Source organism: Rhipicephalus sanguineus, chromosome 8, assembly GCF_013339695.2.
Source record: "Rhipicephalus sanguineus isolate Rsan-2018 chromosome 8, BIME_Rsan_1.4, whole genome shotgun sequence".
NCBI classification, from domain to species: domain Eukaryota; kingdom Metazoa; phylum Arthropoda; class Arachnida; order Ixodida; family Ixodidae; genus Rhipicephalus; species Rhipicephalus sanguineus.
Window position 1 is genome coordinate 8,053,535 of NC_051183.1, and position 119,999 is coordinate 8,173,533.

General features: G+C 46.0%; 1 protein-coding gene across 1 annotated transcript; it reads left to right on the forward strand.

Annotated features, from left to right (window-relative positions):
* The first annotated feature begins 19,421 nt into the window (after positions 1-19,421).
* LOC119402526 (visual system homeobox 1-like) lies at positions 19,422-115,687 on the forward strand. The gene is made up of 6 exons (XM_049418689.1): positions 19,422-19,827; positions 92,175-92,256; positions 93,214-93,337; positions 103,049-103,235; positions 110,269-110,514; positions 115,560-115,687. Exons 1-6 carry the CDS (start codon positions 19,479-19,481, stop codon positions 115,685-115,687), a joined length of 1,116 nt encoding a protein of 371 aa, XP_049274646.1. The 5' UTR covers positions 19,422-19,478.
* Positions 115,688-119,999: the final 4,312 nt, after the last annotated feature.

Sequence of the window (119,999 nt, forward strand, 5' to 3'; positions counted from 1 at the left end):
ATTCTTCACGAGGCGGGATTCGAACCCGCGAACCCTCTATCCGAAGACGAACGTCTTAACCACTCGGCTATCCAGGCACACCAGTAGAGCATGCGAGCAGACTTGAAGAGTCATGGGGCGTCCTAAGAAAGTGCCTACTCCCGAGGAGGAAGCCGCGCATCACGAAGCTAGAGGTGTCGGTCGACAAAGAGTACGAGCGGCGACTGGCCCGTGCTTCGCTGTGCCACGCTTTGCGCGACTTAGTGCAAACATTCAAATTTATTTACAGTATTGAGACGATGCATAGGAGAGGTTGGTTCCTTATAGCAGCCCCGGCTACGTCTCGCTTAGTGAACGAAACTGCTGACATCGCATTATGTATACAACCCACACTTCTTGGTTACTAATGTACACATTCCTAGTCCTTCCTGAGGGTAGCGAACCAGACGCTAATCTGGTTGACCTCCCTGCATTTCCCCTCCTCTCTTCTTTACGGCAGTGGGCAAGACATCGCGGATTGGCATCCTCCGCTTAACGTCGCATTCGTTTCACGGCGTGCCATTCTGCGCGTCAGTCAGCGCGCGAGGGACGCTAAACGCGCCGTCGGTGGGCGAGGAGGAGAACGCGGTGCACGTGGCCCGCATTAGCGTCAGGGCCAATGAGGAGCTCATCGGTCAGCTAGGCCGGCGGTTGCTGGGGCGACGGGAAGGAAGGCCCCTTCTGCTCCGACCACCGCGCAGTCTGGCGCATTCTCACGAGGAGAACGAACTGCAGCCGGTGCTCGGGATCTGGACGACGTCCCCTCGTGGCCGATGCGCTTTTATATTTCCCCAGAAAAAAAGGAGAAAAACTCGCAGGGTCCCTTATGCGTTCGTCTAAGACGACTCGAAGGCGAAAGGCATCTTCGTCTTTGTCTCCTCAGTCGATCTATTGATCCTCCCCCGCCCCCCGCACGAGACTAAAAAGCCACCAAAACATAGCCCAATGTTAGCGGTGTAAGCACATTTCATGGTGGCTACCCTGTGCCACCGAGCAAAACTAGCGTCTTCGTGTACCCAGAATTTCCCTAGGGAAGTCACCAAGTGAGGTGAAACTTGAGGCACTCGAGAGCGTGCGCTGCGTTAAAATTTCTGTGTATGTCCTGCTTTATGTTACCTCGCGAGTGTTCGCTTGAATTGATAGAGATTGTTAAGACTATCAGGAGCGCTAAGAAATCCATCACCTGCGCATTTATTATTTCACCTGAAATGTAGCAGCCGGCGTTTGAAGTAGACGTCCGTAGTAGCTCGTCGCAATTATGCAGCAAGTTCACTATGCGAACTGCCAGTTCAGGCCACCTGAGTCAGTGGTATCTTGTAATAATCTCTGTTAGCATAATTAAGTTTCTCCATGACACTATTCCAAGAAGTGGCTTGGTGTGTTCTCTAATGAAGAGGGTTGCTGCTAATTCGTTTGCGTGGCAGGTAGAAGAATTGAAGAAACCTCTGCTATGCACTTGCGCATTTATTAGACGTTTGGGGGCTCGTACGGTGAGTGGAGACTGCGTGGGCGCCTATTTTGTAATTAAAGAAGACAAAGCATCAGGTAACGTATGTGGCAGTTAAGATTTCCCCTGCTTGTGGGCTTCGCTGCACAACGAATCGTCGATACCGTAATGCACAGTACATGCGTTGTGGCATAACACAGCTGCAATGCCATAAAGCTGACTATAGCGAATCTGTCATCTTGTAGCACGTATATATAATGTAAATATATAGTGCATTGAATCTAAGGGGCAGCTGTACAAGCAAGGCGTAAACAAGCAGGGTACGAGTCAAAATATGGGCGGCGTGCGCAGCACAGATTTCTTTGCGCTCCACAATGAATGAATTGCTTTGTAAGTTTTACCGTTACACAGGGGTGTAATGCGACGAAAACTAAATGCCACGCTGTCAAGCTTGCTACCTGTGGCTGTAATTAGTTGCCGGAAAGGGTATCGTCAGGTTGCTTCAGTGGCGCAAAGTGTTCTCTGGTCCGATACGTACACGTTTCACACGAGCAGGTTGGTGAAAAATAAGTAATAGGGAAACATTAACGGCTTCACAGCAGCTTTAGAACAAACAATTGTCTCGATCGAGGGACAGTCCGAGACGCATGAATATTTATTGATATATACTGAGTATGTGCAGCACAATGAAACGAAGACACGATAATACATAAACCACATAGACTGGCTATGTCGTTTATGTGTCTTCTCTTGTCTTCGTTTCATTGCGCTGCACGTAGTCAGTATCATGACAGTATATATAAAGACATATACCAACTAGCCCGTCAACGGATGAATGAATATTAAAGCTTCAGACAGGCATTTTATGGATTTTTAATTACGGGTATATCGAACTATTTAGCGATGCCCTTTGATTCCGATGTATGCGAGTTTTACTGTATATACACTTAGCCGACAGTGTGCATTCGTAACATAGTGGTCGGTTCAGCGAAGCATTACGTGGTGAGGAGCATTGATTTTCCTGGAGTAAACAAGTACTTTTTTTTATATGATACTTTGGAGATGTTGGTGCTTCTGTATAGCACCGGGTACTCCTTTTCACTGATGATAGGATATGTGAAAAGCACAGCAATGAAAAAAAAATATTTCATAAAGAACAGCTAGGCAGAGTTCATATAAGTCCGTATATATACAACAGAAAAATATTAATGAGCACTAACAGACAATAATGCCAAGGAATGTTAAGGTCTTTAATGCTAAGGTCTGTTAATGCTAAGGCACTAACAGACCTTGGCAATAATGCCAAGGTCTGTTAGTGCTCATTAATATTGTGTATAACAAAGAAAAACGAGCCCTTAAAATTAACACTTCTTTCCTTCATACAACAGAAAAAGTTATTCACAATGGTGTTTCACATATCTGTTTGATACAGCACGCATGCGATGGGAGCGATGTATGCATATGCGACATATATCGGTTGAGGATGGCCTAGATCCATCACCACGATGTATTCGGTATCCGGGAACTCCACTGATCTGCATCGCCGCGCCTCCTAGTACACACATGCTGTGCTCCAAGTAGGGAGGCCGGCTTCGGTGTGACGCTCGTTCGCGTGGTGGCTCGATCGCCAGAAGCATTTGTTTAAAACAAGCAACAGTATTGATTATTCGGTGACTATCACGGAATATTGGAGCTAAACGTTTTTCCAAGGTACCTTTTGGAAAAAGCTGGCTTTTCTGGAACTACAAAACAAGGCCGAAACAGCAGCTCATATGAATATATAGCATGCTAGCTGTTCCGATCATGTCTCAAAACTTCGTCGTCCAAAAAGAATCGGCTTCGTAAACGAATGCACTTCATACGCCAGCAACGTTAACACAAAAATAAAACCTAATGCACAGCGCGGCTATGCCTGCACTCGAAGAGTGCATAATTGATCTCATTGAGCTGAAACAAAACTGATTCCCCCTCCTAGCGAACTGCTTGCCCCTTAGTCAAAAAGTGGCCCAAAGAAAACAGCAAGTATGCACCTTTATTCGTGCGTCCATTAAATCAAGCCACCTGCACTTCCATGGTTAAATCGCATGATCAACGTCTCGCACGCACGTAGAACCACGGGACTATGCTTGGTACATCTCGCTTGGAATTTCAGGGACAGCACCAAAAAGTAGTCTGGCAACGCGGGCATGTTTTGGTGGCTTTTTAGTCGCTCCCCCCTGCAACTAACGTGGTTTTGCTTTGCCTTCAAAATCGGAGGCGTTGCAGGCTTTCTGCGCCTCACCTGGTTTCGCACTGCCTCCGTGATCGGCCCACCTTTGACCAAGCGACGATGTCATGTCATAACATCACACGATGTGACGTCATGCTGGCGTCACACGTTTGGGCGATCTGTGACGTCATCACTCGTGTTGACGATGCCTACGGTCAATTTTCGCGTTTTATGAGGCATCTAAAGCTTTCGCTTTTAAAAAAAAAACGAGTGGCGAATTTCTCGTAGTGGTACTGTGGTATATATAGTGTGCGAATCATTTATGACAATGAACCAGAGGTTTTGTAGTGCAGATGTATTAACTTATAAGAGCGAATAGCAAATGTTATAAGAATGAACAGCAGCCAGTATTCGCCAGTTCTGATATTATACGAGTAAATACGGTAGTATTCCCACGAGCCGTACACTTTTCTCATTATTAATTAATACTGTAGCGTATATTCAGTGCTCATTATCGTTTTGTAGTGTAGCAAGTAAAGCTGCTATGGGGACCAGTTGGTGAAGTGACTTCGTGGCTGTTCGCGGTGCCAAAAAAGCTGACGAAAGGACAAGTGGCAAAGAGTCGTACGTGATTCACGGAAATAAGTCAGTTGCTGCACAGTACCCTGTGCGTCCTTTTTCCGTATGTTCTTTCGTCAGTTATCGGCAGCGCGAGCAGTCGTGGTGTATGAGAGTTTCTATGTCACACGTTCCGCCACTACAGGCTGTTGTTGCTGCTTTCGCTATATCAACTCGCACCCACAAACTCTCCTTGAAAGCCCACTTTACATATTCGTATTAAACGTGGGGTGACCAATATGCGAGGTTATAACAGGTCGTGTGTGGTGAGTAAAAGTTGACATGAATTGCTACCACGCTATTATCACACAAAAATAAAGCAGATCAATGCATGGCGCTGTGAAACACGGGGTTTCAATCGCTGGTAATAATGGCCGCTGCATTTGTACCACCACAGACCGACAAAAACCATACCATGTTCCGACCAGGCCTCAAGAGCTGTGACCGTTGTAATAGGTGATAAAGATGATCAGTAAGTCGATTAACGATTGAATTAAATGTTAAACTATTTTCTTATTCGATTAGTCAATAAATTTTTCTACTATCAACATGTTCTTTTTAAACAAAAAGGTGGCTTCCTCGCAGTGCTGCAGTTCGTGCGGTGAATCTACTTTTGCAGGAGCAAGGAAGGGAGTTCGTGGATGCGACGAGGAGCAGGAATAAACGTTTGCTTTAAGAAACAGCGTTCTTTCTTCGGCCGAGATGGGCCGCTTTCTCAGTCCCGAAAGCTGGAAATGCGAACAAGAAACTACAATGTGAAACAGCTTTGGCGAGTGATAACTCCCAAACACTATCTCGAACCTCTAATTATGGGGTTGTCGAAATTAATATACCTCAGGCCTCAAGTTAAGCATGAGAACTCTCATGCTGATATTACGTAGACTTAATCAAGGTAACAAGAACGAAATAATGTGTTTTTGTTAACCCTAACTTGTTCGTGTATTTCAATTGCCGATCACTGCCCGTGCACCACATCTTTTCTTTTCTGCAGGCGCAGTGTTTATGGCAAGCTCACGAGCTCGAAAGCCTTTGTCGAAACTTTCCAAGCCCCTCTATAAAGGTGGACTGCTATTTCTGTTGGCTTTATTTACAAAGCAGCATGCCTGCTTTTGTGCAATCGAAAACGGTGGATGATTGCAGTGATCTTTCTTGCGTCCTTTGCTTGCCACCACTTTAAGCAACGCTCCAAATCGCCACGTGAATTAATGCTGACTGCGTAATAATTTTTTTTAAATGCAAGGACACGTGCAGGGTGACAGTGACAAGGACCTTTATTGAAAAGTCCCGAGGAAAATGATTAAGGTGAGCCGGAGGCTCCCCAATCAAGTTGGCGGCTCCGCCCATGACGGAGCAGGGTGTTCTAGCAGCTTTCATGGGTTAACTAAGAAAAGATGAGGTCTTCACGCAGCAGTCACAGCTGGAGCATCTGTCTGTGCTTCTCGTAAACTATTTGAGGATGCTAACTGCGAGCACTTGGCATGAAGAGTGGTCATTTAATGCACATACAGAAATACAGTCAACCAGGTTAATTTTTGTATAGGAGACTGTGTTGAATGAAAGGCCTCCAACTTATGAGCGCGTAGTTCAATCTAAGTTTTGTACTATAACGTGTTCCAGTGGCGTAGCTAGAAGGGTTGGGGGTTCATACCCCCCCCCCCCCCCTGGAACTTTTCAATTTCGCATGTAGGTATGTATACATATACGCACGCATACGAACGCACGCACGAGCGTACATAAAGTACTCAACCCCCGACACCGAAAAAAAAATTCTGGCCACGCTATACTGGCGTGTTCCTTACACGAGTGCATGTTCTATCCCTCTATTTACTATGGCATGATAGAGATACAGTGGCTGCATTAAGAAATAGTTCGATAAGCTATAGAACGGTTCATGAGAACGGCAAATGGCCACATGATTGCGGAACTACGGAAAAGGTTGTCGGCGAATTAGTGAAAAATTCTCATAAGCGAAAGACGCCGCTCATTTAATAACACGCATTCCGTTTCTCTAAATCTTATGAAAAGTAGTTTCACGTGTGGTTGGGAAGGCTTGAGCCTTTTCTTCGAAGAACTAGACGAAGCATCCTATGAACAGTGATAACAATATTTACGTTACAGGCTTGCAAAGTCAGTTATGATTTGCAAAGTCTCATAAGTGGAAGAACGCTGTGCACTATATATGTATTCAAACATTTAAAAAAAAATCTTCTCGATTCCGCGCACCTCAGGATTTCTCAATCAAGTTTTGCATCCATCCATCTATCCTCGATTCCACGAGTATATCAAAGAGAGAAAGAGAATCTATGGGTGCGTCAGAAGTTCGCACGCTTGAGCTTTGCTCTCAAAAATAGAACGCAGTATCGTGATCCGTTCGCGTCATTGTTTCATCGCCCAGGCTTCACCTCTCAGTGGACACCTCAACCGTGCCGCGAGGGGAGGAACATAGGCCCTTAGGTCAAACTATCCTATAGAATGCATGCCTACTGCAAGTGCAGTGACGGAGTGCCCACTACGCCATATTAACACGAAAGTCTTTTATGCCGGGGCCCACCAAGTACTTGCATTACCGGATATGACGTTAATAAAATGGACGCCAACGGGTGAGAAAGAAAAAAACCAAGAAAAAGATCCGCCGCTGGGAATCGAACACAAGACGCTGCGGCCGCGACGGTATGCGTCCGATGCTAAACCAACTGAGCTAGCTTGGCAGTTGCTGGACTCTTTACGAACGCGCCTTATATCTTTCATACATTCTCTCTCTCACGGTGCTCTCTGTTGGCGGTGTAGATAGGCGGGGCGGAGCGGGGGTGGTGTCGCCGTCTGTGAGAGGTGAAAAGAAGTAGTGCGTCACGATCGACACTTACTAGCGCTTACTCCGAGATTGCGTGCAATATCGGAGCACTGATCTCCACTAGGAGGAGCTGGATGGCGCATCGAGCACGCGGGCGTGAAGCCACCGGAAGCCGCCGTTTTTGTCCCGGAAGAGAGCTTTTCTGTTCTTTTTTAAAGAAATACCTGCCTGTAGCGCAGTAAAATGTACGAATCGACCGAAAAAGTCGTCAGGGAAGACATTTTACGCGTAAGTACCTCAAAGTTGCATTACTTTTTACGCATTTTGTACGTTGCAGCACTCCGCCGTATTCGGACGGTGTCGGCACGTCTATCATCTTTCGTGTAGCGTTCGTCGGCGTCTAAAGTGAGGCGTAATCGCAGAGTCTGAAAAAATAAAAAGGAAAAACGATCATAACAACAGCTGCCAACCAAGAATATTTGAATTGCGCGACTGAGACGGACAGAAGACGCCAGCTTCCGGGACAAACAGGGGACCTTCCGGTGGCTTCACAAGCGCCCTCCTCGCACAGCGGGGATGCGCCGTCCAGCCTTTTTAATGGAGGTCAGTGTATCGGAGGTCATGGTTAAAGCGTCTCGATACCAGCGAGGGACACTGGCCGCGCTGGCGTCGCCGAGGCACCTTAGACGCAGTTACGTTCTCTGCGTTTCGTTTCGTGTTAGCGTGCGCCGGCTCATCGGAGTAGTGCATCTTCCACGTGCACCAACGGGATTTCTCCGCCGCCGACTCCTTCGATTGCGAGACCACCAACTAACAAAACTGCTGCAATACGTGTTGCAGAAAGGACACGATTTCGACGGGCGAATGTCGTGCCTTGGTGAAGCGAGACGGGCCAGCGGGACGCACGCGTTTGCGGCTCAAGCGAAGAACCTCTACGAACTAGGCGTCAACATGGGTGCATCCACGCCAATCGTTGCTATAGCTGCCAAACACGAATAGACACCCTCATATATCATTACAGAATAAGCACTACTTCTGTGTAGATACGTTTCACTTTCGTGTTATACCGATTCCTATGACGGGGGCATCAGCCATGTTTTTTCATTATATTGCGAATCAACGAAGCACCCGCGTCCGCAAGGCGATACGCGCAGCTGCACACTTTGTTGACGCTGTCGCGGATGATTATGATTAATTATGTCCAAGCTTTTTGTAATGAGTGGACCTTTAAACCACGCACTCGTTGCCCGATTCACATGGTGTGACGCCTGGTGGAATTTTATAAGCTTCGGCCGGCAATATTACAGGTGTTAACGAGACTCGCACTAGATTACGCCTGTATTGGTTGTTTTTTCTGAGGCAGCTTCAAGCTATGGCGTGGCTTTGTGGTAAAACACTTCCACGCAGAATGCCTGGGTGCAATGCCCAACCGATCCAAGGTTTTTTTATCATTTAATTGTTGACATATATCTCGATTTTTAGCTCACGGACAACGCAGATTTTTTGCTCAATACCAACGACATCCAACGACACCGGAATTTCTGAGACACGAGCCCTTCAAGGGCACAGGGTAGGCCCTATACGCCCCATGTATTTTTGGCCATTTTGAGGCACCATTTTGTTAGTGACTACAAGGGATATCCACATAACGCATACATCATTTCTTTCCTAATTTCTCGCTCTTAACTGAAGCAGACTTATTTAAATTTGACTAATATTAGAATTTTGGTGAATTTTTACCACTAGAACCTCAATTTTGAGCTAATTCGCATCTTTGAAAATTTGTAACACAAAAACTGTAAAGTGCATAATTTCAATTATGCTTCAGTAGTTGTAGGCCACGCATTTATGCAGAGTACAAGAAAAAATAATCAACTGGTTATCTTGGAATATATAGGAAATAATGGAAAAAACATGGTTTTGCGATAATCGAGTTTTAACTTAGAAAACAGCTGAAAAGCGAACATACTTTACCACAATTACCGTTCAACTATTTCATTTAGTAGCTGCGAGCTTAGTAATCATTGACAAAGTCAATGTTTCACTTTGGAGCCTCTCGTCTTGCTTGCCTTGCTTCTTTTGTGAGCTGTCGTGCAGCTCTAACCCATGTATCGTCGATTGCGGTCAACTTTTTTCAGCAAATTGACTGTGGCCAAGCTTCAATCCTAATTATTTCAGAATTTTGGCTCGTGCGATACTGCCATCATTAAACGAAAGAACAACATCCAATGTCGCAATCCTTAAGACTCTGAAGCCTAAACAAAAACAGCAAACACTCTGCGACGCAATTGTCATTAGCTTAACACTCGCAACGCACAGTTTGCACACGCAGTACGGCCTAATTGCATCAAAGATAATACTCATGTCCATTACAGCATACCCGTTGCCACCCTGCACGCAATTCGCCTCGAAGGACGCGTAACAGGCTGAGAAGTTCAACGATGAAGAGGTTGCAGGTTCAGCATTCAGCACCTAAGTGCGTCACCGGCATTTATTCGCATTTACAAGAACTGTATTGGTTGCCACGAAATTTACACTTGCTGAAAACCTTATTTACCCTCAGCATCTCAACTTATCCACGGGCACGACAGACACATGGTGTAATGAAGCTATAGGAGCTGAAAGTGTTCGAACAGACGCGCTCCGAAGAGCAAGTGCGCATAAAAAGGCGTCTTCGGACTGCCTTAGAATTTATACCTGACAATTTCCTATACACAGCTTACTCCAGACACGCATTCTGGCTTTCGCACACGAAGTTGTTTTTTTTTTTTTTAGGAAGATGGACCAGCATGGAGCGCACTCGAGGGGCTTGTCCTAGTGTGCGTATTCATTCACCACTTGCTTTCAGCCACAAAAAATAACGAAAGCGCGAATGTGGCAAATATGCACAAAGGGACACCCTTCCCAAATTGCAAAGAAAAAAAAAGTGATCTTTTTTTCCTCAAATTCTGCCCTGCCCTGCGCCCTTAACGATATACCGCGTTAAAAATCGCGGACGCTTCCTCCCGATCTTTCCCCCAGTGCAGGGTGGCCAGCCAGATATGTTTGTAGTTAACTTCCCTGCATTCTGTTTCCTTCCTTCCTTCTCCCGATTGCTGCAAAACCGCCAAGGACAAATACATCGAATTAAGGATATTGTTAACGAAAGAACCCGCCACAGTCCAACATTTCGTTGCGACGAGGTTTTTCTACTCGAGACAACGTACACATGCGCATCATCCAAGAAGGGTTCCGCGCAGCGTGCAAATGACCGTCAGCGAGCGAAGGGGAGGGAATTGTGGGGCCAGCCTCTCTCGGCTTGTGAAGCGCCGTGCCTCAACCTAATACTACACCCTCTCCAGAAAAAAAAAGAAAGAAAGCGGCGCAGCATTGCGTGCCACAGCTCGACGTGCGCGAGCCGACAAGTTCGGTGCAGTACAGGATGTGTATATTCCGCGTCGTGCTCTGTTTCGACAACGCTTCTTTCGCGAGTTCGTCGCTGTCAGTCATCATAGCGCCCCGGAGTGCAGCGTCGCCTCAAAACTTGACATGCGGGGGCATCGTCTTTTCGCTCACGTCACACGCTGAGACGCATGCGATGCACACACAAGCGGCGGAGCAACACCGACGTTTTCTCGTTTTCTGCATTGGCACGTGCGAAATGTACGGCTTCCAGAACATGGTGCACCGTTTTCACAAGAGCGAATCCGCGGCGGGGCTATCCGAAAAAAAAAATGAAGAAAGAAAAGAGAAAAGTGAGGCGTCGGCGTGGAAAGCGGAGAGCGGCACGTCGTGCCCTAATTGAGCGGCGGCGGCGGGGCAGCTCTAACGAGAGAGCGTCCGAGTGGCTTCGTTAGGCGGCGCTCGCGCGAACGGGGCTTCTAGCTGTCGTCGTCGTCGTTCGTCGCGGGGCGCTAATGGCGGCTCACCGGCGCAGCGCCCGACAAAGCCACTCGCGGGGGCGCCAATTAGCAGCTGGAACAGGACGCCGCTCTCCCCCTCTCGGCCAACGGCGACGCGGTCGCAGCGCCGCGAGCGCCTCGCCGCTGCCGACGAAGCACGCGCGCAGCGAGTCGCAGCCAAGGCATGCAGTTGGCGCAGCGCGCAGCCGCACGCTCGGTCGCGCAAAATCCGCGCAGTACTGCACGAACGACCTCGTCGGGTCGAGAGAAAAATCGGAGAAAAAGGGTCCCTTATGCATTCCTCTAAGACGACTGGAAGCCATCTTCTTCTTCTTCTCAGTCGATATTACTGATCCTCCACACCCCCTTCCGAAAACTTCCTGCACCTATAGCCTGGTTTTGCGCTGCCTCCGTGATCGGCCCACCTTTGGCCAAGCCGGACGATGTCATGTGATGACGTCATCATGTGGTGTCACAAATATTTGTGACGTCATGGGTGACGTCATCACGTGCTTTGTCTTCCACCACTCGAGTTGACGCCGCCTACGGTCACTTCTCGAGTTTGATGAGGCATCTAAGGCCTCAATAACTTTGAACCGCATGCTTGCCCCCACGATATATGCATCCGCGATGATTTCGTCTGCTGTGGACACACGGCGCAGGACAATTCGAAATTCATTGCCGCATGCTGGGAGTGCAACCACGTATCGGCCACGCTCGAGACCGTCTATTAAGACAATAAAGCTTAGCAAGCGCTTCTTCAGTAAAGGAGTCTATGCAGCGTTGTCGCAACGACTTGACACCGTTTCATGGCGCGCAGGAAACGACAAAACATTGTGTAGAGAATCGAAGCTTGCGCGTGTACTGCACGCTATTAATGAGAGGCTCGCACCGTTTCCCCCTGTCCTCTCACCTCCGGTCGGGCACGTTCTCGGATCTGCAGGCGCGTCATTACGAGCGAGGCGCGTGTCCGCGCATTTGACGCGCCATGTTTGCGGAGCCCTCGGCGGTGAGTGGAACACGGAGACGCGAATTGTTAATAAAGAGCCGGCCGTGATATTGGAAAGAGACACGCGGTTCTTTTTTTTTTATTCTTTCATTCAATATATGACAGCGAAGTGGACACACAGGTGAACATATCACTGTAATATGCAGAAGGTCTGACGGAATCCCGCCTGGTCGGCGATAAACACTGCGAGCACTCCCGTGCAGGAGCCGAAACGTCTTCAACATTGTGTTTTTTTACCTTGGTCGGCGTTTTTATTTTATTTAGCTGCGATATGCTGTTAGACGTGCCTATGGCATGCAAGTAATCTTTTCGCAATATCTGACGGGTCGTCAGAAAGTGAGAAAAAAAAATCATAGCACACACCATCTGCTTGTCACATTCAATGCGCGTATAGCACTGCTGTTGATGAAGCACGAAAGAAGAAAGCGTAATCATCAGACGCCTGCAAAGCAACGCACATATACATGGAACATTGATGCACCGCTTCTACCCAACGATACATAGCTACATGTGCCCACTTTGTAACGCATCGGAGACCCCGGCACACCTGATCCTTGAATGCCAGTGTCATGCAAGCCGCATTATGCAACCGGAGACGACTGGGATTGAAGCAAGACAAACGAGCGACGACCGCCTAACCGAAACGTGGGAGGCCAAGCTCGCCCTCGAGGACCTGGAAGCAGTGGCATAGCCTGGGGGTGGCACACCGGGCCGGTGCGCCCCCCCCCCCCCCGCAATTTTTTTCCGCCATGACATACAGAGCAACAAATGACACACGACCACATCTGCCTGCCCGGCCCCCACTTCAGATCAAGGGGGTGCCCCCCCCCCCCCCCGAAAAAAATTTCTGCCTAGGCCCCTGCCTGGAAGACCAGCGACAACTCTTCGCCAGGGCCAAGAAGGCAGTCGAAACCAGAGGGTTCCTGTACGAGGGAGTCCTCCCACCTCAGGATGATACCGGGCATCGCTCGGAACACTGTTGAGAAGAAACGTCTCTCTTTCCTCTGTGGATGCGCGCGATACCGACGTCTGTGTTAGCTAGCTTGCTATTTCGTGTCACCATCCTGTCCTCATCCGTCGCCCACTCACCACATACACGACACCACTGATGAATCACCGCGCATTACACGCCATGATACGTACAATTACTCGTGCAGTCTGAAGTACTTTACGGAAAGGTGTCTCTCTTGCAAAGCGATAGCTTGTGCGGCAAAGCCTTCTTTGCCGGAGCTGAAAAGTAATTGTTGGGCCCAAACCTGAAAACCTTCCTTTCCTTCGACTGCTTCCTCACCTTACCCGAAACCCTCCGCCGTGGTCGCTGTGGTGCTCGACTGGTGACGCGAAGGTCGCGTGATGGAATCCCGGCCGCGGCGTCCGCATTTAGACGGAGGTGAAATGCCAGAGGCACGTGTACTTGGATTCAGGTGCACGCTAAAGGACCCCAGGTGGTAGATTCCCGGAGCCCTCCACTACGGCGTCTCTCATAATCATATCATATTTTTGGGACGTAACACCCCAACAATTATTATTATTATCTTGCCTGAGGCCTCTTTATTGCGAATTTCCGATGGAGGGAGCAATCATTCGTCCGTCCTCGCGGAACGGCTGCCGCACGTCCGGGTTCGAGAGCATGCCTCATAAGATTTACGTGAACACCTTGATTCAATAAAAAAAAAGTTATATCATCACACCATTTCGATGTAGTGTGGTGATGCGTGGACGATTTCTTTCAATTTTCTTTACCCAACGCGGAAAACCACTACAGTCGATCGCGAAACACGATGTGTTCCAGCAACACTGGCACACCGGCGTCGTGGAAACATCACTCATACCGAACGCGCGACTTGAAACGACCATTGCTGGCAAGACGTGTTTCACGGAAGACGAGACGAATCTGCTGCACGAGCTTGTTACAAAATACAAGCCCGTGATCGAGAACGAGCGCACGGGCGCCGATAAACGGGAAGGCCCCGCTTCGGTCTGTGCCGTTGTTTTGCGTTTGCAAATTCGGCATGACGGCCAACACGGACCCATTCGTGAAGCTGCGCGCGAAATCTTCTTCACTGTAAAATGTGGCTGTGCTGTTTACCGGGGTCTCAAAGTGGCTTCACTGCCGGCGAATACTGTTCCGAACGCAATCTGGCAGGCATAAGGGGGTAAGGCAGGGAGGTTAACCAAGCTTTGGCTCGGTTGGCTACCATACGAGTGGCGTGGGTAAATGATAGGAAGGATTGAGAAGACAGAACAAGAGTAAGAAAAAGAAGAGATGAACAGTTATAGTGCGAACACACACAACCCGAACTCGCGCTGGTATATAGTTCACAGGCGCTCACGAAGTCCGATCGTCTTCAAGATAGCACAATACGGCTTTCGTGGCCTTTTGCATGCATGAAAGCGTGAGCTATAAGGTCCCACAATTTGTGCATCTTAGCAAGCGCAAAAGAAAGAGGCAGGACGGGTGGTGTAGCACCCGTCCTGTTTACGTGTCTCGTTCTTCTGTGTTTGTTCTGTTGCGCTTGCTAAGATTTTTCTTACTCTACACCCACCACCAACTAGGCCAAATTTCTGCGTTGAATAAGGTCGCAGGATCTTCTTTTCCGATAGTGGTTTTACATCAAGACGATCAAGTTTGGTTTCTATATAGAAGACGTCGTTGAGTCTGGTAGGATGGACGAGAATGTGCTCAATCGTCTCCTCACAGCCGCGTAAGCTGCATACCGCACTGCTGAGTGGCAGTGCGGCCACTCATTTAACCTTTTCACCATTTCAACAAGTGAAAAAGTTCGTGGCGCGGTGCTATCCACTCACGAGACCATTAAAGAGTATAGGGCGTCCGCAGCATGCAGGTGTGTGGACGCAGGCGTCTGCTTATACGCCGGCACCTCCTAAGGCAGCACCAAGGCCAGCGTTCCCTCCCCGTGTTCGTGGTCGTGGCTTGCCTCGTCGTTCCAGGGCGCTCTTATAGAAGCCAAGAGTTGGCTCTGTGTCGGTGCGCGCAGCTTACCGTCTAGGAGGTGTAGACAGTCCGTTGTGCGCATCTTGTGGCTCGTGTGAAACACTTGAGCACCTTCTATCCCCCCTTGCCCATCAGTGCAGGGTAGTAAACCAGAAAGTTTTTTTCTGGTCAACCTCCCTGCCTTTCATTTAACCCCTCTATTTGTATCACACTGTGCCGCATTCGTTACGCGGCGGGCTTTGCTCATTAAGGAATATAAATCCCTTGGATTTGAAGTGCGCGGCCGATTACCTCATTCTGAGAGGGTGAGCTTCTCTATACGCGGCCATGCCCATCGAGCTCTGCTCACTGTTACGGACCAAACGGACCTTGTCACCCGTTTACAGACGTTTGTTTGTTTGTTTTTCGTGTTTTTACTCATTTTTGTCCAAGTCTTGGTCATTTTGTTCCTTACGTTCCTGTCCTCTATATCTGTCCTCTCCTCCCGAAAGAGTATAGGCAGGCGTTGTGCCTCTCCAGGTGGCACTTGTCAGCCTGCGCTCTCCCTCTTTCCTCTATGTCCTTGCGTATTTATGCATGCAAATCAAAGAATAATAATAATTTGCAATGGGTGTCCGCAGAAACGACGCCCAACTAAAGCTGTCCATTGTCTCGTTTCGCTGCGATCCGCTGACGCCGTTGTCGCGTTGCTCTGCATGCAGGCGACAACGAGCGCGCGCTCCGGCAACTGCCACGTGGGCCAGCACCGAGGCGAAGCGCTCGTTCAGGCCTATAGGAGCGGCACGAGGACGCTTCACGAGCCTTCAACGAAGGCCCCCTCAGCAAGGAAGCTTTCCGGTGACATAAGGCGGCCGCACCACAATGGAGGCTATGCCTTATACCTATATATAGGTAAGGAATACTTCGTCGTTCGCTCCTTAGCAGTACACGTATACGTAAGGCTTGAAATTCAATAACGAGGAGTTGCACGGATTCCGTGGGAAAACAGGATGTGCACCTCATGCGGCGCCGCGGCAGACGAGCTTCGGTCACTGTCAAACGATTTGTGTGCTAACATTGTCGTACAGAAAAAATTCTACACATATCGCGATAATACATATACCAAAATATAGGCAAATACATTGGCGCAGCGCTTATACCACAAAGGACGCGCTGTAATGTATGCACATGCGCGTCTAAATATCTGTAAAGATCAACTGAAAATAAATACATATGCATGCATTCGTCCCTAAACTCACTCCGCTATGGATGCAAAAATGAAAATTAAGCGATGACGTGCTTCTCACAAAGGCCTGCCATTGGTCCCCGGCTTTCCGTGGAAAAGGCGGGAGTGGAACAGTTCTTTGAACGCAACATCCTCGGTCGCCATCATCGTCAAAAAACATGCGTAGCCATAACCCTGCGCCTAAAAAAAAAAAAAAATGGCGTGAAAGGTTTGACTGACATATATAGGTATGGGTCTTCAGAATTGGCGCCCCCCCTTTAGATGATTAGGGGCACGCCTATGCTTGCTGCTATTTTCTCATTCGATACATGTGCTATCTTCGCAAGGAGCCAGCGGGGTGGTCGGTTCCAAGGTCGCATAAACATGCATACACGTAGGCCACTATAACTCGTAGTCGTGGAACGCCGTCGGATAAATTAGTCAAAGCCAGAGAGCGCGCTTTGTACAACAGTCCAGGTTCTGCACCCTAATTTAGGCGTAAAATCGCTTTACTGCCGAGTTTGCTGGTTTCGGTTTGTAATGCACACGATAAAAAATGAAAGAATGTGCGCGTGCTATTTGATCTCGAGGTGTTTCTCGAACTTCCGTCAACACGCTGCGTGACGTATACAGTCGGTTCGGCAAGAAAACGGAGATACGCCGAGGCTTTTCTCATTTTTCCGTAATTGTATACGTGGTCTGTATCTCCCCCTTCCTGACGCATGAGTCGCACGGAAGTCAGGTGAGGTTAGGTTGCTGCAGTTTTGCTCGGTAACAAGAATAAGCAACGGAGAAGCGATTGAAGCTGCGCAAATCTCTTCCCGCGACGCCCGACGTCGTCTTGCCGCAACGCGAGAGGAAGGGAGAAGGCGGCGCGACACATCACCCGTAAATAAGGAGCCCATCTCCGAGAGTATCGAAGCTCACCGTAGTTGCGTGCAGCAGCCAAACGTGCCCAAAGGAGGAGCGGTGCGACAGGCGAGGCTGCTCTAATGAGCAGTAAATTAACATAATTTATTTAACAGTAAATTAGGAAGCAAATTAACAGCAAACTTGACTGTCGACGTCCCGCGGCGTCGGCATCAACACGAGTTATGCAAAAAATCGTCATCACGTGATGTCCTCATGGCGTCACAGATCGCCAAAATTTGTGACGTTATCATGACAAAACGCTATCATTTTGTCATGACGCTATCATGACAAAATGACGTCATCGCATGACACCGTCTCTTGGTCAAAGGTGGGCAGATCACGAAGGCAGTGCAAAACCAGGTGAGGTGGAGGAGGCGAAAATGTTTGAGGCCCGTGTACTTAGATTTAGGTGCACGTTAAATTTCGGGAGCCCTCCATACGGCGTCCCTCATAATCATATCGTGGTTTTTGGGACGTTAAACCCCAGATATTACTATCCGATCCTGGAGGCAGTGCAAAACCACGTTAAGTGTGCAGAAGGCTATCGGAGGGGGGCGGGGGAAGGATCAGTACTTCAACTGATAACAAAAAGAACACGGCTTTCGCCTTCGAGTCGTCTTAGGCGAATGCATTAAGAACCCTGTGAGTTTTTTTTTTTTTTTAAGCAATTATAGTATGCATTTTTAACCTTAATAATTTTAAGTTGTCTGGGGTTCAAACGGGGAGGAAAGAATGTGTTTTTTTTTCCACTAGTTATTTAAGCTTGATAAAAACACACATTCATGCGCCACTGTTTACAAAGAGCAGTGGAAGGTGGTCAATGCGTATGCAAATTATTCTATTTAAAAAAATATCAACGCTTTTAGACTTACTCCATAAGTTATATAATGAGTTAGGAAACCGATCTGTACGAGCACTATACGCGAACATTTCGCCAATGTTTGCACCCATGATAAGTAAGAGTTTTATCACCCCCCCCCCCCCCCCAATCTCTTACTTCTTAACTGCATGTTTCATGGGGAATGCATGGATTATTTCTATAATCATTTGTACTCTGAATATCGCTGCCTGCATTGTAGATGCGGCTGCGGGATTCTGTCAAGTTGCTTGTCTCTCAAGCGACTTTTACCTGCAGTCTCCGCCATCGTCGATGGAAATTCCATTTCATTTTTTTTTTTTCCATTTAAAGACGTTGTTATTATTATAAAGGCTCGGTGCATCGTCATGTCATTTATCCTGCGTAATTAAACTGTTCGCTTGGTGAATGTAGCCACTATACTGCGATATCTTCACACTTATCCAAACACATGCATCTGTGATACAGCACAAGTTCCACACATATATATGAACACACGAGGACATTCACTCGCCACATTTGTAAGCCATGACTCGTTCATGACATAGAATTGCGCGATTCGGATGCTACTGTGTAAGGTGTACTATTACGTGCTTGTTTGCGAGCTTTTCATTTGTTTTTGAGAAACTTTTGTTGACGTGTAGTGAGCTTTATTTCATGTTTCATACTTCTGTACAATTAGTTGTACCCACTCCCATTGGTAATGTGCATTGACCTTGAGGGTACTCTAAATGAATTAATAATGGTGATACTTCCATGCAGCATTGCTGAGCACTGCGTGCCTTCCGGAGTGCTGCACTGTTTTAGGGAGGCGTGTTATAGTACGCAGCAGGCGTCGTTTATAGTGTATACGCGCGCTTCGCCAGTTGCTCTTGTTCCCGAGTTCACCACTTGTCCTTTCCTCCTTCGTTGCTGCGGGAAAGAAGGTGCCCGGCGTTTTTTTTTTTTTTTTTTTTTTTTTTCTTGTCAGCACAATTCTGCTCTCAAGAAATGGGAAAGAAAACCAGAAACGACGAGAGTCAGAAGACCGTGGCCAGCCGCTTTATAATGGCGCACGACTACATAAACACGATGCCCCGAGTCCTTACTCCCCCACCATCCAGTGTGCGTGCGTGCCCTCAAACTATTTACGTTTTTTCGCGTTCGGACGAAACGCGCGCTCGCGTCTTCAAGATGGCGGTTCACTCCGGCGGAACGGTGGTCTGGCCGCCTCGTAATTGGCCGAAGGGCGCCAGCGTCGGCCAATTAGGGCGCCCGCGCGGCAGCATCCATTGGCTGCGGCCGAGACGCGGCCGGCGGCGTCGCGTTACGAACGGCCCAATGGCGTCGCGTCGCGGGCCTGATTGGCCGTGTCAGGGCTCCTCCTTCTCCTCCTTTTCTTTGCTCTCGGGCCTCGCGTCTCTCTCTCTTCCTCCTCTTCCTCTCTCATTCCGGGAAGGAGGAGGCCACCGGAGCAGATGGCGGAGGAGGGCTTCCTCCGCGGAGGTGGGCGTTTTTTGTCACGAGTGCTTGTAGCTCGCGGGATAACGGCGTCTTGGCGCGGCGACGGCGGGCTTGCGGCGGGGCGCAGTCGCGCCATGCAGCGGGGCCCGGCGGCTCAGCACCAGCGATCGCCGTTCGCCATCCAGGAACTGTTGGGATTGAGCGATGCCGGACTGCCCGCTTCTTCTTCTTCCTCGACTCAGCACGGCAACAGCCAGGTGTCCTCCTCGGTTACGGCGGGGTTGCACCCGTCGGTGCTGGGACACTCGCCGGGTCATCACTCGCTGGTGCCCCAGCCGATCCACCATCACCCGCCGCCTCCACCGCACTGCGGCTTCCCCGGCGACAGGGCCGGTGTGTACCTCGGACACGCTTTCGTGCCGTGCGCGCCCTTCCTGCATGGTTTCGACGGGACGGCCCACGGCGTGCCACCGGACATCGCCGGTGAGTCTGACGTCAGAGAGCGTGCGTCACGTGACATTCACCTACGCAGCACTCATTTCATATAGGCACCGCTTAGGACCATAAGGGCACTGCATAGAAAGAGCGTACTCTATAACCGAACCAGGCAAGGTGAAAATGAACGTCCACCGACAAAGTTAAATCGAGGAAATGGAAATCGTCGTTTTGGTTGGCTTTCAGGTGCATACAGGATACCTATGTAACCTAGTGACCATGAACCGTAGGCCTACAAACTGACGGCGCGTATTCACCATGACAAAAATCACCGGCAGGTTGTCAAAACTTTGTTGATGACAGCCAGTTTCGCCTGAGTCATGCCGTGAGCTTACGCAGTGGTTGCAGAGCCGGCGAAAACAAGGAGAATGGAGTTTCACAGCTGCGAGTTTTACTCATCAAAAGCGCGTGTGACTTCCGGGATGCTTCCCCACGAACCGGAGCGCTTCTATTCCGTGACACGAACGAGTGATTCCGCGCGTGTGCTAAATTAACAAAACACGGGTAGCCATTTTATGAGGAACAGAACGAGAAATGCATGTGTACGCATTGCATAATGGCCACCATTTCGCGCACTTCCTTTGTATTAATTCAGTACAGCGTATTTAAGTTGACGACGATCCGCTGAGACATCTGTGGTTATCGCTGTAGGGTGGATGCGTCATGCGGAGCACGAGGTCGCGGGTTCGAATTATACGGAAGTAGCATTTCGATGAACGGCATGCAGCAACGGTCGTGTATATGCCTGTTGAAAGTTTGGTGCAGGAGAGACTATCGAAATTAATTACAGGACGACAGTCGTATTCGTGAACCTTAGTCACTGTCACTGTGGGCCACGCAAGTGGAATCGCTACACATGTACTACGTGATATATGGAGCAAACCCGCTGTTTCGTAAGCGACGTCTTTTCTGACGCGCTTTCTGAGCCCTTCGTCAGATGGACGATCAGACCACGTTGTCAACGGGATCAGACAACCGTATGCACACATCGAGCAGCGCAAATATAGCGTCCTCGGTCATACAAATGTTTTCGAGTTCTGCTTCACTGCACAGCTGCATCGCAACGAGGCGGAGCGAATACTGTGACGCACCCGTACATTCACGAAAACGTGGTACGCTGTGAGAATAATTCAGCCAATGGCGATGCGGGACGTATATATCATAAGCGAAGCCGGCTGGCCAATGGGAAAACGCACTTACGACCGAGAAGTTTTGCGAATTCGGCCCCGGATAAAGACCAAGCATAACAGCCACTTCACTTCGCTTAAAAAATATAAACCTCACAATACACATTGAAAGGTCACCCAACTCTTTACCCGGGCGTCAGTAACCCCGAGACGCGCTGCTGTGGCTTCTCGTTATTGTTTAATAATAATAATAATTGCAGGCATGCGTGAAAGCATGCAGTCTACATTAGAGCCAATTTCCCCATAAATACACGCACGCACGTTGCACCAAACAAACAGTTCACTGAGTCTACAAAAACATGGAAGGGAAAAAAGGCAAACTAGACCAAACGGTGTTTCGCTGACATAACATACAGAATATACTATATACTGTTAATTGGATGGTGGCCGTGAAGATAAGCGTGATGTATGCGAATCGCACGCGTAAAAACGAGTTTGGCGCTCAAGTCGTATTTCCGCTGACACTTTTAAAATTATTTTTACACTGTAATTGAAGTTTTCTCTGTATCCACGTCTTGATTTTCGCTTCGCGTGGCCTTACTAAATGAGAACGGGAGTCCCTCGGTTTCCATGGGTACGTGCTCCGAAGCGGCTTAAGAAAATAAAACGAAATGATCTCCGTCAAATTTTGTTGTAACACACGTTGCGCCGTGTCCTCTCGTTGACCCAACGCATAATACGTATAAATAAAACTTTTGTTTTTAAATCTAATTCGTGAGAGGTTGGCGCCCTTATGTCGGCACCGGGTCGCTAAGGAAATTATAGATAAAATATAGAAAAAAGAGAGAAACGTCACAAAATATGCCACCCAGTATAACAACGGATGTGCAAACACAACTCTACGGTACATCAGTCACAATGTTTCGAGCATGAGCTCACGTATACAGGGTGTTTCAAGAAGTGTGTCCAACCTTCTCAAAAAATCAGGAAAATGCGATATTTGATTGCTGCCATCAGCATTGGTTTTTCTGCAGTAGCAGGGATTTTAAGGTGGCTAAAGAAATTACTTGGGACTGTGGGACTGTAATTAAAAAAGTTAAATTAATTAACGTTTTAATTAGTGGAATTAGGTGGTTAGGTCAAATGGGAGAATTGAAGTTCTTCATGCCAGAAACCCAACCTAACTTTGAGATTTCGAAATAGTGGCATCTAGTAATAATTACGCAGTAATGAAATTCACCAAATTCAATGGCGAAACCTAAACAGAAACATGGAAGAACGCAACTGCCATATTCTTCTGAGACGTCCAAAATGAGTGAATGACTTTTTCTGTAGCGCTAGGCATCTTAAGATGGTTAGAGACATAACTTGAGGCAGTAATTAGGAAAATTAAGTTAATTAACTTTTTAATTAGTGGAGTTAGGTGACTGTGACAAATTGGGGAATTGAAGTTCTTCGCGCCAGAAACCCATCCCAACATAGAGATTTTGAAAAAGCGGCCTCTAGTAATAATTACGAAGTAACGAAATTCAACTGAATTCGATGGCTTTCGCTGTTGAAAGCCGTTGTGTTTCGTTGAATTTCATTACGCCACAACAATTACTAGAGGACGCTTTTTCGAAATCTCAAAGCTCGGATGGGTTCCTCGCATGAAGAACTTCAATTCTCCCATTTGACACAATCACCTAACTCCACTAATTAAAAAGTTAATTAACGTAACTTTTTAATTACTGTCCTAAATGATGATACCTTAAGATTCCTGCCGCTACAGAAAAAGCAATTATGAAAGCCCCGAGCAAATATCGCATTTTCCTGATTTTTTGAGAAGCTTGGACACATTTCTTGAAACACCCTGTATAGTAAATATAAGTTCACACGTAGATGCACAAAGTCAAAGATTTTGCTACACGTCAAAGAAGAGCGAGGCGGTTGAAGTTATCCGTAGCCCTCCACTACACGACGTGAGCTTTGGGACGTTATAAACTTCATAAACGAACGAACCAATCAAATATTGCATATATACTCACAAACTCACAACTACCAAACTCACAAGACAAATAATTACACATTACGTAAAACACACAATCACAACATTAAACAATATTGAAAGCAATATTTATATCACTCATTTTGCGTATATGCTGTACCAAGCCGCCGACGGTGCATTAACGTTTCAGGTTTTCTGTTTTCGCTCATGGACCTGACGTAACTGACAGATTTATACGTGGATCTGTAAAAAATAACTCGGAATATTTAGGTTGTGGATCGCTGTTTTCCGACAGGATCTCTCTCTCGGGAGAAGGCGTATTTCACTGCGTGAAGGAGGTATAGATTAATTGGCGTCATTGGGCACCCGATTCGCACTTGCGTCCGCTGCAGTGTCGCACTGTATCCCTTGAACTGTAATTATGTGGTTTGTTGCGCTTGGCTTTGTTTGCTCTTTCAGGGTGTCGTAAAATAACATAAAGCTTAAAGTGACTTGTGAATCGCGCGCTACTAGCTTGACGAATTTTCGGGCGTTTTGTACTGATGAAGCGCAACGCGCATGGAATTGCAACCAGTTATAAAACGGTGGAAGGTGTCATTCGGAATAGTCTAAATTTTTTCTCGATCACCAAACGTGGTGTGAGAAAAGCTGAAGTATAGGGCAGGGGCGTAGCCACGTTAGGGCACACCGGGCCCGTGCCCCCCCCCCGAAATTTTTTTTTTTGCCATAGCATACAGAGCAGAAAATGACACTCTACCACATCTGTCTGCTCGTCCCCACTACAGATCAAGGAGGTGCCCCCCCCCCCCCCCCCCCGAAAAAAATTTCTGCCTACGCCCCTGGTATAGGGGAATGCTTATATCACGAACCATCTGTGCACGTGGACGTAAACACACTGCGGATATAAGGTGTATATAAATCTGGAACAGTGCGGATATATCTTGAGCACGTCTGTTTTCTGCATTATCCAGATGACCAATAATTACAGTTTGGTCTGCTAGCATTTAAGGAGGGAAAATATAATGTCCACTTGGCATAATTCAAAGCTCAGTAATAATACCGTATGTTCTTGAATGATATTGTGAATTTTGCATGAGCTTCTTTCGCTAAGTGCGAGGTTCAGTAGGCGCTTCCCATGCGTTAGTGTCTCGGCCATTGATGGCGGAAAGATAGCGGATGACGACCTTCGGCGGATATCGGAGAATTGGAGGTTGCCTGCAGGGAGACTATATATATATATAGACGCATCCTAAGCCCTGTTGCTATAGAGTACATGTTGAAGACGCTCCTCGGGAGTTAGTACAACGGATGCATATAATAAGCAACATTAGGTTTTATGAGTGCGTTATGAAATTGTAATAGGGGAAGAAGCGAACCGTACATAGTCCCATCTATCAGTTTACCTTCCTGTACGTCGTGACGTCATTATATGTAAACAAATATGTTCCCAGTGCCGGGATATAGAACCCGTGGTCTCATGACGGAAACCCGATGCTCTGAACACGCAGGAGCACGCATCTTCCTCAGGAATTTCCATCGTGTTGCAAGGTCGTTCAGGCACCTGACGCGTCTTCAAAATGTTCTTCGCTTTCGCCGTCAGTCTCATCTCGTGCATCGGGGTGCGAGGCCGGCTCTGTTGATTGTACAATAATGTATTACAGAATCTGTCGACCCCACCAGAGCGCGCAGGCAAGCACTGCAGGTCACGTTGACAACAGTGAGTGCGCATTAATTCACCTCTCACCGATAACTGAAGTCTGCGCTCGCACTCGAGGGCCGATGGCATGTCGGATTATAAGATACACATCTGATAGGTATATAATGACGCAGTATATAGGTGTACCCGTTGCGTACACTTGTTTCGCGTACACAACATACTCGATTTACGAAAGAAATCAGCCCGTGCAGTAACGCTCGTCTCAGTTACAAACAAAGCGCGATTGTCACTTTGGCACGTATACAAGGTGCTTCGCATAAAAATATCGATTCCCACAGTGCGTGGGACCAGCAAGTTTTTTTTTTTTTTTTTTTGCAGTATTGTTCGATTAGTGTATAGCCATAAATACTGCTCGCCCAACCTCGAACAAGGCGAGGATTATGCGCGCATTGTAACTGAAGGACTCGTCTCGTCTTCAGGCCTTGAGAAGTTTCAATTTGTTCATGCCATAACCATCGCATATAAAACAATAAGAAATTCACGGAGGCGTCGGCTGCTGCATTAATATTTTTTGTGCATACGAAAATATAAGGAAACCAAGATATTTTCCTTTGACATTTTATATTTTCCGGCTTGATTACGTTTAACAAGCTGTTGGGGGTCTCGTCGATTTCACGATGAATCTCACGAAATATCGATGTGTTCGTATCACGAGAACAGGCGGGATTGCATGGACAAAAAAAAAAAAAAAATGGAGACCGATGCAAGTCTATGCATGGGAAGGGTACATATAAGCACGCAAAAGAAAGTGGATGAGGGAGCTGAGTGTTTCGTCAAAAAAAAAAAAAAATCATTTTTAATGCGCATATAGTAACGCACTGCGAGCGGTACTCGAACGTTTCCGTATCAAGCCTGCACCTAACTTTTGCTCATCACTCGTGGACGGGAAGAAACAAAGTCAAGGGACGCTATTACCATTACGCATTACATCAGGGGGTGGTGAAAACATTTATTGACAGAATTTCTGCGGAGAAGCTCCGGATATGCGGAGGTTCTTGACTTGCGGTAGGGGGGCCCTCAGTCCAGGGCTCCGCTCGCAGCAGCCGCTCTACGGGCCCGGTCAATTAGACTCAGCTGATCATCCAGGTTCTCGCTGGCCAGCAGCTGTTCCCATCGCTCCGCTGTGGGATTTTGTATCGGGGGTAAGGCTGTAATGGCCTGGCATGCCCACGTAACGTGGTACAGGGTAGCTTTTGCTGGGCACCATGGGCAGTAAGAAGAGTATGCAGTAGGATGCATTTTACTGAGGGTGTGCAAATTTGGGAACGTGCCGGTTTGAATTTGCCTCCAGCTGACCGATTCTTCTTTATTTAATGTTCGATGTGGTAGGGAGTAAGTTTGTCTGAGTCCTAATCCACCATTTCCACGCATTACACTTGTACACATGGAGGAAGGAATACTAAGGAGAGGCCCTGACGTCACATTCGTGAAGCCTCCACATCGCAAACACCCGCATCGCCTCCTAGCGAAGGACCAGCGAAACATTTCGCGATTTCCGTTGCGACGTTTGCAAGCGCATGCGCGCATCGCGAAACTTTGCAGCCTTTTTTCTGTTTGTTTGTTTTTCGCCGTGCAAGCGGCGTAGTCGATTCGCGCGTGCTGCTCCTCCTGTGTGTTCGTTAGGAAAGCTACGCAATGCCCAGCTGATGCGTATACCCTGTGCAAATCGCGTGCACTGCGGACAGTACCGGGTGTCACTTTTCATGTGTACGTATACGTTCGCTTCATTACTGATCACTAAGGCATGGTATTTGCGTGCGGAGCTCTCGGATGTGCGCTCTGTTGCTCCTTACTCGTTGTGTCAACTCGGAACACACGTGAAGTTTTGTTTTTGGTGTCTGACGCGCCTTACATACCATGCGCTGAAGGCATCGTACGTTTTAGAGGCTGTGTCGTTCAAATGAAAGGACAATAAACTTTTGTTGTCGTTATCGGACTACGTGATGTATGTATTGTGCGGTGTGCGCTCGCGGCGTGCTTGTGTTGTGTGCGCACTGGAATTACAAACTTTACGTGCACGGTGTCCTCTTTTCAACGTGAAGTTACGTCAACTATAGGTTGGCGTTGTGCCGAATAGCTACTGTGCTCACTCCATATACACGAGCAAAGAAGCGCCAACCAGGCAATAGATCTGGAAATCGGGCTACGAGAAAGGAAAAGAAAGGCCTAACGCCCAGCAGAACGCGTAAGTCACTGGTAGGTGAGTTCGAATACGATGAGGCAGGGGCTGAATGTTTTTGATTACGGCACGTACCGGTACTTTCTGTACTGTTGCACAAAAACGCTCCACGAAGAATTTCAGCACGCAGCGCTCGGGCCTGCCACGCACGAACAGCCTGGTAATGGTCTGCTTGCAACATTTTACTGCGTGTAACCGCACAATACGCGCTAAGTTTACGCCGGGACTACAAATCCGAGCAGACGCGAACCACCGCGGAGAGCACGCCGCGGGGCGTCTGCTGTTTTGTTTGCCCCATACCGGTTTGTTTGCCCCATAAATCTGACGTCACTTCCGCCACACTTTTCGCAATGCATTGGGATACGATACGGCCTCTCCTTAGTTTTTCCTTCCTCCATGCTTGTATACATGCCGACCGCCGCATGTGCATATAATGCTGCGCATATATTGGGTATAGTTCCCGCTCGTGGATTAATAACCTTCCTGTACGATGGAAAGCCCGTTCTTGGGCAAGATGATGCAAGTTACTCGTAAACTGGGGTGATTAGTGAAACGGACGCGTATAACGTACATCAAATCGCGTTTGTCATTCCTTCCACAGCACGTAAGAAGGAATTAGCGGCTGCAGCTTGACAGGGGGGATGCTCCAAAGTTTCGATAGCAGTGTATACAACACAATCGTTTTGAAGAGAGTGACTTCCACCCGCACGGGGTATACGATTCCTGGCAAGGATATATATGGGCCGAAGGCGAAGAAAGTGCACGTCTAAACAGGTGGTGTCACAAAGTCACGCGACTTCCCTATTCAATAGGGTAGTCACGTGACAGTACCAGCACTCGTTCATCATCATCATCATCAACGTGTTTTATGTCTATTGCAGTACGAAGGCCTCTCCCAACAATTAACTGCGGAGCGGTTTAAGGGACCGCCTTCTCACCGTCTGATGTCTCGCGTTGGCGTTGGCGTCACGCTAGAGATGCAGAACTATCGGTAAATTGACTATCGATAGCATCGATAGTTTCTTTGAAACTATCGATAGTGCAGACAAACTATCGATAGTGCAGACAAACTATCGATAGTACTACTAACGACAAAATATCGATAGTGCAATCGGTAGTGCCATCGGTAATATTACTAGCCATGTTACTGCCGCGCGTGTTTATTGCTTTGTTTTGATGTATTCGGGTATTCGGGTTAGAGTGTTAGCAGCGTTTGACGCAGACCGGCCGCAATGTTTGAGAAGCTTCGCGATTGTTTGAGATCATTTTCTTAAGATTACGCGCGAGACGCGAATATTCAAGTTTATTAGAGAGCGTACGCCAGCACAAGCGATAACGCTGGAAGGTTCGATGACGGATGTATAAAAGACGAAGCGTTCCACCGATTATCAGATCACTCGACGGAGGGCGACTGTTCTCGCCGCTATCAGTGCGCAGCGTGTATCGCTTGTATTTTGAGTCTTGATTTTCTGGGCACAAGTTCGACCAAATAAAGAGCTTCGTATTTCCCAGTCTTCGTACAGCATTCTTCAACGTCACAACCGTGTGACAATACTATCGATAGTGGTGTGAATAATGATGTTGCTGGCCGGCCATATTGCCAAAATATTTGCGATAGCCTACTGTCAGCTTCGCTTAATTATGAGCAAATTTTGGGCGAGAAATTACTTCCGCTGTGAAAATGGCGGCATATGTCCATCAATAAATTCATATTCAAAAGCAACCAGTTACATATTACAAATAAAAAACTTACTTCTTGATAATTTTTTTATTTTGAAATCATAAAATGCAAAATTAATTTGAAGGCGCGCAGTTCCACCCCATGTAACGGCTTCCTTTCCGCTACAGCTGAATTGCTTGACTTTATGGTCATGTGTCAGCAAACACTCTGGTGAAGAGCACAAGCATGTCAACTTTCTTGCCCTTCAGCCTGCTCCTCCGGCTCCACTATGTACCACGCGCGCGGGGAACCAAGTTTATTCTGTAGTGAGTTCGCGCTGTTGATTTTATACTATCGATACTTACTATCGATAGCACTATCGATAGTATTTTTTACTATCGATAGTTCGATAGTGACTTAGCTATCGATAGTATCGATAGTACCATCGATAGTTCTGCATCACTACGTCACGCACGTTTGATAGCCTATACTGCTGCCATATTGTCGGTCAATGTTTATTTTTTCCCACTCTGGTCGGTTGAAGACATATGCTATAGAGGCATGCTCTGAACAACAATGGAGAGATGGTATCTTCATGCTTGATCCCTGTCTCGATCGCAATTTTACTTTTTTTCTGGACAAGCAAAGTCTATAGCTGCGGAGATATATCTTGGCTATGACATACAGTTTTCAAGTCCTCCGCGATGCAATGACTACTGGATCTAAGTATAGAATGCCACTTACAGTCTATAGCAGGGGCGTAGCCAGAAATTTCTTTCGGGGGGAGGGGGGGGGGTTCAACCATACTTCATGTATGTTCGTGCGTGCGTTTGCATGTGTGCGTGTATATATACGCAAGCAAAACTGAAAAATTTCGGAGGGGGGTGGTTAACCCCCCCCCCTCCTGCTCCGCCCCTGGTCTATAGGAGCTATACGAAAGGGGTTTGTTGTACTCAGCAGGTTTCTCAATTAGCTGATCGATCACGTGGCCGTGATGCATTACGGTCATTTCCCGAAGCCAGCTAACTGGTCTGTCCGTCTATATTAACGAGATTACCTTCGTGAATGACCAGCACTAATTAGCGCGGAATAATATCGGCTGACTTCAGCTAAATTCTAGGTAATGTCGGCTTGGCTTTATAGAGACGGCTGAATATTTGCTATCGTTGGTACCGCTGGTATAACGCGAGCACTGTTCTCATTCTACTGCCCGGGTTTTTCTCTGGTGATTTATCCAACACTAACCCCACTAGATTTGCGTCAAATTGAAATCATTTACTACATGTTATCCGAACTAATTATGGACGACATAATGCCTATTTTTTCGCTTTATATATTTGGAACTCATTACCGTCGCATATCAAACATCGTTCTTCAGATGGATTATTTGGAAAGCAACTTGTTTCTTTCTTACTAAATTACTGGGTGTATAGTGATTTTTATTAAAATATAATGTTTTATCTATATATGAAAAACATGAGAAGGTAGGCTATGTTAGAACAGGCTGTCTCATTATCATGGTATTGTTATTGAAATAACTAAAAACAAAACAAGAAAGAATAAAATAATAAGTAAAGAAACTAATCTGAATATAAACGTACGATCTCTGGCGTAGCCTATAGAGAAAAAGTCTAAAGGCAGAGTATATAGTTTTCGTTCACCTTTAACAATATTTTGTTTCGTTCCGTTACAACACAAATTTTCCTGTAATATTGCTGCTTTTGATAATGAACCTAATTTCATTGGTAATCAATTGGAAAGTAAGTACCTTTGCAGCCTATATAGTGCCTCCTACTCAGGCCCGCAGCCAGGAATTTTTTTCAGGGGGGGGGGGGCACTTGCTCAAGGCCTTGACTATTTGCGAAAAACACAATAAAGGGGGGGGGGGCTCCCCCCCCCCCCCCCGGCTACGGGCCTGCTTCTACTGTACATGTATTCTGTAATTCCTGTATGGTGTGTTACATTAAGATGTAAGCCAACATTGATTTGTTTGGTTCTCTCGCAATTCAACGACTGAGTTGTCCACTAACTTCTAGTGTGTATTTACCGTAAAAAAAAAAGCACAATGTGTGTATGTCTCTTCAATCGTCTGTCTAGTTTATCGCCTCATAAAAAACACACGCTCTCCAACACATGACTGTCTGAGACGCGGTTTGCTGTACGCCCTAATTAAGGGCGCCGCGCAAAGCGTTGACGCCGAGTCTCACGCTTCGTCGCGTGCAGCCGGCATGCGTGCGTCGCACCTAGGCGTGGCGCGCGCTGCTCTCTCTGAATCAATCAAGCGGGCGCCGCATCGCAGCTCAATGAGCCGCCGCATCGTCGTCGCATCGAGTATGCAAGGCGCGTCTCGATGCTGATATCTTCGCGGTCTCGGCGCCCTTCACCCATGCACTGACGCATCACCCACGCTTTGCACAGGGTGTTTCAGCTAACTTGCGCCGAATATTAAACAAAACAAACATACGCGGCAAGCGTGTCGAATTGGCCCGGTATTGTTCTGAGCCGAACGCAGCACGTCAGGATATTTTCCTGTTCGCCAAGCTGGCTAATTAACAAAGACTGATTAATTATTTTTAGTGACTCTAGCGAAATATCTTGAATAGAAAAGTTGTAGCTCTTTTTATGAAACGTCTGAATATTTTTGCTAACATAACTGCCAATCCGATAGACTGGGTAATTAACAAAGATTGCTTAATTAACCTCTGAAACAGTAAAATCTGGCGAAAACTATTGCGTAGAAAAGTTGTAACGTTAGTTCAGCAGCGTCGGACTATTTCATCGATGCTAAAATTGCCACCCTGTTTAATTTTACGGCGTAGCTGTTATGCTTTTCGTTATGCCATTACGCGTTCGCAAAAGCTATCGTCATGGATAATGGCCTCTCCCTTTCTAGCGCGTGCAACGCAATAACTCGGCCTGCGCGCGCTCTGTTCTTCATCTTCTTCTTCGCTTCCCGAACATATGCGCCTGGCGCGCGCCCTCCTGCTGCGCACATTTCTCCGGCGCGTGCCGTAATAACTCGGATGGGCGAGAGAATGAGTACAGAGAGAGAAAGAAAGAGATATATACAAATACATAAAGAAAGAAATAGAAAAAAAATTATCGGCGAAAAAATTTTCTTGATGAGGTGGCATTCGAGCCCACGTACCCACGATTCCAAGGCGAGCATCGTAACCACTCGGCTATTCAGGCACGCTATAGCAGAGCAAACCATAGCCTTGTATACTATAGTATAGAAAGGGGGTGGGAAAGGGAAGTGAGGATGAGGAAAATAGTAAAGCATAGCATAGAAAGAACGAAATAGAGAGAGACAGAGAGAGAAAGTCATAGAAAGGAAGAGAGGACAGAGAAGAAAAACGTATAGAGTGAAACTTCACTTGAGCGAACTTCAAGGGACCCCAGGAAAAAGTTCGTCAAAGTGTAAGTTCCCTGAACTTAAATAGCTATGTCGCAACTTGTTATCAGGACCTAAAGAAAACATCAGATGTTGAAGTAAAATTTAAACCCTTTTATTTGCAATACTGCTTATTTTAATGTGAATTTCTCCTTGTTTAGCATGTTTAGAAAAAAATGTAGTAATCTTTTGCTGCACTTGTGCACTTGGGACTGCAGTGGTCATGAATTGAGTCACTGTGTCCAGGCTTGACGTGACTCTCACCTCCCTAACTTACCATCGTCATGCATCACTCTTTTTCCTCTCCTTTCCCCTCCCCCGGTGTAGAGTAGCAGGCTAGTGCGCTCAGGCCTACCTCTCTGCCTTACTGTAAATAAACCTCTCTCTCATAAACCTTCTCCGGCCAAGGACTTCACTTTTTCCAAGTACATCAGCGCTTCTTTAGCTGAAGTTCTTAATTAATGCTTCCTCTAGAAAAGCCTCCTCCTTTTCTCCTTCACCGGAAACGCTAGTGCCATCGTCGGCCTCACGTGCTATGAGTGATCACGGGATGACGGCGGCTGCGTCGTCTACTTCGGGAGAACCAAAGCCAGCTGGAAACCAAATTTTGCAGTGCACCCTGAGCTGTGGTTCTGATTTAGTGGTGTTTTCCCGCTTGAGGTGAAAGCACTGCAATATGCAGTCGCTGTCTCCGAAGGAGTATTGTACGGTAGTCATCTTAAGAGAATGGGCGTGAAAACAAGAACACAAGAGAGACAACACAAACGCCGTTGCTTGGTGCAACGTGTGCAATTCTAACGCAACGGAGGCCGGTGTCAGCGTGTCATGGAGGAAGCGGCATGAAGCGTTTAACTGCGATACTTAGAACCTTAGAGCCGGCAAGCAGTCATCGGATACAACTGGTGTGTGCAGCCAGCACTTCCGCGAGTAAGGAAGGAAGAAACAAGTTCTTAGACCGGCTGGCTACCATGTGCTGGGGGAACCTTCACTCTCGCTTTCTCAAAAAGAGCTGCAATGTCTTGCTTTGTCACGGTAATATTTTTTGCCATGCCGTGATATTGCCCTGTACACGTGTTCGTTTCAGCGATATGCCCCACTGAATGTGCATTTGTTGTTTATGTTGTTTCCGCTCGCTCGGTATATATTTATCGGTTCGTGCGAAAATAAAGTATCAGTTGAATGTAGCGCCGTGTCCTTGTCTGTCTTCTTTCTACGTCCTTGTCTAGTCGCGCTTACTCACTCTTCGTAGTAATCACCAAACTTTATTTATTTATTTATTTATTTATTTATTTATTTGTTTGTTTGTTTGTTTGTTTGTTGTTTGTTTGTCTGTTTGTTTGTTTGTTTGTTTGTTTGTTTGTTTGTTTGTTTGTTTGTTTGTTTGTTTGTTTGTTTGTTTGTTTGTTTATCAACATTCTGTCAGTTCCGGCAGGTACTGTGAGACGAAGGCCACCTCTGTAAGTTATGCAATAATTTAAAATGTATTAAAGTTGCACATAAACTTAAGTCTAGCAACACAAGTATACAAAAAGGAACATTTTGGGCGGTCGATGGACAAGAACGGTCAGAAGATTGTAGGATAACGCTAAGGAACTACAAAAAATACATGCAAAAACAAACAGTGCGTTCACTGCAATATATATCCATATTATAGTACACAATAGTACGAAGCATTTCCTATTTAAATGAAATGAAAGATTATCCACTAAGCAGGAACTTTAACACAACATCAGCAGAAAAAATTACACCGTTTGGTTGGCTAAAACGAAACCTGTCTCACTCTGCGAGACTAGCATTAAAGTTGAAGTAAGTAATGGCTTTCTAGGAACAAGCGTATGTTTGTGATGCATACGTGCCTGTGCATGTCAGATATGGAGAAAAATCCCCGTGTCGGAATGACAACTTCTGCATATATTCCTAGCAAAAGTTCAGGGTGAACACTCATGGCACTTCTAAATAGTGCTTACTACAAACTTTACAGAATCACAACAGAAAACGTGCGCCCAGCAATAACTTTAACGAAGGTAGTGTTTCTCTCATTTACCCTTTAATGACTGCTTCAACTCGTCATCTTCCCGAGAAGATTCTATATAATTTATTAACGAAACATATGTTATAGGGGTAATTGTGTGTGGCGCTATAGTATAGTGGACGCGATATGATCGGTGGTTAAAGTAATATTAAAAGTAACATGCCATTAACCAGGATGAGTAAGCTTCTTGATTAATATAATTGTGCTTGTCATGAGGAGTCACAAAAAAAAAAATAACAGACAAACGAAAGCCGCGCTTAGAAGTCCCTGCTTTGGCTCCTCACGATCTCAAGATCTTCGGTACGGCGTCCACTGAAGACTAGTTTATGATTTATTGATCTTAGAAGCCTGACTATCAGCTCATCAGCAGTCATTCGTATACGAGGCCTTCTGTAGCCTTTAGAGGCAACCAACTTAAGTAATCGCCTCTCTGTATACTGCTACTACTCATCTACTATACAAGGGCAAGATTAAACTGTCTGGCTCACCATTATGCATTCACTAACGCCCCAGAAGTCCTGCAACATGTTCTTGTGACTGCAGGCGATACGCATCAGAGAGACAGTCTCTGAACACCTGCAACGGGACTCGAGCTTAGAAATGCGGCATATTCTGGCGCAAAGCACCATCTGTGCGTCATGCGCCACGAAAGCACTGTTGACATTCTTGCGGGCCACGAGCCTCAACGAAACTTTGTAAACATTGTAATCCATGTGTTTGTGGGTTATGTACCCATGTATGTGTGTATATATATATGTATGTTTATGTATGTGCGTGGGGCTGTATGTGATGTTATGTGTTACATCATCATCAGCCTGACTACGCCACTGCAGGGCAAAGACCTCTCCTATATATGTTCCGCCAATCAACCCGGTCCCGTGCTTGCTGCTGCCACGTTATACACGAAAACCTCTTAATCTCATCTGCCCACCTAACTTTCTGTCTCCCCTTCGCGCGTTTGCCTTCTCTTGGAATCCAGTCAGTTACTCTTATTGACCAATACCTTTCCTACGCGGTATACATGCCCTGCCCATGCATGTTCATTTCTTCTTCTTGATTTCGACTAAGGTGTCCTTAACACCCGTCTGTTCCCTGACCCACTCTGCTCTCTTGCTTGTCCCTTAAGGTTAAACCTATCATTTCCCTTTCCATTGCTCGCTACGTCGTCCTCAGTTTAAGTTGAACCTTCTTTGTAAGCCTCAGGTCTCTGCTCCGTATAGTATACGTACCGCTAAGATGCAGCTGTTATATACCTTCCTCTTGAGGGATAGTGGTAGACTACCATTCATGATTTGAGAATGCTTGCCGAATGTGCTCCATGCATCCCATCCTTATTCTTCTAGTTCTTCAGTCTCGTGGTTCGGCTCTGCGGTTACTACCTGTCCTGAGTATATAGACCACGGTGTTGTATAGACGTATTCCTTTACAAATTACAGTGCCCCACTACCTATCGCAAAGCGCTGTTCTCTTCCGAGACTGCTGCACATTACTTTAGTTTTCTGCATATTAATTTTCAGGCCTATACCGTTCTGCTTTCCTTGTCCAGCTCAGTAATCATAAGTTGCAATTCGTCCCCTGAGTTACTCATCAATGCAATGTCATCAGCGAATCGCAGGTTACTGAGATACTCTCCATTAACTCTTATCCCTAACTCTTCCCAATCTAGGGCCCTGAAAACATCCTGCAAGCACGCGGTGAATAACACTGGGGAGATCCCTGCCGTACGCCCTTCTTTATTGGAATTTTGTCGCTTTCTTTATGGCGGACTATGGTGGCTGTGGAGCCGCTGTAGATTTCTTCAGTACGTTTATATATGTTTCATTGACGCCCTGGTTCTGCAGTGCCTGGTGAGGATCAGGTAACATCAGTTCTATTGAAAAACGGTGGACATATTATGTTAGAAAAACTGGCCACCCTGTATACGAAATGTCTCTTAACGGTGAGGGTGCTAGAATCTTGGAAGAATGCTAATATCATCTTAATCCATAAGAAAGAGGACGTGAAGGACTTGAAAAATTACAGGCCGATCAGCTTACTGTCCGTTGTCTACAATCTGTTTACAAAGATAATAGCTAATAGAACAACATTAGAATTCAATCAACCAAAGGACCAAGCAGGATTTCGTACGGGCTGCTCGACAATAGACCACATTCACACTATCAACCAGGTGATAGAGAAATGCGCGGAATGTGACCAACCCGTATATATAGCTTTCATAGATTACGAGGAGGTATTTGATTCCGTGGAGATGTCAGCAGTTATGTGGTTATCAGTGTATATATCGTAATCATCACCCAGTACCTGGAGTAGCACGTCAGGCAAACATCCAGGCTAACACCTCCAGCATTTCATTAAATCATTTTTCTCTCTCTCTATGTATGCGTTGCACTGCGCACGCGCATTGCCTACACCCATGCTCTCTCCTTCTCCTCCTTCCCCTCCTAGGCTATAGCAAACTGGACAAAGTAACCTCGCTGCCTTTGCTGCATTACCCCTGCTCTCTTATTTGATGAACAATTTTTACACTGCATTTAAAAAATGAACCAAGGCACTCAACCGGGTGAGAACTGTTTGTTATACTCGGCGACAACTTTTCTTGACAGCACTGTGGAAGCTGCAGAACCTAAGCGCATACCTGCTACTGTGCCAAAAAATATAGTGCTTAAGTTTACTGATAATTTTCTAATTTGCCTTGCTGAAATAAATGCTGCTTTATTTATTATGAGACTCAAACAGTTGCGGGAAGTCGTAGGTAAACACATACAGTTATTGTTCACTTTGCAAGAATCCTTTCCTTTTCTTTCCATTTCTTAGACAGCGCCACCTTTTGAGCACGCCCGTTTTCCAAAGTAAACATGGCGTCCATGACGTAGTGGGTCAGTGTGCGGCCGCAAACGCGCTGTTCAGTTCTCCAAGAGAAATATACTCGCAATATTACACGAAAATGTACGCTGAGCAATCAAAATGTTTCTCCCATTCGCATTTATCGTGCGTATGTTTTTCTAAACGCGTTAACGATGCAAGCGAGCGAAACCGAAATCCGCAAGCTGCCGTATACTTACGGAGCAACACGAATGTGCGGAAGCCCCGCCTCCGTAGCCTTCGCTCCACTGGCAAGATAAGTTGTCGCCGAGTATAGCAACAATTGTCCAAAGCCTTATCTTTCATGTTCTCCGCTAAGAAACAATTTTCTCCCGCCACATGTATGCAAATATATATATATATATATATATATATATATATATATATATATATATATATATATATATATATATATATATATATATATATATATATATATATATATATATACACATATATATACATAATGTGGTATTTCTATGAAGGTATTATTTTAAGTGACACATTCTTCAATTAATTTGTTGTTACTAAAATTGTTTTATTGTGCGTTCTTCTATAGCAATGTATAATGTATGATTTAGTATGTCATTTTGTCTTTTTTTGTGTGATTTTAACCATACATGATTTTTCATGTGCCTTCCCTGCTATAATCTCTGAAGAGATTGGCAGTATTGTTAAATAAATAAATAAATAAATAAATAAATAAATAAATTGACGCAAGCCATGAAAGAGTCTACGCGCGCTGCGTGTAACAAGGGCAGGCCACGACGACACGCGCCTTACCGATCGGAGCGCATGCATGTGACTGTGGCCAAAAAGTGGAGGAAGGAGTAGAGAGAGAACGTTCCTTGTTTTTGACAAGTTAGCCTTCAATAAATAGCTTTTCTTCAGACTACCCGAATTGGTCGTTACAATATATATCCGTTTGCGATGCGCGTCTACGTGGTAATTAAAAATCAACAGTATCTGACAGATTATATACGCGCATGATTGTACCATTGAACTCGATTGCTCAAAGCGGCGGACATTAGTCGCAGGAAAAGTCAAAATATATATGCTGGGCTAACTAAACAGTTTCCCTAATTACGTTTTCACACATTTCTTTATAGCACGTACTACAAGTTACAAGCTGTAGCCGGGGAATTTTCCAAAACATGTTCGCAAAGTGACATAGCGAAATTCTGTATTAAAAAAAAAAAATCTTAGCCACTTCCACCCCAAGTGAAAGCTGCACGAAATGCAGAGAATTGTTTCGCCCGTGTTCCCTTCGTGTTTATCTTGTGTTTCTGTTCTTTTCTGTTCTTTATCTGATCTTCTCTGCTCTGCTCTTTTCTGTTCTTTTCATGTGGTTGTCTGATATGTTTTGCGATTATCTATTTTCTGTTCTATGGTCTCATTTCTACAGTTTTTCTACTGTTTGCTGCCCTCAGCGCGGGGCATCTAATTGCCGGCGCTGTTATTTTTTTTTTTTTTTGTTCTGGGAGCAATAAAGATACCACCACCACCACCGGCGCTGGTGTTTCACCTCCGCTTCTCTCTTCCGTAAATCTGTGCCTTAACTCCCGACGCTAGCGTTTCGCTGTCGCTTCGCTGGCTCGGACAGACGAATTAGCCCTTCGGCGACGCTGGCGTTCACGGGCAAGCAAGCGCTGGCGTTCCAAACCTCGGCTTATGTGTATCAAACGGGGGACTTGCGTGACGCCAACCATAGAGTTTCCTAAAAATAACTAGAGGGGACTCTGGCGCTGCGATCGTTCAGCTTCCATGGGAATGATGGGTAGTACACAAATTTGCTATAGTCTTCGTGCTTGTGGCTTCAAACGTACTTGTGGCTTTGTTTATTGCTGTGTTTTGGCGTTTGTTTCGGATAAAAGAATAGACCATTGTGAACTTCGTGACCAGGTTTGATTTGTTGAGCCTAAAAAAGTTAAAGTGGTGAAGCGGAACTGCTGACTTTTGCTGAACTTCGTTTTGCGACAAAGCGAATGCAGCCGACGCGGAGCCAAACGGAGCCGAAAGAACGAAGTTCAGACAAATTTGTGTACTACCCATCATTCCCATGCTGGCTGAAGCGTCGTCCGTTGCAGCTCGCATAGACACTAGCGCCAGAGTTCCCTCTAGTAAGTATTGTAGGAAACTCTATGACGCCAACGTGGTACATATAAGACGCTGCGTGACACCAACGCGAGATGCGAGACGACGACAGGGAGGGGTCCCTGCTCCGCAGTTAAAAAATACGGAACATCGAGATGCCTGCTGGCGGCCCAATCATCCTCTTCTTACGGCACACGCGGCATTCTCTAGTCTTCATTGTCGAAGCACCGCAGGCAGCATACACGAAACTGCCTTTTAATTGGAATAAAACGAAGGCGCGACTGCACCGAACGACACCAGCGTATAGAGCCCCCCGCTAACCTTTGCTCCTCGGGGCCGACCGACGGCTCGCACATCGAGCGAGCGGCGGTGCGCTCCGGCCACGTGACACCGGCCGGGCGGGTGTCGAGCGTTTCGCTCGATAACGAGCTTGTGCGCGCGCACGGCGCTCACCTCTGGGGTCCCGAGAGCGGCGCTAATGGCGTCATTAGCGGGCGTTGCCTCGACGTCACGCTGCAGGGTCCCCGCCGAGCCCTCGCCGGCCACCGACGGTCCTCCCGCTGTTCCTGCACAGACAAGCTGGCTTTGTTGTTACTGTTTCGCACTCTCTCTCTTTCTCGCTCCGAATTCGTCTTCAGCTTTCATCGCCCAGTTTGAAATGTCATTGCAGTGCGAGCATTTGACACAGCTATGAGATTAATTTATGCACGCGATTTCGGAAGTGGTGTTCTGGGGTGGTGACTATATATACGTCTACGATGAGCCGCCGTTATCACCGATTTACTGTACAGGCGATAATTCAATCAATCAATCAATCAATCAATCAATCAATCAATCAATCAATCAATCAATCAATCAATCAATCAATCAATCAAATCAATCAATCAATCAATCAATCAATCAATCAATCAATCAATCAAATTTCCGAAAAACCAAAGCGGACAAACACGTAGGCGAGCCGTTCACTTAAACTTTAGAATATATATAACGTCACGTGGTCGTGACGCTGACGAAGGCAGCAGTCGGCGTGTCCAAAGTGAAACTCTTTATTTGGCCGAACTTGTGGCCGTAAAACGGAAAGTCAACCTGCAGCGATACACACTGTACACTGATAGCGGCGAACAGAGCGTCGGCCGTCGATAATCTGCTCATGCGGTGTAAGGCGTGTCCGCATTTATACATGCGGCATCGAGCATTCGAGCCCTATATCGCTGGTGGCCGCGTTAGTTCCAGAATGAACTCAACTGTTCGCGTTTGCGCGCTCAAGCCTATAAGAAGGTTCTGAAATAATCTGGAAGGTTCCCAGCGATTCGGGCGCGGTTTCCGCAAGACAGCGATTACACGTGTAACGGACCAATTATATAAACATAGCAAAAGAAGCGCGCGTGGCAATATATATAGACTGAACAGTGTAGTTTAACATGTTCACAATTGATACTCTTTAATCCCCACTAAATAAAAAAAAGGAAATATCTTTCCCTTCCCTCACACTTACTATATGAGAAGAAAACGAAAGGGAGACGACCCCAAATCAGGCATGCATATATATATATATATATATATATATATATATATATATATATATATATATATATATATATACGAATACGCAAGCAAATTATCAAAGCAGCCTAACATTTTTACAAGCAGGGTTTTAACCAGTTTAAGTTTCTTGTTTCCCTTCATATTTCGGTTAATCTCGCTTCTCTCTCATTCAGCTCTCGAAAAGCTGCGTATCCGTAACTATAGCCTGCTACACGACATGCTTACCAAGTCTAGAAGTACACGTTGCTGGGCTAGTCGGTTCATGTTCAATTACAAGCCACAAGAGCATGGCTGTCTTTGCGCACTGAAATAACGAGGGAAGGGGTCCAGGAGAGCGCAAACTTTCGACTGTTTATTGAAGACATAGTGCAACGAAATATATAGGCACAGGCATGCGCAGCAAACTATATATAGGCACACAGCGAGCGCATACCACCATAACCACAACCTGTGATCTATGAACTTGCTCTCTTCCTGCGATAGAGACAATGACGTATCACTGATACACCTCTTGCTTTTATATGATATGCCTCCAACCATTCACGAGCCGTGGTGTGACCGCTTCTACCCAGAATCTGAATCATATTCGAGCACGGCTCACACTTATGTGAACTGCAGTGGGTCGGCAAATGTGCCCCATCTTTACCTTTTAGTGAAAACTCGTGTTCCCGCGCACGCTCATTCACGCACCTTCCCGTCTGGCCGGCATACGTCTTGCGCAGGATAGCCGAAATTCATAAACAACACCGGTGGCACATTTTGTGTACGACTTGGCGTGCTTCTTGCCGCAACCACCTTTCCTGCTCCCATCAGATAGGATACGTGGGCATAGCAGAGACAGCTTCCGCGGCGCAGAAAAAAACAATCGGCACGCCGTGTCTGTTAGCAACCTTTTTTAGGTTGTGTGCCACCCGGTGCATATATACGGTATGACCTCAGGTCTCACCGGCACACATGACCGTCTCCACGCCATTTGTTTTTATTTTCTAAATAAGTATGTTCGTGAACTACACAGACATGACTGGTCTCAAGCATATCTTTCGTGAGGAATATGTGGTCACCATGTGAGACACAACCGTGCAACAAAACCTATATTTCAATCCGCGTCCAGATTTCACTCGTTGTGTACATCGGTATCGATGTTTCTTGAATCCTGACTCCAAATCCCCTTCAGAAATGACCTATATATGAGATATGGGAAAGGCTTCCTTTCAAATGGCGACGTCATTTTGTTCATACTCTCCGACCCCACCATCTTCACTGTCCCGGTCCTTGGAGCTAAATTTCGCGACTGCGGCCCACCGGCTATATAAGCTGAGTTTGAGACCCCTGGTGTATACGTATAGACGGCGCCCTTAGTAGCTATGAGCATGAAATATATCGTCAACTTACCTGTTGAGACAATAGAAAAATTCAGTGCCTATGGAAAATTGCCTGAAACGGCTAGTTGGGACGCTCACGAGTAAAACAGCATTCAGTAAAACAACGTTTCTTGAATCCCCTTCCTAACATTTTTAAGGTGGCTCCTAATACTTTCCATTGTTATAATGCAAACTCAATTTCGCTATTTTCTTACGCGGCAAGCAAAATATTTTGTACTGTATACTCAAGGCACGCCCACATAATAATATATTTGTTTTCAAAATCGCCTTGGCAACGTGCAAATGTGTAAACAGTAGTAGAAATAAAGCAAACAGAAGAATAAAGCAGAAACCTTATTTTGGGAGCGCGTTACAAAAGACATATAGCAGTGACCAGACCGGAAAAACAGTGCAGAGACCTAGGTAATGCATGTGATGCAAAAAGACAGCTAAGAAAGCACTTGTGCTAATAATCAAACTATGATTTCATAAATTCTTTGCATAAATGTAGATGGAAGTTAAAAATACGGTACGCCAAGATATTTTCTGTTAGGTAAACGCTTGCTCTATTAGATCTAGCATCAGTACCAGTGGTGCTAAAGTTGTTAGAATCTTATTTGCATTTAAGTTAATTCATTGCATACAAGTCAAACTTACACCCACGAGATCCTTCAAATCGCTGATATGTAAAATCCACGTGACGCAAAGCAACCCCATTCTTGCACGCATCACATTTCGTTACGGAGCAAGACACGAAAGAATCTTCAATAACGACACTGTTACATCAGAATTTGCGCGATAGACGCCGCACGCAGTGGAGTACGCGGCGAAAGACAGTGGCGCGGTAATGACCATAGCCCTCCCTCAAAAAGAAGGATACGACTCGCCGGTGAACAAGATTGAGGACAGCTGCTGTTAGGCGCAATGTGTGGGCACATGACATATTTCTTTCAATCAAGAGACATGATAAACATATACATATATATGTACATATCCGTACATGCACACACACATATAGATACATACGAATATACATACACATGCACATACGTACTCATATGAACCAACAACCGATGTTCAAGCGAAAAAAAAAAGGGGGGGGGGGGTACCGCATTCGTACTTGCAGGAAGGGGAGAACGAGCACGCACGTAATACCCGTAATCACAGTACCAAACTTAATGACACATGTATTTATCAAGAAATGGGTCCAGGCTCGAATAGCACAATGCGCGACGTGTGTAATCACATGTGTACATGCATGCACATCAGGGTAAACGGATGCTTGAAATTCTGCATCCCGAGTACAAAAGTTTCTTGGGAATCGGTCACCTAGTTGCCGGCAGAATCAAATTTTTCGGGTTCGTTGCAGGTCAAGCATGATAGTCGGCCTATGCTTTCATTTATGCCACCAGAGACACTGTTAAATTTGTGGATCAGGTGTGATTCACGAGCCTCCCGGTCATAATGGGTTTTGAAATTGGATTGGAGTACCGCCGCGGAAAATGTATGGAAGGGGTGGCCAAGGTTATTAACATGTTTAGATAGAGGAAGGTGCGGTAGAGCCTTTACGTGTGCTCTGTGATTATTTATTCTCATCCTGAACTCAGTCTCAGTTTGACCAATGTACTGTGCATGGCATAAGGTGCACTCGAGAAGGTAGATTATGTTCGCGCTGTCACAGTTGAAGTTGCCTCTTATCTGATAAGAAAACGAAGACGCGGTACTTGTGACGGTGGACACTTTGCTCATCATTGGACAGAGTTTGCACCTAGGCTTGTTGCAGGGGCCGCTGCCTGTGAATTCAAGAGTGTTGACTTTAGAGGACGTTACAATATCTCTAATGTTCTTCGCCCGTCTGTAGACAACGCGTGGAGGTTCCGGGAAAACACATCGTAACTTGTCGCTTTCAAGTAGAATGTTGTGGTGCCTTCTGAGGATGCGGTTTACGTTAGGCGGGGAAGCTGAATATGTTAGAATGAGATTGGGAGTAGTATTTGCGGGTTCGGATTCTGTCTTCTTTATCAAGTGGCGGCGGTCCTTCTTTTCAGATTTCCTAATAGCATCGTTGATGACAGACCGTGGGTATTGTTGCCGTGTGAGGTCAGTGCTTAGTTGTTGACAGTTGGAGGCGAAGTCGGCCTGGTCAGAACAAATACGCCTAAACCGAAGAGACTGGCTGTACGGTATACCGAGTTTACAGTGCTTGACGTGGTTGCTGCTAAAATGAAGGTATTGGTGTCGGTCGGTTGGCTTCCTATACACTGAGGTCACGAGCTTATGGTCTGATATTTTCACTGAAACGTCAAGGAAGTTAATGGTAGAGGCCGAATATGAATGGGAGAGTGAAATATTCTCGTGGGCATTGTTGAAAGCACTTATGAAATTCCTGAGTTTCTCTTCCCCGTGGCACCAAATGAGAAAGATATCATCGATGAATCTTCGATAAAAAAGGGGTCGGAATGGGGTGCTGCTTAAAAAATCACTCAAGTTTGCCCATAAAAATATTGGCATAGTTGGGGCCTATATATATATATATATATATATATATATATATATATATATATATATATATATATATATATATATATATATATATATATATATATATATATATATATATATATATAGGCAAGGTGGGTTATCAACAGCGTTCTTGCAGAAATATATATGTAGTTAAGTGTAAAGTGTATACACAACAGACGGGAGGTTTCAATGAGGACCATTGAGAGATGTGAGCAATAGATACTGTGAAACTGGACAGTCAGGTAATTTTTCTCCACGCCATTTGGAAACATTACCAAGAAAATCATCGTCGTAATAATCACCACTACCAACGTCATCATTAAAGTATTTATGGGTAGTAGGCGAATTTTGTCTGTTCTTTGCAATGTAGCTCCTTTGCTCTGTATTTTGATATTTACAAAATGTATTTCTGGAAAATAATCACAGCATTAAGATTAGACGCACGTGCGTAGTGTATTGCGAAGTGTTGTATATATATATATATATATATATATATATATATATATATATATATATATATATATATATATATATATATATATATATATATATATATATATATATATATATATATGTGTGTGTGTGTGTGTGTGTGTGTGTGTGTGTGTGTGTGTGTGTGTGTGTGTGTGTGTGTGTGAACACTACGACGGAAAACCTTTCACGCTATGTAGACTCCCTTATTAACCAGATTCCTGGAACATTTCCGTCATTCGTAAAGGATACCAATAGTTTTCTACAAGATATATTACACCTTACCATTCCGCATAATTCAATCCTTGTAACTCTCGACGTCACCTCGCTTTACACTAACATACCGCATGCCGATGGGATTTCAGCAGTCCTTAAAGCGTATGAAGACTGTCGCGTCGAAAAGACTGTAGATAAAGAAACCCTGGGATCGCTGCTAAAGCTTATTCTTGAACTTAATAACTTCGAATTTAATGATAGCCATTACGTTCAGGTGAGCGGTACTTCGATGGGAACCCGAATAGGTCCGAATTATGCTAATATCTTTATGGGTATTTTGGAGAACGATTTCTTATCCAGCACTGACATACAGCCTTTCTTTTATAAGCGATTCATTGATGATATCTTCTTGATTTGGACATATGGGGAGCAAAACCTCTTGAAATTCATAGATGCGTTTAATCATTTCCACCCCTCAATCGAACTGTCGCATAGTTACTCGCCACTTTCGGTAAACTTTCTAGACGTCACTGTGTCGCTATGCGAAGGAAAACTGCTGACTAAACTATATCGTAAATCTACTGATAAAAACCCGCTTCTGCATTTCAAGAGCAGCCATGTACGACATTGTAAGACCGCCATTCCCTATAGTCAGGCCCATCGCTTTAAACGATTGTGCTCCAACCGCGAGGATTTCATAGCTAATTGCGAACAACTTAAAACTTCTCTCACTAAACGGCAATATCCATCGGCTTTAATCGATGATGCAATAGGTCGAGCAGATAAATTAAATAGAGCGGAAATTCTGAGGGGGAACCGTTTGCCCGAAAAACAGAATAGCACCAACCTTGTACTAACACACTCAGCATCAGCACCAAAGGTACATTCTATATTAAAACGCCACTACAATATCCTTGCCCAAAGCGAACATCTCAAGAGTATTTTTCCTGAACCACCTCGCGTTGTGTACCGACGGTCTAAAAATCTCCGAGATTTATTAACGTCATCGAAAGTAAATAAGCCCGAAATAACTGGCTGTGCACTCTGCAACAAAACACGTTGCAAGGTGTGCGTACATATGCAAACGACACAGAAAGCCATTAGCACGTTTTCAGACTTCTCCCTTAACATTCGAGGTTCATTTAATTGCGATAGTTCTAACGTTATATACATGCTTGAGTGTACCGTCTGCAAAAAACAGTACATTGGCCAAACGGAAACTTCATTTAGAATACGCTTTAACAACCATAGATCGCATTCCAATAAGCTTCCTAGCCTACCATTATCAAAACACATTCGTTTACCTGGACATTCTTTTGAAAATATTCGGGCCACTATACTTGAGTCAGGCTTTCGTTCTCATCATGATCGTGAAGCCCGCGAGTCTTACCTTATCTATAAGTTTAACACCGTCTCATCCGGTATCAACGAAAGCACAGGCACGCTTACAAGCGTTCCCACTAAGCACTATTAATCATAACCTGGTCTCCAACGGGATAGGCAGCTCTGTTTCTAATATCGCTCGTGTTTCTTCTACGGTTACTTTGGTAATCACCCACTATTTTTCAGCTTTCGTACCAGACTACGTGCATACGTACTGAGTTGTGTGCATCATGTACGGTGTCTGTGCTGTTTTAATAGTTTTTTTAGTTTCTTCTCGTATTGACCTTGATGTGTTTGAAGATCTTAGTGCTGCGTAGATTTTCTGTTTGCAATCTCAGACTGTTTGCAGTTTAATGCTAGCATGTGACTACGTTCGCGCGAAAAAAAAAAAAAAGATAAAGCGCAGATCTGATGTCATTCCCCCCCCCCCCCGCCCCCTGCCTTTTCCTCCATGTGTCGTGCAATCGAATAATTCTGTCATATCACTAGTGTGTAATGCCATATCAACTGCGTGTGCAATCTATCTTACTCTGTGTAACCTGACTTCGCTGCCACGATTCCCAAATGTGCGCGCATGAATCTATGTCGACTGCGTGTGACCGCTATCTTATGTTGTCATTCTTGCTATCGATAAGTTCTTAAACTATCTACTTTAAGCGTGTTTATAAGGAAACCCACCGCGATGTACTTGTTACTTTGACAAAGTCTGGTCCACCAGACGAAACGTTAGTGAAAATATACAGTGCCAAACCAACGAAAGTCGTAGTTTCTTTCTTCATTCCTTATTCTATCGGGGTCCGCGTGATTCTTTTCCCACTACTATATATATATATATATATATATATATATATATATATATATATATATATATATATATATATATATATATATATATATATATATATATATATATATATATATATACATATTATGATGTTTTCGCTGAAAGCTGAAAAATTGCTCATTCCCAACAAGTGCCCGAAGCCAGACCAACGACACGTTCAGCCTGATCCGCGTATACCATATATTTTCCCATATACCAACATGTATACCGCTGCACACGTATTGCCCCCGTATCCCGTATCGTCAGAGTTTTAAGATGTTAAGCAAACTACGATTCGCTCGTATGTGTTCTTGTAGATGTGTCTTTCACACTGTGCTCGCTTTGCTGCCTGTGTTGTGTGTAAGTGAACGCGGGCTCGCACGCTTTCGCTGTTCAGAACATGCCTCGTTTTGCGTTTCATGTGAGATCGTATAACGTGAACGAATGCCTTCCAACACGGTGGAAACGTCCAGAGGCCACGAATGGAGCCACATCTACTATATATAGTGAATAAGAAATCGGTGGCACAGAGTCATGCCCGAGCGGTTTGCACGTATACGGTATACTACGCGTTTCTTTCATTCATGAACGTATGAAAGAGGACGCAGGGCTGTGCATCACTGGCAGGACAGTGTTAGCGAAGTGCATCGACTCAGTCAGGGCAGTCCAGCGAGGGCGCTCTGGAGTTCTGTGTTTGCTTCCACGGTAAAGCACACAACTAGCGGCGCCTTTGTTTGCACAGCACGCACGTATATAGTTCGACGAATCCGAGCGCGGCGCCGTTGAGTGAAGTGACGGGCAAAGTAGCCGCGGCTACGCGTCTGAAGTGACGTTGGAAAAAGAGCGATTTGCACCTAGCGAAAATAAAGCGTTTCTTCTCCTTCGCACGCCATAATTATAGCTACGTTATTTCGATGTATAAGAAGAAAAGCATAAAATACACACCACCTCGTGGCTGTCGCATCACAGCCTTTGTTTCATTTGAATCAATAAACTCAAAACAACACATAAACACAATCTGCATTTCGGCAAGTTCAGTTATAGGAATATTTAGTAAAATCGCATGGTCATCACAAAGCATTCCAAGCCCATTGGAGAGATTTGGTGGCGCACGGTGCTAAACGGCATAGATTCAATCACGAATGGTCCTTCCATCGAGCGTGTATCGGAGGTAATATGGCGATCTGCAAATGTGAGCAGATATAGTTAAGAAGTTCGCAATAAGTGCGATCAGAAAGTGTAACAGTAATGAATGTCTCAGGGCGTGTCTTTTTTAGAAACTTGATAGTTGAAGACAGACTTGGTGTCCGTGCTGCGGCTTTCTCGTCAATGGCGTGGGTCAGCATTCGCCGATGGCGACGAAAACTGTCCCATTTCCTGAGTATGTTAATGGTTTGCGTGAGGAATGGCTCGATCATGTTTTGTGCGGCCAACACAAAAACACGGTACAATATACAAGGAGCCCGTTCCATTCTCGATGTCATGAAGATGCAGCCTTGTAAGCTTATTAAAAGCTCGTGTAACAGGTAATGAAAATAGTGTGGGCCTTTATTAGGCCGATGTTCGTTCTCCACACATGTTCATCAACATACGGCGTTCTTCTTCGTCATCGGACTCGGCTGGACTGTGACCTGCTGCCTCGGGTGCAGTCGCTTCTCCGTGTCTTGGGGGCCTAATAAAGGTCACATCAACTTCTGTGTCACAATAGACTCGAAAGGCTGTACCCGAGTTTGTAGAAGAGTATGTATATAGAAAGCATCGTGGATCTAACTGCATTACACACCGTTTGCATTCACGCGTAGCGAGTTCAGTGACGGTCACGACCGCTGTGCGGCGCCTCGAGATATATGTGAGGGAGGTCACGCCTGGCTGACAGCTGAAACGAAAAGGAAGGGACAGCGGCGTTTTTCTCGACTCCGTGCGCTGCATGCGGGGCGAAGCCGTCGACAGCTTGCGCCGTCATCTTTGCCCCGCACAGCGAACGCGCGCCGCGGGGGCGACTGGGAGTGCCTGGCGATGTGACCTTTAGATAACCGCAGGCATCCACGCCCCCCACTTGGAGAGAAGAGAGGCAGACGCCCCTTGTTTGCTTTCCGACGTCGCCGAGTGAGTCGTGCGAGACGTAGGAAACCGCTGGGCTGCGAGCACACCGCTTTGCCCATACTCGATGATGGACGGCCGCTATTCGAGTTTGAGGTTGCAATCACGAAGCACAGCTTCCACATCGGTGGCTAATAAGGCACCACGCAGACATGGACAGAATGAGAGAGAGGGGAAGTGTACGTATGCGAACATGCACCGTTATTTTATCAATCACTTTAATTTTCGCATTAGTAGGTATATATAGAATACGTAGTTTGAAAAATTAGCGCGGTTTGCACTAAGTCGCGCCAGTGAAGAAGACCACAATGAAGTAAAGAGTGCCTGCCGGTTCATGATTATGATAACTTTTTATCTGCTACACACGGCCCACCCCGATCATAACAGCTCTGCTGTAATAAACACTTTTTTCTATGCCAATCGCAACTATTTTCTATTACTTCCTATCGCTCATAGTGCGTTATATCCAGAGCTCTGTGTTTTCGGATAAATCCGAAAAAGTCCGATAAACACTCGCCTGTAAAATTTTGGACAATTCAGATTTATCCGAGAAACTCCGATTTCTACGGCCAATATGACCCTTATAACAGAGAGCTGAGCGTCATGAATTTATGCTAAATGACTGGGCGTGAAAACACGGACACAAGAGAGAAGTCAGGCGTTTCTGGTGTCTTGACTTCTCTCTTGTTTCCGCGTTATGCACGCCCAGTCTTTCAGCATCGATATGACCCTGTTTCGTTTTTTATCGAAAGGGCATGTTCTAAGCGGTCATTGATACGTCGGCCGGTTTGGTCGATATAAACTTTACCTCAGTATCTCGTAGACCGCACCCATCGCACATTTAACAAAGGGCTTGTCGCGCACGGAGCGAGAGTCGTCAACCCATATGTAGGGCCCCTATGTTAAAGCGGGGGGTTACAAGATTGAATGGAATACATCTTCGTTCGCACACATAATACAACTTCGTTCACGTTACAGCAGGGGTTTACAGCATTGAATAAAATAGATCTTCGTTCCCACAATGTACTTGTCTTTCAGTTAGCCTATTCCACTGTTTAATCGTTCTAGGAAAAAATGAGCTTGCATACATGTTCGTTTTAGCTGGATATTCCAGGATTTTGCAACTATGATCAAGACGTTTTGAAGTGTAATGAGGTTTGTGTAGGTAAATTCCCCTGTTAATTCCAGATTTATTACAGCAAATCAAATAAAGAAATTTTAATCTCTGTTTATAGCGGCGGTCAGAAAGACATTTCCATCCAAACTCAGCCTTCGCTGGAGTGCAGCTCTCCCTCCTTCCGTACTGTCCCAAGACGAACCTGGCAGCACGATTCTGTATTTGTTCAAGAGCAGCATTGAAGGTTACTTCGGCGGGGTCCCACACGGCACAGCCGTATTCTAAGATGGGTCTAATAGAAGTAGTGTATGTCGTACGCTTTAAATTCACATGCGAACATCGCAGGTTTCTTTGAATAGAATTTAAAGCTTTACCAGCTTTGGCTATGAGAGTGTCTACCTGAGGTTTCCACGAACATTCAGACGATAGTAGCACGCCTAGGTACTCATACGTACCATCTTGTTTCAATTGTACATTGTTCAGGTGGTACTGCGACTGAAATGGTTTCATCCTTTTAGTAAATGAAAGATGTACACACTTTGCTATATTTAGATTCATTTTCCATTTGGTGCACCAGTTATGAATGAGCGATAAGTTGTTCTGAAGTCCTAATGCATCATTGTGATCGGCAGCTTTTTTGTACACAACACAGTCATCCGCAAACAGCCGTATAGAAGATGAAATTCCTATAGAGATATCATTAATATAGATTAAAAACAATAGCGGGCCCAGAACGGAGCCCAGTGGAACCCCTTTGGTAACATCTACATATTCGGAGCATTTTCCATTCAGTACTACACAGTGTCTTCTCCTAGAAAGGTAACATTCGATCCATTTAAAACAGTTTTATCAATGTTCAGGGTGGTAAGTTTAAGCAATAAGAGCGAGTGCGAAACCGTGTCAAAGGCTTTCCGAAAATTCAGTAACACACCGTCAACCTGTCCTACAGTAGCTACGCCCGATATTATATCATGATAAAACTCTACTACATAGTTGTGTTGTGCAAGACAGTCCTCTATGAAATCCATGCTGCTCGTTGATTAGTGCCTTATGCTCATTTAAGTGATTTATTATTTCTTTATATAAAATGTGTTCAAGTACTTTACACTGGATAGACGTGGGTGATATTGGCCTATATAGTTACCAACGTCTTTTTTATAACCACCTTTATGCATCGGTACAACGTGTGCAATTTTCCAGCCATGTGATAAGATACCGACCGCTAAAGATTTTTCAAAAAACGCATAAAGGTACATAGAAATGGACCCCGCGCAACGTTTGAGTACTCGCGGAGAAATTCCCCATCTGAATTTACTCTCATCAATGTCCTTCAATAGTTTTTCACTTCCACTAACACTAAGCTCAACAGGAAGCATGGGCGAAATGTTCATAATAGATGTATGATAATTACAGCTCTGTTTGCGTAAGAATACCAAATGCAAAAAGTTGTTTAAGCATGCAGCTTCATCCCCTTCATCCGTAATTAACTTACCATCATAATGTAACTCCTGTATTCCAAAGGAATCTGAGCCACACTGTTTTAAGTATTTCCAAAACATTTTAGGATTTCATTTCATTTTGTTGCTCAGTTCAGTGACGCAGTCATCTCTAGCTTTTTCTATCTTTAGCTTGTATTCGCGGGTAATCATATTCGGTTTTTCAAAGTGAGCAACTGATTTACTTTTCTTGGATACGCTAAATACCCTCTTCCTTTTGTTGATAAGTTTTAATGTATATGTTGTTACCCATGGCTGTTTGTGCTTTTTAGCCGTGAAGAATCAACATTACGGATATGTGTACTTATTATAGCTCAGATAACAAAGTCTTAAATTTGTCCCACATACCATGCACCTTGCCCAACTCAGAGAAGCACTCGTAAACAGGGAAGGAATTACGAAGCTTTTTAGAAATTGCATCGTATAGTCACCCTTCTTGTAAAAGTAGATCCTTCTACTCGTATAGATAAATTCGCGCAGTCTTTTCCCCTTCGAATGCCAGTAACAGCAGCAAGATGGTCGCTAATTCCCGGAATGAAAGTCACGTTACTTACGATATTTGGCGAGTTACAAAACAACAAGTCTAACACAGAGTCATTGCGAGTAGGGGTGCTAACGTATTGCGTCAGACCAAATGTGTCAACGATATTTTTCATCGCAAGGTTCAAGTGCCCTGTATTATACGTACTGTGCTGTACTGCACTGCACTGTATTGTACTGTACTGTACTGTACTGTACTGTACTGTACTGTACTGTACTGTACTGTACTGTACTGTACTGTACTGTACTGTACTGTACTGTCTATATATAAGCACTTGCTGTACTATACTATACAAGGATATGCTCGGCTATGCCAGCGTGCCTATATAGGTAGCCGATGGGTTTTGACGCTCGCCTTCGGATCGCGGGTACTCGGGTTCGAATCTCGCCTAAGCAAAGTTTTTTTTTTTCGCCAAGAAATTTTCTCTTTCTTTCTCTTTCATTCTCTCTCTCTGTACTCGTTTTCTCGCCGATCAAGTTATCGCATGCATCGCCGGAAAAATCGGTCACGTCTTCTCGTAGCGAAGAGGACGAAGATGGCGCGTGCCGGTTCATGATGATGATAATTTTCTATCTACGACACACAGCCAACCTCGATTTTAAGAGCTCTGCTGTAAAAGTTCGTAAGATGATAATTCAGCCAATCGCGATGCTGCACATATCACTAGCAAGGCAGCTCGGCCAATGTTAAAAAACACATACGAAAGAACAGTTTTGTGAATGCTTAGCTTAGTGGCTAGATGTGGGTCAATGTAAAATGATGAACTTAATCGGATCATTTCACATATGTACAGAACACAACAAATGACAAAAGATGAATAAATAAAGTGAGTATAAATCATATATATAGTGACATTTTACGCACTTTTCTTGTGAGACATCAATACAACTATTAGGATTCTGAGGAAAACTGTGATTGCGCATATTTATGTCTGTGCACTTCTGTTATACGTGGGTTTTTGTTGAGACATTGAATGGTAGAGCGCATGGGCTAATCCATTTCTCTGTTGGGCAGGTAAAAATGAAAGAGTAAGGAAATGCTGACATTAAGATAGACAAATCAGTAAATAATTGAATAGCGTAACGAAGAGAAAACAATATATAAGGTGGTTATGGTCAAAGTTAGGTCACAGTTATATACATATATATGCATATACAGTAAAACCTCAGTGATACGATCACTGCTCGTACGAATTTCGGGGTGATACGAACTTTTCCGTGGTCCCGGCCCATTAGCCTGCAATATGTTCAAGTACGGTTGTTGCGAACCGATTCTCACCCGCGACGTTTGATACGAACGTACGCTAGCGCACAGGTACGAACAGGTGCTGCCCGCGCTGTCGGGGAAGGCGCGGCGGTCTCGCGCGGGCGCGGGCATGCGCGCTGCGCGACCATCAGCGGTGCGTCATTGCCTCCGAGATAGTGCGCGCGAATCTTGGAGGCCTTTATGCGACTTGGCGTTTAGATTACAGATGACGTTGACGTCGCGTTTTTTTTTTTTTTCCGACGCCGTGACGCGTGCTCCTGTGCTCGAGGCAGCAGCGTCTTTGTACTGTGATAACACGTGCCTGCCATGTCGATGCAAGCCATGTCCACGCAATCAGACGGTCTATGAAACAAGACTGAAACTTGGGCTGCGGGTCCGTCATCAAGTCCCATGAAACGTAGACGAAGACTCCAAGAGCCTCGTAACATATGCGCACACCGGCCAACTCTCCGATTTGCACGGGAGACTCCCGAATTTTGAGCAAACCTCCCGATTGTGCGGGCCTGGCCGTAAATCTCCCGAAAACCACCCCAACACCACTCCGATAAGAAAAAAATTCGGCAGATCCCACATACCGTGGGAGTCGACGTTATGCGAAGCATGCGGCGGGAAGGTGACTGTGGCGTAATTTTTTTACTGAGCGAAACGTTACAAAATGACGCTAAAGACTTCCATACACTCTAAAAAGTTTTCGAGAGCAACTGCGCAGTTCATCCGAAAAAGGGCGCTTTACTCCCTCGAAGGACGAACTGCAGAAGCATGCGTGCCGTGCGCAAAGTTCGGAGGGTAACTGCTTGGTCCTTCGTCAAAATGAGAGGAACGGGAGGACGAATGGCAACACTTACTCCCGCATGCCTCGAGAAGGAGAGGGAGGGACGCGGGGGTGAGCGGGTAGATCTCCTTTCACTACTGAGCATATTTTCACGTTAAGTGCATTGCGAAGTGTCAGTTCCTGGAAAATGTATATTAGTGGCCGTAACAATGCTCGTTCGTTTCTTGTAAGCAATAAGTGGATGAATAAATAACTAAAATAAAATTGTTAAGAGAGATGACAGGATGACCTTTATTGAACGGTAAAGGTAGGCCCTGTGCTGTGGGGCGCGTTGTGCATTCACATTTCTGTCTCACGACTTGCTGGTATTTGCTCATAACATAGAGCTTCCTGTAATACTTACTCTATGAAACTCTATGCTGTCTATGGCTCGTCAGTCAAAAGTAGTGCTGCGTTTGAGAACATCGCAAAGAAGGAAATTTCTTGCTTGTCTGGTGATATCGCATTAATGTAAACTTTACTAAAAAAAAACGTAGAGGTTCCTTTCATTTTTGTAAAAAGACCAAAAAGCAGTAGATTCCGTCGCCTTTTCACTGAATCAGCAGAAATTACAAACATCAGTAGAGCTACTGATAAATCAGCGGTCATGGCAGCGAGGACCGCACGTGGATGCGTTCCGTGTGGCGCGGACAGTTTGTTTCGGAGTGCTGGGAAGCCACGCGTCTAGCATACGGCCCCGCGACCGTGGCCTTGGAACATTGAAAGCGCGCCTGACTGAAACCGCTACTGTTCTCCCCTTCGAAGTGGGCCATAAAACGGGGGGACACGTGTGCAAAAGCGGCACTTGCCCCCCCAAACAACACCGGCACTTGCCCCCCCACCCCAAGCTATGCCAGCTCTCTCTCTCTCTCTCTCCCCTCCTCCCCCAGACGCGATGTAACACGGGTTTGCACCCCCCAAGGCAAAATCCTGTTGACACCCATGAAAAAGGGCGCTTTACTCCCTCGAAGGACGAACTGCAGAAGCACGGCAAAATCCTGTTGACGCCCATGCCAGTGTCGGTGGTTGTTTTTGTGTGCGTGTGTTTGTGGTGCAAGGAGGAGAATCCAGGCCCAGCGGACCGGGAAAACATCAGTCGCCAGCGAACCTTTTGAGCTGCGTGGACGTTTCCTATTTCGGTGTATCAGTAAATAAGTTCGTTTTGTTTTAATCACTGGCTTCGTTTCACTTTTGGGTGTTTCAGGACTAGAGCAATCGAGTCGTAGAGACACTACACCGTGTATGTGTGAGCGAATGCATGTGCCCGCGGCAGGCTTGAGAACTGTTCTTTGTCTTGCGCCGTTGTCGCCCAATGTCATCGAAGTGCCTCGTTACATACGGCGACAGAAATGCCGTCGTCACTTTCGACGAGCCGTGGACGGGGCGGGATTCAATGGAACATATAAAGGAGTTGGACATGTTCTCTGAAGTTGACGTCTCCACCATCGGTTTAACGGTGAGTGCTTGATCTTCATGTTGTAGCGGTTGCAGCAGCGTTTGTCATCGATTACTGCAGCGTTGGGTTACATTTTTGAGCTTCGTCCGTACTCTATAAAAATCCGGCAGCGCTAAATTTTACGTTATTGCCAAATTTGGTCCCATCTATGCCTTGATGACAACATTGTTGCACCGAATTTAGCCCTCACTTCTTTCATCATAGAAAACGTGGAAGGTATTGCTGGTTTTTTTTTTTTGTTGTTGTTGTTGTTGTTGTTGTTGCTTGTTCATCCTTGTTAGGAACTGGTTTGTTCATTTTATCTAAGTGTGGAAGATGCATGCGCACGGTGTAATTCATGTACATGTGATAGCTTTCAGTGACAATGTAGTTTGCATGCCTGATGATTTTGATTGGCGGTTTGATTGGAATGGCGTGCTCGGCTTGATGCGCTGTAAAAACGAGCGGTTGGTGCAATAAAGATGTCAGTTGTAAGTTCAGCGCTCGTACAGTGTATTGTGTTCCTGCGTCCTCGTCCTTTTTTGCGCTGTTTTTCCCCAGCTAAGCATGTACCAACTCGCCCAAATCGAAGTCTTGCTCGTAGTCAGTTTCTTTATAAAACAGGCCTCTCAAATGGATAAGCCTTTTTGCTCAGTTGCTAGTTGCAACTTCAATAGATAAGCCCCGCCACGGTGGTATAGTGGTTATGGATGGCACTCAACTGCTGACCCTGTCATTCGATCTCGCGACCTTCGGGTCGCGGGATAGAATCTCGACTGCAGCGGCTGCATTTTCGATGGAGGCGAAAATGTTTGAGGCCCGTGTACTTAGATTTAGGTGCACGTTAAACCACAGGTGGTCGAAATTTCCGGAGCCCTCCACTACGGTGTCTCTCATAATCATATCGTGGTTTTGGGACGTTAAACCCCAGATATTATTATTGGGTCATTCCATCCCAAGTGTCCCAGACGTGGCGCTCGCACATCGTAGATTTTGCTGATAAAATTTGTGCCTTTTTCCTGTGCCACATAGAGTATTGTGGCAAAACATTCTTGCTCGATAAAATTTTGACGATCATGGCGCCCCCTCGAAGTTCGCTTGTATTTGTTAAACCGCGCCTAATAGAAAAATGTATATAAAATCTATTTTCTGTGTTCAGCTTTGAAACCACGCTGGCGCTATCACAGAGGTTCTGTTTAGATGTCCTATTCACTAATTCCGAAATTTTTGTGTTTCACTACCAGCTACGTATCTTCAAAACTACAAAACTCTTGAATGTTCGTGATTTTTTCTTGTGCTATCTCGAACTCCCTCTAACCAATCTTAATAGTAGTATGATTTTCAGGAAAGTGTGTTATAGTACAAAAATGTTTAGGGGTAAAGAGACTTCAAATCTTCCCGAAAAAAATTGTGAACTTATGCGATTTGTCGCATGTTTGACCGTATTTTTCATACTGATGCGGTCCAAGTAAAATACTCGTCATGCGGCGTTTGATAGAAGACTTGTCGTTAAGTAATGAAGAAAGTCTAATGAAATCATTTTTTGTTTTAAGGAAGAAAATAATTTTTGAATTTGGCGCTCCATAAGTGCCCGGCATTCTTTTTGTTGCCACTTCGCCGCAAAGCACGTGGTCGCCCTTGCAGCTAAAACTCGTCACAGTCAGCGTCAAGATGCGACATGTATGTCAGTGGCTCGTGAGTGCTCGAAAGTCTTGTCGCGTTGAACTCAGGGTGACGAGTAATCAATTCGCGTTACAATGTGAGCTTGGCGGGCCCAATGGGAAGTATGGACGCCCGAGAGCAGCCTCTATGGCGTCGTTGGCACAATGTGCTAGAGGCCGTCTGCACAACACGTATACCCCGAAAAAACGTGTATACAATGTGCATTATTTCTTTCAGTATGTGTATGCTAGTTGTGCAGACGGCTTCTAGCACATTGTGCCAACGACGCCATAGGCTGCTCTCGGGCGTCCGTACTTCCCATTGGGCCCGCCAAGCAAGCTCACATTGTAACGCGAATTGATTACTCGTCGCCCTGAGATCAACGCGACAAGACTTTCGAGCACTCACGAGCCACTGACATACATCTCGCATCTTGCCGCTGCCTGTCACGAGTGTCAGCTGGAAGGGCGACCACGTGCTTTGCGGCGAAGTGGCAACAAAATGAAATGCAGGCCGCGTTCGGAGGGCCAAATTCAAAAATTATTTTCTTCCTTAAAACAAAAAAATTATTTCATTAGACTTTCCTCATTACTTAACGACGAAGTCTTCTATCAAACGCCGCATGACGAGGATTTTTACTTGGACCGCATCAGTATGAAAAATACGGTCAAACATGCGACAAATCGCTTATTTTCTCTAACTTCACAATTTTTTTCGGGAATATTTGAAGTCTATTTTATCCCTAAACATTTATTCAATCATCAATTATTCAATCATCGTTTGCAATTTACAGCCATCTGTAAGGTCACATAGTTCTAAAATGTTTTTTGTGCGAGGTGTGGCAAAATTAAGGCCACCAAGACCAGAGACGGCATGGTCTTCTCGCACTCTGTTTACTTGCAAGCCATTGCTGTAGTCATGCTAGCATGCTGTGCATGCTCGGCTCTTTTATACCTCCAATGGAATCGCTTACAATAATGTTTTCGTCGATAATGCAGCTCTTAACTCCACAATTCTGTCGATTGATGAGATCATGGCCGAGTGTGCCAATGCGTGCAGTGGTGGTGAAGTTTGGGAGAAAGGGCTGTGTTTTTGGTCTTTCACTGTTGCGAGACATGCGGCCATTTACAAGCCACACCAACCTGGCACTATGCCGAAAATGCTGAGCAAGTGAGCTGAGAACGTCATTGCTCGTTGCATTACCGCCGGTGCATCCAGCGATAATCTTGTTTATGGATGTGAAAGGATCACGACGGAAGGTCGCTTCAAGATACCGTTTTAGGTGCTGGCCACCCAAAGACACTGGGTTTATTCGGAAAAAATGTACACTCAAGTTTTCATGGTAGGAGCCACGTGGCACAATGGGTATCTAATTAGTGCAGGAAAGTAAGTCTCTCAAGCCGATAATTCATTCTAACAGCTCAACTCCCACCTACCACAACGAATTTGCTCGCATTGTGCTGATCAGATGGAAAAAAGGTACAGGAGCCAACGCTGTACTTTTTTTTTTTCATCAATAACCACTGAGATATGATTGTCGATTTCACTACGACTCTCACTTTTACTTTTTTCCCCATCTCCTGGCTCCTACATTCTTTTTGCACATGGCCTTGAAAAATGTATCAGCAGGGTTCTACTTTATAAAGTATGCTAGCATGACGTGCTGCCTGCAAACAGCAAATACCCCTGTTTGTTTTTTTTTTCAGAACCAATTAATTGGCTTCCGTGTAAACGAGACCAGTCTCTAACCTGTGGATAAACCTGTAGCCTTACTGCAACTGCTTTGACTTGTTAAGAATGTTCTTACCAGTGTCGAACCATGTTTTGCAAATAAGTTGCAATTTCATTTATTTGTCAGTGTGTCGTAAAGCATTAGGTTTTAGCTGTTGCTACATGAAGCAGCTGCTGTAATAATGAAGCAACAAGCCTTGTGTTAAAATGTGCCTTTTGTTTTGTAGGACCCCACCAAGACGCATCATGTGCCGACAGTGACATACAATGGAAGCTTGTTGACTTCAAGGGAATTTATTGTGCGCCTGGAGGGCCTTGCTATTAAGGAGACTAGCCTTTTGGCAGCCATTGCCACACAAATCGCGCTATACTGGGCGCTGAACATTGTTTTCAGCAAGAAAGCTCAGCGGACCTTCGATCTTCTGTGTCAAGTTCTGAAAGTTCAGAGCGTCTTGCGGCCGACGTCACTCGTCCGTGTGGCTCTAACCATCTTGAGCCAGTGAACAGCCAGACTGATTTCAATAAAGTATTTTTCTCACAAATAGATCTGGATTTCTGCCCTCTCCTGGAGCATTTGTGTCAGACTTGGCGCAACCCGATGAAAATCATGTTCCTCAAAACTTTTTTTCATTTGCCGATGGGAGAGCTGGACTGCTGGTTTCTTGAGGAGCACTCAATACAAGCAAACGTTACTCCATCGAGAGGCATTGAGGATGATTAACTGCATGCTGCTCCGATGAGGAATGTTGTGAAAGAGTAACTGTCGCTCCCATGAGGGTATTGAGAGATAATGTCCATTTCTCCCTGCGGGACTAATGGGAAAGGGTAATTGTTACTCCATTTAGGTGTCCAGAAAGAGCAAGCATTGCTCCCGTGGGAGTATTGACAGAGAGCATCCATTCCTCCTTGTAAAGAGAAACCGTCGCTCCCCTGGGAGTATTGAAAAAGACTATCTCTTCCTCCCTCGGGAGTATTTGTAAGGAGCAAGAGTTTAGGAAAGGAGCAACGGCTGCTCTTTAGAGGAGTAATTGAAAAGAGTAACTGTCGCTCCCGTGGGAGTATCGAAAAAGACTATTCGTTCCTCCTTTGAGGAGTATCGAGAAAGAGTAACTGTTGCTCCCGTGGGAGTTTTCACAAAGAGCATCCGTTGCTCCAGTCAGTTACTCCCTGAAGGAGCAAGTTCTACGGGGAGTAACGGTTCGTCCCGTCGCAGTTACCCCCAAAAAGGAGTAATGGGTGTGGCAGGTTAGTTACTCCCCTAAAGGAGTAACCTCGACCCCCCATTTCCTCCTTTACTTTTTAGAGTGTACATTTTATACGCGCACATATATGTTGAAGAGCCGCATATGTGTTATATAACCAGTTGTTTACACTTGGGTAACGCTGCCAACGGCAACGTGGGTACTATACCAACACCAGAAGCGGTAAGCGGATCTGCAGTGCTTATACTTGTCCCTTATGATGGAGAACGCATGCATGCTATAGGTTAAGGAGGCGGTTATGAGAGCACACAGACGTAGGCGGCTAGATAGATAGATAGATAGATAGATAGATAGATAGATAGATAGATAGATAGATAGATAGATAGATAGATAGATAGATAGATAGATAGATAGATAGATAGATAGATAGATAGATAGATAGATAGATAGATAGATAGATAGATAGATAGATAGATAGATAGATAGATAGATAGATAGATAGATAGATAGATAGATAGATAGATAGATAGATAGATAGATAGATAGATAGATAGATAGATAGATAGATAGATAGATAGATAGATAGATAGATAGAAACGCTCAAAGTGCCAAAGGTTCGCTAAGAAATGCTTCGCATTTAATAACAGCATCAAAGGACAGCGATTCTAAAATTTTCTTTCCTTCATCTATCACGTGCAAAGCGCTTCTTAGGTCACTTTCGCTGCAGTACTTTAGTGTCATGCAAAAAAGCGTAGTATGATTAGGAATGGGTTACTAGCGGTCACGGGTCGCAACGCATGTGGTTCATTAATTACACACGGCCGCATGCACCGTATATTTACGAGTACATATATGATCGTTGACGTCTAAACACTTTACTGGTAATCATTCAGAGCTGTTAAAGGCCAACTCCGGCGATTTTTTGGCCATGTCAAAGTAATGCTGCTTTTGTGTTCCTGAGACGCTCCTGTTACGGGCCCGATAGCAGAAATACTCGGCAAATTGGAGAATAATTTTAAATAAGCAAAAAAGCCCAACACCGAAACCGAAACCCAACCGAGTGTACTGTCCACGTATGATGTAGACGTTGTTACGAACGAACCGGAGGTCGGGCAAGGAATGCTGGTCACGCCGGCGCGGAGTATGAAAACTGCGACAGCCGGGACGACCAGCGAAGCGCCGGCCAAACCAACGCTGTCTGTCGCCTTGTATACAGCAGACGCTCGCTGTAGCGGCCGAAGCGCCCAAGTTAGCGGTGCCCTCAGCTGCGTCACTTCCGCCGCCTTCCCAACACTGACGTCACAGACGCAATGTTGCCAATAATTGTGGGAAGCCAGGAGCGCGTTTGCAGACAATCTTTAAAATTCATTTGCAAACAATCTGTGCATGTCTCAAGCCTGTAATTTGGCAAAAATGACGGACACGTGCAAAGGAACGTACCCAGCGAATTTTATTGAGATCCATCGACCTCGAAAAATCGCCGGAGTTGGCCTTTAATGACGTCTCTGCGGACCTGAGAAACACTGAATCAAAACGTATGCCAACTTTCTTTTGTCGCATACTATTTTCCATGTTTTCTGGTGATACGAATTTCGGATGACACGAATATTTTTGGTCACCCCAGGAGATTCGTATCACCGAGGTTTTACGGTATATTATATATATATATATATATATATATATATATATATATATATATATATATATATATATATATATATATACATATATATATATATATATATATATATATATATATATATATATATATATATATATATATATATATATATATATATATATATATATATGTATATATATATATATATATATATATATATATCCTCCGTTACTGTACATGAGCGCGTACCACTCATGTACAGTGGCGGAGGACAGTGAGGACGAGAGTGGGGACGCTCATCTGTCCTACAAGCTCCAAGTCTATTTTGTAAGTGCTGTTTCTCGCCACACGAAGACTGGGCTTAGCTTTGATCAAGATTATTGAATGTTCATGTAAATGGTGTGCGCCGGCGGAAGCATTATGCTTTGTGAGGTTATGTGCAGCAGACATCCGCATGGCTACAAGAACCGCGGGGTGAATCGTAGAGACATTCTAGGTGAAAGAGGGGCTCTCGTGTCGGTCTTTGCACTTAACTTGGTAGAGCAGTAGACGAGGGATCCAGAAAAAACACAAATACGTCTTTGTATATAATTTTTTAGGAGCTAACTAAACAACAACCAAAAATCACAGCATATCCACGGAGTGAATGATGATGAGTGGGCGAAGCTGCGGAGGTTCATCGGTAAACCGTGAATCTTCCGTGAATTCTGCCCAGTACATCATCACCGACGTGAGATCGGGCGCGTTTATACTAAAGGTTCGATGAGTTATGACGACTTGCAGCTCACTTTAATTTTACATGTACGCTGTGAATTTTCATTGTTTAGAAAACCATTGCTTTAGAAAACATCTGGCGTCTTTCGTTAAGCAGCTGGCGTCTTTTCATTTTGCTTTAGAAACATCTGGCGTTCTTTCGTTTTGCTTTTACAAAACATCTGGCGTCTTTCGTTGGTTTATTTCATCAATCAACGGCGTTTTGAACAAAATTTTTATTGTTTAATGACGCACAGGAGAAATCTCACCAGGCACTACCTTGGAGGTAAACAATGGCTGCTAATGGGCATGAGAGACAGAAGAAGTCGGCTTTTAGCTAACACTTACACTTCTACTTCTACTAACGTTTCCTACTGGAACATGCCAATGGCTGCTAATGGGGAATGAGAGACAGAAGAATTCGGCTTTTAGTTAACGCGCACGCTGCGAATTTTTATTGTTCAACAACGCACAGGAAAAATCTCCCACCGGCACCACCTTGGAGGTCAAAGCGTAAGAATGGTTACGCACTACGACTACTACTACGAGGGACGAACGGGTGCCGCCTTAAGGAGCTTCGCCCCTAAAACAAAAAGAAACGCGACTACAAATCTTTATTTTACACTTTGTGTAAACTGTGTACTTGTGCTTGGCAGTCTCTTTCCTGCGTTTCTATTCTAGCTGCGCAAGTCCAGTGATGAGACTCTTTGTTTGCCAAGTAATGAACGGTGCAACCCACAGACGTTCTTGTGTGACGCACCTTATTTGATTTCTCTTTTGCGGATTTACGCGCCTTTATGGTGAACGGTGGGCATCATTCAGGTTTGCACTAAGAAGACTATGCTGCTACCCCCCCCCCCCCTCTTTTCCTTCCCCAGGAAAAAAAAAAAAAAACGTCGGTACGTGCCTGGCACATGTTTGGCATCACCAAAATGGAAACAAGGAACAGGGTCATGCATGAACTCAAGATTACTCAAGATCGACTTTCTGTAACATTACGTTCCCAGAGTCGTCGTTCCTGCTATTCAAAAACGATTTTTCTTTTTTCGAGGACCGCAACTGGAGCGTAAAGCGCCAAGACGTTACTTTTGCAAGCCGAAATGCGTGGCTTGTACATGAACGGAACCGCAACTTCCGAATTTCTGGGCTTGGCTTTATACCTTAGAAGGAAATAACAAAAGCAGACTCCATAAGCAACCTTGGAGCGGTCCGAATGGACGTGAACCAAGGGGCTGTGAAATGCTGAAACGGGGGATGGACGCAAGCGTCATCACCATGGAGAGTAATCCCTACAGCGCACTGATGATATATATTCATCGCGCATAACGACGCCACGGAGGACGAATTCGCAGTTGTGAATATATGAGAAAGCGGCGAGTTATTCGCGCCTTCGAATGCATGCGGCGTGAAGTGGCATTTATAACACACTAGCTGTACGAATGCTGCAAGTGTTTCTTTTAAGTGCGGAGCATTTTAGGGGCCCGGGCTTCCGTATGCTGGCGTCGCTTGGCGTAACGCAGGCAAAACCGCGTATAACAATAGAAAAAAGAGGAAGCAAGCGAGAAATAGAGAGAGTGAAAGGTGAAATAAGGAGAGAAAAAAAGACAGCACTGGAAAAGAGAAAAAGAAAGAAAGAAATAGAAGGAAAGAAAAAAAAAACGAAGAGCAAAAAGAAAGCTGCCCAGCTTTCTTTTTGCAGCTTTCCTTTAGGCTTGGCACCTCTAGCGGGAAGCTGCCTTAATTTTTTTTTCTACAGTGTGACGTTTTCTTAAAGCCTTACCCGAGAAAATGCGGAATTCGCTTAGTGTACGCCTCCTCCGTTTGTTGTAACCTTTATCTCAATATGTGCTTGTTTTCGGTTTGGTTACTACTTCGCTGACGTCCTTCTGATCCCCCGTTCACGGTCGAAGTATCAACGATGTCGAATTTGGCTTTGTACAGGTGCTCTTAGTTTATCAGTGATAAGCTGTCGTCTCGAAACGCAAAACAGATAATTGTCGTCGCATTGATTGATCCGGAATTCACACACGGATAAAGCCGTCCGTGCGATAATTTCACATTCAGACAGACCGCATAGCAACGTGCCTAAGGCAGTGGAATGAGAAAGTACTGGTACTGTATTACAACAACAACAACAACAACAACAACAACAACAACAACAACAATAATAATAAATAATAATAATAATAATAATAATAATAATAATAATAATAATAATAATAATAATAATAATAATAACGAGGGATTTTACGTCCCGAAACAACGATATGATTATGAGAGACGTCGTGGTCGAAGGCTCTGGAAATTTTTACCCCCCGGTGTTCGCACCTTAAACCTAAGCACACGGGCCTCTCGCTTTTAGCCTCCATCGAAATGCGGCCGGGATGCCACCCCGCGACCTTCGGGTCAGCAGTCAAGCACCATAATCACTATAGGCCAATGCGGCGGGATAAAGTATTGCATTCCCTAGATGACATCAGCGGACACACAGATTAAACGCATCAGTAGCAGATGTTCTCCTACCCAGCGCCCGTTTTGTTTTGGTGCAAGTCAATGAATGATGATGAACAAACCACTTTCTGAACACCTTCCGTTTATTCTCTTGTCGCAGTACGCCACTTGGAGGCGCCCTTTAAGCATGCAGGGGGAATGCCTTCACGACAATGCATCTGAAAGTGGCAGACAGCACAAAAGGAAAGCGGCACAAAGAAAGCGAGAAGAATGCATCGCCTACAAGTGAACGAGCTTTTAAGCAAGCTTTAACGAGTCTGCTCTGTGCGTTTTTGTTCATCATTGGCTCCTAAGAAGGGAGTCGAACGCACAACCCTGCACAGCGGGCGCCACTAAACGATAACGCGCTCGGCCAGTTGCTCTTGTCCTCAGGAAAACAGGCGACGTGGATTTCCTGCCCTAGAGAAGACGAAATCCGCGCACTGCTTCACAATGCAGGAGGCCCGTTTAACGGGAGAGCTCGTGTTGGGGAGGTGTCTCGAAGAGCGTGGTTCCCGATAAAACGGAGAGAAGAAATAAACTGTTCAAAGCGACACGGCGAGGTGCTCGCGGGGAGCGACCGAGCAGCTGCTCTGGTCGTTCGTGGGAAGAAGAGAGAGACAAAAAAAGAAAGAGGGCGTTGGCGTAGTGACGGGACCAAGCGTGGAGTCGCGCGCGCGCTCTCCCTCTTCAGTTCCTTGCGGGGGGCTGACAGCTTTAACAGGCGCTTTGTTACGGCGCGACAACAACTTGTCCGGTCGCCGCAAAACCTATTGTCGAGATGTCATCCCTCCCGAAAAACGACGAGCGCGAAGAAGCGCGCGCGCGTGCGTGCGAGCGCTTCAACTTCTTATGTGTAGTTCACTATACGCGTACACGGGCGAAATCCATTGAGCCTGGCGAAAAGAACGGGAAAGGAGGGCACCGAGCATTGTTCTTTCGGGGCCAGCCAGTGCCAGCGGCAGTCACAATGGCGGCGCGGGGGGACCTCGGATCGAGGAGGAGGAGGACGTGGGCGAGGAGGTCGCTCGCGGAGCAATATGACGTCGTCCCTATAAAGCACCCCCACGTTCCGCTTATCTTTTGTGTGTGCAGCGTTCGCGAATTCTGCAGGGTGCGTCGAGATGGGAGCCTTCGATGCGGAGAAAATATCGCAGCGGATTTTGATGGCGGTTGCGCTCTCATCGCGCACGTAGTCTGTCGCAAACGATTCTTTAGTGTCGTGACCCCCGCGGATCTTAACGAGTAACGTTACAGGTTACGTAGAAACGCGGCATGACGGTCTCGCGATCGGCCAACACTGCAGCTACGAACATCGGCAATGCTGCAGGGATTTAAGTGAGATGCGGAGTGATAGAAGCTGCGGCATCGGGGTAGTCGAGGCTGGATGAAAAATCGCTCGCACGCGGAGCTCTCCGGAATGTTCGCGATTTGCATGGGGGCTCCCGGAGAGCTGTCGCGGCAAATGGACAGCGTGACAGACAGGCGGCGCTGCTGCGCGTGTTTGCCGTTGGGGGAGCCGCGGCTGAAGCAGCGCGCGCGCGGAGGAGGAAAACGGCGCGTTCCCGGAACCGCGCAGCGCTCCTGGCGCTGTTTGCGTAGGGCGTTTGCGCGCACGCGCACAATCAAACCGTGCGCGCGCTTTCTGCAGGGACGGCCCCGTTGAAACCTGTCACTCCGTGCCGGCCCTTTCTCTCCCGTCTCCACCTTCCTCCTTGTCGACCCTTATGGCGGCCACTGCGCCGCTTTCGTGAGCCCCTGCGCTTTGTATCCTTTCTCTCACTACCGAATATCTCGTGTCAGCTCCCAATATAATAAAGAAAATAAAGAAGGAAACAAGAAATAGTTGTTCACGCGATTCACTCGATCGTCGCGTAGACAGAAAGGACAGGTCGCGATTGTGCCGAATCCATGCGGTTCCGGTCTTGTCGAGGACCGTGGAACGTCGTTTGCCGAATCTCACTACGTTTCCTGCGCCGAGGAGGACATGCGGCTGAAAAGGGACTTAAATAAAAATGCCGAGTCACGTCGTTGCCTTCTGAATCCCTCTTCGCCATTTTCTAGCTTGCTTTCTCGCTCTTCTGTGCGTTCAGAATCAGCAAATTCTTTCTGTCGAAAGCAAGACGGCGTGCGTCGCCAGTTGCCACGTGTGCGCCTTAAGAAACTCAGTACTGTGTTCAACATCACGCGGTCGTCTATTGAGCCCGCAGATTCTGATTTAATATCACGTCACGCTCGTTCTCTTTCTGTCAAGGAACTCTCGAACGACGACTATAATTCTCAATGCATATAATGACACTGAAAGAAGAGTGAAAAATTCGTTAACGCAGGGTGTCGCTGGAGCGACAGAAAAAGAATGATCACTATCGCAATACGCATAGGCAGGGATATTGGAAGGATAGCAGCCGAGTGTTTTTAAGGTGGGGGGGCTGGAGGGGGTCTTGAGCTCTTCAGCCTAGTCGGTGCCTATGGTTGGCAGTGCTTCAAGTAATCAGCAAAGGTGATTCAGACGCATAACTGCACTGCTGAACATGTGTGACACACGAGCATATCTAAATTGAATTTAAGAAATAAGCAGGGTGATGGACTGAAAAATTCCTAGAATTTCATCTCAGCGTCTGAGTGTTAACGGGGGAATCGCATTGCACAACTTGGCCATGCTTAATCATCGTCTGCATGCAAATGAAAGCGGTGCAAGGGAGAGGGCATGATAGAATAAAGTGTTTCATACTTGCAAAGCAAACTAAATTTGCAATCTTGGTTAAGGCCAATGAACACAATCACTGCACTCATTAATAAAAATAGTGCACACAGCGTGATTAATACTGCAAATGCGGGAACAAACGGTAACACTAACTCGCAGCCTCCTTTCTCTCTAATGTTGATGTGTAAACATTTGGGGCAACATGTTGGCATGATATGTCCTGCATACGTGTAGTCGCGATGCACCTCTGCAGCAGCTGCCGGCATTCGTCATTGTCGGCTTTTCCACAATACGACATCTTAAGAGGCAAAGCCCATTTTACGGAGTCCCTCCAGTTATGGGTTATAATGCATACGCATCCCTGAGTGGCCTAGCAACTGCCGTCAATCGTGCGTGGGCGGTTAGAAAATATCAGTCCATTTCTTACATCCACCAGTCACTCTATTCAGGAAGTGACATCAATTGCTCCAAGTAAACGCCCGCGACTTCGTGAAAAAACTGATTTCAACGCTTGCGACAACATAGCAAACAACACTTGTTCAAACGCCGTCTTTGCTGGACAACTTCGAACACAGACCATGAAGTGGGAATGCTCTGTTGCAGCAAGCCACGGATCGGGTGTTCTCTTCACGGTGCAGTATTCTGAGGTCAAATAGCGGTTATAGAAGTGCTTGCAAAGCTTGAACAGCTGGTTGAGAGCGGCAGTTTCGCAGATTGGGCCCCCGTTGTCAGCGAGCATACCGAACGTCCATGCACGTGTTCTTTCATTTAAAGTAGCACGTCTCTGCAGCGTAAGATTTTGTTCACACCTAAGATGAAGGCGGACAGTGTAGTCAGTGCAGTCTGGGTGATGACACTGTTGACAACTGCATGAGAATTCCGTTATACGAAGCAATTTTGCGCATTGTTTAAAGAAATAAATGAACGTCACTACAAGAACCACACGCATGAAAACGGCTGCATGGACGAATTCAGTGTTTTGTGAACTTGTTGACTTGGCGTCACGACATATAAAAAGCTGTTAAATCATTCGCGCAAAAGCCCACTTATGGCAGCTCCAATGAATAAAATCTAAAATAGTTTATGAACTTGCTGAACACTTTAGAAATGTTGCGACGGATGTCAGCCGACCGCAGAATGATTCTATAGGTGAGCCCACGGGAAATATCTATATTAAGAGAAATAATGGCTACGTTGCCGCATTCACCCCGTCATGTAAGTTTAACACAGTCACTGATGACGAGCACTTAAACAGGGTACTGACACCTTTTTTCCAAGGCGAGCTTACTCCGCCATACAAATCTCCTGTATGCAGGAGGCAAGTGTGAAGCTCAGCAAATGCTGATAAGATATTTTGTTTTGATATTAAAGTCAATTTTTCCATGGCGCGCCTACCGACATCGACACTAGCTTGACGTCGGGCTACAGTACCAATTCTGGTGACTTCACGCAGCATCTGGCTACTCGTGATGACGTCAGGCACAGCAAACGGGAGAGTTGGGCTAGTTGGTTCGGGTTCATTTCGGAGCAGCGCAAAAGACGAAAGACACAGGTACCAAACTTCCAAGAGGACGTTAGGTACCAAAACTTTCAAGATGGCTGCTTGTGCGTCACCAAAACATTCAAAATGGCCGCTTGTGCGTCACCAACGGAGTCACGGTGCGGAGCGGCCGTGGAAACGTCACTATATATTGTGCTAGCACGTGACGAGAAGGTCATACCGTGTTGCGACGTCAGGGTGCAGTAGGAACTGAAACTAGCCTTTAAAAACGTACTGTAATTAGTTTTTCAGGGTGCACTCGCGCTTCGCACTGCCTTTTCTAGGCTCTTGAGGGCTTGACCTTTCATTTGGCGCAAAAAAAAAAAAAAACGACAACTGAAAATTTTCGTGTCAGTGCCCCTAAAGATAAAAACGATCTTTCTCGTATTACTAAATTACTCCATCACAATACCAAAATTACCACGCTGCCCGCGACAAGACGTTTCGGAAAGCAAGAAAACGCGCAAAAGGAAAATGCGGATGGCGATGCCACCTTGAAATTTCCGCACCAATCGCCATGACATCATAGGTTTTGACGGCGCAACTAAGGCCTACGTAGTTCCTAATCGGTAATAGTGAAGTAGATTGCCTACTGAGGGAGTCAGAGGTTGAACATACCAAGTTTCAGGAAATTTCGCTGAGCTAAGACGAAAAGAGCACTGAAATTTGTGACATCACCGTTGAAGATTTCGGTGGCAAATTTAAAAGGTGGGACTTTTGACATTGATCTTCACACCCATTAATAAACCAATGGTGGTGAGATTAACGACACTATGGTCAACAGAGTACAATTTATCAGTTTAACCTAATTTATTATTCCACTTTAGTGTCCATTTATTCAAGTTCGCAATATACCAGAGTCAGCACACGCATGCCACTCCCGGGTTGACTCACCGTGGTGGAATTACGGCGTTGCGCTGCTAAGATCGCCGGTCCGATCCAGGGCAGCTGTATTTCGATGGGAGGCGACATACAGAAGGACCCGTGCGCTTATAGAAGCGTGAACCATTGGGCTAGTTGGTGGGACATTTCAGGATGAAGAGCGGAGAAATTGTCGATGATTAACCCCACCGACGAAATGGGCGCTGGGCTGACTGGATAGAAATCGTGTGCTTATATTCAGGTGCCCGTCACGGAACCCCAGATGGTCAAAATTAATCCGGAGTGCATCCCATTAAAGGCCCCTAAACAACCCCTGAAAGTATGTAGAGCGCGTATTCTCTCCCATGGCATTTCCCGTCTTTTAGGCGCAATTCGTGACGCCAGCAGTCTGTTTACGTAACGTCACGATGACATAAGCTCTCGATTGGTTCATATATTAGAGATGTCAGTTGCGAATTGTCTTCTACCCCGCTTTGCGATACGGTCGCACGCCCGTTCCGTCTTGTCTCGCATGACTATCGTGCGCGACCAACTTCGTTTCGTGCGTTTCCGAGTGCGCAAGCGGAGATAACAGCGTGTAGCCGAAATGCGCGAGATCCTGATATGCGCAACGTTTAGTATACTGACATTGCCAACGTGTTTTATGATGAAACAAGTGGCAAGGAGGGTATGGCGCCAGTAGGAAGGGTATCGGGAAAGAAACCACTATCTCGTCTTTGAACTCGGAGTGCATAGTTTAGGGGGCCCTTTAAGGACTACTACGACGGACTATGAGACGCTATTATGAGGGTCACTATACACAGCTGGCCTCATAATCACATCGTTGTTCTGACGCGCAAAAGGCCAGAGTTTAAGCAGGAGCTTGCCTCGAGAGGGAACCTTTACCGTTCATCATGCGACAACGCGTATACGCTCCATGCATTGCCGTAGCCTAAAGACAGTGGAACTGCGCATGCGAACTATACTGTCGTATAAGTCCAAAAGCCCCCTGACATCACCTGACGCCGTTCAAAAGAGGAAAAGAAGAAAAAAAATAAAAGAAAACCAAGCACCGGGCGCATCGCCATAATCGAAAGGACTTGCCACGTCGACGTGTCGCCGCAAGGTAGCCAGTGCCGGGGTCAAAGAAAGAACAGAAAACCTAAGCGATGGACAGCCGACGGCACGCATGCTGCGCCGTCTGCGCGTGTGTTTATATAGCTACATGACGCGGCGGAGCGCTAATTGCCGCCTAATTACGAGTGGCCGCGGGTCCGGCGCCCCACCTGCCAGTGGTCAGCCGTGCTGAACAAATTATACATGCGGCACCGCGCCGTAATACGCCCAGCTCGCAGGCCACGGATCACTCGCGTGGTTGCCGGCCGAATACGGAAAATTGCCCTGCGAGGCCCTGCGTGCGCGTGTGTTTATATGCTTGCGTATACGTACGTATACTACATGTTGAACGGAGTCCCACCCTATATAGCGAGGATCCGGTGTAGGGCAGGCGCAGTGCAGCTGCCGACAATTGTAACAAGTTTTAAACATATCAGAATGCTTAGCACTGACACTATGAAGAGACACGCGAGCGATAGCTTTCAACAGCGCTAGTCTGGAACCTGGATCACAGTTTATGTCATGCAATGAAACAACTCAGGCATGTTCAAACGGAGAGGCACTGAGGGCGCATCGCCTTCTCATTCGCTGGCCAGTCTTCGCTTCACGGTGGACAGCTCAGCCGTGTCTCGAGGAAAGGAACGTCTGTGCGCGTAACATTAGCCATTTCAAACTGTAATGCATAGCTACTGCAAGTAGAGTTGCGTAGTGCCTACTACACAATGGTTCACTATTTCGCTAAACAGCGAAGCGATTTGTGATGGGTGGACCTTCAAACCGCCCACTAGTTCGCATGGCACGATGCCTGGAGCGATTCTATACGCTTCTGCCACGCAATAACGTGTTGACGCGGTTCCTCGCACTGAATGACGCCTGCATATGATTTTTTTTTTTTTTGGGGGGGGGGGGGGAGGGGGACAGTTTCAATCACTGGCGCGACTCTGTGGTAGAACACGAGTGTCACGCTGAATGCCTGGGTTCGATTACTGCCCGTTTATCATTTGCTCCCATCGCAAATTTTTCGCTCACGGCCAACGCCGATTTTTCGTTCAAAACAAACGCCGCCGATGCCGACACCTGAATTTTCGCGACATGGGCCCTTTAGCGCTGTCGCGTTAAAACTCAAGCAATAAATAAAGAACTCACAAGAATACACACGCATTCCTAGCAGACAGGCACAGGCCATGAAGAACTTCCCAAGCCTCCGGATTGAGGATTTCCTTTGCGGATCACCGACCAAACATACGTAACGCTAACCAAAAACGTGAAAACAAAAGAAAAATCAAGACGTTTAGGCTTCCATACGGCGGCTTTGTTCATACTGAAAACAATCGAGTAGACAAAGCAATAATGTACGCGTGAATAGATGGCGATAACAGCAAGTACAAACGGAAGCAAGGCTGCATTCATTTCGGTTCATTGCAATGAACAAATGCGGTTCAGAGCACCAGAGCAAGTGGACGACACGGACGCATTTAAAGCACGCACGATTACACTCATTTGATCCGTCCTCGAGGTTTCGAGTTCCATCAAGACTTCGCCGAGGTGGCTCTACCCTTTTGTGTAGATTACGGCTTGGCGTCGCATTCACCACTGCGTATGGTTGCCTGTGAACACTGCGGCGATGAAGAAACGATTTGACACATTCTGTGCGTCTGCCCGCACTATACAGCCGTCAACACACTTGTCTACACCGGAGCGTCGCGCTCGGGGCTGAGCGGACGACATCTGCAGATAACACGTGTTTTGAGATTGGCCACATCTGAGCATGCGCAGTCCCCGCTGACGTGCCTATCTAGCATTTTCTTCTTTGTTTATCGCTGCGACAACCGAAACTGCGTCAGAAGCGCTGACGGTGGTGTTGTCGCAGGAAAAAAATCGCCCGGCTCGGCGCCCGATGCAAGCGATGATTACACCGAGGATAATCTTACAGCATTTCTTGCAATGGGGCGCCGAACCATGCGATTCCCCGCATTTTCTTTCTTTTTAATTTTTTTAATGCGGCGCTACACCACCGACAGCGCTTGTGACGTAGAAGGATATAAACAATTGACGTAGAAAAGATATAAACAAAATATAAAAAAGTGTTGTAGCCACGGCGATAAACTAAGAAATCGTCATGGGGGGCCGCGCATTCTCAGAAGTGGCCATTCTCAAAACATGTGTTACCGTATACGTTGCGCGTGCAGCCCGATGCTCCAGCGTTCTATAGACAAGCGTGTTGACCTCTGTACAAAGAGCAATTCGCTTAATTTTTTGCAACGCGCTCAACAGGTACGACCGATATCAGTGGGAAGAAAAAATCCTGCGCCATCGTCAAGGCGTAAGGCTCGTTCATATATCTGCGACTAGCACCGATTGCGCGCGCGACCAAGTTAGTCGCGAATGGCCGCTTTGGTTGCAAAGCGACTGCCTTGGCTCAGTCGCTCGCTGCTCGATTTTTCAGTCGCAAACCTCTGAACCAATCAGGTGCGCAGGAACAGGACGTCAGCCTAATTTGCTAGGCTATAGCGATGCGAGCAGACGTGAATTATGTGTGCCGACGAGTTATAGCCGGCATGCAGCTGTGAACATTGGTCGCAAATGGTCGCGCGACCGGTCGCAGGTGTGAACGAGCCTTTAGCGTCACAGAAGGAGGCTGCGCAAGCGCTACTGCGCCTTCTGCGTTCCACCAGCCTGTCTGAACGACTCTGATTGGAACACCTTCCTGTGTGCGCGCGTTTTTTTTTTTCCTTTTCCTTTTACCGTCGCAACATTTTCAATGACGCATTATATTTAAAAGAACGCACTTTTAGCTTTAACACGAGTCACAAGTGCCGACGAAGGCGTATAGAAAAACAATCCCGATTAAGCGTCAACGTGTCGCTGTTGCGTCTTTTGGTTCCTTATTCTTCAGCGCGTCCGACGAACGCGTATGTCACATACGTATTTTGTGTAGTTGCGAATATAAAAATAGTAGAATGTTATAACATTATAATGTTATAACATTATAACTGTTATTCATCCGTTCACATTATTGAACAAAACTCAAGGCATAGTTTATTCTACGAAAGTTAATTATGTGGTTTTACGTGCCAAAACCACGTTATTATTATGAGTCTCGTCGAAGGGGGGGGGGGATTCCGGATAAATACTGAGCCCCTGGGATTCCTTAACCTGCACCTAAATCTAAATTATGGATGCATGTTTTACACATAACATAAACATTCGAACTTTTATGTTATGTGTGGCAGTTACAGTTACCTTCGTTGCTGCTTCCAGAAATTACCAGTGCAAGTAGTAAAATCTGAATTTGTTTGACCGTTACTACAGGCCACAAGTAGTACAACAGTGAAATTTTTGTAAACTGTTGTGCTGGGTGGGAACTTCTTTGTATTGAAGAACTGGGACTGAGTGCGTGAGTGTTGTACTGTATACGGTATGTGCCTTTGTACGGTATGTACGGCATGTGCTTTGGGGTTTTGTGTTGGTTCTCTTCTTTGCGACGACAACTATTACGCAATAGAAGAGGAGTAGCCGGCGCCACGCATTGGCACCAACCTCTCCTTATAAACATTTAATAAAAAAAAAAGAGGTAGCTACCGAGACGCTGCAGGTCGTGGAAGAAAGCGCCCGTTAGAAAACAATTTCGCCGCGCCGTTGCCGGTGGCACCGACAGAAGGCGCGCAGAGCGAGAGCCCATTCGAGTATTGTCGAGACAGCGCGAGGCCTTCTGTGTGTGTATACCTGCAGGGCGGACAGGCGGAACACCTTTTCTCGATGGGGTCGCGGGTGTGCAGAAAAGAGCGTGGAGCGCGCGCTAGAAACCGGAGCCGTCGTGAAGCGACGGGGATGCGGGATGTTCGGGGCATCGAGAAGGGGGGGAGGGGATGGCGTGGCGGCCATCTTTAATTTCCAGGTGCGCTCGTGGGGGTCAGCGGCGGCTGCAGGAGCGCCGGGACAGCCGCGGGGAAACGCCCGAGATGACGCGCTGTGAAAGTGGTCATTACCCGATTATCCCGCAATTATCGATTCACGCCTGCCGGCGGAGGACATCCCTTCCCTACATCACTCGCCTTTTTTTTTTTTTTTCTCTCCAGAGGGCGCGAACAGCGGGAACCGAGGAGGCAGCCCCGTTTTTAATTTGGCGCTCACCTCCCCCGCCTCGATTTCCTGGCGAGCGCAGCGCCCCCCTCCATCTGTTTGTTTTCCAGTCTCCTCAATCTCTCTCGGCCCTGACGCGTCGTCTAGCGCTCAAAATTGGATTGCCAGCGCCCCTTTGCCACCCCCGTACCACCCGTTCTGCCGAGGACTGTGGGGAGTGCCCTCCCCTGCTCTGGCATCTCAGGCATGCGCAGCGCCGTTCGTCGCGAAACGAAGCTCGCGGGAGACCCAGCGGCATCGCTATCTTGCCTCTTTTTGCCGAACACGGTCCCCGGGTCAGCGCTGCCTCCTCATACCCAGTGCTGCTCCCTGCGGCCGCTAGGTGTCGAAGCGAGCGCTCGTTCTTCGGTTGTGCGGTGCGCGCTTCTACCGTGCACGATCGATACGAAGCGGGCCTGTCCGCTCGTCCGTGATGCGAGACGCGCGGACCACGCAGATTAGAGTCCAATTTGCGGCGCTTAATGAGATGCAGACGTAAAGGGGCGAGGAGGCTGCTGCGAGGGGCCTTGAAATGGGAAAGTCCGAGCAGCTCGCGTTCTTTCAATCACTCGCTCCTCACACGAGCAAGATGGCAGAATCGTTCCATTCCTCCTCTCGAATCAGAGGAGGAGGAGAGAGGCGTCGGCAGCCGAGCGACACTAATCTCCATCAGTGAAATGGATCCTCGCTGGAAGCGGTGGTGAACTGCCGCGGTGGCGCGCCGCCTTTTAATAAAGCCGCTCGCTCGGGGGTTAATCCGGCCCGCCCGCCCCCGCTAATCGGCTCGCCACGCTCGGCCAAGTCGGGGTCAATAAGCCGACGGCGTTATGGGCCTCCTCCCCCCCAGGCCACAAAAGCGCGGGAAGCGGCCGACGCTGCGCCTCAGGAACGCGCGCGTAGCTCGTATGAGACACGCAACGCGCGTGTGTGCGGCCATGCGTATATATGGGGCCGCTGCTCGAATACGCTGGGGCCACGTCACGAGCGCGGTATTATTGTGGCTTGCGTTGCATCGTCATCGAGCCAGCTGGAGCGCCGTCATAGCTGCTCTCTTGGCAGCGGAGACTGCTGGGCTGACAGCTACCTTGTTACACACAACCAAATGAATCCAAGAGACAGTTAAGCTAACCAAACCATAGGGAACATTATCTATTTGTTTTAGGGGCGAAGCTCCTTAAGGCGGCACCCGTTCGTCCCTCGTAGTCGTCGTAGTAGTCCGTAACAAGTCTTACGCTTTGACCTCCAAGGTGGTGCCGGTGGGAGATTTCTCCTGTGCGTTGTTGAACAATAAAAATTTCGCAGCGTGCGCGTTAACTAAAAGCCGAATTCTTCTGTCTCTCATTCCCCATTAGCAGCCATCGGCATGTTCCAGTAGGAAACGTTAGTAGAAGTAGAAGTGTAAGTGTTAGCTAAAAGCCGACTTCTTCTGTCTCTCATTCCCATTAGCAGCCATTGTTTACCTCCAAGGTAGTGCCTGGTGAGATTTCTCCTGTGCGTGATTAAACAATAAAAATTTTGTTCAAAACGCCGTTGATTGATGAAATAAACCAACGAAGACGCCAGATGTTTTGTAAAAGCAGAACGAAAGAACGCCAGATGTTTTTCTTAAAGTGTAGTAGTAGTAGTTGTATGTAGCCACCTCGCCCGATCGTCAACGGGCGAGGTGGACCGGCAACGGCGCGAGGACCCTGCCGTACGAGAGTTAAATCACACTAAAAGACATACTTTGCGGGCGATACACTCTAGTGAGCTTTCAACTTTTCGTCTTAATGTACATGATAAAGAAATTATTTCTACGAAAAACGCAAGGCACACCTTGAGCAATATATTTGGTTTTGGGACGCTAAATGGAACCATGAGGCGATGCGAAGCCGGAGCACTTGCACGATCGCGTTCCGTTGGCTTTCGTTGGGCATGCTACCGACCTCGCGTCGTGGAACGCGCGTCCTGTCTTCCCTCTAGCCTTGCCTTTAATTCGCACAGGGCGAGCGGGGAATGCGGTCGCTCTTGGCGCTCTTTCGCTCGGGAGCGGACTTCTTCCTTGCATTTCACCGATCACAAGTGATAATGAAGGGACCACGTAAACCAACAGTACAATAAAAGTTTGATGTTTAATATATACACGATGTTTCACACTCTTTATATTATGTACTGGGCGCATTTCACGGAAGAGTTTCACGGTTTACAGATGATTCCCTCCGTAGCTTCGCCCCACTCATCATCATTCACCCCGTGGATATGCTGTGATTTTTTTTTAACTTTAGTGCAATAATTACGTCATAAGTTGGAAGGAATTAAAGTGGACGAGAAATCACCCTTCCCGTCGTTGGAATGGGAACCTACAACCTTCGAATTACGCGTACGATGCTTTAGTAGGAGTTACTGCTAGGCTGGTTGGTCTTGTTTCACTTTGTTGGTCTAGCGCAGTTTAAACCGACGCCAAAGAACAAGGACACCCGACCATAGGTGGAGCTCACTCAGACTCACTCATGAAATATATTTTGCCCTTCGAGCTCACTCGCACTCAGACTCACTAAAATTTTTCTCAACCGCACTCACTCGGACTCAAACTCACCAAGATATTACTCACTCGGACTCACCCAGATTCGCGGCTCAATCTGAGTTTGAGTGAGTCGACTCATGAGTCCGTTAGCATATAATTAACTTTTTTGACCATGGTGTCAATGCTCTTTTACAGCAATATCTTGCATACTCGGTGCTCTACTTCGCACCTTTTGATCTCGTTCATTCATACACGAGTTAGCGGTGGTTCCAGTCCAGTACATTTTTATTGAAAGAGATGATATTTTTATCAAGAACGTCCCGTGAAAGAGTTTGCATGCCGAGGTCAAAGAACCTCCCCCCCTCCCTTTGGTAACTCATGCCTCTGATCAATAAATATTGAGCTGATCAATAAATATTGAGTAGACGTGAGCATAAACGTGAACCGACATAAGGCTGATAGTAATGCTAAAGTTGAGTAGATAGGACCATAGGTCGGCAAAAAAATGTGGAGCTCACCCAGACTCACACGTGAAATATATTTTGCCCTTCGAGTTCACTCGGACTCAGGCTTACCGAAATTTTTTTCACCCGCACTCATTCGGACTCAGACTTACTATAATATTTCTCGACCGAACTCACTCAGGCTCAAACTCACCAAAACATTACTCACCCGGACTCACTGGGACTCAGACTCACGGCTCGATCTGAGTCCGAGTGAGTCTGAGTGAGTCGGCTCATGAGTGAGCTTGCCGACCTATGCACCCGAGTACATGTGCTTGTCATTGTCTACCTTGTTGTTTTGAGTCGGTTTTATTTGTGCCAATAGAACACAGTGATAATGCATATGCGGTGACGATGACGCTGTCGGAAAGTTGCGTACATGCGGCACGTGCCCACAACTTTGCGCTCAAATGCCAATTTTGGCGAATAGAATGACGAGCATACAAGCCTTGCTTTGCCGTCATGATGATAATATGGAAGGGGCGAGCCTTCGACACTCTTCAACTCATCGGACAAAAATATGGCGCTCCAGTGGAGACAGGTTTGCAACTTTCCATCCTAACCATACTTGAGCAACGAACAACTATTTATTTTATTGTCTTATATCAGCATCATTATGTTGTGACATGTACATACCACGATCATATCTCCCTTCCTGCCCTCCTCCTCCTTTCTGTCCTCAATCCCCTCCTCTGTACAGAGCAGCACGTAGGCGCCTTTATGTACGCCGGCAGAGTTCTCTGCTTTTCATTAAAGAGCTTTCTCTCTCTCTCTATCGTCTGAATGGCGCGCGCCAATCGCTTCAAGTGCTGTCGTGAAGGAAAACGCCAATAAATGGGCCTTTTTCATTCCAGATCGAGAAAAAAGTTGTGGCCAATTAGAGAGAGAGAGAGAGAAACAACTTTAATAAACATAAGGCTCCCTGGTTATCGTGAGACGGTGGAGCCCCTCGTCCAGGGCCCCACTGGCTATTGCGGCTCACCGGGCCTGGTCAAGGGTCGTCAACTGGCTTCCCAAGTCCAGTTTGAAAGAGTCGCGCCTCCCATGACCAAGTGATGAGACAGCGAGAGCTGCACGTTCACTTTGCGGAGTTCGCGGCACCAAAAAATTAAACTTTTAAGGAGAAAACTTCAGCGCAAACCAGGAGCCAGCGCCAGCGCTTGTCTTAGTCCGTCCTTGTTTCCGCTGAAACCTTCACCTCAAAATAATAATACATAGCACTTGGCTTTAAAGCTCTAAATTCACCGACATGGAAACAGTTTCATGCGGGCTAAGCTACTACGACTTGTACGCTGCTAGGAGAGTTTGTTGTACCCTTTCAGAGAGAGAGAACAACTTTATGAAAATGCCTGCAGAGACGAAGGACCCTTTCACACTGAGAGAAATTACCGGAGCGCTTATTGTAATCGAGCTTCCCGTCTCGTTTGGACTATATATCACTGCGGCGCCATAATTAGCACGCAACTGTAGTTAATGTTTATGATTGTTTTAGTGCATATACAACAAGCAGCTTCAGGGTCAGCAACTGTAATCCTTGGGAGCATAGCGAACCGCGTATGTCGTTTTTGGCAAGAGAGTTTAATGACTGCCGATTGCTTCTCTGTAAGACACGGGCCTGATCAACAGCAGGTGACACACCAATGCTATCAACGCACGAGGGGCTCAGGCGGAATAATTACCGGCTATGCTTGTCAGGCAAACTCCGCCTGGTGTTATATTACCACCGCTCCTTACTTTGGCTTTGTCCTGTAAAGCTTGTTTCTCCTTTGACACATGTGCCCGCGGCGAAAACAACTTTACGACGCATTCGCTGCATCTGACACGCACGCGCGTGAGAGTTGAAGCGTTTGAGGTAAATCTAGCGTGCGGTATTATTTTCAGTTTTCCTGCAGCTGTTATTGTGTTGGTCAAACGGCACGATGTTTGAATGTGAAGCTGAGAGAAGTCGCTTTAATTCTAATTGTACAATAGCGCCTACATGTCAATTTTTAGGAGCATGCATGCTTGTGCTTAAGTGTGTTTTCCCGCATATGAATAGCGTTCGTACACAGCTGTCGACACACGCGACAAATGATTGAATAACAAGTGCAGCAACAAAGCATCCTTGCCACAGGTATGACGTCATCACGAAATTGGTGTCATTTTCAGCATTTCTTTCCGAGTGGATATACCTTGCGATCTCTCTGGCTGCATTTAGTCAGTGCGGTATACGCCGTAGTGCTTTTATGAAGTTATCAATTTAGAATCATAATTAGTGACATTTTGTTAATTAGCAGATTACGCATATCGAGCTCATGTGCAAATATTGTGCGTAATAATTTTCAAGGATTAAATGTGTTGTGCCTACCGGAGACAACATTTTCTTTTATCTTTGGAAATTGTTGAAATTCCTCGATAAGTGAGGTGCGGTAAAAGTAGTACAATTCAAATATTTTCGGCAACTGACCTATGCAGTCAAGGAATGCTGTCACAAATGCGCCACTTACACACAGTTTCAGGCGTAACCATTTCGTCGTGCAAAACTGGAAAATCAAACAGCAAAAAGTGACTAACCACTGTTTTCCTTGAAAAAGTTAAATAGCGTTGACGACAAAAGACGCTGAAAGAAGACATGGCATGGTATGTTTTACTGTTGACCCATCGAAGCCAGAACAGGAGTGCAGACGTGCCATTAGAAAAACAAAACAGAAAGAAGGAAACCTTCAGAATGCGCACTAATAAAAACGTCTGTCACTGTACCTTGCCAGCGACTATTCAGTGGGAAAATACACTTTTCTCTGCCACGTCCCCCTGGGGGAGAGAGAGAGGGGGGGAGGGGTAAAGGAAACACAGGGAGGTTGTCCAGAGGAAATATCCGGTTGGCTACCCTTTACTTGGGAAGATGACTGAGAAAGAATAAAGAGGAGAAGACAGTGCGTAGCAATACTACTTATTCATCACAATAGCACTGTCCAAAAGCAACACACCGACATAATCAATCAACTGTCACAACGTGTTGTTCAATCCTGTTTCTCTAAGAAACCGCAGCAACGCCTTCACAGCGGCTCGCGTTGAAGTCCAGGTGGGCCAGTGCCCTAGAATTTTGTTTTGTGTTAGAGGTCAGTTGTCCAGCTGGCGGAGAGGACTGATCTCAGCCGCACACACGATGATGATGAAAACGCTTGACTGAGAGGGAGTTAGGGGAAGATGGGTGGGGCCCTTACTCCGCTGACTAAGGCCGCCGCCCTGGCCACGAGGACTTGCTGGTCCTCGAGGTTCCAACTGGACAGGGCAGCTTCCCATCCTTCCCACGTTGTCGGCTGTGTAGCCGCACAGAACAATGGGGGCAGTGTAACGTTGTTTCACTCCTCCATGTGCTGCATGTCATTTTCGTTATCGCATACTTACTCTTTTTTTTTTTGTCGGCTCTTTCTTCTTGCACTTCTATAGCATTGCCTTTCATCCTATATTTAAGGTATGAGGCCAAGTGTCCGAATTTTTTTCTTTTCAAAAGCGATAGGCACTAGAGATTATTAGTCTATATTATAAAGCACGCCTCTTTAGGCACATGGGGGCATTATAAAGCAAGCCCTATTTTTCGCTATTTTTTTCATAGATAAAAATTTCATTAAAAGTGGGTCTTATTCGAACACTCCTAACTCAAATTCCACTCAATAAAAAACTTATTTTTTTTGTAGGGACATAAAATACGCCTTGTCTAGTGCAATGACCAAAACAAATGAGATCACATGAATATTAAAAATGTAGTGACTAAATAACAAAAAAATTATGCACTTATACTAGGGGAACCTTCGTATAACAGGCAGCCATATTAAATCTTGTGGCACGATTTTGCTTATTGAAGTTCATTGCACATCCACTAGGGTGATGAGGAGGTGTGCCAAGTTTTACTGAAAAATCTTTAATAGCAAACAAGTTATGATTGTTCGCGCACGGAAAAATACCAAAAATATTAGTTCTGAGAAAATCAACAAAAAAGATTTGAAACAGGTGCAGCGCTTACACAAGGTGATCAAAATGGCTAAAAGCCTCGTTGTTTGAAGCTAGTTCCATCCTGGACCTTACTCTTGTGTGCCTTTGCTCGAGCAGCAACTCGCTATATTTTTTTTTCTAGCTTGCTTTACAGCATCAGTGCCGTGACGGGATGCTTTCGCGATGCGGTGCCTATCACTTGTGAGGCAAGCTTTTGAAAGTGTAAATGCCGGGCTCGATGCCAACTTGCTTTAAAATATCAAATGTGCGTCTGTTGCCATTACTGAAATGACACACAGCGTCATACAAAGCAAGTTTGATGACTGACAGGCTCACATACGTGTCCTTGAGCGTAAACAACACATGTACGACGTTGCGCGTCCACCTGGTGAGCAGTTTATGACTTTTATGATTAGAAATGATGTGTTGACAATGCTATTAGAGCATTATTACATGTTCGCACTTGATATGATTGATAAATAAGCTACAAAATACTACATATCAAGCTAATCTTATGACGCACATAAAACTGGCACATTCAGTTTCGGTTTCGTAGATGATGGGTGGTCCAACATTTTCGCTTGTATCTTTTGAAAGAAACTGAGTAGACAGATACTTTATGCACGAAAATGATGGGGAGAAATTGCGCAGTTTAGCATGACCCAAAACCAAAATATGACATTTTGCAAAAAAAAAAAAATCGCTTTCTCCACTTGGCCTCATATATAATATACCTTAAGGCGCTTATCACATGAAAGCGCCTACATTGCGGGATATGGTTCAGTAGTCGTGAAATGAAAGGAGTCGCAGAATAAAACGCCGACGTTCAAAAGATAAGATAGCGCATTGTGTTCTGTTTTCCTTGACATCGGGAAAGAGAAAAATGAGGAGCGGTATAACCCCTCGTGACAATAGACAGGCCGCAGAGCTTGTTAGCTACCGACATTCAAGAACACCAGAGAAGGTGAAAGCTTCATTAATGTCTGCGCCATTGTGTTCGTAAGTTTTTGTAGGAACAGATCGCTCTACTTCAAGGACAAGCTCAAGAGTTCTCATGGCGGACACATGAACGTGAAGCTCATGAAAGTGAGGAGGAAGAGCATAAACATTATATTAGAACGACGTGAAGTTTATTATGCTTGGTATAGGGATTCACCGCAGACAAAGTTAGGCATCACAGACGCTTTTCCTCCGTCTCTGCACACCTAGCGTTAACGACGACGCACATTGTTCTTCCATGCCCTTCCGTACTTATGTGCAGTGTCTAGCAATGGCATTAAAGGACAAAAATAGCAAGTAATATCCAAGAGGCAGTGGTTCTTCGTTGTGTTAAATGTCTACTTGTCACCGTATACATAATGTCGAATGGACAAATTCGTACTCTGTCCCACACCTAGGTCATTCCCGCTGTGCTCGGGAGGCCGCGCCGCGGGAAGGAAAAGGAGGCAATACACGCTGCCTACTGGAGCCAATCTGACACGCGAAAGCGAGGAGAGCAAGTGCAACCACTCCGAGCCTCCGCTCGACTTTCCCGTTTCGGCTGTACGCAAGTGCGCTTTCCCTTGAGTCGTACCTTACCTCGGCTCGTTACAGTGAACATTATCATATATATCATTGCAAAAGCCGCTGTTCAGTATTCGAAAAATCTTTTAAAGGTATTCGATAATTTGTTCGATTCGATTACCTTCCGCCTTCCGCAGTGTTCCTTTCGTAATTGGTGCGGTCTCAAAAATTACTCTTCGCAAATTACATTACTTATCGTCTTAGCACAAGACTCCACGCACATATATACCTTTGAGAATCTCGCGCTGCGTGGACACGCGAACATGTGAGCTAACGGAAGCATTCCTGCAGATACTCACGCGGGTGAATATACACTCTGAAGAATTTTACATTCTAATTTCTGAAGGGTACCCCGTTGCTCCATGGGTAACACCACTATACCTTTGCGGCTATAGGAAGCTTTCATTGCACTTAACATCGAGCCTAACAACATGTGCGATAAGAAAATACATCGTTAAAACATTTGCACTGGTTGTGACCGTCTTGTGTGCGTAGCAACATCTGATACGGGAATTAGGCAGCGGAAACTAAGAAAACATGCATTTCTTCAATTTTCCTCGTCGTCTGTTGCACCTATCATAATTTCCATCTGCAATGAAAAGGTAACTAACAAGAAACTTGTATTTGTTTTTACCTACAGTTCGCTCTTATACCCATTGAACGCTAGGATGTTAGCCATGGAACAGCCAAACACCCTTTCTACACCCACAAGGGTGTACTTTTTTTTTTTACTGTGATACGCAAAGCGCAGGACGACAAGAACGCCAGGGTAGCATGTTGTGCGTGTGATGCCGCAGCTGGTGCACGGCCACTTGTGGCGGTGGTGATCATGAGTAACGAGGTTTCGCCCGTTGCGTCCTCAAGGGGTTGCACGGGCCATCGCATGTACGCGTGGCCGCAAGTTGCGTGCTTCGCATTGTGGCTCCCCCGTGCGGAATCGAGAGCAGCCCGCTCGCATGCGGCCACCCGGCGCAGCCCTTTCCCCTCAGGAGTGCATTTTCTAAATGCGTGCAGTTTCACCGCATACGAGTACAAAGTGCGTTTTATTCTGCACGCGACGAAACCGGAGAGTCTATCGTTGTGTTCCAATTCTGGACAGCATCGTATAGGCAGTCGACGCCGACGGATTAGAAGACAGCACAGAGCCCCAGTACTCCAAGAAATGGAATGCGCCTGGATGACGGATGGATGACGAATGGATGGATGGATGCCATAAGCGTCCCCTTTAAAACGGGGCGGTGACGTGCACCACCAGGCTCGACAAAAAGCTTTTTTTAAGGTGGCCTAATACCTTGTCTACATCGATTAATTCTATCTTACTGTAGGAAAAAAAAACATAAATTCACAGCCCAGCATTCTGCCCCTTACGGCAGAATGACCCTATTTTCCCCACTATTATGTTTGTACTTTCTCTCTAGTTTTCTTCCACCAATACTCTAAGCGTCTCTTACTTATTTCTATCGCAGACGTGTTCAGGCTTTCCATAGTTGTCCCTAAAACCCAAAGCTTCATTTAGGCTCGTGCCCAAACACACACCTGTGTGGATATCTCCACATTCAATGAGAACATGCTCCGTCGTTTCCTTAACTTCCCTACAGCATGTACATTTTCCTTCTTTACAAAATCTCGCTGTATAGTCACGCGTTCTAAGCTAACGCGACCTCGCTTCAAACACCAGAGCGCTTCCCCTTGAAATATCATAAAATGCCTCCCTCCTTACTTGCGTTTTTGCCCTTTCGGTGGTTACTCACGACATCTGCGCAAGATGACGCCACCTGGCATCGAAAAGAGAAAGATGGGAAAAACAAACATAATTGTTATTTCTTTAACTTCTTTCGTGTTTAAATCTATGAAATAAGTCAATGTAGCTTACATTGAGCGCGTGGAGAAGTATCTGATAGTGTGCAGGTGCATCTCCAGAGGATGAGCATACCGGCGAGATCCGAGCATTCTTCTGAGCCGTGATCTTGTTTGTACAGCAAAGTAGCCTGCATCGTTTTTGTCTCCGATGCCGTGTTCATCGAAGCTGTCTGTTTTGCCGGCTGCGTGACAATTGGAATGGGACTTAAGTTGGTCGCTGTGCACTTAGCTGTCTGTTTACGTCCGTCTTCGACGTGATCATTGTAGCGCACCCTGTATGCACCTCAAGTCACGTGACGCCGCCTTGTTGAGGTGCAAATAGACTCTCCCGAACGAAACTGGCAGGTCAAATATGGCTTCCTAAACCAACATGCTAACTAAAACGGAATCATTGTGCAGATGATTGCGACACTTCCATATCGCGCTATCTAACGGCGATGCTTAAAAAGCGGACCCGCCACGTTGGTCCGGTGGTTGCGCTGCTCGACTGCTGACCCGAAGGTCACGCGATCAAATCCTGCAGCAGCGACAGCCGCATTTCGATGGAGGTGAAATGCCAGAGGCCCGTGTACTTAGATTTAGGTGCACGTTAAAGAACCCCAGGTGGCCGATATTTCCGGAGCCCCGGCGTCCCTCATAATCATATCGTGGGTTTGGGACGTAAAACCCCAACAATTAATATTATTATTCTTAGACGCATCAAAAGCGACTGTTAGCGCGTCTGACAGTTAACAGGCGGCGCAGCGTAGTGCTCACAGGCTTACAGCTTGGTCTTATAAAATCCACTGAAATAACATTGGGGAATCGAGATTTTCTGCTTGTTCATTCGTTTATGGCGCGTTTAAACTTAATCGCGCGTACGTTGGCCTTCTCCCGCAAGGCCGGCAATATGAATCTGTACGATTGAGGATATAATCAATTCATGACGGCGTGACGAACCAATCCCTTTACTACTGCGTAAATAAGATGACGTCACAGCTACACACTTTCTGAGGCACTCACTTAATACTTGCCATTCGAAGCGCGCACTCGTTTCGATACCGCGCATGTTGGCGCCGTGCGCTCTATGTTCTTTCTGGACGGCAAAACACGGCGCCAAGATGGGTTGTAGACAATTGCGGATATATGTGAGATGTTCTTTCAATCATATGATATGATTACTCACAAAGTCAACTCAATGTGTTGCGATAAGTTGTCTGTCGTACCCTGAGCAGTCAACATTGCCGCTTTGTCTGTTCTTTTCACGCGCATGAAACCGCAAGCATATATGAAGTTCGGAGTATGTAATGATTCAGCCCAAGTGCATCCGGTTTATCTTCTCCAAGTACCGCATGACAGACTCCCCGACAGCTATCATGCAAGAAAATAATATACAAGTAACTTCAGCTTCGTAGAAAAATCTTGAGATTAAGGTTTCTTTTTCATTTAAAAAACAAACATTTTGCACTACAGGCATCCTCGTTCATCCAACCTCTGACGTCACGACTAACTAGAAATGACCATGCTGAATCGATAACTCCATTTCAAACTCGTACTAACACGTTTAAATTCTATTTTTTTTCCTCGAACCATTGCAGACTGGAACGCTTTGCCGTTTGAGTCACTACAAAACATACACTCATTCGACTCAATTACATCATAACGAAAACCGCTTTCCTTTCTCGGTCCCTTATTTTAGAAATTTTGAAATCCCAATCGCTTACACGCATGTGTTGGCGTAATAGTACCCTTAGTGCTGCGTGATGTGGTATGTGCATGCATGTATGCATAGGTCTCTATAGTTATGTATGTTCGTATACTTATACTAATTATGAATTGCTATTGAATTACGCGCTTAAAATAGTGTTGATTATGAATTGTTATATGTACGCGGGTATGTAAGTGTATATTAATTAATTGTGTCTGCATACGTGTACGTTTACTACATACTTGTTCTGATTATGAATTGCAATTTTGCTGTTTGTAAAGTGCTTGTGATTCACTCTTGATACCACTCCTGCATGGGCTCAGTTCTGAGCCTGCAATATCATGTAAATAAATAAATAAATAAATAAATAAATAAATAAATAAATAAATAAATAAATAAATAAATAAATAAATATGAGATCTAAAGACTCCTTTCGCTCGCGACTCGGCATAGTGCGTCGTGCTGTACTCTTAAACGACCGGGTCGTTATGATTTCACTAGTTCAGGCACACTGCATGCATTAACTGGACCCGATGACGTACACGCAGAAATCTTGCACGGATGGAAAGGCTTCAGTGCGCGTGCTCTCCATGCGCCCAACTCGTGCCGGCGAGAAACCGAACCTCGCCGCGGGCACGTGCTCGTTCATGGAGGGGGCGTTGAGTGCCGCCCTCTGGAGCACGAGATCGCTTTTCACCAAGCACTTCTTCGCGTGCGATATTACTTTTTCCCCATAGGAGAGGGCGTAACACTGCACGCCTACCGTGCGGTTGCGTACTCTCGGGTTCAGAGCCGGCCGAAATATAAAACCAGCAGGTCGCCGAAACGCGATTTAGGGATAGGTGCACCAAATAAGCAACAAAAAAAAAGAGGCCGAAATTCGGGAGAATTATCGCCGTGCGAAGCATCGCGCGTGACGTGGTAGCACGAGATAGCGATGCATGCACGGCTAGGGCAACGCCTGCGTCCGTGGCGAAATAACTCGGTGAAAAGACGGAGTGAAAACTTCATTATTGCACCTTATACCACCTATAGCGCACAGAAGGGACACAGAGGTACGACGCGGACACAGCGATAACTTCGCAAATAACGTGCGGACTGAAAGCGCGGGCCATCTCGCTGTTCACTGCAGAAACTGTGGGTGCGTCCCTTTGTATTCACAGTGCAGTGTTACAGGACGAAGCTCAGCGCAGACAATTACCGAGGCGGCGAAGATTGCTAACTTGGGGGAGGCCTTCCCTTGAGCTGACAAGAAAAGAGTTAGACTTTTTAAACGCGACATAAAGGGTGATTTGAAGAAGATGGTTTTCTACAGCATGGCCTCCTCTGAATATTTCTTTTGCTGTACTTGGCTGCACATCTTTCACATGTGTCATCGATGTTCTAAAAATCTAATCTCGTACTTATGCGCCTGCGTGCGTTGCTTCCCGTTTCCTGTATTTTTACTTGTACTGCTTCGTAAATAAATCATTTGTTGGAAGTTAGCGCTGTGTCCGCGTCGTAGCTCTGGGGAATGCCAACATGTCGAAGCTCACGTCCTTTCAAGTTTCATTATTGCGAGAGCAATTATATGGACACTCTCGGCGGGTTCTTGCCATCGTTGTCATTTTCCGTATAATATCCAAATCGATAACATCGCCCCGTGCATACGCGCGAGTAAAAGCACGCAAGCACGAACGCGGCTGAAGCAGAGATAAAACAAGCCGGCCATCTCCATCGCACGAAGGGTGCATGCAACAACATCGGCCCGCGTGCGAGTCCTGCAGTCGATTGCGCATTAAGCGAAGAGGTAACGCCCCGGCCGCCTTTCAGTTAGGGAGGGGTGGGGGGTGGGGGATGCGTCGCTCGAGAAGCCACTGCGAACTTTGCTCATCAAGACGCGTTCGCGAGCGCTGGCACGCACGCTATCTCGACAGACATCAGGAGACGGCTCGTAAACTCGCTGTGCTCTCAACGCTTACTTCGCGCTGAGAGGACTGAGAGTAGGAAAACCGCTTCGGTCCCTGGAGCGGCCGTATTCCCTTAAACTAGCATTCTGTAGAGTTAGGCGAGATGAGATCCAAAAGAGTTAGCTGCTAGCCTTTATGCGTATAACATTCCAATTTTAAATGCGAAGCAATTGTTAGCGAACCCTAGGCACTTTGAGTGTTTCTATCTACATATCTATCTGTCTATCTAGCCGCCTACGTCCGGATGCTCTCGTGATCGCCTCCTTCACTTGGTGTAGACCAAAATTGGCATGGGAGGGAAAGAGGATTTGACGAATATGACTGTCTAGTCATGACATGAATAACGTGAAAATCCTGTCACGTACGTCGTCAAACCCTTTCCTGCAGACACGTGTGGCACATACCCGTCTACCACGGGCCGCGGTGTACGGGTATGCGCCACAGGTGATTGACAGTTTATGACTACCTAGGAACGACGAGAACAGACATTGGTAATTTAATGCGACAGCTTTAAGAAAAAACGACGTCGGCAGCGTTGACCCGAAGAATGCAAAGAATAAAAATTAAGATTCCAGCAGGAATCGAACCCAAGAATTCTGCGTGGCATTCAGCTATACTACTACAGAGCCACGCCAGGTCTGGAAACTGTTTTGGAAGAACACCCGTAATGCCGGTGCAACGTCAATTGTGGTTGTGGTTCTGGCTATCTAATTTTACAAGAAAGGAATAAACACTACATATGTACTCCTACGATACAGGCGTCATATCAGATTAACGTCTGTGGTTCCAGTGTTGGCTCCGCTTTTATATCAGTCTAATAAACATTACATTTGTATTCCCATGATTCAGCGAGCTGTATTGAAGCATGGCTCGACCCCGCAGGAGTACGTTAACGAATGCATGCTACGTATGATATTCACATGACTGCACCATAAAGCGCACTTATATAGTTTCGATAATACTGACGTGTGCACTCTAACGTGCGTGCTCACCTTACGTCGCACCATAAGTTACCCCTTAAACGCCAGTGTTGTCGATGTGCCTGGTAAGCCCACGGTGTGCACGCAGCTACTACACTTACAAAAACACGTCCATCCACCTCGTAACGCTTGGCTCAAAGCCATAAAACCTTCGCATGAAACCGATTCCCACAACGCGTGGAATCTGCCGAATATTTTTTTAAAAGAAAAGTATTAAGTGGATTCGTAGTGATAACTCTGGCTTGCAGGTCAGGGCTGCGAGGCACGGCCTCCCAATGCTCGGTATCATTTATTCCTTATGGTCTTCAGCTAGCCAAGAGCACATACATGTAGAATAAATGTGCTTTTTGCTTATATCTATTTAGGCATTGGTCCAGGTGGCATAGATAGGCTATATGCGGGGTTGAGGTTGGTATTTGTCTGGAGTCGCCCTCAAGCTGCACTGACGGCGACCACCTTGTGTGCTTAGAAACACGAGAATTAGGCAGCTAAGAAGCATGTATTTGTTGCACTTTTTTCGTCGTCTGTTGCAACTGTCGTAATTTTTACTTGCAATGAAAAGGCAGCAAACAAGAAACTTGTTGGTAAAAGCAGCGCAAGAAGACGACGACACGAGAGGAAGAACGACACAGGAGAGGCGCTGAATTAATAACTGTCGGGTTTATTGCACAGAGGGGAATAAACACAAGTAGTTCGACTGCGCGCGCACCATCACATCACAGATATTTGTCACATTTTTCGAGCACGCTGAATCATCAAGGTAGATGGATGGGGAGGAAATGCAGATATCATGGCTGTTCTCTATGATTTCACGCGATCTTTGACCAACGTGCCTAAAGATGACATGCGTGCTTTGAAACGGCGGTTTACAGCCACAAGAGCGAGATGTGCCCTTCAATGTGTTGTTGGTTGTTGTGCTGGCGTAGCCTCTCGTTAAGGCAGGCACCAGTTTGTCCAGTATATCTTTCGCCACAAGTTAGCGTGACGTTATACACTACACCGCATACAACTGTTACCAAACGAGTGCGACCTTGGTGCGACGATTGACGGAGCACACATTATTTTGTGACTGGCCATTCTTCTTGTGACTGGCCATTATTTTGTGACTGGCCTATCTATCGCGGCACGCCATGGCGAGTCAACCAATTAGCCCAGTTTAGCACGCTATTGAAGAAACTTGTATTCGTTTTTGAAGAAACTTGCATACGATTCGCTTTTACTTATTAAACATGACGGCGTTAGCCATCGAACATCCACAAACTCTTTTCACACCTGTAAAGGTGTAAAAATTTTACTGTGATATATACTGACGTTGTGTAGAATTGTTGTTTCCTCCCATTCACAACATTGACGCCTGCAAAACGTGCTCCTCGCAGGCTACCCTGGGGCAACAGCCACCGATCTCTGCGACGAGGGATCCGCTCTTGCCAGGAAGAAGAAGAAGAAGCGTAGGCACCGGTAATAAGCGTTCTTTAAGTTATCATCCAAATGTTATGATACGCAGTCTTGGCCAATCCCCCAGAGTGGGTATGTGCCATATCGTCGAGGATTCGGTCAATCAATCAACGGCTGGGTATGTCTGTCATCACATTGATAATTCGGTTTTTGTATGCACTAGCATAGCCAGTCAACCTTGGTGGCGACGTAAAAGAGGATTTACCATGACCGCTATGCGCGCGCTGTGCCACTATACACCCCGCAACCGGATTGTCCATCTTTCTTTTAAAAAGGTGCTTTATTACCGCGAAAACGTTTCTTAGTTGGGGTGGCGAATGCGCGCACCCAGCTGGAGTCCGCAAAAGCCGTATCCGGAATTCACGTGGCCTCTCCTACAGGAACTGACGCCGGCGCCAAGAACTGCCGCAGCAATCACCTGCAGCCTCGGCTGCATTCACTGCAGCTGTGTTTCTTCGCTTGTTGCGCTATCCATTGACCCGTAAGTGTCCACATTATGGTGCTGCCAACATCCATTCAGCGCTCGACGGGACAACAGGGGGGAACGGGAGGGTCTATTTGCACCTTAAAAGCTCGGGGTCACGTGAAGTGCGTAGAAACGTCCCTATGACGTCATACCACTGTAGTATAAGTTGAATTAAAGGCAAAGTTCTGCCTGGCGTTGCATAAGTATCGCTATTTCGAAGTGTCATTGTTTGGCCCGTGTCACTGGGGGCCATTAACCTATACGCCGTGTCGCTTCGTGGTTCCCCCTCTTCCGACAGAATCACTACTTCCAGAACCCGAGTCGACAGCGGCGACATACCAGTTACGTTCTACGTGACGTACCTGTTGAGGTCACGTTACTCTCCCGCATGTGACGGGAACTGGGATTGTACTCTTTAGGATATGAAAACGATGAGCACCGGCAGTGTGCTGCACATAATTGTAATGGCGATAGAACTTTCTCTCGGCTTGCAGGACCATCTTCACGAGCTTCCAGCTGGAGGAGCTGGAGAAGGCGTTCAAGGAGGCCCATTACCCGGACGTGTACGCACGCGAGATGCTGTCGCTCAAGACAGATCTGCCAGAGGACCGCATACAGGTGATGTGCAACTTTCGAGCCTTAGCAAAAACGGGAAACATAACGGTAGTTATGCCCTGACAAGGACGGGTGTCGTTCAGCCTTCGCCTTTGGGCGCCTTGACAAAAGAAATCTTTATAACCTGGCTTCACGGTCTCAGATCAGAGGGAAGGAAAAATTAACTCCCATACCTTATGGCGAATTCCAATGGGGGTGTCGGATAATAGTTAAATGCTCTACAAAAGCCGCCTTCGGGTGTGCCGCCGAGACCAGCTTTAAAGCAGTTTTCGAGCAGTAAGACATGTGCGCTCACTTTGGCCTACATCCGCCGTGGTTACCTAACGCCGATCGGCGCTGCGCTGCTAAGCACGAGGGGCGCGGACTCGATTCCCGGCCACGCCGCAGTTCGATGGTTGCGAAATACAAGAACAACCGTGAACTTAGATTTAGGCGTCCCACAAAGCATAGAGTTTCCTATAACATTTACTAGAGGGAACTCTGGCGCTGCGATTGTTCAGCCACCATGGGAATGATGGGTAGTACACGTATTTGCCTCTTCGTGCAACGAAGCCTATACAAAAATTACACCATCTCCCGCTAAAGGGGACCATGAGGCGATGCGAAGCCGGAGCACTTGCACGATCGCGTTCCGTTGGCGTTCGTTGGGCATGCTACCGACCTCGCGTCGTGGAACGCGAAGAGGGACGCTACGCGCGTCGTATCTTCCATCTAGCCTGGCCGTTAATTCTCACAGGGCGAGCGGGGAACGCGGTCGACAGGCGGGCGAGAGGGGGGCAGCGTAGGAGAGGAGAGAGAAGGGGAGGGACGCGCATGCGCTCGAGCTCATCGCGGCGTTGCGCAGGAGAGAATTTCGGCATGTCTAGCCGTGGTCTAGCCGCGTTTCAGAGGAAGAGTGGAAAGGGGAAGGTAGAGGGGAAGTGGAGAGGGGTATGGGAGAGGGGCAGGCCAGAGGGGAGAGGGGAGGGGAGTGGAGAGGGTGAGTGGAGAGGGAAAGGGGAGAGTGGTAGAGGACATGGGGAATGGTGAGGGGGAGTGGAGAAAAGGTGTGTGGAGAGGGTATGCGCATGCGCAGTAAGGGTGGTCACGCCGCACACCACCACCACCGGATTGAGCTCCGCCTTAAGATACTTCGTATCTAAATAATGGAAGAAATCTACAGCGGATCCACAGCCACTATAGTCCTCCATAAAGAAAGCGACAAAATCCCAATAAAGAAGGGCGTATACGACAGAGACACGATCTCTCCAATGCTATTCAACGCGTGTTTAAAGGAGGTTTTCAGGGCCCTAGATTGGGAAGAATTAGGGATAAGAGTTAATGGAGAGTACCTCAGTAACCTGCGATTCGCTGATGACATTGCATTGATGAGTAACGGAGATGAAATACAGCTCATGATTACTTAACTGGATACGGAAAGTAGAAGAGTAGGTCTGAAAATTAATATGCATAAAACTAAAGTAATGTGGAACAATCTTGGCAGAGAACAGCGCTTTGCGATAGGGGGTGAGACACTGGAAGTTGTAAAGGAGTACGTCTACTTAGGACAGGTAGTAACCGCGGAGCCGAATCATGAGAGTGAAATAACTGGAAGAATAAGGATGGGATGGAGCTCATTCGGCAAGCATTATCAAATCATGAATGGTAGTCTACCACTATCCCTCAAGATGAAGGTATATAACGGCTGCATCTTACCGGTATACTTACGGAGCAGAAACCTGGAGACTTACAAAGAGGGTTCAACTTAAATTGAGGACGACGCAGCGAGCGATGGAAAGGGAAATAATAGGTGTAACCTTAAGAGACAGGAAGAGAGCAGAGTGGGTCAGGGAACAAGCGTGGGTTAAGGATATCATAGTTGAAATCAAGAAGAAGAAATGGATATGGGCCGGGCACGTAGCACGTCGGCAGGATAACCGGTGGTCATTAAGGGTAACTGACTGGATTCCAAGAGATGGGAAACGCGTGAGGGGAAGACAGAAAATTAGGTGGGTAGATGAAATTAAGAAGTTTGTAGGTATAACGTGGCAGCAGAAAGCACAGGACCGGGTTGATTGGCGGAACATGGGAGAGGCCTTTGCCCTGCAGTGGGCGTAGACAGGCTGATGATGATGATGACACGTATTTGCCTAATCTTCGTGCTTGCGGCTTCAAACGCACTTGTGGCTTCGTTTATTGTTGTGTTTTGGCGTTTGTTTCGGATAAAAGAATGGATCGTTGTGAACTTTGTGAGCCAATTTGAATTGGTGAGCCTAAGAAGGCCAAGGTGGTGAAGTGGAACTGCTGAGCATTTGCTGAACTTCGTCTTGCGACAAAGCGGCCCCAGGCCACACGGAGCCAAACGTAGCCGAAAGAACGAAGCTTACACAAATTCGTTCCCATACTGATTGAATCGCCATGCGTTGCATCTTTTATAGACACTATCCAGACTTCCCTCTAGAGTATTATTACACTCTATGCCACAAAGAACTGCTGAAATTAATCCGGAGAGTCCTCCGCTACGGCGTGCTTCGTAATAATATTGTGGTTTTGGCACGCGTAAAGTTCTGCTCGAAGGCCTAAGGCTAGGGTGGAGGACAACTGGGCGTGTTCGTTTAGCATGACCCGAGGTAAAAGGCGCGAAGACGGACAAGGAGAGAGAGGCAAGGGGCCGCTCCTTATTGCCTCTCTCTCCTTGTCCGTCTTCGCGCCTTTTACCTCGGATCATCCTAACGTTGGGCCCGGGGAGTGTAGTCGGGCGTGCATAAAGTGTGCGTCATTCTCAGTAAAACTCCTTGCTGGGCTAGTTGATGCATGACTCTTGGAATTAGACGTAATGCACAAAAAGAAAAAAAAGGAGAAAAAACAGGCGAAAGGAAAGAGCGTCATCTTGCTCATTGAGAATAAACTTTCGGCACATTTGCCTGTGCATTGTAACGCGTGTAAATACGAGGCAAGATTTGTCAATATCAGAATTCTTTGTAGAAGCAAGGAGGTGCTGGAAAAAGAAACGCTATAAGCGTACTACATAAGAAGAAAAAAATACGTGTGTGTTAGCGATACATCCGTAATGTTGCGATCAGCCGAGCTTGAATTTTTAAAATGTTTTTTGAACTAGTACGTGCACAGGGGGGAGCCGATTGTTGTGATGTTATACGCGGAATGTTGCTGCGCATGTGTGGCTTGGGTATAGAAGAACAAAGTTAGTTGCGAGTTGCCACTCTTCCTTTGTGCCTGTTTTTTTTTTTCCTTTAGTGTATTGCGTCTTCTAATGTGCTTCATTCTATTGAACGAGGTGCATTGGTCCGCATGCAAACATGCGGTGCTTCCTTGCAGCATCTGCTTTGGACAGGGACATTGAAAACTTCACTGAAGAGACGCGACCCTTTTGTGTATATAGGCTGTGATGGGCGTCTCGTTCCCTTATGCCTATATATGCGTTCCGCAGTAGCCGATGCCGCGACCTGTAATCCCAGCAGCATGCGGTTATGGAGAAGCACCTCAGTAAAACTTGTTGTTGGGCTAGATGGTGCGCGACTCATGGAATAAGAAAATGCTATACACCAAAGGAAACAACCGGCGAAAGGAAAGAGCGACGCAGAGCACGACGCTCTTTCATTTCGTCTTTTTTCTTTTTTGTATTGCGTCTTCTTATCCCATGAAGCATGGAGAAGCAATTCGGTATGCTCGGTGACAGTGTCCACAGTCCGCTGCAAGATACATTCCTTTTCCGTCATGTTGGACAACCGACCCTAAGTTCGGAACAAAGAATTCTATAGGACCCTGTTTCCCATCGATTCCGTATACGGATTCGATGCACACTGCATCGAATATAAGACGGCTCTGAGAGCGCTATTGTAACGTTTGCGATTGGAACGCCTTTCCTATTCTCTCTCTCACTCTCCCTAGCTCGTAAAACCTCATCGTTAACCTTCCTGTTTAATAATTTCACCCTCCAGCTGTAACCAGCAGTTACAAAGCCGCAATCCGTTAATCATCCGAAACCTGCTACAGACACGTGAGACCTGAGCGTCGATTGTTTCCTTAAAGCAACAATCTTGCGCCGTTTCAACAAACGCGCGGTAAGTATGCAAGCGACGAAGATGCGATTGGCAGCGTTTTCATTCTTATATCGTTTAAGGTAGGCAACACTGCCACATTTCCGACAATATTACCCTCGGTTATTAGAGAAGTACCACGAAGACTCCGGTCTGCAGACTGCTTCTGCGCTGCACACAACCCAATATTCGCAGCATGAGGCTATTGTAATTATATAGCGAAGATGGCGCGCCAGACATTTTGTCATTCAACGTAGGATTAAATAAGCAGGGCCACGAACCTGAACGTAACATTCACAGCTTGCACTCACACAAAGAAAAAAAAGAACACACACACAGGGGGTCTCATACATTCGCCTAAAACGACTCGAATGCGAAAGCCATCTTCTTTCTTTCTTCTTAGTCGATGCATTTAAAGCCCCCGGATTCAGGGGCTTTATACACATTGTTCCTCTCGTATACCCCCTTCCGAAAGTTTTCAGTACCTAACGTGGTTTTGCACTGCCTCCGTGATCGGCTCACCTTTCACCATGCGACGGTGTCATGTAATGACGCCATCGTCTGACGGCACGGCATGTGAAGTCATGGTGACACCATCACGTGGTGATGATTTTTGAATCACTAGTGTTGACGCCGACGGTCAATTTTCGCGTTTGATGAAGCATCTATAAGGCTTCCGCCTTAAAAAAATTAAAGCTCGGTCGCGTTGTAACGGACGCTAATTATATGTACCATACAAGTTCACCAACCAAGAAAGCCAAGCGTATATATATATATATATATATATATATATATATATATATATATATATATATATATATTATATATATATATATATATATATATATATATATATATATGTAAGCCTGCTCGAATGCACCATGACGTGATGCAGAGTGGTGGCAGCCGTCCGCGGCGACTCAATAATGCCTCTCGTTCATCATCGCTTACGTGCCTTTATTATTCGCGTTCTTTAAAGGAGCCCATTGTTCCGTTCGTGTGTGTCCGTCTATCTCTGCTACGATCAAAAGCCGCGATGTTTCAGCCGCAGCCACCCCTCTGCTTGACTCACTCACTCGGCGTGGTGATGGCGCCTGCCGTCAACGCGCGCTAATTGAATTGCCGCTCACTCGATTAGCGCCCCAAAACGTCGGCTCAAATTAAGTTTGCGCCGCGGCCGTCGCTCCGCGCGCGGCGCTGTCGTCGACGACGCAGTGCGCGACATCCTGTCTACAGCGAGACGAGAGCAGTCACGAAGAATTCTTTAATCGTGCCATGGCGTGGCTGCGCACTGAAAAGCGCCCATCCAATCACCGGCGAATTCCACTGCCAATCACTTAGGTCTGCAGAGAGAGAGAAGATATACCTGAAGATATATACCAATGACACAATTAAGAAGGAACAGCAGACGACACAAGCGACCATGTCGCCTCTTCCTTCTTGTGTATTGTTATCTCTCTCTCTCTCTCTCTCTCTCTCTCTCTCTATATATATATATATATATATATATATATATATATATATATATATATATATATATATCTTTGTGGGCTGCACGTTTGGAACGCCAGCGTCACAGAGCCGGCGAAGCGACAGCGAAACGTCAGCGTCGGGAGTCAGGCGCATCGCGCCCTGAGCAGCAGAGGGTAGAAAAACAGTTGGAAGGAGTCCCCGGAACAGAAGGTAGACAATCGCAGAACAAATCAGATAATCACAAGAAAAGGACAGAAAAGGATAGGAAACATCACATAATCCCACGAAAAGAACAAAAAACAGCACAAAAGAGCAGATAAACACAGGATGCGAACACCGAAGAACGGATAAACGCAAGATAAACACTTGGGAAACACAGACGATTCAATGCTCCGCAGTTTGTACAGCTTTAACTTGGGATTTAACTGGCTTAGACTTTTTAAATTAGAGGACACTCGAGCTTCGTCTTCAAGAGTGGAACGCGTAATCGGGCAGCGTTCGCATCGCCTTCTCATTGGCTAGGCAGGCTTCGCCTCCCGGTGCACACCTCAACCGTGCCGCCGAGAAAGGAACGTCTGCACGCCTAACAGTGGCCGTTTTAAACTATCCTAGAATGCGTACTGCAAGTAAAGTTGCGAAGATGCCTAGGCGTTCGTAAGGCAATAGGCGCAGCTACGCCGCTTCACACTTTGTCATGATCGCCTTCAATACCGCGACAGTGTTCACTGACTATTGTTAAACTTTATATAGCCCCACCCCTTATGCATATGAGGTGAGGTGGAGTCATATACGTAGCAAATTAGGACTCACAGAAAGAGTGTGTAATGTGTTGTGTAATGTGTGGACTTACGAAAAGAGTGTGTTTTTATTAGTGTGTGGCCCTGCAGAAAGAGGGCCCTTTAAGGTAATACAACTGATTCCTATCTATCTATCTATCTATCTATCTATCTATCTATCTATCTATCTATCTATCTATCTATCTATCTATCTATCTATCTATCTATCTATCTATCTATCTATCTATCTATCTATCTATCTATCTATCTATCTATCTATCTATCTATCTATCTATCTATCTATCTATCTATCTATCTATCTATCTATCCTTATGCGGACATTTGCCTTGCATTAACCAGTTTAGTCAAAATTGTCTTTATGTTGTCGCGTACAAATACAGCATACCCTTCCCCTCCTTAAAGAAAACAAAACAATTGAAATGTTAAAAGCAATCGTAATGCAGCAAGCTACAACACGAGTGTAGGCTGAAAAATCAGAAACAGCAAGTTTAATTGCAGATAACTGCTATGACATACTTAAATATAACACATAAGAATGCACAATGTTGCGCGCATGAGACACGGACAGAAGAGAGACACGATTAGACACACGAAGTGCAAGTGCGAAAATTTTCGCTCACGGCCAACGCTGTTTTTCGCTCACAGCCAAAGACGCCGCCGCCGACGCCGTCGACACCGGAATTTCTGCGCTGTCGCGTTAAATACACAGCCCGCTTCTGTTCCGTTGTGTGTACCTCATGCGCTTAACGTACGCAGTTGTTAAAAAAGAAGCACTGTTTAAGAATTTTACGGTGCCTTGTAATTGGCTTTTTGTTCACTAAATGAAGATTTTTTCGTGAAGGATTGTATTGAATGTCGAAGCTATTTCTCAACAACGAACTGGAGTCGTTGTCGAATGCCTTGCAGAGAAATCTACTCTATCTAGAGTTTGAAAAAGCTTCGTTGACTTGTAATTAAACTATCTCACTCTCTCTCAATATATATATTACATTTATTAGACGAAAATTACATAAGTACATAAAGTACATGAGTACTGTACGTTACACAAGTTACATAATAAAATTGCGTTTATTCGACGTTTCGACTTAAGAAGAGCGGCGATCGGTCTACTTCAAAACGTTGGCTTTCCTTGGATATGGTAATCAATAAGTAATATGAAGTACAGGCGCACGTAAAGAACACGAAAAATGCAGGTATATATATATATATATATATATATATATATATATATATATATATATATATATATATATATATATATATATATATATATATATATATATATATATATATATATATATATATATATATATATATATATATATATATATATATATATATATATATATTATATATATATAGCAGTGGGAAAAGAATCACGCGGACCTCGATAGAATAAGAAATGAAGAAAGAAACTACGACTTTCGTTGGTTCGGCACTGTATATTTTCACTAACGTTTCGTCTGGTGGACCAGACCAGTCAGACTGGTCTGGTCCACCAGACGAAACGTTAGTGAAGATATACAGTGCCGAACCAACGAAAGTCGTAGTTTCTTTCTTCATTTCTTATATATATGCTTCGCTGAAACAGAATACGCGTGCAAGACCAGTAGGGACTGCGCGCTGTTGTCTCTTTTCTTCCGCCTCCAACAAACCACGTCTGGCGAGTCTGTCGGCCGTCTGGAGAGAGAACCTTTAAACCTAGAATCGCGGCTCTTTCTTCCTAAGCGCTTCTGCTTTTTTTGTTTCTCTTCATTTTAGAGCATGCGGTTGAAACTCGCATAGTATGTTTCGCATACTGTAGTATGCTTCGCTTACCCGAGCGACGAGGCAGCGGGCGCTCGCTTTAGGCTCTGGGTTCCCAAAAAAACGTGCCTCGTGGCTGGAAACACTATCCTCATTACAGTTGGCGGTGGGCCCTCGAAGCGCACGGTAGGAGGAGAGCCGAGGGCGTAACCGAATCCTGTGAGCGAGGCACTAACGAGCCGCCCCATTAGCCTAATTGGGCGTCGCTCCTCGTTGTGTCGGCGCTCGCTTCGCGCCGTTGTTTATACGCTTCGGCACACCGGAGGGTTCGAAGCGCCCTCTACGGCGACGACGAGTTACGACCGAGCAAAGAACGGAAACATTTTCAACGAACTGTGGCTACACTGTACTGTGGCGGGCTTGTGACTTCCATATTTACAGCGCGCGACGACATCACAGAGAAAAAGGCGCACAAGACACACAGTGCGCTGACTGACGAATAAAATTTTATGGAAACCAGCGAGCCTGGTAACCAGAAAAAAAAGAACGTACAAGAAACATACGCCGACGGAGCATTAGTGCCGGCAGAAAACAGATGCGTCAAATTTCACTATCAAGCAGTGTAGCGTAGCCAGATTTTTTTTTTCTTCGGGGGGAAGGCTGGGGGAGGACTTTGAACCCCCATCCCGCACCCCCTGGCTAAGCCAGTGATATCAAGGTACTTGATTTTTTTTTTTTTTTTTGCACAGTGCTACTGAGGGTGCGCTTGTACACGTGTCCCGCAATCTTGCAATCACATGTGACTCCCGTGTTTCTCTTGTTAGGGCATCACGATGTGTACCTATGACATTGCAATCAGTGTACTTAGGTTCACAAGATTCAGCGTAATTTTCTTCTGTGCCTTTTTCTCTGTGGTGTCGTCTGGCATCGTAAATATAGAAGCCAAGAAGCAACTCGCCCAACTGATGTTTTGTGGGGCTCAAAAGTGCTTTGCTCCGTTACTTGATCTACCTCACAAGGGAGATGATCAGCGTTTTTATGGCACATTGAATATTTTCGACGAGTAGCGAGGAACCAATGACAAACAATACGCTGTATTGAAAATAGTTCATTCGCATGGAGCTATAAGCTCTGCCTCGCTAACGCGAGGCTGTGTTGCGCAAGCGAGATGAAGGCCAGTCAATAGAGCAATTTAGCTTGTCCGTAGACTTGCACACCCTTTACCTTTTTACGGGTTACCGGGGTGGTTGACAGCGGTGGCAGAAGTTGTGGCGACATCCTGTGGGGCTTTGTCCAACTACAATACCTTTGCGAAAATTTTCAGTCGCGGCAGTGTTCTCGTCAAAACAACATTATGAAAGTACTGTGAGTTAATGATTGTCTCACTGGAAATACTTTACACCAGCCGTTAAGTAAAGCGTGTAAGTTGAAGTTGAAGTTTATCAGTTGTTATTGCCCGTACAGGAAAATTGGTTTATATAAAGCAGTCTTTGTTCGTCTCTGCATCATCAGGTGCCGCTACCAGCGTTGCCCATCTCGTGTAACCCGCATAAACGTAAACGGCAGAAAGCCTACAGACAAACTAAAATTTTCTTATCACAATGCCATATTTGATCATCTAACTACCAAACCAGGGAGACTGACGCGGCGGTTATGTGCAGGTGTGGTTCCAGAACCGGCGTGCCAAGTGGCGCAAGACGGAGAAGTGCTGGGGCAAGTCGACCATCATGGCCGAGTACGGCCTGTACGGCGCCATGGTGCGCCACTCGCTGCCACTGCCGGAGTCTATCCTGCGAAGCGCCAAGGAGAGCGGCGACGACGTCTCCTCGTGCGCGCCCTGGCTGCTCGGTACGCAATGCCTCCTCCTACATCGGCCAATCAGAACGCGCTTTCGTCGCGGATAATATTAACGCGTTAACCTTAAAGAGCTCGTTTCGCAAAAATTCCTGTGTCGGTGTCGTTTGTTGTGAGCGAAAAATCGTCATCTTGTCATCTTAGCCACGACCGAAAAATCGAGAAAGATGCAAGCAAAATAAATAATAAAAATCTTCGTGTTCGAGTGAGAAGCGAACCCACGCCATCTGCGTGGCAAGCAGGTGTACTACCACAGAGCCACGATATTTCTTGGAACTACTTCGAAAAAAAAAAAAACACTATATGAATGCCATGTAGTCGAAGCAGTCTCCTTAACGCATGCAATATTGCGCTGCAGAAGCGTATAATCGCGCCAGGCGTCAAAACAAATGTGAATTGAGCCACGAGTGGGTGTTTTAAAGGCCGACCCATTACAAAGTGCTCAGACTACAAAGCGCTTAATCAACGTTATCAGCAAAAACTTCAACAAAGTGAACTGCTGCGCAGGATCACATGTTGCCTTGCGGAGGCGTAGTGGGCCCTTCGCTGATTTACAAAAGGAATAATTATGGCGTATTGGGCACTTAACAACTGTACTTGCAGTATGCATTCTAGGATACTTTGAAACGGCCAATGTTATGCGCACAGTCGTTCGTTTCTTTACGGCACGGTTGAGGCATGCAGCGAGAACCGAAGCTAGGCTAGCAATTGAGAAGGCAATGCGCACGGGGCCCGCGATTAGGCTATCACGTTCTACTCTTGAGACAAAGCTCAAGAGTAGAACATTTTTTTTTTATGTTCACCCGTATATATTTTTTAAAATAACACAATCATGGTCGATCAATCGCGCTTTTGCTTTAATGTGAATGGTTTCCAACATATCTTCGGCCTAAATCGCGGTAGATGATCGGGGATTCATTCATTTATTCATTTCGAAATATTTCAGACGCAGAGTGAGTCTTGGATTCTGCATTTTAAAGCTCAGCATAATAAATATTTGCGGCACGTCAGAAGTAACCCATGGCATTTCAGAAAGTTTGTGTCCTACAGTGTTTTTTGAAATGACAAGCCGCTTTTCCTTTTATACTTCGTTTCGGCTCACTGGAAAGGCTTCAGATCTCAGAGCTGCTTTTGCGGTGTGCGCGCTATCCTTAACTGTCAAGAAGTTCAAATATGACGTTTGAAAGAGAAATCTCAAGGGGGGACATTTGCAAGGGGTGTCCTCCCTTGCAAGTATCATGGGGGGTCAGGGGAACCAGGACCCCCTGACCCCCCATGATTTACGCCACTGGATGGATGGATGGATGAAAAAGCTTCATTGAGGTCCATTAGACCGCGCTAATTTCCTAGCCCGAAGCAGGGTGCTCCAACGCTGAGACCGAAAGGCCTATAGCCTTTCCGCCCTTCACGGGCTTGTTGGACTACCCATGGCTGTTCTTCTAATGCGAGACTGCGTAGAGCTGCGTCCCACCGCTCTTCAGCAACGCCGCAGCATATGACTAAGATCTATGGTGTCGTTACAATTGTCGCATGCTGTAGGAGTAGAGAATTCCGGATAGATCTTGTTGATTAACAGCGGGTTCGGATAGGTTCTTTTTTGTAAGAGCCTTAGCGTAATGGCCTTAGCTCTATTTAGATTACTGTGCGGAAAGGGGGGGAGGGGACACTGTGTCGTAGGTAGAAGAGCTTGCTAAAAAATGCATTGTACTTTTCTCGTCGTCTGTTGCAGCTATCATAATATTTACTTGCAATTAAAAAACAAGAAACTTGTATTTATTTTTACCTACGATTCGCTCTTGCCAATTAAACGTGAGTGCGTTAGGCATGAAAGAACCAAACGTCCTTTTTACACATAAAAAGGTGTTAAAATGCTAATGTTCGCCTTTTATATTGATACATAGAAGGAGACGCCGACGCAAAAATGTGGCACCGCTACCTGAATAGGCCTGACATACAACAGACCGTTACCATTATGTACAAGCACAAAAAAAAAAGAAGCACACGACGTTACCAGAAAGGAAAAGGTGGTACATAGAGCGTACAAGTTCATTATCGCATATAAGCTAGCGCCACGACATTCCAAACAGGGTGTCGCAACGAAATGTTTTTCGTTTCGGTTTTAGTTTCGTTCCACCGCAAGAAGTTCCGTTCCGTTTCTGTTCCGGATCCAAAAAAAAAAAAATGTTCCGTAACGGTTCCTAACGGTTTTTTTATGCAAAAATTTGAAGTAAAGGTAATCATAAAAATCATTCGATTTGTGTTGTAGTTACTTGCCCTCCTCTTAAGAAAGTGGGAGAAGGGTAAAACACGTTCTTCAGAGCAGTGGAAGTAACTGTACCACGAATTCCTACCAACTAGCACAAATAAGTATTAATTTCAAAGTCATAGTATTTATTTTCTCAAAAGACAAATACGAATTTTTTAGCGGGGTCAATGCTTTGTGTCAAGGGAGTGAGCACGATCTCAGAAGCAGCACGTCATTGAGTGTACTCTTTGATCTGCGAGACCGCTGTTCTGATAAAAAGATAGCCAGGCCTGCGCGGAATACGCAGCACAGTCACAGCGAAAGCTGGAAGAGCGGACTTTGTAGAGCCCATTGTAGAGTCTCTTGGGGCAACTAATACAAGTACACATGCAAGGTACCCCCTACGCCATAAATCATCGCAATTTTTCTGAAGTAGCGAAGTTCGCACTATGCCATTTTTCGTCATTCTTCGGAGAACCGCGGTACCCGCTACACATCTGTAAGCCATTATGTGCACTTTGTGCTGTGGCTGATGATGAAGTATTATGGCTGGGCACTTTGCAGTTGGTGGGAAGCAGTGTTGCGGAATGGGCGCCTCCATTCCATTCCAGTTCCGTTCCGAGGAATTAGAACTTGCCGCAATTCCATTTTCTTCAATTTCTCGGAATGAAAAAAACTTAGCCCATTCGGACTCTGGGAATGGCTGGGCAGCTCAATTCCATTCCTGCAATTCTTCAACGTAGGGAAGGCATCTTGATAGTTTTATCGAGTTGGGAATGAACGTCCCGTAAAGCTGATGTCATGAGATGCATTAAGAACTGCAAAAGTACGCAAAATACGTTACCAAGGTCAACGGGATAGTAGCTTGGTGACATATCTCGTGCAGTACAACAACCCTACTAATTCCGATAGGGGCAGTTCTCAAGCTACCTATAGTATTTGCGTGGTCAGCGTGTTTGAACGAATGGTGGTGTTTTAATGTTGTTTAAGCTTAAATGTGTTAATGCTAAAATGACAACATAGCGTATTTTTTGCTGACAAAAGTAGTATTCAAGAAGACTAAGCAGTTTTGCCACGCGTCTGGAGCGGTCGGCAATATGGAGAAAACTAAGATTTGGTTAATGGGGAAGAAAACCCTCCAGATCTGCTTGTATTAGTTGGAACAGTGCACCGCTCGGGCACCTTGTGCCTTTGCATCGAATAGGGAACGCTGGGCCGCACTGCTCGTCAGCACTCACGCTTGTCAAGCGCGCCTCGCAAGCATGGATGGGGTGAGGAGAACTTTCTGTGTTCGCCTGTGCGCAGGTATGCAATGTCTTTCTTGTCGCAAAGGTTATTTACGTGTGTCAGGTACTAAACTGCTCGTGAGATAAAGATCAGGCTGTGCATAGAGTATTCGCCCCTTTCGTGTGGGGGTATCAATGGGAACCAACGCGCAGAAATAATTTGTTTTCTCCATTCTGTATCTGCTGGGATAGTGCATTTGTTTTTATACTGACTTATGCCTCGGTTTGTAGTAGGCGCGTTGCTTATAAATGTACCGTGCTTGTAATTAGCCAAGCCATTTTAAAAATACTGCTTTATTGTTAATTTCGAGGCTCTGACTTACTAATATTTGAAGTCTGAAAAACAGGACGTAGACGAAAACGTGCCCTATTTTCGGAAAAAGACGTAATTCTATTCCCATTCCATTCCGTGCAAGAGGCGCTTAGTTTTATTCTCATTCCATTCCTCCAAGCGTTGTCCCCATTCCATCCCGGGGTCGCGAAAATCTGGAATGATTCCGGAGTCATTCCAGTTCTGATGGGGCAACTCCGCGACACTGGTGGGAAGCATTAAAGCACACACTGTTTGCGCTATTAGCATTGTCTGATGACTGGATGTTATTTTCCTCTTCTGCCACGCTATATTACATATGTTAACGCGATTCCTTGCCCGACATGACGCCTGTATGGAGTGTTTTTGTGAAGGACTTTCAATCATACAATCACCAGCGTGGCACTCTGATGGAAGACCCGACTGCCACACAGAGGGCGCGGGTTAAATTCCCATCCGATCCTAGAAATTTGTTTCTCATTTAATTTTTTCCTATATCACGCGATAGCGGTCACGGACACCGGCGGCGGCTGACAACTATGGTGCCAAAGTCAGCGGCTGTGATCTCACAACAGCTTTCGTTGTAACAAACTTCAGCGCCGAAATGCCCTCTCCACTTTGGCCCGCATGACAGGCGCGCGAAAGTCCACTTGCGTTAATATAAACACCTATGGTTGCCACTGTTTTCGTTTTTCGCGCAATTTCAACATATCTTTGCTTCGGAATTCCTGTCTGAGGTACGCGCTAATGTAAGCACCTGAGATATGCATAGATATGCATAACTGCTCACTTTGCATGAGCTCAGTTGTTCCGGATTGCGAAGTTTTCTCGTGAACCGAAAAAAGATTGAAAAAATTTCGGTTTGACTCCGGAACGAAATAATAGATAATGTTTCGGTTACGCTTTCGTTCCGGTCAAAAATATCGTTTTTTTTTTTCGTTTTTCGTTTTCAGTTTTTCGTTCCGTTCCGACACCCTGATTCCAAAAGAAACTTTTCAAAGTGCTAATGAGAAAGTCACATTACGAGAAGCTCTCAAATTACTGGGTGTCACATAGAACACGCAGTTGTGTCATCCCGTACATAATAATCAACATAACATAACAAACATTCACATATATATTTACAGTGACTCTTCTCTTTCGCTGAATTTCAAGTCTTGTTAAACTATCATTCACAGTGACAATAAAATAAACAGAACGTTAGAAGGTGCGTTAATATAATTACGGTGATCAGTAACACGTACAGTTCTTATTGACACAAGTCTGGTGGAGACGTATGGCGAACTAAGGTATTCGATAGTGGCATACTGCGCTTGTTGAGAATCAGTTATAGGGTACTCGTTTTATTTATTTATTTAGTCTTTTTTTTTTTGCTTGCCTCGATAACGCGAACCACACATTTTGAATGAAGCCGCTTGTCTAGGCCAACAAGGAAACGTTGGCTTATCGATGTGGCAGCAGTTTTTTTGTAGTCTAGCTTCCCCTCAATATTACTCACAAGGTGGCGAAGAAACCTTGTCGAAGAAAAGTGTCGAAACGTTACGAGAATGGTCGCAGAGTATGCGTTTCGTTAAAGTAAGACTGTGCCAGCGTTATCGTCATCAGCTGAAGTTGCACACGACACTACGATACACTTCAAAGGCGAGGAATGATGATGACGACGACGGTGATGATTTCTTCCGCGTAGCCACCACGTAGGATAGGCCACAAATCGGATAGTATATTCAATGAATAATAACCGCAATAATTAATTTAAAAAGAATATAAATGTAAGACAATGCGAGACACACTGCATGGCGCACTGTGGTGTCTGCATTATATTTTTTGCACTGTGTCCTCGTTTTTTGTATAAATACACTGCGATATATATGTTATTGTTATATGCTGCAAGTTATATGTCATTGTTATATGTATTTGTGTTGCTGATTGTGATTATTTGGTGATCTCGATTATTTGTTTGGCGGTATTGTATTCTATTGTATTCTATTTTTGTGAACCCTCCCCACTGTAATGCCAATTGGCGCTGTGGGTAATGAAATAAATAAATAAATAGATAGATATTTGACATGTTTGTGCACTCAGTAGGCATTTTTCTGCGGCATCGCAGCTAGTGTCTGTGCGTGTTCACGAGCCATAGAATTTGCCCATATGTGTACGAGCCAGTTTCTGTGCAGCCTACGCTATGTTTCAAGTAACTGGGACCTCATGGTATTGAAAAACTCGTAGAGTGTCAGTGAATGTGGTCAAAAGGATATCGGTAAGCTTTTCATAATTTCTGGGCTTCCCTTAATTCATGAGAAGTGAAATGAAACTCTAAATATAATTTCACATAAGTAATTAACTGCATCCGATGTTTCGAAACATGCTGTACCGCTTTCTAATATTCAACTTATATCACAAAATAATTGTAAGGTTTTAAGGTTTGTGCAGCGTAATATATCGCACAGAATATGAACCCGTTTTTGCAATATGGAAAGTAAAAAAAAGAATAGAGAGAGAGAGAGAGAGAGAGAGAGATTTGTCTTTGTGATAGCACGACAACACGACTGAAAACGCTTACTTTTTTACTAATGACTGTGTATTTAACTCTTTCCTGTGTCCTCCCTTTATACCCTATAATATTCGACACGTTTCTTCACTAAGGTGTCTAACAATAATTCTGATAGATAGATAGATAGATAGATAGATAGATAGATAGATAGATAGATAGATAGATATATAGATAGATAGATAGATAGATAGATAGATAGATAGATAGATAGATAGATAGATAGATAGATAGATAGATAGATAGATAGATAGATAGATAGATAGATAGATAGATAGATAGATAGATAGATAGATAGATAGATAGATAGATAGATAGATAGATAGATAGATAGATAGATAGATAGATAGATAGATAGATAGATAGATAGATAGATAGATAGATAGATAGATAGATAGATAGATAGATAGATAGATAGATAGATAGATAGATAGATAGATAGATAGATAGATAGATAGATAGATAGATAGATAGATAGATAGATAGATAGATAGATAGATAGATAGATAGATAGATAGATAGATAGATAGATAGATAGATAGATAGATAGATAGATAGATAGATAGATAGATAGATAGATAGATGACAGCAGCGGCGCTGACGGAGCCTAGCCTCGTGCTGCCGCCTCGTTGACGCAGGCATGCACCGCAAGTCTCTCGAAGCGGCCGAGAAGCTCAAGGGACAGGATTGTGGCGGCAGCGACAGCACGGCCCCATCCTCGCCTCCTCCGTCGACCAAGGCGCTGACCGGAAGGGCCGGCACGGCCAGTCCACAGGCGTCCACTCCGCCTTCGTCGGCGCCTTCCTCGCCGACGCCTGCGGCTGCTCCGCCGACGTCAACTACGAGACCGAGTCCTCCTCCGGCGTCTGCTCTCTCGCCGGCAGGTGACGAACATGCCTTATGTCGATTCAAAGAAAGATGCGAGGCCTGTCACGTGTTTATTACTTGCTACTTCACCTAGATTGTTTGAATTGACAGTTGAACAAGAAAATAAACAAAATGTCAGTCAAATAAACACAATGTTACAAAGTGTTGCAAAAGTTGAGGTCTCCACCCTGGGCAGCCCGGCCGAGGCTGCCCAGGGTGGAGACCTTCACCTGCACCCCCCTCTTACCAGGTGCGCTTGTCTCCCGCCTGTGCTACGACACACACTTCCTGTACACGAGGCGCAAATGGGAACTAATTGCAGTGAACTCTATGCGGAACATCACGGTGACGGCGATGCCAACTTTTCCGTTGGACTGCCCCTGCAACTGTTGTTGCATAGAATAACAGAGAGCTGAGCTAGTTGGTAAGTATTCATTCTAAAAAGACAGGGCGTGCAAACACGGACACAAGAAAGAAGTCAGGACACCACAAACGCCGACTAACAACTGAAGAGACGCACAACGGCTGAAAAGAAAGAAGGCACGAAAACTTATCTGCGCATGCCCATGCAACAGGCAAACCTATCAATCCGGCACGCGTGGCGGTCTACGTGCGCCTCGTTTCTTGTGTCCGTGTTTGCACGCCCTGTCTTTTTAGAATGTTGTTGCAATAACACACGAACACACACACACACACACACACACACACACACACACACACACACACACACACACACACACACACACACACACACACACACACACACACACACACACACACACACACACACACAAAAAAAAAACTATACAGCTACAAATCAAGTACACGTGATAAACGTTCAAGCAATATAATAAATCTTGACTAGCATAGTACAGCAGCTCAATACGTCCCCACTTCTGTTCCAGGACTATAAGAAATCACTATAGGCCTATATCGTATATATAGTCTGTATTTGCCATTGTCTGTCGAGAGAGTTCTCTCTCGTAATAATTTGCACTCGTAAGGTTTTCATTTATGCGCATTCATTATGCAAGACCTGCAGCGCTAAAAAAGACAAGGATCAAGAATGACACGGCACAAGCGCTGATGTCGCCTGTGTCGCGTCTATCTTGGTGCTTGTCTTTTTTAGCGCTGTAGTTCTTGCATAATGAATTACCTCCAACTAGCCCAAGTATCTCTTTTATGTGTATAGGTCGGCAAACTAACTCATGAGTCGACTCAGTCAAACTAACTCAGACTCAGATCGAGCCGTGAGTGTGAGTCTGAGTGAGTCCGGGTGAGTAATATTTTGGCGAGCTTGAGTCCGAGTGAGTCATAACCAATTCCAACTTGCCCAAATGTCAATTCTTCTGCGGTTGAGAAATTTTGGAGAGTCTGTGTCCGAGTAAGTCCGGTTGAGGAAAATTTTGGTGAGCCTGAGTCCGGGTGAGCCCTAAGCACAAAATATATTGCTTGAGTGAGTCTGAGTGAGCTCCAAATTTTCTTCCCGACCTAAGGTGATAACTACTCAACTTCAGTATTACTCTCGGCCTTATGACGGCTCACGTTGATATTCACTTCTACTCATAGACACTTCAACGCACTAGCATTCATACGCCAGCTCAATATTTATTGATCAGAGGCGTGCCTTTACCCCCCCCCCCCCCCCTGGCAAAATTTTCCAAAGGAAGTTCGTGATAAAAAATATCTCGTGTGAGTCATATCTTTCAATGAAGATGTCCTTACTGGATTGCAATCACTGGTAACTCGTATGTGAAGGTACGAGATCAAAATGCGTATCGTAGAGCACCGATTATGCGAAATACTGGCGTTTAAGTGTATTGACATCCTGATTGAAAAAGCTAATTATAGGCTAACGGACTCATGGGTCGACTCACTCATATCCTAGATCGAGCCGTGAGTCTGTGTCCGAGTGACTCCGAGTGAGTAATATTTTGGTGAGCTTGAGTCCAAGTGAGTACGGTTGAGGAAACTTTTAGTGAGTCTGAGTTCGAGCGAGTCCGGTTGAAGAAAATTTTAGTGGGTCTGAGTCCGAGTGAGCCATAAGGGCCAAATATATTCCATGAATGAACGATGGAAACCTTCAAAACCACCTTGGACGCTGCCGCTTCTCAACGTTATCTATGAAATAGATGGCATACGGAAGAAAGCAGACATGGCGCCTCTAGTAGCCGCACAGATGGTACTTCATCATTTTCATATAACGCATAATGACAAAACGAAGATATATACAGATGGATCATGCACTGAAGAAGCGTCAGCCTGTGCGGTTCTTATAGCCGAAATACAGGAAAAGAGGATGCACAAATTATCGCACAAATCTTCATCGACGACAGCAGAATTGGTGGCTATCTTTGAAGCAGTTAAGCTTATCTGCGAGAATTCTGAGGCACGAAAGTGGGTGATATGCACGGATAGCAAACCTGCCCTTCAGCAAATCAGAAATGCGAGATCACTTTACAAAAATGGTGAAATAGCACAATGTATTGCAGAAACGGTGGAATATGCCTCAGCGCAGGGTCACAACATCGTATTCCAATGGATACCCAGTCACACTGGAATAAAGGGAAATGAAGAGGCTGACAGCCTCGCGAAGAAAGCATTGAACGAAGGACGGGATTGCGCAATCCCTGTGTCTGGGGCGGATATTCGACATTTTATAACGCAAGGAGCTAACCATTGCTCGATGGAGAAGTGGTTTGATAGCCCTAAATCAAAGGAATCAGTACTTTATGAAGTTGATCCACACAGAAAATTTCTCATAGCGACAGATCTCCCACGACACTTAGAGACTTTAATCCACAGACTTCGATTGGAAGTAGCCTACACAAACAGCTTCCTGCACAAGATACATCGATCCAACTCCCCGGAATGCATTGTGGTCAAGCAGAAGAAAATGTTCGCCATATTCTTTTGGAGTGCGTTAAATACGCGAATGAAAGAGAAAAATTAAAGAGAAAATTAGCAAGTTTGGACAGACGGCCCCTCACATTAAAGAAATTACTTGGACCATGGCCTGAGATGCATCTTCAGAAAAAGGCGAACATCTTCCTGACAGATTTTTTAGTGGTGACCGGACTGGATAAGCGCCTGTGATAGACAGCCAGAGATTGATTTATATGAAAGGTGTTAGTGCATGTACTGATAGTAGAAAAGGAAGGTGTGCGGGTGAACAGTTTATGACAGTGTGAACTGCTGCAAGCAAACTGTGTATTGGTATGATATTTGAAGTGGTTTCAGTGCGCGGATTGTTCATGTTTAGGTACCGTTCAGTATTATTCTTTTTTTTTTTCGCTGCATAACTTCGTGATATGGAGTAGCCGAGGCAATATGGACCTCAACCTCTCCACAGCAAAACAGTTAGAACAGAACAGAGTCTGAATGAGCTCCACATCTTTTTCCGACCTATGTTTATGTGCATTCATTTTTGTATTTTCCAAATTTTTATATTAGACTATTAGTTTTATGTTTTGTCTGCGTGATATCTTGACCGTGCGCTGCATAACTATGCATATTTCAGCCTATTGGTCTCTGTTGAATATGCACGTCACCACATATATTCTTGCGTTGACTTCATATGAATACCGAAACAAGGGCATGGGAATAGCAGGAGTCCGTTTGGTACGTAATCTCGTAATCTCTTCGGGCTAACCTTAGTTCCTCTCCGTTTCAACAGCATGTGTCACGTATGCATCAGATGGACTTGCACGCTTAGCGTGAATTCTGTATACCATATATTGCGATCGGGTAAGCATACAGTGCTACGAGACCGGGCTCTCAGCAAAAGTGGTCGCATGGGCGAGTTCATTGATGACCAAGAAATACGTGGCAGCGAGGCATGAAAACAGTGGCTTAAGAAAGAGCATTATAGGGCAAAGCGCTTTTCTTTTATTCTCCTTCTTTCCTGCGTCTGTTTTCTTGTCGGGGGTTTATTTATTCCTTATGTTACTATCGCGAAATATTGATATACGTTCTAATTTCTTGGTCGTGTTTTGTTTGTCCATCACTGTAGCACATTAGTACCTTAGTAACCTGCGATTCGCTGATGACATTGCATTAATGAGTAACTGAGGGGACGAATTGCAACTTATGATTACTGAATTGGACAAGGAAAGCAGAACGGTAGAGAAAATTAATATGCAGGAAACTAAAGTAATGTGCAGCAGTCTCGGAAGAGAACAGCGCTTTGCGATAGGTAGTGGGGCACTGTAATTTGTAAAGGAATACGTCTATACAACACCGTGGTCTATACTCAGGACAGGTAGTAACCGCAGAGCCGAACCATGAGACTGAAGAACTAGAATAAGGATGGGATGCATGGAACACATTCGGCTAGCATTCTTAAATCATGAATGGTAGTCTACCACTATCCCTTAAGAGGAAGGTATATAACAGCTGCTGCTTACCGGTACTTGCCGACGGAGCAGAGACCTGAGGCTTACAAAGAAGGTTCAACTTAAACTGAGGACGACGTAGCGAGCAATGGAAAGGGAAATGATAGGTTTAACCTTAAGGGACAAGCAAGAGAGCAGAGTGGGTCAGGGAACAGACGGGTGTTAAGGACACCTTAGTCGAAATCAAGAAGAAGAAATGGGTAGTACATGTAGCGCGTAGGCAAGATAAACGCTGGTCATTAAAAGTAACTGTCTGGATTCCAAGAGAATGCAAATGTGCGAGGGGGAGGCGGAAAGTTAGGTGGGCAGATGAGGTTAAGAAGTTCGCGGCTATGACGGGCTATAACGCGGCCGCAGCAAGCACAGGACCGGGTTGATCGGCGGAACACGGGAAAGGCATTTACCCTGCAGTGAGCGTCAGGGCCGTAGCCAGGGGGGGGGGGGTTCAAACCCCCCCCCCCCGAAATTTTTCAGTTTTGCTTGCGTATATATACACGCACACATACAAACGCACGCACGAACATACATAAAGTATGGTTGAACCCCCCCCCCCTCGAAAAAATTTCTGGCTACGCCCCTGGTGAGCGTAGTCAGACTGATGATGATGATGTATTTCTAGAGAAATAACAATTGTATATCTGAAGCGAGTATGGTCTCGGTGTTCGCAGGCACAGGGACAGCGTCCGGCGGTGCCGTAAGCCAGGACCTGCGGACGCACAGCATCGCGGCGCTGCGACTGCGAGCTCGCGAGCACAGCGCCCGACTGCAGCACTCCATCGACGCCCTGTTCGCGTGACCGCGCTCACCTGTCCCCCGGGGGAGAAAAGCGGCGCCTCACCTGGCGCCATGAGTCAGTCGGTCAGGGCGCCAATTGAATTAGCGCCGCGGACCACGACCGACCGAGCGAAGCGACGAAACACACCCAGCCCCTGACATGAGACAACGGAGGCCTCTCCCTTTACAGGGAGAGGCAACGCAGATCTCTTCCTCGACGGAGTGGGCGCAGAAACAATGGCTGGTGCCTCTCCTCCTCGCCACCGGCAGCGAAGGAAAAGCCTGGACACCTCTCCATTTCCCTCGGTCCCTAATGTGAGAGAGAGTATGAAAAGGGAGACGAACGCTCTCTACATCCCGACGACGATTTGGTAGCGGCCGCACGCTGATTGGATTAGGCGCCGCCGCAAGAGCGGTCCGTGTGGCCAGCCGCACTCACCCCCGGCGCAACGACGACGACGAAGACGACTTTCCGCCAGCACTCGCGCGCGGCAAAGCGGCGCGCTGCAGCAGTCCATCCGCGGCGTGCCCCAAATCGCGTTAGGTCTAACGATGACAGACGACCCCAGGCTCGGCCGTGCGCTAGCGAGTCCATCCGACAGCGGTCGCGCTTCACTTGGCCGCAGCTAGCGGCCCGCTGCTTTTGTTTCCGATGCGAGAACCCCTCCCCGTGTGCACCCCATGGACGACCACTTCTGATAGTATAAGCGCAGGTGGCGACAGTACGCGACTCTGCACTTATTTCGCGTCTATTTTGCGACATCCTTCTTTTCGCTTTTGCGAGTGCCACTGCATCTCCGTTACACCTCACGACGCCGATACCCGCTGCTATTTCTGTTCCCGAGAGACGACCGATTGTTTCGCCACGATCGTTACTGCGCGAACCGCTGTCTCGCCGAATATAATGGCGCGTTGCAAAGCATCGCCGCGTAAAGGCAAACAGACTGAGCGCGTAGGCGAGGAGGTGGTTCTCGCCGCAGTCCCGTGCTGGCCGGCAAGCGCTGACGGGACGTCCCGCGGGAATGCCGGCGGCTCGCACCATTAGCCACTGCAGCGGCGGCGAAGACGCGGGGCTTTCAATTAGCGAGAAACGTTGTTTTCACTCGACGAAGGCGAACGCTGATGGATGGACCCGCTCGGATCATGAACTCCAGGGAGATGGGCGGACTATACTAGGTGGCCGCCGATACGTCATAACACTCTGAGAGCGAGCAAAAACCGTATAAGCTCAACTGTTATCATACAGCAAGGAAATCTAGAGAAGGCAAAAAAAAAAACTATACTGTTCGCCCCGCTCTCGGGAAGATGCGTATCATGACTTCCGTGCCGGATGTGTCGACGCGCTCAAGCTGAAATCGCCAATGCGAATTTGTCTACAGGATCGTTTCAGCTAATTTGCGCATAGTATTAAAAAAAACACACATGCGCTACGCGTGTTCAGTTGGTACGGTATTGTTCTGAGCCTTATGCAGCATGTCAGGAAATCGTTCCCAATCCGCCAAGCCGGGTAATTAACAAAAATTGCTTAACTTTTTTAATTAATAACTCTAGCAAAAAATCATCAATACAAAAGTTGTAGGACTTATTCCCAAATGTCGGAACAAGTCGTATGCTCATCTATGCTCAGATAACCGTAATTCCGCCAAACTGGGTGATTGACAAAGATTGCTTAATTAAGCTTTAAAATAGTAACTCTAACGAAAAATACTCAATAGAAAAGTTGCAACGCTTGTTCAGCAACGTCGGACTTTCATCTCTGCTAGGATAACTGCCCTGTGTCATTTTTCTGTTTTCCTTTTGAGTGCGCGAAATTTAAACACACACACACACACACGTATATATATATATATATATATATATATATATATATATATATATATATATATATATATATATATATATATATATATATTACAATCCCGAAGAAGGCTTGATGTTTTATATATCAGCCAAGACAGTGACCCTTGTGACAGCGAAGCTCCCTTTAAAGGGACACTAAAGGCAAATAACAATTCATGTCAGAGTGAAAGCTCAATGTATAACAACTTCTAAAATGGCAATATTATCGACAGCAGTTCCCTACATACCGAGAAATAAAGCTAAATGTATCACATGATGAGCGCCACGAGTGGGGCATTTTTGAGGTGATCCCGATGACGTATGAGAGTCTGCCTACAATAAATCACTAGTAATCAAACTAGCAGCAATAAAAAAAGAACCTTCCGTGCATCAAAAGACGTAATAAAATGCTGTTTGTTCGTTTCCGTTTGATTCATGGAAAAAAGAACCTCTGTGGCGTTGCCATGGGGAACGGCGCGCGTGGTTCAAAGGTTCCGTTTTCGCCGAACTGCGCTTCGCCCGACACCCTGCTTCGCTCACGCGGTCGCGTCCCAGTGGTAGTTTCGGGATCGCGTACTGTCGCATGTGCTTTGCGCGCTCGTGAAAGTCGTTCTGACAGAAAGTCAGAGCTTCGATGGCCGTTGTTGCTGCTGTGGGTCCCGCTACTTTCGCTCTGCTGCTACTATAGTGTCGGCGGCCGTGCAGTAAAGGGGGGCAACGTTGGGCACGGCAGCAGTGACGTATGAAAGTCTGATTTCAGGCGGGTGGTTTGAAGTGCGCTAACGCGATGCGGACCACTAAAACGTGATTTTATTTTAAAATAAGCACTTCCTTGGCACAAAAGTAGCACTACGAGGTTTCTGGACCGCTATTTCAACAATCAACGTCGACTTAATATTTGCCTTTAGTGTCCCTTTAAAGGAACAGGAATAATATCGTGTTACATAACGAAAAGGTGAATTGACTCCACCTCTGTATGCGTGGTGCACAGGAAAGTCTGCTTATTAACATGGAACGAATGTTCGTCGCAAGAGCGCTGCGTGCAAAACCAATTATGTGTAGCCAGAACTTCGTTCGTGTATATATTTTCTGACTGGCATGCTCACCCCTTGTTTTATGTGAACTATACCTTATAGAGTGCAGGCCAAACACTTACGGGAGAACACCGAAGGAAACATTCAGTGCTCTTTTTCCAAGCGACGATTTGTGCTACTTTCTGTGGTTTAACGGTGAAGAGTGGCGCCTTCTGTGCAGACAGTGACAAAGGCAGCACCACAAATGACACGCCCTTGCTGCACGAGCGAGCGTGCTTGAAAGCCACGGTCAGATGGTTTGCTCAGTGTGACACGGGTTGTGGGCCGTTTCTCGACTATACGTAAGTCATATATATGGCACGCTTGTGAGCGGAGTGCGAGCCAAAGTTCGTGAGAGGTCGCTAAGTGGGCCGTGGTCCCTGACGAGACCTATTTAAAACGATGTAAAATATTAAAAAAGAAAACACAATTGACGTGTGCCGCTGTTTGCGTGTTCTGCTAATTCAGCAGCGATAGTCTTGTCTGTACTAAGGAAGAGATTTTCTGCGGTGGCGTCTCTAACAACCTCGTTTCCGTACCATGGTTCGATACGCAAGGCTTCGTTTTGCATACTTGATGCGTGTCGGCTTTCCGGTCAAAGCAACGTCTGTAATGCGTAGCTGAAGAAGAAGAAGAGCATTGCTGACGGCACGTGGACACATCCAAACAAAGCAGATCACAGCGTCGAGACGACGACCCGGTGAACTGTAGCGACGTTGTGTGTGTAACTCATTGCGGTGCATCCACGAAAGACTCCATCACCGCGCGACGTCGCAGCGCACTCCGGCGCACACTTAATGCTCACCAAACTCTGAATGGTACCGCTTTCTCGATGTGTGAAGCGGTGGTCCCTTAGATGTTGTACGTGTTTGTGCGCACAGAGAATGTTGGAATGAGTGTGAAAGAAAAAGAAAGTGACGTAAGCCACGTCTCCTTGTACGTTTCTTCGTCTCTTCGCCGTGTAGCAGTGACGGCGGAAGGCATCACCACACGACGGTAAGTTTGCATGACCAAAAATAAACTTCATTGAAACCAATTGGGTGTGGGAATGGGGAAACCAGCATTTGGGAAATGTGCACGTGGCGCCATCTCTCGGCGCGGACAAGCGCAATCCGCTTGTCCGTGTGTACTCCTTTCTTCGTCCCCGTTTGTTTTCGCGCAAGTACTACAATGAACACTAACTTTATACGCACTCCCGAACCCTCCTCGCCCATTGTGATGAAGACTAGCACTCGTACGTGTGTATACGTCAGCAAAACTTTCAAATAAATAAATAACTAAATGTTGCGCAACGTAAACGCGTCCTCAAAACAGTAGACATCTACTTAGCACGCACGCAGGCGCCTCAACACGCGATGGTGACGACGCTCTGTGAAGCTTCGTCGCATTTCCCACATTGCCAGATGATCGCGCCGAATGTGC

What these genes read in the sequence shown, in the direction of transcription:
- LOC119402526 (XM_049418689.1), top strand. Translation starts at nt 19,479, where the DNA reads ATGCAGCGGGGCCCGGCGGCTCAGCACCAGCGATCGCCGTTCGCCATC. An exon ending in TGCCAGAGGACCGCATACAG is followed by an intron (nt 93,338 to 103,048) that starts GTGATGTGCAAC and finishes GGTTATGTGCAG; the next exon opens with GTGTGGTTCCAGAACCGGCG. An exon ending in GTGCGCGCCCTGGCTGCTCG is followed by an intron (nt 103,236 to 110,268) that starts GTACGCAATGCC and finishes TCGTTGACGCAG; the next exon opens with GCATGCACCGCAAGTCTCTC.